Below are 144,179 nucleotides of genomic sequence, written 5' to 3'. Positions count from 1 at the left end.
AACATGTTTGAATATTATTTCTGCAGTATTTTCACATAAACACTGTAAAAAGCAGAAAAATAATTTTCAAACTTCTTAGGCTTTTTCTCCTTTTACTCCAAGTGCACAGCAAGCAAGAAAAGTTATTTTTATGAATATTCTCCGTTCACTGCATAAGTGCATTCTTTTCCTTGAAAATGCCAATGTCTTATCTCCATATTTTCTACTTTGTCATGGAAAAAGATGACTGTCCTACAGATTTACATGCCTTGCTCTGCTGCCATAGAGATGCATATTCAACAAAGAATAAAAAGGTTTAGAGAAGGAGAAGCAGCCTTAACTCATGGACAGTCAAAATCAGAAGAATGCTGCTAACATCAGTTTCATTGGGATTCATAAAGGCAGTCTCCATAACAACATCATTTTCACAAGGCACAGAAATGCTGCATTTTATTTTATTTTTTAATGGAAAAGCCGAAGGTCAGATTATCATTTTTTTCTCGTATTCCATTTATCTTCTACCCTCAAACAGGTCCAATCGCATTCAAAGGAGCTTGATGGACATGAAAGATGGCTCTATATTTAAGCGGAATAATACTCTTAACAGAATTTCTTATAGAAGTATAGTGTTAGAGGACTTGGGATAAAACTGAGGGGAACTACTCCTGAAATGAGAAACATATTACTCGATTCTTACTCTGAGAGCTTGAGAGTTAGTTATTTAAACCTGATGTTGCAAATCCAACAAAGGAACTCCTTTAAGAGTCAAATTAAATCCAATTTGTATGACTAAACAGCTTAGGGAAACATTTTGCCTCTGTTTTTCCACTTGTTTTGAGGATTAAGTTTAGGGGGAGAATGATTAGAGCTTTAATAATTTTCATTAATAAAAATGTATCTATGTTATCCCTCCAGGTATTGTTGCTTTTAAAATGTATATATATTTTCTTCATGAAAGATAAAGGTGGAAGGAAAAAATGGAAGGAACATTTGGCAATATTCTTTATTTACTAGGCCATTTAAGGGATTATTCCTAGAAAAAATAAAATGCCTTATTAATTTAAAATGGTATCTTCTTAGTATTCAAACACTAAATATCTAACATCTCTTTGGTTTTAATGCTAAGCCAAATATTAAGATTATAACTGTATTGCAATTATACAAATGCATTTAAAAAATTCTTTTGGAAAATTCTAAAACTTTCACTCAAGAGACTGGAATAACTCCAAGGTGAATAAATACTTATTTACTTGATACACTAGAATGAATCTCTTTGGAGCTTTCATGGTCTATTGACTAAATGCGTAATTAGGTGAGAGGTTTTCTGATGTTTTTAAACCAATCACACCTTGCATCAGGCAAACCAGAGTGATGCTAATGAAAATATTTTATGCTCTCAGTTAAACATGTAATTACTTTGTAATATATTCATTCTGTATACAAGATTGCTAAAATTAATCTGTATCAATTATAATTACAAAAATGCAGAAGAAAATATGAAATTCAAATATATACATATTATAGACCTCAACAGGTCCTCCAACACAATGAGGTTTTTTTTGTTTATTTGCTTGATAATAATAGAACTGATGCTGCTAGAAGGAAATTATGCAGTAACTATAGAAATTGACTTTTATATATTTTATTACATATAATATCCATTACATAGGTTCTGGATCTAAAATGTGGCTTTTTAGGTTAAAGTTTACTTTTTTTAAGAAAAGTCAAATTTACTTATCCAGAAAGAACATTTGGTTGATGGAAACACTGAGGGTCAAGAAATAGCCAGTTCTAATGAAACTGATCAAAACTGACAAATGACTAAAAATTCTAAACAGATGTAAAGCCATGAGAGTAAATTGAGTTCTGAAAAACAAACAAGTTTTATAAAGATTATAAAAATATGTTAAACAAACATATTAACATCTAACTTGAGTGTTATCCTCATTTGAATATGGAATATTTATATATGGCAACACATTTTATTAAATCAAATATCATTTAACTTAATGTATCCATTGAATAACTGTAGTCTGTCTATTGCTTACATCATTGTAGCATAATTTTACCAATATATGGTTCCAAAATGGTCTGTTAGCTTAGTAATTCTAATCTTTCTTATATTGGTTTGGCCAAAAAATTCATTCAGATTTTTCCATAACGTCTTAACAGAAAAACCCAAACAAACTTTTTGGCCAACCCAATACTTTAATACGTGGTTGCTATTTAAAACCCTCTAAGCACTTTCGTATCTTTCTTAGAAAGGAATCAGATAGGAATCTTTTTGGTACCAAATAAAAACTTACTATTGCATTTACTTTGCTGATATTTCTAACCTTCTCCATCTGTTCCAATATCTATCATTTTTCTGACGCCCAAACACCGTCAGTACCAACCTAATTTGCTGTGGGTCCTCTGTACTCATTTCTCTGTCATCCACCTGTCTGCTTCAGTGTCCCTCTGAGCCCCTTATCACTTGAAATAATCTTTTTCTTTCTGCCTGCCATTTGCATCCCTCTCTTCCTTCCAAAAACAGTACACGTCTTATGTCTTCTGAAAAACTTGTTCCAAATAACCTCACTCTTTTTTAAACCTACCAGCAGAGTATCCATCTATGGGACTCTTATAATTATTATTCCTCTATATTTCTTAAGGATTCATGCATACCTTCTTTTTCCTTTCATATTGTTAATTCTAGAGGACAGGGAAAGTAAATATATCTTGGGCAGGATATGACTTCTGACAAATTAATGTATTTGAATTACTGTGGAAATTACTAATTTATTAAGTATTTCCAAATTTCCCCCAAATGGCTGATTACTGTGATTTATAGTCTATGTAATTTTATAAATGAATTTTACCTTGAGGTTACATTCAATGAACTATGTGATTATGCAAAAATTATCACTGGTAAAAGCTCATGCTTGCATTTGGCACATGAATTACAAACCAAAATCTTTTGGTGGATGTATATCCCATAGATCAACTATCTCACCCATTGTTTCCACACAGATGAAAAGGAGAAAAACCAAAAAATGAAAACAACTTTCTTAGACTGGAGATGATGTAAGAAATAGGGAGGAAGAAAAGGAGAAAGAAAACTCTACTGATGATGTATGTAACTGAAAAAGGAGGTTCAGGAACAGAAAAATCTTAGGAGAGCCCAAAAAGAAAATATTTTTTATATGAAACAACGTAGATAAGTAGATAAATACACATCCAAAAGAAATATAATACATCTCTCTTAAATTAGTGATATTAAGATATAAAACATTTAATGATGGTAGTGCTCTTGTGAAGAATTGTCTTCAGATATTCATCAGGATCTTCAGAATTTATCTAGGATTCCTTACCCAAGGGATTTGTGTATAGAATTCAGAGGTCATTGAACTTGGATGGGAAAAAAATAAATTTTTATTTTCATTAACATCTAACTAAAATAATTAGCATTTATTCCAATTATGAATTCAGGTAACAAACCACAATATTTTTAACAATACCTATGCTTGTGTTACCAAGAAATTACTGCTACTTTCTTATATTAGGACGTTTACAGTTGCAAAATATTATTTATGCTCAAAACTAACTTCAAATTACAGCAATCAGCCCACTGCTAGAACATATCATTATATGCTTTACTAAAAATCTATCTCAAAATATCAAAAGCTTATTATTTTGATAATTGCATTTCCATATGGTTGATCTTCTTTGTGATTCTATTTATTTTTATTTTGTGAATTTAGAAACATACTGAGCAGGGCTTCATAGGCTTCACCAGACAGCTAAAGCTGTTCATGGCCTACTAGAGGCCGAGAACACCTGAACTCAACCTAACATTTAGAAGCCTGCCTTATAGTCAATTATGTTAGCATGGAAGAGTTAAAACTGTAACACACCCACGAAAATTCACTTTCTTATGTTCTTTCAGGAGTCCATTCAATCTATTTAGATGAAATCTTTTTGTGATGAAGTGATTCCGATACTTCCATGAGAACTGAACAGAGTACAATGGGAATATGTCCTACACTATATATGGCGCTATGTGCAGCACACATTGTGCGGAAGACTAGGCAAAGTCCTTCCCTGCCCTTGTCATCCAGGAGACACCGATTATGTTATGTACCATTAGCTATAAAGTGAAAATATGTGATGCCTGGTCATCACAATACAACTTGTGGATGATGGAGCAGATGGTGCTGGAGGCTTAGTTGGAAATCGTACCTGGAATCTGGCTGCTAGAGCCAAGCAACATGGCTTAGCAAATGCAGGTCTGCATCCACATGAAATTAATTATTTAAATGTGACTTGGTGAGGGAATGAGTAGCTTAGTAAGCCCCAACTCAGCTTCCTGCGATCTGGCAGGACCACACCGTGGTCTGACAGAACACCATGACAGATCTTCTCCAATGAAGACCTGGGAAGACTCAAGGGGCCATGATCACTGAACATCCCCAGCCTAATAGCTGCTCTTATGCTTTGCTGCAAATCCATCCTTTGAACTTATCAGCCAAAACTGTACATGTGTCACAGTTATTATTTGCACCAAACCCAATCACCTGCAGGATGTTTGGGACGTTGCAATCTTTCTCTAGTTCTGTCACGATTCTATTTTGATATTCCTTGGTATTTAGCCTAAATTACATTTAACCACAAAGGGGGGGGAGTATGTGCATGCATTAAGTATATAAATACACATTACATAGCAGATAAAGAAATACACATGCGTATATCAATTCTATTTCCCTTTGATTGGATAAATCACCCCAGGAAACACTATCATGTATTTTCTCCTTCTTCTCCTTCTCTTTTCTTTTTCTTCATCATCTTCTTCATCATCATCATCTTCTTCTTCTTCTCCTTTTTCTTTTTTTCAGATGTTCATCCAGTGGCTACAGCCTGAAGCCTGAAATGGCCAGTCTCCATTTGAAGAAAGTAGCGTGTCTCATGATAAAGCTATTTATTCCTTGGTTCCTAAAATCCCCCAAACAAAATATCCCAGAGTCCAGGGATGGAAGCAACATTTTGCATGTGTATAAATATGAGAATTGTCACTTTCCCTTCTACCACCTCCTCTCAGAATCAATATATTCTGGCTTGGGAGAATCAGCAGTACATATTAGCTTCTGGTTCATATTGTATCTTGCAAAAATAGTCTCCCAGCTGGGCTATAACTAGGTCACAATAATTTTTTCTTCATTTTGGAAGATCGAAAGTTTCTAACTTACGGGTTACATGATAAGACTAGTGAATCCCATGAGCCTCAGCCCACACCTTTTTTTTTAAAAAAAACTGCAAGATGAGCTCTTTGGTTAGGAACAATGTTGCATATGGTACTATGATGAAGCTTATAGATACTCAAAGTTCAGGGATGAAGGTGTTTATGGCATGGGAAGAAACAATAGAAAATCTAAATTCAGGATGAGAGCATAAGTCAGGGGGAATAAATTACTTCCTTCTATGGTGGAAGGAGCCCAAAGTCATCAACCTAGAGCCTGGGAAATTGCTGGTACCCCCACCCCCCATGTGTGATTCTATATTAAAGGAAGTCCCATTAGAAAATTTTCAGATGCAAGTGACAGAGTATCCAATATGGTAGGCTGAATAATGGTCCCCAAAGATACCCAGATCCTAATACCTAGAACCTGTGAATGTTACCTTATATGCAAACAGGGACTTTGCAGATGTGATTAAGTTTAGGATCTTGACATGGGAGATTTTTCTGATTATCCAGGTAAAGCTCTAACTATAATCATGATGGAGAACAGTGAAAGGTCTAGCTTTCTTCTTTGTATTTTTTATTTTTATTTTTTGGTCCCCCCTGAGCAGCATGCGGGATCTTATTTCCCCGACCAGGGAACAAACTCGTGCCCCCTGAGGTATAAGCCTGGCGTCTTAACTACTGAACTGCCAGGGAAATCTCTTTTTCTCTTTTTATAAGGACACTATTTTCATCATGAGGGTCCCACCTTCATGACCTAATTACCTTCCAAAGTCCTTACCACCAAATACAATCACATTAGGACTTCAAAATATGAATTTGGGAGTGACATAAACATAAAGTCCATAGCCGTGGACATTGGAAGGCAAACAACCTCATGCCCCAGGCTCTTCCATATATCTCTTTCTCATCGTTCTTTTTACCCAATCTTCACATTCCAGACCATCCAGCAAAACCAAGGAAATAATGTTAACTTATACTTCAGACTATTCTTCCAGCTAAAATAGACAATCCAGTGGAAAGCTCTGCCTACTTTCCTCTCTAGGGAAAGAAGTCCATTCTCCACTGTCCTTCAGAGTTGCACCTGGTGCAGTTGCACATCTACTTACAGCCAATTTTAGAATTTTTGGAGGCATCATCTATATATTAGGGTTTATTATCTTCCTTCCTCAGTCAACAGATCAAATGGAACTCCCCAGGGGAGTCTAGCCGTGGGTAGTGGGACAGGTGGCAGGAGTGCAGCATGATGCATGCTGGGAGGAAGAACCACCAGTTTCCAGTACTTAGTTATGTACTCTGGATCGGGTAGTACCCGATCCCACATACGCCACTTCCATTTCAAGATACAGTCATGCTGGGCAGCCCCTACTTTAGGGATGGGTGGATCAGACACACCCAGTTCGTGAAGAGCAAAGTGGCCCTCCAGTATTACCATCAGGGACCCAGTCTCTACCTTCCAGTTTCCAGTACCACGCCAAGAGGTGTTTCTTGAAAGGAAACAAGTTATTTGACCAAGCAGGCATGACTTTGCTCAAATATTCTAAAGAAGAGGCCTCCCAAAATTATGGCCTCAAGACTGTAAGAATGCATTTTAATTTGTAATGCAGTACAACACATTCAGAAGGTCTTGAACAAAAATAAACAAGTTTCAATAAATGTTGCCTTACTATAGGCTATGTACTCTGATATTTTCCTTTCTAGTCTATCCTCTTTCATATTTTTTTAAACACTGCCCAAGACCTGTTAAACAGATCTTACAACTCACGAATGGGTCACGACACACACAGTTTGAAACATGCTGCCCTCGAGGCCTCACAGTAATTCTCCTACTGGGAGCTGTTAGAGGAACCACAGAACAATCCAATCAGCTAAGGAAAGTTCAACCAAAATTGATTCTGCTGATTCAAAACGTCCGAATGGCAAAGCTGCTTGCCCTGCAGGACCTGCTGAAGAAGCTTCCCTTGGGCCACACTTAAGCCTGGTGTCCCACAGGGTCACCCAGTAATGGGGTCAGAGCAGTACCCCCAATGTGATATCCATTGCCATCAAAATTAACGGGGCCTACGAAGCATTCGTCCTTCCCCTTAATACAAGATGCAGCAACTGGTCTTTCAGTTTTGAGGGGATTTAGCACCATGTTTCAGTAATGGGAATATATCTGTTTTCATCTGTTTTCAATACTCCCTAAAGTACCTTTCTTATTGATAATCGTCCTTCCTCCAAGGAAGATGGAAAATGAATCCCACTTTGGGAAGCTGGAGGACAGAAATGACACAGGAGAAGTCCCTGCCAGACTAAAAGAGGAAGTGAGAGAGACTTTCTAGGTACCAGGTGGGACCTGAGGGAAAAGGAGGGGAAAACATGTACAGAAGGTCAGACGTTCATGTTCAGGTTTATGTAATGGATGAATTTGCTAAAAATCGGCCAGAGAGGTTGAGGAACCCCAGAGCAGTAGGGTTCAGTCCCCAACGGGCCCTGCGGTATTTTTATGTTACCTTCGATGAGGGCCATATATGTCAGTGTGCCTTCCAGGCTGGAAGTGGCCTGATTGGCAAAAATGAGCTGGAAGAAGGCAAAGATCGTCAAACTGATTTCTCTTAGATTTGAGATCAGTGTGGCAGAAATTCCTAGTTCTACATGGGCCTACAGAAGGAAGCAGGGGATTGCGTGCACACAGGCCAACTCTTCAGACTCTCCAAAAACTCCCCAGGAAGGCGAAAGAATCCCACAGAGGGGTAATGTTTGGATCACTTGCAAATGATTGGGAGCTGCAGCTAGCAAGACTCTGTTGGATCCCCAGCTCCAAGATGCTGTGGAGGAGAAGCCTGAAGACTGTTAATTATACCTCATAAGGAACCTGCAACCAGAAGTCACAGATAGCTCCAGAAACCAGAAGGATGGAGCCCTCAGAGAAGTTTCCCAGGGCCCGAACATCAGCAGGGGAGAAAACACAGCTCACAACATAACCAGAGCAGCTAGCTGTACTGCAGAAGACCCAGAGCAGGTGCCCAGCTAGACAAGAGACCCATGAGAGTCCTGACGGCACAAAGCAATTCACACATAGATCTGGGACCCTCCCCTTGGCTTCATGGGGTCCGTGTGAACTATCTTCTCACTTGGGACCTAAGATGGGGAACAGAGAAACAGGCCTGAAAGGGCATTTGAATTTTTCTTGCCCTCAGTGACAGTGGAAGGTTGTTAGGAATTCTTGATCAACTATGGAAAATAATGAAACTGTTGTATTTTATAACGTGAATTTATTGTTGTACATAATTGATCTTACTGCAGCTTCAAACTGGATTTAAGCTTATGAAACCAAGTGAAAGTGTAATGTGTGAAATTTAATGGTGCACCAAAATGATCTGTGGAGGCTGAGCTACAGTGAATAAGGAAAGATTCATTTTCTATGAAAAAAAAAGAATATCGTGAATAGATAAAAACTTCTACCTATTCATTCAAGAGGCAAGGAAATAGGGATTGAGCAGTGTCATTAAAAACCATGCAATCCAAAGATGCACTTTGCAAATAATAAATGAGACCAAGAGAGATAAAACTGTGCAGACAACGTCCCACACACAGTTAATACAGAACAAGGACTGGAATCCAATCTAGTTCACTGTTTATTCCAAAAATTTACTAACTCCCTTAAACTCTCTTTCATGTACATGCAACCTAGATTTGCAATTGGGACATAAAAGTGGAAGAAAACATCTGTATATTAAATCTCTACTCACTACACATCAGCTGAAAAGGCGATGGCAGGAGATAAGTGAAATACTTCAATAACCTACTTCTGCAGTATTCATGTATTATGTATGAGCAAGAAGGATGTATAATTGCCATATAACCTCCAAGAGGAGATTAGAGGGCAAAGAAAATTTTCCATTAAGAACCTGTGATACACAAATAAAACATGCATTAGAAATATAGATAATTTTCATGACAATAGCAAATATTTAGCTGTGAGTCTAAAGGCAGAAAGTGACACTAAAGTAATAGATTTTATATAAAATGACATTTGTTTCAAAAATAATAATAAGTTGTGTTTGTAACATATATTGAACCATATTCGGGTGAAGCAAAGAATTTAGACTAACAGCACAACTTTAAATATGGACATGTGTATAAACTCTCATTCCGGAAAACTTCTTCCCAAACACAGAAATATAGTCCTAGATTCCAATCCATCTCTTACGTTCTGTAAAAGGACAACATCACTACCTACCTCTGGTTCATCCAGTTCCCTCTTTCTTATCTCACTCTGCAGCCCATTAACCTCTGAATAGCCTGTCTTCACTTCTCTCCACTCCCTCTAGTGGACACTCCAGTTTGCATCATGAATTCCCCTTTCTGAACGGATGTGCTCCTTCCCCAACACTTAGCTTCCCCTCCCCCATCCCTCCATGCGGTTACCCTCCGCAGAAGAGAGCCACCTTGATCAAAGTCACAACCCCTTCCCAGGGGCTCCTGGCATCTGCTGACTGGTGGATCCAAGGGTATGGAGGCCTGGACCCCTTGGTCCCATTTGGTCCAACTCTAAAAGGCCATCCAGCTCTGGCTACGTGCCATGTTGGCAAAGGCCTGGCTATGGTTGTAATAAACTTCAGCTTCGCTCTCTGACCAGTTCTACTTCCTTCTCATTATCACAGTGCTGGTCCCAAGAGCACTCCCCTCCACAGCTTCCTGGACTTTAAAGCCAGCCTCAGAGTCAGCTTCCTGGGGACATGTGCGTAGCATTCCCTCCTTACCCTGAAATCCTAAACGCTCCATGAAGCCACTCCTACTAAGGGGTTGTTTTGCTCCATCATAGCTACAAAAGCTCACAAAAACAACTGCTACAAATAATGAACACAAAATCAAATCTATTACATACATTTTTAAAACATTATTATTTATTTTATTTTTTACTTATTGGCTGTGTTGGGTCTTCATTGCTGCACGCAGTCTTTCTCTTGTTGCGGTGAGCGGGAGCTACTCTTCGTTGCGGTGCACAGGCTTCTCATTGCGGTGTCTTCCCTTGTTGCGGAGCATGGGCTTTAGGTGTGCAGGCTTCAGTAGTTGCAGCATGTGGGCTCAGTAGTTGCGGAGCACGGGCTTAGTTGCTCCGCAGTATGTGGGATTTTCCCGGACCAGGGATCAAACCCATGTCCCCTGCATTGGCATGCAGATTCCTAACCACTGCGCCACCAGGGAAGCCCTATTAAATACATTTCACATTTTTTTATTGTGGCAAAAACCACATAACATGAAACCTACTATATAAACCAGGTTATAAGTAAACAGTACTCTAGTGTGAATTCTATGAGCACTGTTGTGGAGAGATCTCTGGAGATTTTTCATCTTGCATGACCCACTGGATGGCAACTTCCTATTTTCCCCTCCCCTCTAGCCCCTGATAACCACCATTCTACTCTCTATTTGGATGAGTTTAACTACTTGAGATATCTCATATAAGTGGAATCATAGCGTATTTGTTTTTCTGTGACAGGCTCATTTCACTAGCATAATGCCCTCCTGAGGCATCCAAAAAGCAACATATGACAGGCTTTCCTCCTTTTCCAAGGCTGAATAACCTTCCATTGTACATACATACAGCATTTTCTTTACCCATTCATCCTTCAATGGACCTTTAGGTTGTTTCCGCCTCTTGCCTGTTGTGAATAGTGGTGCAATGAACAAGGAAGTGCACATCTCTCCCCAAGACCCTGTTTTTGGTTCTTTTGATAAATACCCAGAAGTGCATTTTATTGTTAATTGCCTTGTTCACAGATTAACCTTATATACATGCCTTAATATCCTTACATATCAGCTGGAAAATATGTAAAAATGCTTATTTGGATTATGTCTCTCATGTCATGATTTTTGCACATTATTCTTTTGTATACCTTACGAAACTGGGGGGAGGGGTGTTACATACAGGGCTGATTTTATCTTGCCCGAGATCAAGAGCATGAACTAGATCAATTTTTCACAACTTGTGATTTGTGAATGACCAGCAGTGTGTCAAAGCAGTCCAGAAAGTTCACAACAACTGTCTCCATTTCTCTATTGTTGATCAGTTCCTAAAACAATGTAAATGGTTTCCCTTTACAGTGGAACAAGAGTGAGCTGACAGAGACGAGAGGAGTGGTCTTTTATGCCCCTGAGTATCACTCATGGATGTATGACTCAATTTTACCTGACTGGACACCACGGTAGTTTTGAGGGGTGTGAAGGTTTAAATATTTTTTAAATTTTTTTACTATTTCTTGCAAATCAAAACTGCAATGAGCTATCACCTCACACCAGTCAGAATGGCTATCATCAAAAAGTCTATTGAGTAGGAGCAGACATTTAAAATGATTTCAATCATGAATCCTTAATATGCTGTGAGTTTAAGTAATCTTTACTTCCAAAAAGGCAAAAATCAAATTAAAGGTATTCCATTTCTGTGTTTTGTCTTAACATTAATTTTCAACCTCAAAGAATCATTTTAAGATGTTAGTTAAGAATTCTGACCTAGTAAAGATTGCCCTGAAATTTTAGATTTGTATCCTTTGTGTGCCTCTAATTATCTTCAATTCAAAATCATTATTCCTTATGCTTCCTGCTTTTAGTTAATGGTCTAACATGACTATACAGGGACTTCCCTGGCAGTTTAGTTGTTAAGACTGCATGCTTCCAATGCAGGGGGCACAAGTTTGATCCCTGGTTGGGAAACTAAGATTCCACATGCTGCATGGCATGGCAAAAAAAAAAAAAAAAAAAAAAATTAAAAAATAAAATATAAAAAATAAAAATAGAGTATACATTACAGAATATGACCAAAATTCAAAATAGTAAAATTTTTATTTTTTTAATTTTTATTTTATATTGGCATATAGTTGATTAACAATGTGTTAGTTTTAGGCACACAGCAAAGTGGTTCAGTTGTACATATACAAGTATCTATTCTTTTTCAAATTCTTTTCCCATTTAGGCTATTACAGAATATTGAACAGAGTTCCCTGCACTATACAGTGGGTCCTTGTTGGTTCTCTATTTTATTTTACTTATTTATTTTTTAATTTTTTATTTATTTTTGGCCATGCTGTGCAGCCTGTGGGATCTTAGCTCTCCAACCAGGGATCGAACCCACAGCACCTGCATTGGAAACATGGAACCCCAACCACTGGACCGCCAGGGAGGTCCCTGGTAATCTATTTTAAATATATCAGTGTGTACATGTCAATCCCAAACTCCCAATCCCTCCCTCCACCCCAGCTCTTTCCCCCGGTAACCATAAGTTTGTTCTCTAAGTCTGTGAGTGTTTCTGTTTTGTAAATAAGTTCACTTGTATTAATGTTTTTTTTAGATTCCTCATATAAGTGATATCATATGATATTTGTTTATCTCTGTCTGACTTTTTTCATTTAATATAATAATCTCCAGGTCCATCCATGTTGCTACAAATGGCATTATTTCATTCTTTTTAATGGCCGAATAATATTCCATTGTATATATGTACCACATCTTCTTTATCCATTCATCTGTCAATGGACATTTAGGTTGCTTCCATGTCTTGGCTATTGTAAACAGTGCTGCAATGAATATTGGGGTGCATGTATCCTTTCAAAACACGTTTTCTCCAGATATATGCCCAGAAGTGGGATTGTGCTGGATTGTGTGGTAGCTCTTTTTTTATATTTTTAAGGAACTTCTATACTGTTTTCCATAGTGGCTGTACCAATTTACATTCCCATCAGCAGTTTAGGAGGGTTCTCTTTTCTCCACACCCTCTGCAGCATTCATTGTTTGTATTATATTTGTTCAATCTAAAAACAAAACAGAAGACTTCCCTGGTGGCACAATGGTTGAGAATCTGCCTGCCAATCCAGGGGACATGGGTTCAATCCCTGGTCCTGGAAGATCCCACATGCCACAGAACAACTAAGCCCATGCACCACAACTACTAGGCCTGCATGCTGCAACTACTGAAGCACACACACCTATAGCCTGTGCTGTGCAACAAAAGAAGCCACTGCAATAAGAAGCCCATGCACAACAAAGAGTAGCCCCTGCTCACCAAAACTAGAGAAAGCCCAAGCACAGCAACGAAGACCCAATGCAGCCAAAATAAATAAACAAATACATAAAAACACTAATGACTATAATTATAAAAAAAGTGATTCTATTTTTAAAAAACTTAAAAAAAATAAAAACAAAACATAAAGTTACCAAAAAATTACAAATAGCAAGATTTCCCATTGGCAGATAATGAAAGCTGCTTTTATGTATTTTCAGTACAATAGTATTTAATATTCCACATACATTTGGCTTCAAATATAAATTATGTCTCTTTTTATTATTTATTATTAAAAATCACACTTTTCCTGCATAATTAATTTAAGATAAATTAACCAGTGAATGTCACTTCTCATTTGAAACGAAAGCTAAAACTTGTCTTCTGTGTATTAAGAATAGTCATAAAAGTGTACTAAAATGTAACCTATTATACCAGTGTGTCTCAGAAGACACTGTTTCCTGGTCTATCTCAGCAGAGAGGATACATTTAGGTGAAGCACCAGGGCAACATCCAAGAGAAATTGGAAGGCAATTTAAATTTTTACTGCTGCTTTTGGAAAACATTAAAGAGGGACTACATTTTTAACTCTGAGCAAAATGTGTTAAAATCTCTTTATCTGAGAATCTCTTTCAATATCTTTCACAATGTGGCAAGGTAGTCACTCCCAATGTCCCTTCTCCTTCCAACCCACACTCTCAAATTCTGTCTCCCTAAAACTCTGCAGTTGCTTCCACGGTCCTGATTAAGTTATAGATTTAAAATAATAATAAAATAAAAAGGCAACACAGAATGCTGCTCTAGCAATGAAGGAGTCTTTCTCTTAATGTGGAGATGGGGAAAAGGCTTAATATTCATAGTCAGTATTTTTTTCTTTGATCCTGGAACTTCTATGTTCTTCCAATACTCTTAAAAATGATGTATGATTTATCTTTTATAAAATGTACAGATCTTAAACGTCCAGCTGGGTGAATTTTGACAAATATGTACACTTGTGTGATCAACACCCAGTGTTCAAACTATATGAAATATGTCCATTAGCCCATAAAGTTCCATTGCATCCTTGTCAACCAGCCAGTTCCTTAAAATTAATAGAGCCATCCAGTGTGATGATTTCTATTATTATTTTGTAGTATATTCATCTTTTTCATACAGCAGTACTGCATTCCTTTTTAATTGCTTGTTCTTATCCATTCTCTTCTTGAGGTACGTTTGGTTTTTCCAGTCTTTGACTCTCCTGCTATTTTGTGTTTAATAACATATAGATCTAATCTGTTTTTAGTTAGAAGGAGTTTGGTAATTTATCATCCATCATACCAGCTGAAACTGAAGTCTAACAGTAGCACATTTAGGGGAGATTATAGAGCAGCCAGAACTCATATATTCTGCTGGATGGAATGTAAATTATTATAATCACTTTGGAAAGCAATTTGGTAATATTTAAGAAAGTTGCATTCTCCATTATCCAGTAATTCCACCCCCACTTACATCTTTTAAAGAAACTCTCAGGTATATGCATAAGGAGACATCGACAAAAATGTGCACAGCAGCATGTTTTATAAAACCAGAAACATCAGAAGGGCATAAATGTGTTGTCAGCAGAAGAATGGAAAAATTGTGATATATATCCTTAAATTGATTTAGCGATGAAAATAAGTATGGCTTACTTGTATCTACTTGGATAATGCCCACAAATATATTATCGAGCAAAAAAGTTTAGAAGAATGCTATGATATTTTAGAAAATATATTTAAAACAACAAAATAGCACACAAGTAGAAAAAAATCAAGAAACATGTAAAAGTGATAACCATTATATGGAGAATAAGAGTTACCTCTGCAGAAACTAGAGAGAGATAAGAGATAGGAAGTTTCAACTAATTTTCTGTAAGCTGGACTGCAGACACGTGAGTGGTCACTATCATATTCCTTGTGTCCTCTATTATGTCTGAAATATTTAGCGATAATAACATATTTTCTTTCATGATACTAAACCACCCAGAAGTGAACACACAAATCAACAAATTCCCAAGAGGATCTTTAAGAAAGTATATTAAAATAAAAAGAGTTTAGGCAAGAATGTTGGGAAACACTGAAGGGGCTGAACTTCCAGATTACCAATTCTTCGAATCAGCATTGCAAATAGATAAACAGGACGCCTGAGGGACTGGGTAGCTACTGAAGAGGATCTGGTATCATCTCAGGACTTGAAGGGTTGCTTTGAAAAGATGTTTTTCAGATGGATCCTTTTTACTGTTTATGCTAAAACATGACATTTAAGTAGATCAGAATGTGTATGCATGTATAGATAATTCCGGGACAGTGGTATGCTGGTAATTGTTTAACAACCAGCTTAGGGAGAGAAGGACTGATTCAGTAGGAGTGGTCAGTTCCAATGCTGTAAACACTCCCATCACACTTGATATGCTACCAACTTGCCTTTGATGAATGCAAAGTTGGGAAGAGATGTGCACATCAGCTGGTACCAGCCAGCTCTGTCACATCACGGTGGGAGACAGGTGTCACAGAAGGCTTCTCCTGAGATGGGAGAGGTTTGATACAGTGGAAATCACTCACGGCCCAAAACAATACTGGGATTTTCCCGATGATCAGACTCACTCTAAGTGATTAAAAAAATACATTGAAGGAAGGGTGAAACAGGAGAATAGAACTTAATAGAAAAAGTTAACAGTATTTCTTATGTGAACCTGAAAGTAAAAATTTCTAACCCTTCCTGCATTTCAGAGGCTAAGTCTTATCCTCTGGAAAGCAGATCTATTTCCAATAAAATGCTCCAATGTCTTGAATACTCTAAGTCAGTGGTAGTGCAATGTTATCACAATGAAATGATGGTGTCCTTGATAGAAAAAAAGTCAACAAAGACAATTAAGAGAGCTCAGCTAAGAAAAGATACAGAAATGTATGGACTTGGTTACACATGGAGATGACATACAGTTAGTTTCTCAATTTCCAAAACTATTGTGGAAAGAGGTAGGATGCACAGCTGTGTGTGAGTCCATCCATGAGGAGAAGGAATAAAGGCAGGTTGAGAGAAGCTTCTCATGCATTCACTTAGTGGTTTTAGATCCTCTTGCCCCTCCTCCTCACCACTGAATTGTGGGAAAGAATCAGGCTACAACTGTACCTGCTTAACAGGTGCATGAGTCAACTGTAAAGCAACCCCCGACACGTTTCTAAATGTTTTCTGAGAAGCCGAGGTCAATTTTCCAGGCTATTCCCTAAGCCCATCCAGAATTCAGACCTCCTGGAGGATCACTCCTGGACCTAGAGACTGTCATACAGAGTGAAGTGAGTCAGAAAGCAAAAAACAAATATAGTATATTAACACATATATGTGGAATATAGAAAAATGGTACAAATCAACCTGTTTGCAAGGCAGAAATAGAGACACAGATGTAGACAACAAACATATGGACACCAAGCGGGGAAAGCAGGGAGGGTTGGGGGGGAATGAATTGGGAGATTGGGATACCAAATTGTACACTCTAAATATATGCAGTTTATTGTATGTTAACTGTATCTCAATAAAAGTTCTTTTAAAAAAAAAGGTACTTTGTGATAAGATTAAAATCTCAAATAATGTGAGAAATTCTGTGATTAAATCCCATTTTTTGTGACTCAGTACCTTCAGCTCAGCACCCTAGACACCTACAGTCATTAAAAGATTCAATATGCAATTTTTCTTTAACCCTAGTTTAAAACTAGAAAGATGATCAAATCTCAAAAGTTTCTTTTTTTTTTTAGGTAAAACAGGATGAAAGTCTGAACAATTTGATTTTCCTAGGGGGACTTAAGAATATTACTGTATACCAGCTTCTTTGTTAAAGATTTAACATCAGATAAAACTTCTAAAATTTGCAGTTGGGAATGTTCTATTTATGAAGCTGGCTTATAGTAAATATTGCTACATATATAGCTTTAAGAAAACACTTCCATTATTTCCAGAAAGCCATAAAAATAAATTTTGCTGTTCTCACTGTTTAATAATAGATTTTTAATTACCGCTTATTTTTTCCTTGGGAATTGGGAGGTTTGTTTCATTTTCTGTCTACTATACAAAAAAATAATATACTCAAGAATTTATTTTTTCAATGATTTGTGAACACTTGTTCCTTGTGTTTATTCCGTGGTCTCTCCAGCTATCAAAGCTTTAAGATGTGTACCACAATAGTAATTCAAAGAGGTCTGCTTTGGTAATTTTTCTCAGATATCACAGAATTTACTGTTAGGTTATTTTCTTAACCTGTCTTTACGCCCGCAACTGAAATGTGTTTAAGAATGTATTTTTTTTTTATAAATTTGTACTGATGCCTAAAATTTTTGAAAAATAGTTTTTTTCCTTAATCTTTTGGTGTATGTAAACACTACTTGAAATGTCACCAAGACTAATCAACTAAAAAGTAGCCCCAGTGTAAAACTTACTGAGTTTTTGGAAAAAAACATGCTCCTTTAAATGATCCTTTTTTGATTCACTGAGTTTATAATGGGAAATTTTCGATTAATATCATAACAGATACTTGAATCTCAAAGAGGAGCTGGTTGTCTGAATTGACCCAGGTTAATTAGATTAGACAGAGACAATCTCTCCCAAAGCAACTGGATCAGACCAAACCTTCAATCAAGATTTATTTATTCTTTGATAGTTTGAAGGGGGTTTCTTTGGTTTTTTAGACTCCCATTTAAAAGAAATTTTGCTATGTCTTTGTATCCTTCTGTATTGTTTTTCTTGATGAAAAGAGAACGTTTTTGGAACAGGAATAATATATATGCAATGTTCCTACATAGGCTAATCTTTAAGCTGCTATCAACAAATATCTTGATGGCAATGAACTGACAGCTGGTTGAGAACTTCATAGGTACCTTTCAAGGCATAAGTGAGATGGAAATAAAGGAGGAAGATTGTAGAGAGAAAGGCGAAGAGCAAAGACTTATTTTCCCCTCGTTCAAAACACTCTCAGGGACATCTGTTTCAGATGCATTTTCTCTTGCTACCTTCAGGAAGCTAACCAAAATGACAGTAAAGAGATAAAAAAGGTAAAAGTCATAATACCAGAAGGATAAAGAGAATTGTAAAAGAGAGAAGAGCAGACAGGACAGGTCCAAAAAATTTTAGAAATAGAAATACAGACAGATGAGTGATAAAGGATTTAGCTGGCTGGAGAAAGCTGAAAGTCACCTGCCTTCCCCAAAAGCAAACCTGCTGGTTCTACAAAACAAAAAGGCTGATTCAATATCTTGTAATAACCCATAATGGAAAATAATCTAAAAACTAATATATGTTCTTTCGCTGTACACCTGAAACTAACACAACACTATTAATCAACTATACTTCAACTAAAAAAAAAAAAAAGGCTGAGGAACTGAATGTGGTGGCAGATAGGGCTTGAAACGAAAAGGATAATTGAGATTCCCTAGAAGAAGCTGTCCAATAATAATAGATGCTTCCCCTATCCTGTGGCCCAGAATTAAGCACACTCTTGAGAAGAATGAATATTGGACTGAGAATAGTGGGGGCCATATTCTTACCATACTCCATCCTCAGGCCTGGACAAGAAGGAAGGAAGGGGAGGAGGAAAGAGGGCAATTTTACTTCCTTTTACACATCCCATGGTGTAATAATGAAGCACTAAGCTCTGCACTTGGATTGAAACAGACATCTCTTGTGGGACACTGTAGCACATCATTCAAATGAGCCAATAATTAAAAAATCATTTCTATTTAGCTTTGAACGGCATTATGAGGAGTGCAGCTTTTTAATTTTTTGCACATTTTTTTAATTATGTTTTGCTTTGTGCAGTATTAAAATGAGTTTTAATTTCCTATTCATTTGCTGACTGAGAGTGGGGAGACGTAGTCTGAAAGTGGAGTGGATGCTTAAAAATGTAGCAGCCACAGAAATGGATACCTGGTAAACACATTTCCTTCATAACAATGTCAATTAAATTACATTTATACTGGGTCTCTAAGACTAGCTAATAAAATTCCAGCCATCTTAAGAATCAATAACAATCAGTAGTAATTCTAGGAATCAAGGTGATCATTTAGGGTATATTTCTTCCAAGTGAATGAAAGGCACGTGACTTAAGTCCACAGGCAAATAGTCACAGACAAACTTAAATGCAAGGAATGATGTCATCTAAACCAGCTTCATCTCCTAGAATAGAGTATAGTCAGCAATGTATAAGAAATGTATGGGAGTGGGGGGTTGGGGTGGGATGAATTGGGAGATTGAGATTGCCATATATACATTACTAATAAGGAAAAAAATATCAAATTGCCCACTTTAAATATATGCAGTTTATTGTATGTCAATTATAGCTCAATAAAAATTCTTAAAAACATGTATAAAATGCTTTATCCCCAGTCTTGCTACCTGACAGAGTAAAGATGCACATCCCCACATGTTAATATGGCATCATAGCTTTGATGTGATTCTTCATTACTAGAAAGCAAGCAAACAAACAAAAAGGTAGGCCACAAAATTTTACAGAATCAGCAGTAGTGGTTATGTGTCCCAAGTGGCTTTTCATCCATTATTGTGAACTGCCAGATGTGGTTGGCCATTTGCATGTTTCCATGAGCTCTTTTCTCACAAAGATTCCTAAAATGTATGATTTCAAAAATAATTTTATCCCAAACCAGGTTATGTCAAAAGAGAAATCAGTTCTCTCCCTCTCATATTCTCTCTCTTCTGTCTTTACATCCCAGTTGATAAAAAGATGTTCAGACTACAATGGACATAGATATAAATACCATGAAATACAGTAAGCGTCCTACTACACAGGGTTGCACTCTGTATCCTTCTCTCACACATCTTCCTTTCAAGGATAATTCTTTAAGTTATATTTACTTAAAGAAATAATAAAGTATTTTATGGAGAAAGGTGTTATGAAATTTTTTAAATAAAGCCAATATACTTTTCTTTTTTGTTGTTGTTGTTGAGAATTTTTTGGTTGTTTAAACTCAGTAGTAAACCTTTTTTTTTTTTAAGATCTATTTATTTATTGGCTGCATTGGGTCTTCGTTGCTGCTTGCGGGGCTTTCTCTAGCTGCCTCGAGTGGGGGCTACTCCTTGTTGTGGCGCTCAGACTTCTCAGTGCAGTGGCTTCTCTTGCTGTGGAGCACAGGCTCTAGGCACATGGATTTCAATAGTTGTGGCACATGGGCTTAGTAGTTGTGGCTTGTGGGCTCTAGATGGCAGGCTCAGTAGTTGTGGCACACAGGCTTAATTGCTCCGAGGCATGTGGGATCGTCCCAGACGAGGGATTGAACCCGTGTCCCCTGCACTGGCAGGCGGATTCTTAACCACTGTGCCACCAGGGAAGTCCCAATACACTTTTCTTGTCTTTATTTTAATGTTCAACATGTCAATGATCTAGAGATTATTTTTCTTGCTATATTCACATATACTATTAGTTTTCATTTCTTCCTTTTAGAATAATTATTACTATACGCATATGATACATACATTCCTACATATAGCTGGGTTTTAAAATATGAATGAAAAGGTGTAGGTAGGAAGACAAAACTAGGAACAAAGAAAAAGGACACCAAATAGAAAACAATAACAAATATGGTAAACATTAACCCAACTGTATCAATAATCATTTTGCAATTCAGTGGTCTAAATGCACCAAAAAAATACAGATTATCAGAGTGAATCAAAACACATGACCCTACTATATGTTGTCTACAAAAAACCCACTTTAAATATAAAGACACATACAGATTAAAGTAAATGGATGGAGAAATAAAAGCCATGCTAATTCTAATCAAAAGCAAGCCACAAGGGTAGCTATATTAATTTCAAAAAGAACAAACTTCAAAACAAGGAATGTTATCAGGGATAAAGGAGGGTATTACCTAATGATAAAGTGGTCAATTCTCCAAGAAGACATAATCTTTAATGTGTATGTGTCTAACATCAGGGTGTCAAATTCCATGAAGCAAAAATTGATAGAACTGCAAGAAGAAATAGATGCATCTACTATCACAGTTGGAGACTTCAAAATCCCTCTCTCAGAAACAGTCAGAAGTAGCAGGCAGAAAATTACGAAGAACATAGTTGAATTCAATAACAACACCATCAATCAACTGGATATAATTGACATCTCTAGACTGCTTTATCTAACAACAGCAAAATACACATTCCTCTCAAGCTCACGTGGAACATTCTCCAAGACAAACTACATGCCTGGTCATAAAACACATCTTATCAAATTTTAAAAATAGAAATCATACAATGTCTGCTTTAGACCACAGTGGAATTAAACTAGAAATCAATAACAGAAAGATAACTGAGAAATCCCAACATACACGGAGATTAAGCAACACACTTCTAAATAACACATGGGTCAAAGAACAAATGTCAAGAGAAATTTTAAAATATTCTGAACTAAGTGAAAATAAAAATATAACTTATCAAAATTTGGGGGGGGTGCAGGGAAAGCAGTGTTTAGAGGGAAAATATAAAATTCAATATATATAGTAGAAAAAAAGAAAGATGTAAAATCAGTCATCTGAGCTTCCATCTTGGAAAACCAGGGGGAAGAAAAAGAGCTAATTAAACCCAAAGTAAGCAGAAGAAAACAATAATAAGAATTAGAGCAGAAATGAATGAAATTGAAAAGAGGAAATCAATAAAGAAAACCAGTTAAACAAAAAGCTGGTCATTTGAAATGATTAATAAAATCACTAAGCCTCCAGTCAAGCTTAGAGACCTGAATCTGAATCTTACCACTGGCCATAAATTTAAAAATAAATAAATAAATTTATTTAAAAAAAGGAGAGATCCCCTCCCCAGGCTCACAGAGGAAAAAAAAAGTGGCCTTTTCCATTGGCCCCAATAAAAGAATCATATCTGAACACAGTAGCCCTGCATCAAGTAATTTCTCAGCATCACTGTCATCCAGTCTTAGACAGCACCACTGCTTAGAAATCAAAGGTCCACAAAAAGTTTACACTAAAAAACAAATGTCTTTCTCTAGTTTCTTTCCAGTATGTCTAAAATTATATCTATTTCTTTCCTGAAATCCTCTACATCTGAGGTCCTCATTCCAGAAAACAGCTGCTCGAGCAGGAATACATGCAATCTAAAAGAATAAATTACAGTATACAAGCAGACTACTTTATAAATATATTCATAAAGCAGAAGCATATCTCACAAAGAAGCAGCAAAATCTGTAGAGACATGGCTTTGCCAAAAACTTATGCACAACATTTAAAATCACCAAAGAGACTGCAGAGTTTCTCAGTTTATAACATCTGCAGTCATGTTTACATACTGAGGAAAAGAGGCAGAGAAGAAAGAAAGAGATGCTAAAATGCATAAGAGATCCGTGCAGAAAAAAATTCTCCTAGGAGGACTATTACTAGGAGATGGAAGGAGGTGGAAGTCAGAACGCAAGTGTATGGAGTAACCTTGGATAGGAGGAGAAGCTGTTTAAGCCTTGGGAATAGAGGTCTGGGAAAAAAACGCTAAACTAAAACTGAAACCCCTAATACGATCTTGGGAATGGACAGATAAAACACTATATTTATTTCAATTCCACTGAGTGGATAGTAAAGAAGCCTCTTTACCTTCCTAAGTTTGAAGTAACCTTGTAAAAAAAAAATATATTATTGCACCCCTGCTTACTTCTCACATTAAGAAACAAACAGAAAATATATGATCACAGAGCAATGGAAGACCACAAACCTTCAATAAAGTGTGTAATGTCTTGTTCATAATCAAGAGGGAATATATAGGAGAAGCCTTGTAGGCTGGCTGGATAATTATAGACTGGAGTCATTCATTCCTGTAGACAGAAGGTAGGATTTCCTCCTCATTCGCTTGAATGTCTCATATTGAAGGTAGGTTAGTCATTCGGTCTACGATATGGAAGATGAATCAGATGTTACAAAGGAAAATCTCTGAGTACTAGAGCAGACCATCACCATGTCCACAGTGTCAAGGCTGCCTCCTCTCAGAATTGGCATAACAGGTTATAGTGGAAAGAGAACATTTTAAAATCTTCAGATTTTAATATTCTCTATCCTTTGTTTTATTAGCAGTGAAATAGACACATCCATAAACTCCTTTAACATATGGTAACAAAAGTGTTGCTTCACAAGGTTGCCAGCTTTTCTCTCTCCTGTCTTAGGCGACACTGGTATGAGTCACTGTAAAAGATAGAACCACAAAAACAACATCAAGCGAAACCATGATCAAAACGTCTGAAGGGTCTAGGTAGGCTATCTTAAGCTCGTCTATGTGGGAGGAAGCACTTAGTTACCACTGGAATTAGAAACCAGTCAGAAACTGGGGCAACGCCATAGAACCTCTCAGCTGGAGTGCCTCATGACTCAGTTCTTGGCCCTCTTTTCCATATATTTTCTCTCCCTAAATGTTTTCATCTAGGTCCTTGACCTTAAATTCCATCTTATTAGTTTCCTGGGGCTGCCATAGCCTAGGACCACCAACTAGGTGACTTAAAACAATAGGAAATTATTGTCTCACAGTTCTAGAGACTAGATGGTCCAAATCAAGGTGTCAGCAGGGCCATGTTCCCTCTGAAACCTGTAGGAGAATCCTTCCTTGCCTCTTTCCAGCTTCTGGCAGTTTGCTGGCAATACTTGGCTTTCCTTGGTTTGCAGCTGCAGCAGTTCCATCTGCCTTTGTCATCCCATGGTGCTCTCTTCCTGTGTGTCTGTATCGCTGTGTCTCTTCTCTTCTTATGATGACACCAATCATGTTGATTTAGCGGCCAACCTACTTCAGTATGATCTCATCTTAACTTGAATAATTACATCTGCAATGACCATATTTCCAAAAAAGTTTACATTCTAAGGCTCTGGGGGTTAAAACTTCAACATATCTTTTTAAGATACACAATTCAACCTATAATGCCACTAATATATTGGTGACTCTCAAATTCATAGCTTTAATATTGACCCTGAGTAATCTGTCAACTGCCTACTTGGCATTTCCATTTGGATATCTAAATAGGCATCTCAACCTGCACAAAAATTATCAACCGACCCAACACCCCACCTCTAAACTTTTCCTTTCTCAGCCTTCTTCATCTCAGTAAATAGGGTTAACATCTGCCTCATTGTTCAATTTAAAAATCTAAAAGTCATCTGTTGTTCTTCCCTTACCCTCATCTCTTGTGTGTATTCTATCAACAGCTTTTTCTCACTCTTCTACCTTCTTGATGGAAGCTGAGTCATCCATTTCTCTTATCTATTCTGCCACCACACAGTCTAAATCACTGTTTAGAATCAGAATAATTTTGTAAAGTATAAATCAAATAATGACATTCCTCTTCTTGAAATGCTCAAAGTCTTCCTGCCATATTTAGAACAACTTTTGAACTCAGTATGGTCTACCAGGACTAACAAGGCTTGAGTCCAACACCATCATCTCATACCACTACTCTCTTGCCTGGCACAGTTGTGCTTGGGGGTCACTGATTCTAAAAACTCTCTTGCTCAGATTGTCCAGGGTCCAAATAGGAGGTGCCCATAAGGATGGGGATGGGGTTGAAAGGAGGGGAGGAGGAGGGAGAGGAGAAGAAAAGCATAATAACTGGCATTGCACGGTTACAGAGGAGACATGGAGTTCACCCAGTTATATAGATCCACTTTAAATCAATCCTTTTTGTTTCATCCCTCTTCATACCCTACTTTCCTTGTTATCTGATGCCTCCAAGCTCTGAGTATTGCAATTGGATTATCTTTTGCTGACACTTAAGTTGAGGTATCTTTTCCCTCTGCCAGTTCAGGTGTTTCTTCTTAAGTGACTTTTTTTTTTTTTTTTTAAGATTTTTTTGATGTGGACCATTTTTAAAGTTTTTATTGAATTTGTTACAATATTGCTTCTGTTTTATGTTTTGGTTTTTTGGCCATGATGTGTATGGGATCTTAGCTCCCTGACCAGGGATCAAACTCACACCCCCTGCACTGGAAGGCAAAGTCTCAACCACTGGACCACCAGGGAAGTCCCATCTCCTCAACTGAATTTCTAGCTTCCAAAATTCATAGCAATCTCTTGCCTACATGGGTCTCATCTCTTATTCTCTTTGGCCTTATGAACTGATAGACTTTTATTTCTTAATGCTTCCTTTTGTGAAGTTTGGGAGAGAGAGTAGTTACATGTGTATAATCAATCTGCCTGATTAGTGGGAAGTATTCCTAACATTAATGGTGATTTCTCTCTTTCAACTCTTCTAAGAGGCAGAAAACCCTTAGATTTGGGACAAAGTAAACACTAAATCATCTGTATAAGATCAATGGATGGGGTGATAATTAAGAGCAGTGTTACTCAACCTCAGCATGGTTCTCATTTGGGAACAGGTAACTCTTTGTTGTGGGGAGATGTCCCATGCATTGGTAGGATGTCTACCAGCATTGCTGGTCACTACCCATCCTCCAAGTCACGACAACAAAATGTCTCCAGAGATTATCAGATTTCTCATGGTGGTGGGGGGAAGGGGGCGATTTCCCTGGTTGAGAACCTCTTATTTAAAGATAAGAGTACTGTTACCAGGAAGGAAGAAAGGGTTACAAATACAAGAAAGATACTCTATTTCTTAATTTAATCAAAAACAAACAAACAAAAATGACTTGGAAAACCTTGCAGAAAGACATATCCTAATACTTTTCACCCTGTCAAAAGTTACAAACTTCCATCTATAAAATAAATGTCATGTGAATGTCACGTACAACATAGTGACTATAGTTAATAATACTATACTGCATATTTGAAAGTTGCTAAAAGAGTAAATCTTAAAAGTTCTCATCACAAGGGAAAAATTTTTTTGTAATTATATGTGGTGATAGACATTACTTGACTTATTGTGGTGATTGTTTTGCAATGTATTCAAACACTGATTATGTTATACACCTGAAACTAACATAATGTTATATGTCGATCACACCTCAGTTAGAAAATACTTTTGACCCTAAATTATTCTATGATCTCAGTAAAAAGAAATCAGGCTCCAGGAGAGGTGAGAAGTGGAAGGAGTCAAGGAGGCTCTGAGGAAATCAGTGGTAGGATCTCTTGACAGTCACGCAAGTGTTTCACTATTTACAACAATCAGTGTCTCTCCAGCAGTCAACATTTCCTTTGTCTACATTATATATGTGATATATCAATTTATACTTACTGCACACTTTTAACAAATGTTTATTTCTCACCCACAATATGTTAGGGACCACTGGGGACTCTGCACATACAGCAGTGTGTGTGGTATTTGTATTCACATGGGCCAGTTGACAATAAATAGTAAGCCAATCAATAAGTAAGTTAACTCTGGTGGTGAAATGTGTTAGAAATGATGGGTGATGGGGGAAGAAGCACAGAAGGTAAGATTAGACCCGGAGTCCGTGAAGATCCACTGCAGAGGTGACACTGAGTCAGAACCGAAAAGATTATTAGAGGAGATAGTTAAAGGTTTCTCATATGAAGTGCTGAAAAGACGACTCCAGGAGAAGAAAAGAGCCAGCACCATATATGTGTGTGTGTATACATATGTGTGTATGTGTGTGTTGTATGTGCTATGGTCTAAATGATTGTGTTCCCCCAAATTCCTATGTTGAAATCCTAATCCCTAAAGGAGATGGTATTAGGAGGTGGGGCCTCTGGGAGGTGATTAGGTCATCAGGGTGGAGCCTTCAGTGTCCTCAGAGAAGAGACCCCAAGGAGCTCCCTCACCCCTTCTGCCATGTGAGGATAGAGTGAAAAGACAGCCAATCAGGAAGCAGGACCTCACCAGACACAGAATCTGTTTGCACCTTGATCTTGACTTCCCAGCCTCCAGCATTATGAGAAATAAATTTCAGTTTTTTAGAAACCACTCAGTCTGTTGTACTTTTGTTAAAGCAATCTAACAGACAAAGACAGTATATACTTATACATGTAAGCTTGCTTTTTCTCTACCTGCTTGCTCCTGTTTATTCATAGGTACTCCTCTCTTGCTAATTTAGGCCAGTCAATGGCCCGTTCTACTCGCCCACTCTCTCCTAGCATCAGCCTCCTCCATTTTCAGCTCCCACTATTACCTGTCTCATTATTTTGGTTATTTCCTAATCTGAATTCATCTGATGGGCTGAACTTATCTTTGTGTTCCAAGTAATGTCATAAACTGCTTGGCAATGTAAGGATTGACTACTTTTGGATCAGATGCGCTTTCCTAATCCAATCCAAAAGTCTATGGTGGAAAAAGGTCAGTTAGTACCAAGACACTTGCCTGCAGTTTTCCTTGAGCAGCACTGCAGTCAAGTCAGTTTCTCTTTAGAGTCTGACATATCTCCAGAAATCACCAGCTAAACCACCCTTTGCTGTGCACTCAAGGTCATTCTACCCTTCAGCTCTGCTATCAATCATGCACCATTTTTAACTTATCATCTGGAGAAATCCCTGGAAGATATCAGAAAAATCATCCTGGCAGCAGCAGAGGTTAAAAACAAATGGATAAGTATATGTCTCCCTCACAACAGTGTAAGATGGAAACAGATTTTCCCCAGACACAGAAATGAACTTATGTTTTATATTTCTTAATTTGCATTCTCTGGTGTGAATCATAAACACGTGTATTGAACCCAAAATTATTGCACAGCCATTGGAGCCAAATCACGTTCAACGCTTTGGATAAAATAGCCATGAACAGAACAGATACAACCACTACCTTTTGGAGCCACTGTGGTGGGGCCATGCAGTGGCTATTTACCGTACCTCTCTGACTGCCCAGCACTCTGTGAGTGCCCCTCCAGTGTTCTGCAAATTCTCCGCCTCAGCGAGCCTGCCTCCCTGAGGAAGATCCCCAGAACTCAACGTTCCAGTCTCTCTCGCAACTAAATCACAGGCATGGGACCATAGCTCTGCCAATCACTTGCATTGTTGGTGTTAAATGCAAAAGAAAATGCCATAAAGATGAAGGGATACACAGACTCCACTTTTCTGTGAAGGTTGCATGATACTGCAAAGTCATCCAGGCTAGAGGGGGATCAGTAACAGGGATTCTTATAATAGTATTTGGAACCCAAGATGTAGAGTCTGCAGTTAAGCAGTCTCATGGTCTAATGCGGGCATTTTCTACATTTGTGAGGTTCAATACGCTAGCTAATAGCCATATGTATCTATTGGACCCTAGCACTGTGGCTGGTGCAACTGAGAAACTAAATTTTGAATTAAGATTTCAAAATGCTGCTTCATTTAGTTATTGGGAAACTTTTACATATATTTGGAACAACTTTGTCATGTGTATTTACTTTTTCAACCGTCAATTTTATAGAGTCAACATCCAGATCAGGTTTTCTGAAGGAAATTTAGTCCCCAAATCGAGATGTAAAATATCTCAATGATATCTTAATTACAATATTTTGGATGGATCAAGGTAAACAAAATATATCCTTAAATTAATTTCACCTCTTTCATTTTACTTTCTTAACATGGCTATGGAAAACTTTATGTATGTGGCTCATGTTATATTTTTATTGGATAGCAATTTTCTAGACCAATGGTTCTCAAATTTTAACATGTATCCAAATTAAGTCGAAGGCATGTTAGTTAGTGTTTTAATTGACAATGACAGAGGGTGAATCAAGGAATGAACCTGAATAAGGAACCTTTCAGGTGAGCTCTGAAGGTGAAGATTTGGGGAGAAACCTGCTACAGAGTGATGGAATAGCGTGAACTAGGACTCTGAGGCAACACACTGATTGGTACTTCTCGGAAGCCCCAAGAGGCTCTTGAGGCCAGATCATAGCGGGGAACGGTGTAAAAGTGGTAAGAAGTTGAGAAAGGCAGATAGGAACCAACCTGTACGTGGCTCTGTAGGTCTTGGTAGGGGGTCTGAATTTTATTCAAAGTGCAAAGGAAATAGATGAAAGACTTTCAGTCAGTGGATCATGGGGATCTGATACAATTTCTACAAGATTACTCAGGCCAATGCCTGGAAAGCTGATTGAATATGAGTAAATGGAAATGGAGAGAACAGTAAGAAGGCTATGACAGCAATAAAGGGGGGTTCTAAGTAAAATATGCTAAGACAAGCTAATGGAATTCTAAATTGTTACTGACAATACTGATTATGAAGACTGTACAAATACTAAAAATGTTTAGGATACAATGTTAACTGAAAAGAGCAGGATATAAAGTTGAACAGATATTATGCTTCAACTATGTGAGGTTACATATGCATACAAAGACTTAAATGAGACTACACTCCAACTACCTCAGAAAAGAAAGAAAACAGTGTAAATATGTGTAATATTTTCCCTTTCTATTTACATTTTCCGCCAAAATTTTAAATTAATGTAATATTACTTTACAACATAAAGTGGGAAATTTTCTGTAGTTAATTGAAAGATTTCTCTTGCCTGTCCTCTTAGTAGGGTGAAATATTTTTATCAGCCCAGAAGATAAAATTGTTGATAACACAAGTCCAATTTGCAATTGTAGTTATCACGGCACAGTGAGTTTCAGTTTTTTTTAATACCAAGAGGCATTCCATTAGTTTTCCTATATCATTATTTGCATTACAACTACAAAAAAGATATTATCTGCTTGAAGAGTTCCTAATTCTGTTAAAAATAATGCATCAGATCTCCAACTGGAAAACAATGGTGATCATATGATTTCAAATCTCCCCATGTAACCTCTCAGCAACAAAAAGAACATAACACCTTCCAAACAGTTATGATTTGTGTATTTAAATGCTTAATGATTGTTATATGCTAATTCTATATCCTGTTACCCGACTACCTTACAAAAAAGAGATCTAAATGTATAGAAACTATACAAGTATTATTATTGAAGATGAATTCCTCTATAAGCTTGGAGTGGAAAAGGCTTTCTAACTATGACTTCAAAATCCAGATACCAAAAAATAAAATTTAAAAATTTGACCTCTTAAAAATTAAAATCATTTGCATAGCATAAGCACTACAAGTAAAGCCAAAAAAGAAAGAAAGAAAGAAAGAAAGAAAGAAAGAAAGAAAGAAGGAAAGAAAGAAGGAAAGAAAGAAGGAAAGAAAGAAGGAAAGAAAGAAGGAAAGAAAGAAGGAAAGAAAGAAGGAAAGAAAGAAAGAAAAACTGGGAGAAAATAATTGCAACATATATCACTTTAAAAGATCTAATATACAAAGAACTTTGAGCAAAAAACACCAAAATCCTACAGAAAAATGGGCAAAGGTTTGAAAGTACAATTCACAAAAAGATGAAAAATAACAGCTTATGAAAAGATGTTCAGTTTCAATCGTCATAAGAGAAACGCAAGAGATACCATCTATCCCATAAAACTGATAAAACAGATAAAATCAATAGCTCGACAGTATATTTTGTTGGCAGAGCTGTGGGAAACAGGCACTCACATGCACTTCTGATAGAAATGCAAAATGGTTTATTCCCTCTGCTAGAGAATTTGGCAAGATTTAACAAAACTACACATGCATTTACCGTCCAACCCAGCAATTCCACTTCTGCTAATTTACTGTGAAGATATAGCTGAACAATAAGAAAATACATATTCTTAAGGTTATTCATTGCAGCACTATTTGCAACTGCAAAATATTAGAAACTATCTAAATATCCAGACATATGAGAAGACTACAGTACACATATACAATGGGATACTACAAAGCAACAGAAAATTAATGAGGACAATCTTTATAAACTAATATAGAGTGATTTCCAAGATGCATTATTCAGTAAAAAAAAAAAATGAAGTGCAAAATAGCATGTATAACATGCTATCTTTTGCGTAAGAAAGGGAAATAAGGACATCTATACCAATAACTCCAACTTCAATCTCTCACCCCACATTTCTCCCTTTCTGTTTCCAATTCCACAATCCTATAACACATCTAAAATTTCTTTGCCCACTACAAAAAAGAAGCCGCTCCTCTTCACAAACAAAAAGAAACACATGAGAGACAAACTAGAAAACAATGAAGGCTGTTCTATTGAAGGCATGGGGAGACTGGGATGAAAGGCATATGGGAAGGACTGACACTTCTCTGAACATATCTTACTGTTTGTTTTTTACTTTCAGAAGCTCTACATATTCAAAAACAAAATTAAATCAGCAAAGATGCGGAAAAAACCCCAAACAATCAGCAATGATAGTAGCAACAACCTCAAAAAACTACAACTGAAAACAAATGGAAATAAATGAACCCAACTCCATTTCCATTAAATTAGAGTTGGGGCTAGAGAGGGAGAGTTTGACTAATTTAAGTGTATTATGAACACACTGATAAATTTTATACCCTTAGCCTTGGGTCAAGTAGGGTGGAGGAGTAATGAAAACAAATTCTGAACTCTTTTTAGTGCTGGGTGTTTGTTTTGTTTCATTATCATTTTTGATAGTGGTGTAGGCAAAGTAATCCTGAAACAATTTTAGATGTATTATAGGAGTGCACAAATAATGTAAAAAGAAAGTTACAGATATGAAATGGAGAAAATTGAGGAAGAGACTTATGGTGATGAACTGGAATTGGAGGTACTGGTGTGGACTTATATATCAAACATGCATGTATTTCTTACCTCTGTCCACTGGAAGGCCCAAGGAGCAAGGACACTCCAGTAGCAACAAGCACATCTAGTGATGAGATCGTGATTTCTAATACCATTATCCATTGAAAGGAACCAGGACTTCTCAGAGAAAGACTGATTCCAGGGCTGGGGCAGGAAAGATTCAATTCATATTGAATCTGGACCTGGAACATTTTTTTATATCAGAAAGTTAAGAAGTTCCCGAAACAATTATAGGGGTGTGTCAGGAGGACACAGGAACTAGTTTGAAGGGACTCCCCTGGCCAAATATGGGAAACTTTGAGATTAATAAATTACAAACTCTCCAAAAATAGGAATTCGTGAGTTCTTATTGATAATTAATCTATCAGTCAATAAAGGAGAAGCAGTCTTGTTTTGAATGCCAAGTGCCAATTGGCCAATGTAGATTTGGAGTTTGAAAAATCATCACTTTGCAACCATCACAGTAAAGGCTGCTTCAAGCAAAAAACATTCATACATGTTAAATCCAAGTGGGAGGAGACTTTGCTGAAGAGCAGGATGTTTAATGTATGCCCACAGATTGCGTATAGCTAGGAAAGGAAAAAGCAGCAACTATATAGTAGGAATTTCCAATAAATTGATCCACACACTGAAGTATTTGGGGAAAAGAGATATGATGTGTGCAACTTACTCTCAAATGGTTCAGAAAAACAATAATGCATACATATATATAGAAAAAGAGCAAATGATAACAAACTTGGCAAAATGTTAACAATCGGTGAATGTGGATAAAGGATACATGGTTATCTTTGTACTACTTTTCAAATTTTCTGTTTGACATTATTTCCAAATAGAAAATAAAAAACAAAGCAAAAAGTAAATGTACACAGATGCCACTGTTTCATCGTTCTTTGAGTAAATGCAAGTGCCACAAATGATAGAACAAACAAGAAAATATCCACACGGTAAAGTTTCCATCTTGTCCTTTGTCTTTCTTGGAATTAGAGACAGATTACTGGATATTTTACACCCACTTGAAGAAATGGTGAAACATCTGATTTAAATACTTAAATGAAATAGGCTACATTACGTACTTAGTAGCGATACTAGCATATTTCCTCTACAATGTGAAGTTCTTACACTGCAGTCTTTTAAGAGCCAAGCATTTAATGCCACACAAGATAGATTACAAGAATAAAATTACTTCCCTATGGATAGACTTTTAAAACTAAATTAATATTTCAAAGCATATGGCTGTTAGATGAATTTCTCCCAAATTTCCTTTGAAAAGCTAATATGGTCATATTGAGAGGAAAAAAACGCTCAAACTCAAAATCCCACTTTTAATTATGACATACTCATCAGAAATCCTTGTGAGACACAAAACTTAGAACTTTTAAAAGGTGATTTGCAGGGCTATTAATAGTCAAACCATGGTGAAAACGTGAAGATCAGAAACAGCAATATACTAAAATGGGCATGAGAGCTAGAAACAGAAACCTGGATTTAAAACCCGCTTCTTCCTCTTGGAAGTCACTTGAGGCAAGAGGCAAGACTCTCTAAGTCAGAATTTTCCAAACAAATGGTTTGGGTTCTTACTGTGGTACCCTGCCAGCAGCATCCGCACCAATCAAGAACTCTTTAGAAATGCAAATTATCAGGTACCACGCCCAGCCTACGGAATCGAGATAGGCCCAGTGACCTGTGTTTTAACAGGCCCTGCAGGTGCTTTCAATATACACTAAACTTTCAGAACCACGCTTCTAAGCTACAACAAAATGATAGTAATAAAAAATAATAACAGTCATACAATCTATCTTAGGATTGTTATGATGATTAAATGAGATACTACACATGCGGAAATGATTTTCTAAACTGTAATAAAAACACTCATCATTAATGGTAGATTATTATTGTATAACAGGGAAGCATGGAAGAAAAATCCTAAAACCAATAGCACTTTGTGCTTTTATCAAACTGCTCTTCTACAATACAGTGCTTTAAAGAAGGTGAATTCCTTAAACCTCCCACACTTGGTACTAGGTCTTGCACATAAGATTGCTCATTAAGCTTTATTGATCCTAGTTGAAATAATTTCAATTAAAAAAGATCACTGGCAAGAATTTTATCTCTTGTTTTTGATATGGTCAATCTTAGAATTTTAAATGTCACCAAAACCAATCAAGCTATTAATTTTTGAAAGACAATTTAGCTTCCGTGTTCAGGGGCAGATGCTCTGCTTTGGAGTTACACTATCGGTCACCACTAATTGCTATGTGACTTTGGCAAAGTTATTTACCCATGCTGGGCCTCCCGACTTTGCTCATAGAACAAGGGTGATAATAATAGTATCCACCTTATTGGGATGTTGAGAGTATGAATTAAAAGTTTAAAGAACATAAAAATGGCCTGGTACACAGAATTCAATATTTTTTCTATGCTCTGAATGCCACACTTAGTTCATCTCCCTTTTACTTCTTCACTTTTCCCCTCTTTGCTTTCTTCTGGATTTTATGCCTGTGTCTGCAGGAACACTTTCTTTTCTTGGCATCAGGCACATCCTCTAACAAAGATGAAGACCAGGCACACACAGAAACCTTAAATGTACATAAAATGTTTTTGTTTTACTTATTAATGGGTAACTATTTGAGAGAAGTTATACTGATCTGTCTGACCATATAGTGAAATACATTATTTGAAGAAAGAAAGTGTGGATCAGGAGAACTCAACGGGAATCATCATCAAATTCAGGCCTACTCTATCATATTAGAACAAAATCTGACGTGATCTCTCAGCATAGGAACTTACTCTGCCTCTAGCTGACGTGGTAATTTGGCCTTAGTTTTCTCATCTATGAAATGGGGAAGTTGAGCTAGACAATCTATGAGGTCCTGTCCTATACTAACTCTTTGGTTCTAAATAAAACTAAAAGGTAAAATTACTCAGCTGTCATATATCATCTATAGCTTTTTTATCATCTTCAGGCATTTAAATGTAGGTGTATACATCATCCTAAGCAGAACTATAATACAAACATAACACCAAATTATACATGATGTACTAATTAATTTCCATTAATGAACATGTATCTTAAAATCTCAGAACTGTGGCTGGAATTAAAATATCTCCAAAAGTGAAACCATTCCATTTTCAAAATGCAATAGTACTTAAAAGATTTCATATTAGTTGTTAGGAAATATCCACTCTAATTGGCACGATCAGACTAAAAGATTTTATTTAAAAACCCATCTTTCTCATTATAAAGAATACATATTTACTGTAAAACATTTGAAAAATACATATACAAGAATGAAGAAGTACTATGTATTTCCTAAATTAGGACCTTAAAGTGAAGAGTTTTACTTCTTCCTCTCTAGAGACCAAGAGCATTTTTCTGTATTTTTAAATATTTTCCATGGACATGAGTTTAATGACAGAATAATGCTGCAAAAGATGGATCTGCCATTTTTTTAAAGTTAGCATTTATCATATTTTAAGAGCTATGTAGAGCTATATGTGAAAATTTGGGGAAATTATGAAATAACCAATAGTTAGAGTTTCAGTCGTCAAAAATAACTGTTTTAAAAGCATGTATATACTCTTATCCCCCACTATGAATTAGCACAGCTTTTGAAAAATCACTTTCTTTGAGGTAAAATTTACATACACTAAAACACACATGTTTTAAGTGTACCATTAAGTGTACAATTCCACGACTTCAGCACATGTATACACCTGTAGAATAGCCACCATTATCAAGATAAAGAACATTTTCATCACCCCCAGAAAGTCCCCTCATGACCTTCTGCCATCAATCTCCTCTTCCTACACCCACCCCCAGGCAACCATTGATCTGCCTTCTGTCACTGAAGACGAATTGTGCCTTTCTCGAATTTCATATAAGCAAAATAACACAGTTTATTTGTTTGTGTCTGGCTTCTTTGCTCAGCAAATTGTTAGCAGAGATTTATCCATGTTGTTGCATATACTTCAAACTTTCTTTTATTGCTGAAGATATTGTATGGATATAGCACAATTTGTTTATACATGAGTTACTTCCAGTTTTCATTTCCCAGTTTTCCTTTTAACTATGTATCTTATGGGTTTTTCCCATCATTTTAAAGTTTGGATATAACATGCACATACCCTAATTTATTTAATTGTTCCACCTCTGTTGTACATATAAGCTATTCATCATGTTTTGAAATGATAATAAACACTGTTATGAATATCTTCATGAGGTTTCCTAGGTGGCGAAGTGGTTAAGAATCTGCCTGCCAATGCAGGGGACACGGGTTCAATCCCTGCTCCAGAAAGATCCCACATGTCGCAGAGCAACTAAGCCCGTGTGCCACAACTATTGAGCCTGTGCTTTAGAGCCCATGTGCCACAACTACTGAAGCCCACGTGCCTAGAGCCCATGCTCCACAACAAGAGACGCCACGGCAATGAGGAGCCTGCGCACCACAACAAAGAGTAGCCCCCACTCACCGCAACTAGAGAAAGCCCATGTGCAGCAATGAAGACCCAACACAGCCAATAAATAAACAAATAAATTTATTTAAAAAAAAATATCTTCATGAACTCAAATATTAATGGAATCCGATTTGGGAATAGGATTCTTGGACTATAATCTATATTTCAATGGTTTAGAAAATGGCTTATGTTCACTCTTAAATTCCTAGATTGCAAATGAGAAGTTTGTCTGATTCGTTTTCTTTTTGAAGAGACCTTTTAAAATTATATATGAAAATTTATATGATTTTAAATTTATACAAGTTCAAATAGGTATCTGGGATATGTATATACGTATGCCTCTTTTTTAAAAGTTCTTAGAACTCATCATTTTACATCAGAAAATTCAAATATTATTATAGCTCAGAATTTTTAAAAAATCCCTTTGCTGTTTGCTTCTTCATATTTGTTTCTTCTAAAACTGCTTCGAGCCTGCATATTATTCTCATATTGGGCCTCCTCTATGTGCCTTGGTGGTTTTTTTTTAATATTTTTTCCATGATTTCCATATCTTTGTATTTCTTCTCTATGTTACAAATATGTTCTCTATTTGATTGAACAGTCTAAGTTGTTTTTGAATGTGATCATTTTATAATTTTTCTGTGATTTTTTAAAAATCTCAAGTCAAGTTTTATTTTTCCAGAAACCCTTCTATGTCCTCTAACTCCATGCCCTTAAGGTTTCTCATTTTTTCACATAAGTTTGTGTATACATGTACATACATATATATACATACGTCTATTTTTTCTTTTATTTTTCCTTCAAATCCTTTCTTTTAAGCTACCACGTTTCTTTAAATGGCTTGATATCATTCTTTGCCTTTGGATGTCAATTGAGTAGGGTTTCCTATGCACCTGAGTATTTTAATGTGGGATTTCTTTCGCAGTAGCAAACCAGCAGGCGAGCATTTCTTCACCAATCTGTTGAACTGCATGAGGAAGAGCCTCTCTGTTCTCAAAAGTAAGCTGGGAAAGGCTACTCTGCTCAATACTAACAGCTTCCTACTGGCATCAATGGCAAAACCAGCCTCATCCAGATCTGCATGCAACAATTGGACAGGAGTAGTATCCTCTTCCATCACCAGCTGCCCACTCCCACTCCAGGGCTCTGTGTCCAGTCTCACCTGCAGAATCAAGCATCTTTCCATTCCAGGAATTCTTCATACCATTCTCCAAGTCTGCAAACACTGACCTACACCTGTATCTTCTTTTCCTAGGACTTCAAGTCCTGTATTTCTGGGATTTCCTCTAGGCTCCAATCATTCACCTAGCTATTTAAAAACTGTGCTCCCCAGCAGAATGCTGAGATCAGGTTGAGAGCTATAGGACCAAGTGATGACGTTTCTTAAAAGCCAAGGATTAAATGTTTGGATTCTAACTTAAGGGCAATAGGAAGCCACTGAGTTTTAAACAGGTGAATGAAGGTGATTAAATCTGTAGTTTGAGAAGAAATAATCTAGCTTCAGTCTGGCTCATATCCCTGGAGGCAGGAGAATGGTTATAATGGAGACTACAAGAGCCTATATTTGGGCTGAAATGGAGGCTAAAAATGCAAATACATTTGAGTGGGGATTAGGTGTACAATCAGTGGTACTTGGTGATAGACTGGTTATTGGGGCTGAGGGAGAAGGAGCAATTGGCCAGGCTTCTTGTTGGACCTGGTGGATGGTTAGCTCTGCAGTGATGCATAAAACACAGTTGGAAGCTCAGGTTATATATATCTTGGAGGTGATGTATCCTTGCATCCTCTAATACCCATGTGGCAGTATATTTATAAACTCCTTAAGAAGGACTGACTATAGCATTTGTGTATTTGAATTCTGATACATATTGCCACAGTGCTCTCCTTAAACACTAATTTTGGGTGGTGAGGGGGGTTGATCTGATACATGAAAAATATGTCCTACTGTCAATATGATTTTCACCTTTTAAAAATTTTTTGAGATTAAGGATGAGCATCTTCTAAATGTCTGGAAGACTAGAAGGTAGATAGATATCCATTAATCTCTCTGCTCAATATTTTTTTGGTTGTTTTCTTTTCCTTATGATTTTAAAAGCTTTTTACCTATTAAGGAGATCAGGTCTTTGTATATTCTAAGCATTGCGAATATTTTTATCATTTAAATACCCGACCTGTTATGTACAGAGTGTTTTAATTCTTATGTAATCAAATTGCTCAATTTTTTCTTTTATGGTTTCTAAGTTTTTAAATAATGCTTAGAAAAGCCTTCTTTATTCCATAAGTATTTAAATGTCATCCTCTCATTCTTTTATCTAATATTTTCATAACTGTATCTTTAAGCTTAAATATTTAATTCAGGTAAAATTGATTTTGATGAAAGGAGATAAGACTTTACAGAAGCCTACTCTCAACCCCAACACATTCACTGAATAACTCATAATTTCCTCCTTTACTTTAAAATAATACTTTTTTTAAAAGCCATGAATTAAATTTCTGCATGTGTGTCTCTGTTTTTGGATTCTCCATTCTGATCTATTGAGCCTATCTATTCTAGTGTTAATCACAACTGTTTCAATTATTGTGATGTTACATTTATTATTTGTTGAGGCTTATTCCACTCATCACATTCTTTTTTAAATTGATATTCTTACTTGGTTATTTTCTAAGTAGACTCTATAATTAGATTGGCTTGAAAAAAATATCATGTTGGTAACTTTATTAAGTTCAGTTTAATTCCTGGAGTTATAGATTAATTTTGGGAAATGTATTATCTTTATGATATTGAATTTTCTTGGACAAAAGAAATCCCTATTCACTTATTTATGTCTTTTTTTATCCTCTGTGTACAAAATTGAGAACTTTCTGAGTTTTATTTACATAAAACTATTGATTAAATTTAGTCCTCAACGCCAGTTAAGAGCTTCAGAGTTGACTGTCTTTGATTTTCCAAGGATAAATGCATATAATTTGCAAATGATACTTTTGCTTCCAATCTTTATAATTTTTTTCCTTTCTCTTATCTAATTGCATAGGCCAGTGTCAAATAATAATGATGACAGTCTGCATTCTTATTTTGTTTTGTTTTCCCTGACTTTACTGGAAATGTTTTCAGTGTTTAACAAATAAAAGTTTTACCAGCTTTCAGCAGAGAAACCATACACTGTTTCTGTACTTTCCAATTCTCCTAGGTTTTCCTCATTTTCTTTCTTTGTCTAACACCTTAAATCCTGAAATTTCCCTTCATCTGTGTAGAGATGAAATACAAAGGTTTTCTTCACCCATTACTTCCAAAGGAAAAATTGGAGTAGAAGTCAGGGCGATAAAGGAGCTTGTTAAACTCCGTGGCGATAGCCAAAGGAAAGGGTTAGAAAAAGTTTCTTCGGGAGAGGGCCAAGCCCCTAGAGTCACTCTATAGAAGGAAGAACTGGAGCGTGGGGAGGAGTCGGGGCCACCCCCGCCTCCAGCCTCGCGTAGGTGCCACCCGCGGAGATGAAATGTGAGCCCCGGTGGCCGAGGACGCTGGATCGGCCGCTTAGCCCGCCACCCGAGCGCCGCGGGGACAGACAAAGAGACCTCCGCCCTAGCGCAGCCCCGCGCGGCGGCCCAGGCTCTCCTCGAAGGCTCCCAGCGCGATGGCCAGGTCTGCGCGCCACCCCGCTCTCCAGAGCGCTGCCCTCTCCATCTGAGCGCCCTCCAGCGCCCCCATCCCCTCCCGGTGCCGGAGCTCTGCGTTGGCTCCCAGCCCTCTCTACAGACCGGTCTGTCTCTCTGTCCGTCTGTCCTGGTGCGCAACCTCCGGCCACCGGCTTGGATGGACGCGCGGAGGGTGCCCGGGTGTCCAGGGGTCTTGTTTCCGAAGTTGGTCCTGCTCTTTGTCTACGCAGGTCAGTGACCTAGGGCGGCGGGAGAGGGCAAGGGGGCTCGGGGCGGCGCTGGGGTCACACTCCGGGCAACGCTGGTTGGGCGGGATGCACGGGACCGCGGTGGGAGGTCAGAGACTGTGTGGTCCCCGCCGGCAGGAGCAGAAGCCCGCGCCCGCGCGCTCCAGCCCTAGGCTCGACCTCCACGCGGCTGTGTTTTGGCCTTTTCCGTCTACTTTTTTTCTTCTTCTTTCTTTTCTTGTCTCTTTCTCCGCGAAGCGACTAACCCAACCCCACATTTAAGGGATTTTATTTTTATTTTCTGGATAGTGTGATTTTTTTTCCAACCTTACCAGGACTCGGGAATCTGTGGTGAGAGTGGAGAGGGAGCATTGAGAGGAAAGCTTTTTTTTTTTTTTTTTTTTGGAAAAGCACCTGAAGTTTAGAGGTATCGCTGAGGTTTTCAGATAAACTAACCTGGTAACTTTCGCGTTTCAGTAAAGGCTACCCACTGCCCCCTCCACCTCCACGTTCTGAATATTTCAGATTTTCCCTTTTAGAAATAAAAAAGCCTTAGACCTCTGTTTTCATTCTTTAGAAGATGCTGCTCAAGTGTGGTGGACAGGGCAATTGGAAGCTTTGAGTTGAAATATAGGGTTTTCAAGAGGCATAAATTCACCCAGCATCTGAACTGTTTTCTCTGAATTTGTTAAGCACTTGTTTATAGCTGAAGGGCGTCTCATTTCCCTCAACCTAATTATTCTTAACGAGAATTGCTAATAATTGGTGAAGCAAAACAGTTTTCTTGTTTGGTGACTGATGTAGAGCCCAAAATGGCCTTTCATTGGTTATTCACGTGTAAAGTTAATTACACATGTGGCATTGCATCTGGTTCATATTCTAAAAGCAGGATAAAAGCAGAGTTCTTTGTAAATGTTTTCTTGTCTCTAACTTCCTATAACAAAAACCACAGGCTTACCTATGACCTTGCAGTAGTAAATTGATGTATAGCACTGTGATTTACCTTTTGATACTTAACAAACATATTGCAACCGAAATGAAGACATTCTTCAACATTTTTATCTGAACATCAATAGACGAATTTCTCATTCAACCTTGCCAGAAATGTCACGATAACTTCTACAGAAATTTCCAATCTGTTTATTAAAATGTAAATTAGTGGCTGTCTATGAGTCGTTTTAAAGATATTTTATTGTAGGGGAAATGCTGACCTTCAAATACAGAAATTGCTAAAAAAGGAAAGTGCTTTCTATTTAATGAGGAGAGTCCACATTCTAATGTGTTTCCAGCACTTATTTCTTTTACATAAATCGTATGAGGTTTTAGAATTTGAGTCTAACAGAATCAATTGCATTAATATTTATTTTATATTAAAATCTCTTTATTAGTTCATTTGAAACTGATCATTTTTTCCACTTCCTCTGTGTACCAAAAGAAAGCAAAAATAAGAAAATAGAATGCAGCAAATGAAACTTTAATACTCTCACACCATTGAACAACTTTTTTCGTTCTTTTGTCTATTTTATTCTCTTTGGTGAGCTGAAAGCTTCTAATTTGCACTTTTCCTTCCCTTCTTCCTGTTCCCCTAATGTTAAGCTCACAGCCCCCCAGGATTCAGGAAACCTGCATGTTTGGCCAGCAGCAAACTTTATCAGTTTAGAAAGTTTTCACTCCATTCATTTCTTCTCTGCATCCACATCCCTTCCCAGTTCACTGCAAAGTCACTGCAAGCCAGTCTAGGTCGACATCGCTTTTGATAAGAAATGATGAGCTGATGTGTTTTGGTATTAATTCCTGAACTCTAAATTTCAGAGGCCTTTTTACGCTTGCCCTGTTCACTTGACTAATATTTATTGGGTGAGATGTGTTGAGTGATACATAGGACAGAGGCCATGTTCTGGGTCTTGTCTGGGAGATAAGGTGTGCCCATTACTCTAAGGTATAAAAAGCTGTATTATAGGAGAGATCCAAACATGTGACCTTATTGCTCCTTTAGGAGTATATGCTTCATAGATGATGTCTGTTCTGCTGAGCATAATATTCTCCGAGACCAGCAAATCGCCTGGCCTGTAAGAGGAACTCAGTAAATATTTGCTCAGAAAAATGAATTGAGGAGGACTCTTAGGACTTAGACCTTTGAATTATAGGGAATCCTTGGATATAAGGAGATGTAGTAGGATAGAGTGTGAACAAAGGCAAAAATCATGAGATTTGTATATGCAAAAACAGATAATTCAGTTGGGTTGGAACTAAGAAATACGGCTGGAAGTGAGGATTGGGTGAGATGGGGGAACACTGTAGAAATAGAATTAATCTAGACACCCTGTTAAATAAATTGCCAGCTTTCATGGGACAGATCTACTGTCCATAACCTGAATTATTTTCTCCAAAGAAAATGCATTAAATGCAGGTTCCATTGTTAAGAACATAAGAGCAAGGTTTCTATACCTGAACCATCATTTTTGACTGTGGAGTCACATTTGGAAAGAGACTCAACGAAATGCTTATATTATTATCCACCTCTCACTGCAGGCTACAAAGGCAGGATTTGGCCAAGGTTTTTAACCTTCCCGACCTTAGCCAGTGATTTCTGTCCCCCTCCCTTTCCTTCCTTTCTGATCCTTAGCTATAGATTACTAGAGCCAGTTCTGGGCAAGTGCCTGGAGCCAGATGCTTTCCTGTACTACACATTCCTTAAGATGGGAGTGGGGAAGCTTCTTCCAGATCCTGCCTTTAACTAAAGACATTGAAGAAGATTGGAAGTGGCTAATTTTCAAGGATATTAACTTGAATATTAGAAGTAATGTTATTTATCTTCTGAGGGCCACTGGAATATTTCATTTTTTTTTACAAGTGAGAAAATGCTTCTGTACTGTCCAAACTGTGATCTTTATAGAATTATTTTCGAATAAACCGGAGAAATCAACTAACACATCAAAATACGTCTCAGGTGTGGTTGATACCCAGTTTGGAAATGTTGTGATTGTGAATGTCTTTGCCATACTATTAAATCTTCCCTTTTCGACTGTTTAATTCTGGGAAGTAGACAAGAGTGCTGGAAAATGCCATAAAAATAATGAACAATGTGTGACAGGATCTAGATGTTTGCGGCAGGTATAATCCAGCTTCTTGGCTACAAGATTTGGGGCTTGGTTTCCTGCAACATTGGCTCAAAATATTTTGATAACACTGTGTCCTTGTAATAACAGTAACTGAATCTTTGATAATCATGGAGGGCTTAATAAGATGTCACTGTCCTGGGCATTATTCAAAAGGCAACCCATGAAGCTACCAAAAATCACTTGTCCTGCTCGGACAGGATGAGGCGGGGTATCAGCTCTCCCACTATCTGAATGGCTTTTAAGAACATAAAGCAAAACATGCCAGCTAAGTGCTTGAGATAACTGACCAGTCTAAGTATCTGAATTAATTAAACAGCACTAAAAATGAAAGCTATAGAAGTTCACTAGGAAAATGATAAACTGCAAAGAGTATACACTGTCAAGAAATCATTAGATCATGTTTCTGTCTTCAAAATTTTAAAGTGGATTTAAGTAGAGTTACTGAATCTTACAAAGGTAATTATTTTTCCCTTTCATGTTTTCTTACCACATCCTGGAAAAAAAATATTAAGTTCTGTTCATTTATGAGGTAGAAATAAAATCAAGGGAAAGAAAATATGAACTTTTCACTTGTTCCACAAAGGCCATGCATTATTGATAAAGGTGAATGAACTTTGCTAGTTTTTGATCGCATCAATTTGTAAAGAATCATCTTGTCAGGGAGATGATTTAAAAGCAAAATCTGTATTTTCCTCTCTAGACAAATCAATTACATGGATGTGTAGGCATATATATAACATTTTCACTTTTATGTTATAACTGTGACAGAAAAGCAGAAGTCTTATGTAATTTAGATAGTAGTTATTACCTTCAGAGTTTGAGTTGGAAATGACCTATTCTGTGATTCTTGAACATGTAACTTAGATTATCAGACTGTACTTAATGTTTTCCTACACGTACCTGAAACTCACATATCCATTGTAATTTATACCATGGATTATAACTAAATGATAACCTTAACTTGTTAAAAATAAATCATTTGGATGGAATAAAGAATTTTTTAAAGGTAGGGTAATTTTCATTCAACATTTTGGTATAATTTTCCTTGCCAAAAAATATGGAAAAAAGACAGCTCCGGTATGTCCTTTTTAACCAGAAAATACATTTCCCCCTTTTACATAGTGCTTTGGCATCAAATAAACTCTTAATATTCACCAGTTAATTATCTACAGGAACTTTTCCCCACAGCTAACTCATTATCTTCCAGTCCAAATGGACTAACAGGATATGCAGACGCATCGGTGGTACCTTATGTATGCAAACTGTAATGATGAAGGTAAAAGATGGTAGAGAAAGGAAAGCACATAATGCACTGTCATGAAAAATATACATTATTTAAAAATGATCTCCAGTTGATATTATTCTTGTCAACAACACTTTCCATTAAATGTAGTTGAAAGTAACACCCTACAGTCAAAAGACTTTATCACTTAAAAATTATTGTAAGAACTTTGTGAACAAATTGAATGTCTGATTAGTTGGGTCATTCATTCCTCCCTTCATTGTCTCATTCAACCAACTCGACTACCAACTGTCGTGCTTGATGCAGGAAGTTCAGAGAATGGGCTTTGGCTTGTCTAGATTTATGTCTAATAAGGATGGAAGACTAGTTTAGATGCTTACAAATGTTTTAGAATTCTGAGTACGTAAAATGGAAGTCTAAATGCGTTAAAGAGTGGTCGTTGACTGATGAAGATGTGAAATAGAGTAATTTTTCAAGATGCTGGGATTTCAGAACTGTAACTGCATGGGTATGGTTTTTATTTTTAGAGGATTGCCTTGCTCAGTGTGGCAAAGACTGCAAATCTTACTGCTGCGATGGAACCACGCCCTACTGTTGCTCCTACTATGCCTATATTGGGAATATTCTCTCGTGAGTATTAATCAAATTTGGCAATATTGATACTACTTCCCTTGCCCAGTTATGTTTTCAGAAAGTACTAAATTATAGTTATCAGGAGGAAATTTTAAGATTGACTGTTGACATAAAATCTTTGCTGGAGACACTCAACACTCATCCCTATCTAAGGTGTTATATTTTTAAAATAAATGTGCGAATTAATATACAAAATAAATTGCTTTTATTAGAAGAGAGTGTAAAGAATATTCTTTTATTGACTTGTTTGTGTTCATGATAATAATGTCTTAAGGAGACCATATTCATATTATTGATAATTTTTTAATACTAGAAACTGTACATTTTTGTCTGCTTTGTTGAGGATATGTAAGTTATAATTTGGCATTTAATGACAGCCAGTATATTTTGCCATCCATATATTTGTCTGACTTATCCAATAGATATCACGGAAAAAAGACATTATGAATAAAAAACAGTTGAGATATGAAATGTCAGTTTTCTACATGATGCATTTAAAGCAACTTCGGGAAACAAGACTAGAGCCCAAGAGAAGCTAGGCATCAACAGTGTAAAATGATAACCAACTACAAAAATCAATGAAACATACACGCAGAGAGTGTGTTAAACGTTTCTCTATAACAAATTAAGAATTTATTTTAGAGATGTTTCTAGGCGAAGGGAAATGGACAAGCAGAAGCTGCCTTCAGGGTTGTATGTCTAAGGACTGTGCAGCTCTCTGTTCCTCTACACACGCCTTCAAGCTGGGAAATAGAAGGTAGAGAATTAGGAACATAAGAATTTCACCCATGGGTGACCACCACCCATGGCTTTCAGGAGTCTGCCTCTGTCCTCCTTAGTTTGTATTTTTCAAGTGACAATCAGGATGCTTTGATAGCGCTTCCATTGTGACTTAACTTGTTTTATAAAGGCTTAAGTGGATCCAGGAAAGATCAGGCACTAAGTGATACGTGCCTGGCTATTTTAGGCATATGTCCATTGCAATGGCTTATAAGTCATCCTCCGCCTTCTGAAAATAGAAAACCTGGCATCACATAGACTTTCTAGAATCAAAGTGGGGCTGATCTTAAAGAGCATATCTCCCTGAATAAGGCCAGAAAAAATCATACTTCAGGATACTCTTAAACACTATCATGACAATGAAAGAATTGTCAGGCTGTAATAAAAATTGATGAATAGAATTTAAGCATTCTTTGAAATGCAAATAAACTCTAAATAAAATGTTTGAATTTTTCCTTGTGGAAGATTTGTTGGAAAAAGATTGTCCTCTTACATTTAGAGAACAGTCCGAATTAGCTCAGAATACTCAACGTATAAATATATAATGATGTTTCACATTTGTATATCACTTCATACTTTTTAAGTAAATTAAAATACTTCATTACTAAATCCAAATTTGATTTTTGAGTGGTCTCTACTTGCCAGGGCAGCTGTACATGGTTAGATGTGTGAGTGAGCTCTGAATGTGGTATAGATTTGAGGAACTTGGGGTCAGAATGACTCTGATACTTCGGTCCTCTGGCTCCTGGCCCATTTCTCTGCCCACTAACTACATCATAGTGTGTGTGTTGAGCCCCTTTTTCTCACTTCATAGATACCTCCACCCTGATAAATGTATATAGGAGACGTAATTACTTATTAATAAAAATACTTTAAAGTTTTAAAATTTGCAATCATATTCTTTTGTGATGGTACATAGTCTTTGAACTAATTTCATCACTTGGTTAAAATAAAGAGTTCACTGAGTTATGTACTTATCTGAGTTATTAAGGCCATGTACTTATGTTTGAAAAACAGAATTGTGTTTTTTGGAGGGCGGAAATAAACACAGATGGCATTATATTTCAGGCAGTTAAACTGAACTTAATGTTCAAAATAGAAACTACTAAGTAAATCCCTTGCTAAACAATTCTTAGAGAAAAAAACAGATTTAAAGTGTTTTCCCCACTGGATAAAGGAGAATACATTTTCAGGATTTCCAGTTATTGTTTAAGATTTGAAAAGAGTTAACTCCACCCAAAGCTTTTCTTTCTTTCTTTTTTTTTTTTTTTTTTTTGAGTTAGGGTTGGGAGGGACTAGAGAAAGAGAAAATAATTCCAAGAACGCTTACAAAAGTTCTTTCATGCTCATGTTTTCGAATATTACTATTTTGGAACTCCTAAACTGTGCTTCCTTTCTTCCAAGCATCCAGGCACATTCTTAGTAAAGTCATTTTAATCATCTTAACGGAAAACTTAACCTTTGTGGTCATCAGTAAGGTAATAGGGAAGAATGCAGGAAACACACTGAAGTGTTATGTATCCTAAATGAATAATTTTATAAATTGGTTTTAATTTGGTTCCTAGTCTTGTTTATTTTCAAATAGAAAATGTCTTGGCTTAGCTGAAAGTGAACTAAGGAGAGTACAAAATACAATTTGGGTCATTCTAGACTGTGTGTAAATTGGTAGGGTAAGGCACGCTTGATCCTTCTTGATGAGGCCTCTCTGTAAAATCATCAGAGTAGAGATATTTAGCCCTTAATTTTGTTTACTTCAACTGCTCTTTCTAAACTTTTGCGAGTTAACCGTTAAGATTTGTTTTCAGAGAGATCACAAGAGCTATCTTTCAATTTACCTTTTATGTAGTTGAAAAGTATTGTTTAACTCAGGTCGCTCCCTTTTAGATATTTTATATTCTAAATATGAGTTGATTTTTACAAATTCAGATCTACCCCTCTTTGTTTCAGGTGGGAATTTTAAAATTTATTTGTGTCTTGTGACAACAATTTAAAAAGTAAACTTTAAAAATAGCATATAGACTTCTTAAAATTGAGATATGATTGATATTTAACATTATATTGGTTTCAGATGCACAACATAATGGTTCGATATTTGTATATATTGCAAAGTGATCACTACACTAAGTCTATTTGACATAAATCTATTTAAGATGGCATGCCTACTTGTGCTTATGGCCACAGATATTAACTTCCATATAGAAAAGTAACAGTATTATTTTCCAGAATTTAAGAATAATTGTTGCAAAAGTCAGCATGCACTATGTGATCAATTATTTACAAATACATATTGAGTGCCTATTACCATGGCAGCATAGGATCCAAAGATGAATAAATGATGTTCCATGACCTTTACGATCTCACAATCTAATAAGAAAAGAAAATGTAGACAAATAATCTTAATTCAATGAATTAATCTATGAAGTGTTATTGAAGGGCCAAGAAGAGAGAAAGCAGCTAAGTGTGTGTGTGTGTTTAGAAATAGAAGTTTAGAGAAAGCCTCATAAATATGAAATTTGAACACAGTTTTAAAGAAAGAGCAGATATTTACATAAGTGGACAGTGAATAAAAGGAAGAGCATTCCAGACAGACTCTCACCTACAAAGGCAAAGATTAAAGACAGAAAATGGTCAGTGTGGGAAAACCCATTTTGTTTGGTGTTGCTAATAAAGGAAGGTTAAACTTTGAATATAACATGCTAATAAATAGGTAAGACAAAAGGTAGATCCTTAGTTTGACAGACTTTTATTGGTAGATTACATTCTTTCATTGGTCATGTCTAACAAAACTAAAATAAAATAATTCTGTATTTTTCTGGAAATAAGATAGCTGGTTTTATGTAGAAAGGACACTCTCTTAGATACCACTAAGATAAGGGACAAAGGTGAGAAGGCCCCAAATGGAGATTATTTTTATTTATCCCATAGGGAAAATATTTAGAGTGAACACGTTGAGATGTTACACTATTTAGTACCATTTATGACAGAATATGTGACTTTGGAATTATTTCTCCATCTTCGACATTTTTGATCCAGAGGGTAACTACCTGACAATTAGAAACCTCACTGGGCTTGAAAATGAGAATTGAGCCAATTTACGAAGTAAACAATTTCTCATCAAACTGATTCTCAAATATTTCATCCAACCACTTTTCTCCATGTAAAATAAACATTCTGTGATGAAGATGGAAAGGGGTATTTCAATTCTGCTGCTGATGAAATTTGACTGATATTTCCTAGAGATAGGATCCAACATAAAGATGTGATTTATGGAGTATTCTTTAGAATTAGTAGAATTCAAGGGATCAGAGGGTGCAATTGAGTGGCTAATTACTATTAGTAATGGGAAGACTAAAAGCAGGACTTTACGGAAAACGAAAGAAAACTGTTATGTGAGTAAGAGAATAATTGTACAGAATAATTGAACATGAACCAAATAATGACTGGGTTGGACATAGTGAGAGATGATGAGATACAAGACTTAATCCTCTCATTCAGAAATAGACTCTTGCTTTTGCAGGTTGCTTTTGTAAAATGCAAATATGTCTTGGGATTCTTCAGTGTGCCATCTGGCCAACACAAAAGCCCCACGGGGAAAAGTCAAGAGGAAGAACTAATAATGGAGATCCTGGTGGGATTAAGTTTCTTTTCTTCTCAATGAAATGTGAAAGATGTATTGCCCGAAGTTTTGCAAAGACAGCTAATAAATATCACAGTTGTGATGTTAGAGCCATGTTATGCATGAAAGCAAAACTGAGTTAGAAGATAAAGGTTTCATATTTCCAAATGGCATTTGAGGTCCCATACTCATTAAGTAGCTGAGCATTCTGAATAAATCACTTAAGGATGTTCAAATAAGGACAGAAATGTAATGCATCTTGAAAGGGCTTTGGCATTTACCAATGCCAATTACCAAGAACATCATTTGAATTAAATGCATTAAAATATTCTTAGGACTTAGATATGAAAAAAACACCTCTGAAAGGTACATGCTGAACAAATCAAAGTTTGTGGGCATCTTATTTTTGTTTTAATAATGATAGAAAGATAAGTAACTAATATGTTAAAATAAATATGAACTTGATTTAATGTTAATGAGGTGACTTTTGGAAAGCACCTGAGGATGGGCTGGTTGCCAGGGAAACCAACCATGTGATTGGTTCCCTCTCGAGAGGGAAGAGAGACTGGAGATTGAGTTCATTATCAATGGCCAGTGATTTAATCAATCATGACTTTGCAATGAAACCTCCATGAAAATGCAGGACAGGGTTTGGAGAGCTGCCAGACTGGTGAACACATGGAGATTTGCTGAGAATGGCATGCTCAGAGAACATTTTTTTTTAGTTTAAGTAATTGAATAAAAAAAATTAATGTAGTAAAAAATAATGTGTACTGTAAGAAGAAAGTCATCGTTTCTCAGAAGATATGTATTTTATGTATAACAGAAATACATTTTATGTATTATTAAGAGCAAATATAAATGTGTAGATATCTAAAACTTTTTTGTGTCAGCTCTATGCTATTCAATCATAATTGCCTTTGTAAATTAAGCTTCCTTGTTAAAAACATAATTTGTTTTTAGGAAGGGCTAGATGGAGTTTCTAGAACATGTTCCCAGCAATTTATTTCTATAATACGTATGGAGATATTCTACACTAGGTACTGGAGGACATAGCCATGAACCAAACACAGTTCCTGCTCTTGAATTGTTTATAAACTACTGGGAACCATAGACCTAGAAAACAGACAATTTAATAGTCTGTGGAAAGGACTAAACGCAGTAGAATCGGAGAGGAGGTGTTTTTAGTCCAACTTTAGGGTGTTAGGAAGACTTCTTGAAGGAGAGTAGTTCTAAGATGAGCCTTGAAAGAAACAGCAATTGATGAAATCCATCCCTCATTTGATTTAAAAAACAAAACAAAACAAAACCATAATTAGCAAACATATGGAATAGGAATAGAGAAGAAAATTTCTTAACAGAATAAAGATCTCAAAAAACAAAACAGAAACAAAAACCCTACCTCAAACACCATACTCAATGCTATGTTGTTATAACCTTTCCCTTTAAAGGCAACTATAAGACAAGCTAGCATCTAACACCACTCTATTTAGCATCCTACTGTCCTGGTCAGTGTAACCAGCAAGACAAATTAAAAAGAGATGATACTAATTGGAAAGGAAGGAACTAACTTGTTATTATTCACAAATGGTATGATTGCCTATACTCCTTAGACTGTAAAAATGAATAAGAGAATTCATCAAGAGTGAAGGATGTAGGATCAGTGAACAAAAATTAGTGTATCCTTACACATCAACAATACTCAGAAAATGTAATATATATATGTGTGTACACAAATCTCATTTACAAGACCAAAAACTAAGTATCTAGTAAGAAATCCAATAATAGATGCATGGCACATATGGAGTAATATGAATACATAAAGGTTTCAAGAGGTGAAATGGACACCTAAAGAAATTAAGAGATATAACAAACTGCGGATGGGAATATTGTAAGGATGTCAATATCGGGAAATGTCAGTTCTTCCTGAATTCTATGTAAATTCAATGCAATTCTAATCAAAACCCACAGGACCATTTTTTTTTCTGTTGTCAAGTTTGAAAGACTGAACCTAAAATGTATGTGGGCCAGGAAAGGGTGTAGACAAAAGAAAACAGTTATGAAAAACAACAAAATGAAAAGACATGCCTAAGAGACATCAAGATTTATTATAAAGTTATGGAAAATAAATCATGTGATACTTCACAGATAAACTGATAGGATATAGAGCTTAGAAACTGACTCATGTGATAGCAGAGATGGCATTACAGACAAGTAGAAGTGGATGGATTATTTAATAAACAATGCTGAGACAATTAGCTATCAATATGTATAAACATTAAACTAGATCACTCCATCACACCACATCCAAAAGTCTATCCTAATGGACTCATTACATAAGTGCAAAAAGCAAACATTTACAACATTTTATAAAGGGGTAGAATGGTATTATGATATCAGGGTTTCTAAAGATAAATATTTCTAAAATAAAAGATGAAAAGCACAAACAGTAAAAGAAGAGATATACTAAAAATCACTGAACTCTAAACTTTAAAATGGTGAATTTTATGGTATGTGAATTATGTCTCAATTTTTAAATTTATAAGGCAGAAATTTCATAGGCAAAGTGTCAGGCAATTTCCCCAGTTGGAGAAGATACTCGCAATTCATGTGATTCACAAAAGATTAGTGTCCAGAATGCTTCAGTGTGTGTGCTCAAAAGAAGTCATAAAGCAGAAAACCGGAAGGGCAGTAAGCATATGGAAGATGCTCCCCTTGGCTAAAGCAGGGAAATGCAGTTTGAAACAGTACAAGACTGTCTCACAGCCATCAGACTGACAACACTCTGTAAATATGATAGCACCAAGCAACATGGGCCAACGTGAAAGGCAACTCACACCACCGGTGGGAAAATACAAACCGTTATCAACACTTGGGGAGCGATCTGACCACATGCAGTAAAGATGAAGATGGCCATCCTTTAGGACTTAGCAATATCCCCTTCTACATACATTCCCTAGAAAATTCCCAAATACACACAGGGAGACATTGTAATGTTGGTTGTCATATTTTTTAAAATAGTAAAACATTGGAAGCAACCTAAATTTCTATCAGAGGAGAATGGATAAGTAATGAGACTATATTCATACAATAGAATGGGATATGTCAATTAAATCCATGCATGTTAGTGTATCATTATAGTAAATCTCAAAACTGTAATGCTGTGTGAAAAGGAGAAAAAGAATGTGCCAAACATGGTACTATTTGTGTAAAGTTATTAAACACATAAAATACTTCTGTGTGTTACAGAAACATGCATATGTGGTAAACGTGTAAACACGTAGGGGAGAGAAAGGAACACATGAATTTCAGGATTGCCCAGTTCCGTCATGTGGGTTTTCCAACACCATAAGCAAATAACTCAGTTCTGACACTATGTACCTGGATACAGCATCAGATCCACAGGTTAAGGGTCCAGTCCTATAAGACCGCTCCCCGCTTCCCTAACCTTAGCTACCAATCGCAAGTCCAGGTTCTCACCTGAGCTTCTGAACAATAGATTAGAGGTTCTAATGACCTTTGGGTTTGATTAATTTGCTAGAGCACTCACAGAACTCAGAGCAACATTTTGCTTACTAGAATAAAACAGTATAACTCAGAAACAGCCAGATGGAAGAGCTGCATAGGGCAAGGTATGGGGAAAGAATTAGAAGCTTCCATGCCCTCTCCAGGCGTGCCCCTCTCCCTAAATCTCCACATGTTCACCAACCCAGGAAGCTGTCGGAACCCTCTACTTTGGGGGTTTTATGGAGGCTTTATACAGACATGATTGGTTAAATCATTGACCATTGATGACTGAACTCAATCTCCAGCCCCTCTCCCGTCCCTGGAGGTCTGGAGGTAGGAATGAAAGTTCCAACCTTCTAATCACAAGGTTGGTTTCCATGGCAACCATCCCCCATCCTCAAGGGCTTTCCAAAACTCACCTCATTAACATCAACTCAGATGTGGTTGAAAGGGGTTTGTTATGAATATCAAGACACCTTTATTACTCTTACCTCTTAGGAAATTCTAGGGGTTTTAGGGGCTCTATGCCAGCAATGGGACAGAGACCAAATATTTATTTCTTATTATTACTATCACCGCACCTTGTTAATATGTGGATTCTGATTTGGTTAGGTCTAGTGTGGAACATGGAACTTTGCATTTTTAACAAGCTCCCAGGTGATGCTGATATGGCCCATCTGCAAGCACACTTGGGTAGAGAAGGTTGTGCTCTTTGACAGTGTCCAGTACTGCAGGATGAAATGATAGACGAGATGAGGAATGGAGGACGGATGGGATGTGGGGCTAGGGATTGGGGCTAAACAAGAGGAACAAGTCCAAATCAAGTCTGAAGTTTTGAATGATTTGGGTGGATCGTGTGTGCTGGGGACTAGTGGGGAATATTCAAGAAGGTTCATATTCTATTTTTAATATGTTGAGTGGTGGGGAGTGGGGGTAATAGGCTTTATAGCCTATAAGCCAAATTCAGTGAACTTTCAGGGGGTGGAATGCACCAATCCGAACTCACTGGAGAGCCTGAAGCATCACATCTAGATTTAGGAGGAAAAGCCTAGAGGTGCTGGTTGGAAAAGGTGTGGGGGGAGTGAATGGGATATTCTGAAGAGAAGTGTAAGAAAGAGAACAGCAAGCCAACCATGGAGCCCACGTAAATTTAGGGATACACTATATTTCTGCCCTTTCTTCATTCCATTGGCCTCCTGAAAAGTGTTCTACATCTATTTCAGCCTCCTTAAAAGTGTTCTCCATCCCTTCAAAATTCCTTCACTGTCAAAGTTGATCTGTCCTTCACTAATCAGCCTGAATACACCTCCCATGGTGGCAGGGGCAGTGAATACCTTAATTTTCTTCTATGTGCTTTTTGTATTTTATATTACATAAAAGACAGGATTCGTGGTATTTCAGTTCATTCTAAATTGAATATGTTGCCATAACAAAGCAGTTTATGTGACGATCCATCTTTATTTATTCATCCAAGGGATTGTGCCCAAAACAAATCAACTCACAGCTGGTCATATAGTCAGGTTTTAGGGGCTACCTTCATTAGATAGAAATCAGAGTTGGGAGTTACAAAGAGTGTTTAGCAGTGGCAGAAATCCTTAGAGTGAGGGGAGCTATCATTTATTTAATGCAATCTCTGTCCCAGGTGCTTGAAATATATTAGTTTATTAATCTTCAGAATAGCCCTTATGACCTGGCTGTTATTATTTTTGTCTGTACAGATGAGGAATTTGACACTCAGAGTAAGTAATTTGTATAATTTCACACAGCTACTATGTAATAAGCTGACATTTAAAACTACCTGTGCTTCTATTGATACTATGTGTAAAATAGATAACTAATGAGAACCTACTGTATAGCACAGGGAACTCTGCTCAATGCTCTGCGATAACCTAGATGGGAAGGAAATCCAAAAAAGAGGGGATATATGTATACGTATAGCTGATTCACTTTTCTGCACAGTAGAAACTAACACAATATTGTAAAGCTGCTATGCTCCAATTAAAAACAAAAAATCAGTGGAGAAAAAAAAAAACTACCTGTGCTTGACCTTTTTCTGCTACTGCACACTGGCTCCTGAAGAACTGAAGATTTCAAGATGGGAAGAATGAAAATTATTCACTGCTATAAAACCTTATGAAAATCTAAACATCAGGGACTTCCTAGGTGGTGAAGTGGTTAAGAATCCGCCTGCCAATGCAGGGGAAATGGGTTCAAGCCCTGCCCCAGAAAGATACCACATGTCGTGGAGCAACTAAGCCCATGCGCCACAACTATTGAGCCTGTGCTCTAGAGCCCTTAAGCCACAACTATGGAGCCCATGTGCCACAACTACTGAAGCCCACGTGCCTAGAGCCCGTGCTCCACAACAAGAGAGGCTACCACAATAAGGAGCCCACGCACCACAACGAAGAGTAGCCCCCACGTGCTGCAACTAGAGAAAACCCATGTGCGGCAATGAAGACCCAACACAGCCAATAAAATTAATTAATTAATTAATTGATTGATTTTAAACAAAGAAAATCTAAACATTGTATTTTGGGGGGGAGCCTTTTCTTACCCTTAATTTGTATTAAATTCCCTCCTATATGCTGCCGTAATAGTATCCTATCTCTGCCCTGCTATTATGTATCACTTCATTCAAGTTCCTAAATGATCTGTCTGCCCTTCGACACTCTAGACCTCAAGAGGATGGGAAGTGGGTGGGCCAACCTACCAGTGAAGGTACAGGGCCTGACCAACCGAATGATCCAGAGAGAATCATTTAAACACAAGTAATCCTCCATTTAAAGACAAAAGAGCTGACACTTTGTGAGTTTGAAATAAATATGTATGATCTGAGTAAATAATAGCTTAGAAATATCAAATCACAATTTGAATATGTTATTGATTTCAGAATTTCTTTCATGGAGTACAAATCAGCTATCATTACAAAATAAAAGGAGTGATTTCTAGGGAGTCAGCCATCACTTCTGAGTCACGCTGTTTATAATAAATAATAATCAGATGATAGGAATTAGAACTCAGCCAATTTGTTTATAATGATTTAACTTTTTGTCATATTTCATTGTAGAGCACATATTGGAATGTGCTCTACCAAAGCTCAGTGCTGCAGTGGAAAAAGTTGAAAAATGCCTCCACCATAGAAGGTCCAGGACCCAAAGGTAGAAGGTACTTTGCACTGATGTTTGCCTCAGGCATATACTGGGAATCCTAGCTTGGGTCCTACCTACCTCCCATCTGGGTCCACTTTTGCACAATTCACATATTTGAATGTGTTCTATCAATGAGACAGTATGATCTGCCAGCCTGTTACTCTTAAAGCAACAGGATCCTGTACAACTCTATTCATGTGCATAATTTTTGGAGATAAAGTGTTTTATTGATAAAATTGAGGAGGCAAGAATTATGCACACACAGTGATTTTTATTCCATTATATTCAAAGAATTCTGGCGGGCAGGTACTGACCAATGCACACTATCTTCTAGCTGTCTCTCAGCTGCCAAATGTTAGGATGAACACACCCATAACTAATGAAAACTTCAGAGGGAGATGAAAACCTCATAAAGTGTAATAGGAGTCTATCAGAAAGTGCCATGGGTGGAAGCCTTGGCTATTTAACCCATAGTAGCTCAGAGATAAATAGAATTTGTAGTTCAGCCATGCATTCTTAAGAAATGAGAAAGAAGAAAGAAAATCTTACAGATAACAAGAAGAATGCTTTTTTATGCCTTTGTACAAATCTGACAAAAATAGAGGAAAACATGACACATTACTTCAAACATACTCGGTATGAATTCACACTGTCAAAAAGGTGAACACGATGATATCTCTCATGCTTCATTTTGCAAAAAATAAGTGCTATCTGTGGTTGCAAATAACCAATAGTACAATATTGATACAACATTTTCCCTCTAAAAACGCCAGGAATAATACAAGGTCAACTTCCACAGTATTACATGTAGGGAAATATTTGAATTTATATTTAACAAATATATGGGGAAAAGTCTTCTTTATGGTTTCAGTGTCAAGTAGTTCCTATCCTTACATTAAGTAAATAGATCTTCTTGCCCTTTGTCAGGTGAAATTAAACAGGAAACAACGCTCTGTGATTCTGTTCTTAATAGTTGTTTTAGCAATAGGGGATGTAGAAGAACAACCAAGAATGTTTGGGCTCATCAAATTGGGTTTGAGTTTCTCTTCTTTTATGCTGTGTAAACTTTATTCTTCTAATATTGTTCAGCCTCTGTTTATTAATTTGTAAAGAGTGAGTAATAGTAACAACTTGCCTATCTCACAGAATTAGACTGAAGGATGTATTTGCACATAAAAGTACTTAGAAGATCTTTGAAGTATGTTCCTGTCATTAAAGAAAACATTAGGCTTTGAAAATGATCGGAGTTTGGGAAAAGAGGAAACATATGGGGAGCAAAGTGACTTCTCCAAGGTCATTCTGAAAGCCCATGACTGAGCTGCAGAGTGTCCCTTCAGGTGCAAGGCTCTCTTTCTGGTTCTCTGAGCCGAGACATGGGCATCTCTCCTCAGGAGAGCTTTCTCAGCCTTGAGTGAAATAAACAGCCTTCTTAATCAAATGTGATTGCAGTCTGATTACTGCAAAAACAGCTAATTAAGTACTGTCTCCTGCTGCCCAGCAGTTGCTATAAGCATAATACAGCCCCAAAAGTCGTGTGCTTTAAGTAGCAAGTCTGCCATGTTGCCCGAGGCTGACCTGTGAATTAGAGAAGCTGACTCAAAAACAGGGTAAAGTCTAAATAAAAATGTATAAATCAGGTTTATGAAAAAAATCATACATGCAATTCCAAAAATCAGAGGACAATGATTTTGCTTTACAAAAGGATTCATTCTAGAGTTCCAATTCATTTCCTTTTCATAATTTATTTTATTCACAACTTTTCAGAAATATATAGTGTGTATATGGCTGGTTCATCTCCATGGATAACATGTCAGTAATTAATGCAGAAAACGGTATCCTAACTGCTAGCCATTTTGGTGGAGTAATCACAGTACTCTATAGATGTGAGCATGCCTTTGCATGTAAAAGTTTAGAATTGCCCTGATTAGATTTTTTTTTAAAAAATTGTTAATCAGCAGTTGTCTCAAATATCAGTGCTTATAAGACTTACAAGCGTGAAGAGGGCGATGACTTGCCTTTAATGATATTACACATAACCTACATTTGCAACAATCACCAGACTGAAAGTATTTTCAGAGCTGGCGAATAAATGCCAGATGGCATGCTGAATACAAAGTCATTGACCATAGCAAGGATCAGCTGAGGTCTGTCTGTTCTAAAATAAGTTTCTTTTTGCTCAGTTTGTTGGCTTTAAACAATCAGCTTATTATATATGCTTTGTGTTTTGCTTAGTATTTTCAGTAAAATAGTTTTTGTCTCATTACCTTTCATTGGGAGGATGAGCTCCAGTTCTGGGCAAGACAGAGAGAGCACACTCCACTCCCTGCCCCCCACGGACTGCAGCTATAGAATTTGGACGGAATGCATGAAACAGCTGTTTCAGGTAGATGAAGTGCAGAAGTAGTATGCAGATTAAGGACCAAGAGCAAAATTCAAAGCTACCTATCTAGCTATGAGTTTACCAGTTTTTTTTTTTCCCCCTTTGTTTCCTCCACTCTGGACTAAACATAGCCCAAAATACATAAGTAGGATTCAGGACATGGGCAGAGAGAGATAAAGGGGAATCTCTCTAGTTCTGGCTAAGGAGTCATGCTCAAAGACAGTGGGGGAAGTACCCCCAATATATTGCTTTGTTCTCTTGTGCAGCTCCTACGTGATCTTTTGGTTGCTGCAGCAGTGGCAGTGACAATGGCAGCACTAGGACCTGACAGGAGCCTAGAACTCTGAGAATGAGGAGCCTTCCTTTTTTTTTTATTTTATTTTTTATTTATTTTTTATTTTTTGGGGGGGTACACCAGGTTCAATCATCTGTTTTTATACACATATCCCTGTATGGAGCCTTCCTTTTTGATCAGAATGATGTAATACTAGGAGGATGGGGTGAATCCCCATGGCTTTTTTTTTTTTTTTTTTTTTGGCTTTGTCCTCCAGCTGTTCAACCCTGGAGCCCATTTGTGGAAGTATGCAAAGAACAGAGTAAATAAAACCCATCTTTCTGACCAGAGAACCACAAGGGGTGGCCCCAGGGAACCAGATAGTACTAGGGAGAACGTCAAGATAGAAGAACACAGGAAAGTGACCCTAAAGTTGCTTGTGAACTCCTGGGCTCATCTCAGGTTGCACATGCATGGATCTGACCCTAACAGTACACCTTAGACCTTAAGAACTGAATACACATATACAACCACCCAAGTCCTAGGTTGGCAGTTGAGTGGTGTACACATGGGACAGATCCAAACATGACTACAGATGCTTTGAAAATGCAACCTACACTGAAATCATACACCACAGAAGTCTAATTGGAATTTGTGGTCTAAATTGAACCTGGTTGGTGGCCAGATAAAACTAAAACTATCAAAATTTCCCAGAAACTTAAACAAATCCCAAGGTCTCATAACATAGTATTCAAAAAGTTCAAGGTACAGCCCAAAATTACCCAGCATACAGTGAACCAAGGAAATCTCAACTCAGAAAGGAAAACACAATCGTCAAGCAACAAAGATGTTGGATTTATCTGACAGAGACTCAGAAGCAGCTCTAATGAAAATGACCTAGAAAGTAAGGACAAACACTATTAGTGAAATTAATGGTGAAAAGACTGAATTAGAAAAAAAGAAATAGAAAATATCCAATCTGAACACCATTTTTCCAACAGCATTTGCTCACTTCATGTCTCTGTATCATTCTTTCAATATCTAATGTAATTCTTTCAATATTTTAAACCTTTTCATTATTATTATATTTGTTGCGGTGATCTGTGATCAGTGATCTTTGATGTTACTACTACGACTTGCTGAAGGCTCAGATGATGGTTAGCGTTTTTAGCAATAAAATATTTTTTAATTAAGGTAGGTACATTTTTTAGACATAATGCTATTGCACACTTAATAGACTATACTATAGTGTAAATGTAACTTTTACATGCACTGCGAAACTGAAAAATCCATGGGATTTGCTACATTGTGATATTCACATTATTGCAGTTGTCTAGAACTGAACCCATAATCCCTCTGAGGTATGCCTATAGTCAAAAGAAGGCAATGAATCGAAGGAATGAAAAAGAGAAAATAAGCAGACATCAAATAATAAAATGATGGACCTAATCCAAACAGATCAATAATTACATTATGGTCAAAACAACACCAGCTGAAGGACAGAGAATGGATTTTTTTTTTTTAACTGACAGAAATGTATCCTATCTACATGAAACAATTCAACTACAATGATATAAGTAGGTTAAAACTATGGGAGGAGGGGAAAATGGAGTTGGTCAAAGTGTACAAAGTGTCAGTTACATAAGATGAATAAATTCTGGAGAACTAATATGTAACAGTGTGGCTATAGTTAACAATACCATGTTGTGTAATTGAAGTTTGCTAAGAGGGTAGGTCTCACTTTTTCTCCAGAGAGGCAGGGGCAAACACACACAAGAAGAAGATAACTGCTAGGTGATCAATATGTTAATTACCTTGATTGTGGTGATTTATTTCACTATATATGTATATAAAGTCATCAAGTTGTACACCTTAAAGATAAACAATTTTTATTTGTTAATTATACCTAATAAAGCTTGGGGGGGGGGTGGGGCTGAGATGAGCTATCAAGCCAAGAAAAGAAAAAAAAATAGTAAATAAAAGATTGAAAAAAGATTTACCATGCAAACATTAACCAGAAGAAAGAGTGGTTACATTGATATAAGACAAAGTCCAGGACAGAGACTATTACCAGAGATAAAAAATGATATTGCTTAATGAGAAAAGGGTCAATCAACCAAGAAGGCATAACTATCCAAAGGAGAGAGTCAAATTTTTCATATTTGGTTTTTATAAGCAGCAAATAAAGAAACGAGTTTTGTTTGTTGAAACTAACCTTCCAGGGAAAAATAACAATGTGTGTATGTTGACTTACATATGGGGTTAAAGGAAATTATTTAAATTTTCCTTTTCTTTTTCTTCATTTTTAATTATGAGTCATGTCAGTGAATTGCAGATAATAGCATGGCAGCTTAGATTTACTCTATTCTAATTCTAAACCAATCTAGAACTTGACAATCCCTGGCATTTTTATGTGTAAACACCTCAACTAGGAAATGAGATCTTTAAAGAAATGGCCCACACATATGCAACACAAGGCCATTGCAGTGATGGTGGAAATATTAGTTTAACTTACAGGATGGAGAGTGTGCTCTGTAGGTGACATAGAATAAAGACAAAGACATGAGCAACAGAAAATTGTCGATAATTAAATTTTGTGATGAAAATGACTAAAATAATTCATTTCAACTTAGGTTTATTAAGAGAAATATATTGTTTCATGAAATGTGGAAGAGAGGTTGGGAGGGGGAAAGAATGTAATATGAAACCCAAGACCCTTTAATCATTGGCAGGCTTTCTCAACTATGTTCATACATTTTAAAAAATTCATTAAGCTTTTTAAAAGAGTGATCCTGGCTTTTTTCTTCTAATCTAAATATTTATGAGAAGAGAGCGTTTACTCAGACCTGCAAGACCCCAGAATTCATTCCTTTCTGGGTGCAGGAAGAAAGAAGTTCATAAGGGAAAAGAGCTTATCCTGAATTGATTTCTCCAAAGCCAGTAAAATCCATTCTACTTTTCAGATTATGCTATTAGAAAGACCAACCTCCCAGGTGTTTCAATTAATCAATGGTCTGATTTAAAGATCTGCAAAATCTTGTAGCTTTTTTTTTCCTGTACTGCATCATTTGTTTCAAAGAACACTTTCAAGCATATATTAGCAAACAAGAAATAAAAACACATCTATTCATTTCTTAAATCACACTCAAGCTTTTAAATGTCTTGTGATTATAAACACCAGACATTAATTATGTCTGTTCACTGGAAAGTAGAGATTTCACAACATTTAGATTGCTTTAAACTAGGGGTTCCCAAACTTTATTATGCATTATAATCACCTAGGAGTGCTTGCTAAAATCCATTTTCTCAGAACCAAATCTAGAAATTTAGGTTCAGTAGGCCCATAAAAAGGGGCAGTAAATGTATTTTCATTAACCACCTCCCACCAGGAAATTCTAGAACAAATGGCCTGTGGACTATATTGGTCTAAATAAATCATACCAAAAAACATTTCATTTTGGACTCCTATTATCCTGTTTAGTAATCAAATTAAGAGATATAATCTAACTGTGATTTCATGAACTATAACTTTTTCATACATACATATATACATTAAAGGTTATTTCTTCAAATCACTACGGTGAGTAGATTTAGGAGTATCAAAAATAAAATCCTATGAAGATTTATTTATGTTTGATCAAAGCAATTGAATATAGGTAGAGATCAATGAATTCTCAGTGAGTCCATAGATAATCAAATTACCCAGCTTTTAGTTCTACCAAAAATAGGGTTGTAACAGGGTGAGAACATTAGAATCTGTCCTATAGGTGGCTACACCCAATCAATTTGTTAATACTTAGGAAGCACTTTAGAACAGCAGCTGGTGCTCTGCAGTTATTAGCTGCCATCTATTCTCCAATGTGTGTTTCCGTTACATCAGTTATCTTAAACCTGATAGGCCAATCAGGGGATGGTATTAGTGTAACAGGGAAGTTATGTTTGTTCAAGCATGATTTTTCCCTGGTAAAGGGAGTAAAAAAAAGTGAGAATAGAACTACAATCTTCAGCCGGAAAGGACAAGACCCTTAGTTTAAATGCTGCACAGGCTGGATCCTTTCCTGTACTATTTTAAGAAAAATAAAAATGAGTGCTCACACCTGGGGCCCGCTAACCAAAAAATACACCCTCAGCCTTACTCAGCTCTTGACTTCTGGCAGATTACAGTTCCATCTGCATTGTCTCAGTCCTGGGAAGCTGGCATTTCCACTAGATTGCTTTTGTGCCTTTTTAATATCCTATGAGGCAGCCTCAGGCCACAGTGAGCTTCCTCCTGGAGTTGGGCAAGTGATTTCCTGAGTATCCATCCATTATTTTTGTTGGACTATCCTAAGCCCAGCAGAACCTATTGCAACCTTAATGAAGCTTTCTCTGAGCTTCTATCTTGAGTGACCCTTACATTGCTTCTATGAGGATGCACTCACGTGGTCATGCATTTTTGTAGCACTTGCAAAGTATGATACTTTGTTTCTTTTAAGACCACAGTCCCTTTCCGCTTCAGTTTCTTTATCGTCAGGGGCTTTAGAATGGCTGTACCATTTTGGGGTTCCAGATGGGAAAAGTGGAATTGTGGATGTATTTAGTCTAAGTTTAGTATATATTTAGGTGATTCCTAGTCACTTCCATGTGTAGCTAAATTATTGCAAGCCATTCCACTACAGGAACGGCTCCCCAAAATGATCAAACAGCCCACTGCACCAACTTGCCCAGTGCTCTTGCAGGAAGGGTCCAAGCTAGAGGCAATGTGAATGTATGATTGAAGTATGTTTCAACTATGCAGAATGGAAGTTCATGAGTAGTGATGGAGAAACAAAATTTCACATACAGGCGGCAGAAGATAGTCTGGAAAATTTTCCAAATACAGTATTACTACTTGTATATCAAAGATACCTAATAGAAGTTGCCTCAAATTTGATGAGTCCTAAATATTTACACAACATTATCACTAACAAGTTGTGAGGCTAAAGAAATTTTTTACACCAGGAAGAGCCCAAAGCAAATTTCAATCCCTCCACTAGAAGAAAAACTGCATTATCTTTCTCTTCTCTATTTGGAAGATGTAAAATTATCATCATGTGGAGAAGAGCTGAAAGAATTTGCAGCCAAAAAACATGTAGTAAAACATATGGGAGTGTACCCTGCTGAGCTGTGCAGGCAGTTAGTTAATCTAATGTATTTTCCTTAAAAAAGTGTCCTCAAAATTGTACAAGTTTCACACTTCAGGAAACACTGGTCCACCACTGGCTTTGATTAGCAAGTTGCACAGATCTTAACTGGTCTGTCTCTAATCTGTTTTTCCCATTAGTCTTATTATTTTTAATTCATGATATTGTAGAACTTGTTTTTTTTTCCCCCCAAGAATGTAACATCTTGTTACAGTAGAAAATCTGTTGTTGTTGTTATAATTATTATTGTCACTACAATTACTGGACCTTGGGATGAGGAGGGAGGCATACATTTAACCAAACCTGTTCAATAATAGTTTTTAAAGTATGATTTTGTATTCTGCATTTTATTTTGCAGATTAAAAACTTTGCATTCTGTATTTTAAAAATTGCATTTTAAGAAAATATCAAGAGAATGAAAGCCCACGGAAATTTTGTTTTGTTTATTTGTTTGTTTTATTGTGGTATAGTTGATTTACAATATTATATTAGCTTTTTTTTTTAATTTATTATTTTTTGGGGGGTACACCAAGTTCAATCATCTGTTTTTATACACATATTCCCGTATTCCCTCCCTCCTTCGACTCCCCCCCACCCTCCCTCGAGTCCCCTCCACCCTCCCCGTCCCAGTCCTCTAAGTCATCTTTACAATATTACAATATTATATTAGTTTTAAGTGTACAATGTAGTGATTCAAAATTTGTATAGTTTTTACTCCATTTAAAGTTATAAAATTTTGGCTGTATTCCCTGTGCTGTACAATATATCTTTGTAGTTTATTTTATACATAGTAGTTTGTACCTCTTAATCCCCTACCCCTATCTGGCCCATCCTCCTTCCCTCTCCCCACTGGTAACCACTAATTTGTTTTCTATGTCTGTGAGTCTGTTTCTGTTTCGTTATATTCGTTTGCTTTATTTTTTAGATTCTGCATATAAGTATAACACACAGTATTTTTCTTTCTCTGTCTGACTTATTTCACTAGGCATAATACCCTCCAGGTCCATCCACGTTGTTGCAAATGGCAAAATTCTTTTTTATGGCTGAGTAATATTCCTGTATGTGTGTTTGTGTGTGTGTGTGTGTGTGTATACCACATCCTTTTTATCCATTCATCTGTTGATGGACATTTAGGTTGTTTCCACATCTTGGCTATTGTAAAAAATGCTGCTATAAACATTGGGGTGCATGTATCTTTTCAAATTAGTATTTTCATTTTCTTCATATATATATATACATATATATATATATAGAGAGAGAGAGAGAGTAGGAGTGGAATTGTTGAATCATATGGTAGTTCTGTTTTTAGTTTTTTGAGGAATCTCCATACTATTTTCCGCAGTGGTTGCACCCAATTTATGTTCCCACCAACGGTGTACAAGGGTTCCCTTTTCTCGACATCCTCGTCAACATTTGCTAATTGGAAAGCCCACAGAAATATTACCCAAACTTTTTCTGAAATTAAAAACTAAGCAGATCAGGGGTAGAACCTAGAGATCCATTTGCATTTTAAACTCAGCTTCTCAGGAGATTCTGCTTCTGATTCACTGCTCCTTTTTCTGACATTTTGCACTTTGTTTGATAGTTTCAAAATATGTCCTGTGAGTCACTCCATGTTCTATTCTCAGATAGCTGCTGAGTTTTGTTTCTTTCAGTCGTACAGGAGGAATATAGCTTAGTATGTAGTACACAGCCCAGAGCACCTAGCATAGTACAATATTGCGCAGTGCATGAAGTTTGCTATTAGTTAGAACCAGCTTCTGACTGCAGGTCCCACACCTGTCAGTTATGGGAACCCAGGCCACCTAACTAAATATTTTAGTTTTTCCTTCTTTTTCTTTTCTTTGCTTTTCTCTTCTTTTCTTTTTTTTTATAAAGTCATTATTTTGTCTTATTTTCCTTTGGTCATTTTCATTTTGTGTATCCTATTTTATCTTCAGGATTTTTAAAAAATGATTTTTAAAAATATTTAATTGCCTGCTTTACTTTTTCCAGGTGCTACTTTAGGGGTTGGGCATATGTTGATGACTAACACAGGCAAAATATAATTACTAAGGAGATTAAAAAAACTATTTTAATATTTACTATTATAACTATTACTAAGATATTCTGAATGTTTTTAAATAAATATTTGTTCTATCAGAAAGAAACAATAAAAAAGTTTGCTCATATTTTGAATTCTTTCTTTAGAATAACTTGCAAGAGGTGAAATTACTAAATCAAATGTTTTGAGTATATCTATATCTATTTCTACCTATCTATCTATCATCTATCATCTATCTATCTATCTATATCTATCTAATTTGTTTTCTTTTCCTGGCTGTACTAAACTAACTATTGGGGTGCTTGCTATTATAAAATTACTCTAGTTCTTTGAAAAATGCTATTAGTAGTTTGATAGGGCTTGCAATGAATCTGTAGATTGCCTTGGGGAATCAATTTTGACAATATTGATTCTTCCTATCCAAGAACACGGTATATCTTTCCATCTATTTGTATGGTCTTCAGTTTCTTTCATGAGCATCTTATATTTTTCAGAATACAGGTCTTTTGCCTCCTTTGGTAGGCTTATTCAAGAACCTACTGTATAGCACAGGTCTTGTAATAACCTGTAATGGAAAAGAATCTGCAAGAGAATAGATATAAAATCACTTTGCTGTATACGTGAAACTAACACAACATTGTAAATCAGCTATATTTCAATAAATAAATAAATAAAATCATTCTAAAAAAAACTAAGCAGATTATAGTTTTCTTGATATAGTTACTTAACTTGCATTTTGTTTTTAAAGGTTACAAACCATTTTTTCCTGCTTTATTTTGTTTTATAAATATCTGATATCTAAAGGTTGCAAGGGCCATGTCCCACCTAAGAAAATACCTAGTTTGTGGGCTTTTTAAAATTACTTTAAATTATCTGTTTAATCTTCCATTATTGAGAATTGAACAGGTAGACCATCTTTTAAGTTTGTTAGGAATATCCCATTAACCAGAAAGTAGAAACTTCACAGTGCTGCTGTTTGCCTGTGCTGGTCATACATTAACTTTCCCATCTTGGAATTAAACTTACAGTTTTTTATTAGTATCTTCCTGTGAAAAAAATAAATAAAGCTGCCTAAAGGAAAGAGAATGATGTGGATGCTACTTTCAGTGAGATGGTAGGGATGAGCAGATAAGGGGCCCAAGGAGGTGATATTTGAGCAGAGAACTAAACCAAATGGGAAGTCAGCCACGTGAATATTTTGACCAATACTACCTTACCAGGAGGGAGGCAAATGCAGAGGCTCTAAACAGAATGTGCTAAAGGAGAAAATAGAACTTTAAAAATAAAATACTTAAAAATAGCATGAATATCTTATATTTGTAATGAAATATATTATGTAGTCAATATAAAATTATTTGCCAAATTAGAAATTAAACACAGGCCAGGATTTATAGTAGAGAAATTTTGTCATTTAATTGTTCTGGAACACTTAACCTGTTCTGAAATAGTTTGGGCATTTAAATTATTTTTTCATGTCATTTTATAAAGTGTAATTTATCTTATTCTCTAAATATTCGAACCCATAAACATTCAAATCTCCATAATATAAAAAACATAGATTTTTTGTTTTAATTATAAAGGTATCTTTTAAAAGTTATTTAAATAATGTTAAGCAATTTTAATTAAACTTTTTTTCCTTCTAACATTCTTGTTATCAGAGTATCCTAAGCACCGCCAGGGTACATCAAAGTATACACCCATCAAAAGCTTCATTAGAGGACCATGACTACAAAAGACTTTATAAAATTTAGTTTTGTAAGTCAGAAAGGAGATTTATAAACATTGCATTCTTATAGTAGGCATTTGGCTAATAAATCCTACTTCTTGATTTATAAATCCTTTTACTGCTCTTAGGATTCAAGTGACTGATTTATGAGTCAGTATGCTAAAATCCATAATTTGTTCAGGCACAAATCTTATTCTATGATTTCTGTTTTGACATGTGATTCATAAATCCTGGTCAGTGTAGGTTTTTAGTTTTCTAAGTGCTCTGTGTTTAGCACTTATAAGTACTTTTAAGTACATATCACTTATTATATATTATTACTTATTACATATTACTTATTACATATGTACTTACATATTTTAGGATGTCGATAATTAAAAGTGGTAATTTGCACATAATTCAGTCAAATAAAAACAGCAACTAAGGAGAACTTTCTCTGAACTCTAGTAGGTGCATTGGTAAAAGTGAGCTCTAAACTTATTGGTGTTTTAAGAATATTTTAGCTTTCAGAGCAATAAAATATTATAATTAAAATTATTGTTGACTGTGGCTGCTAGGTTGGGACTGGTGTGTCAAAACCCACTAGCTGTCTTCTAATATCCAGTGTCTCTTTTTCTATAATAATATAATTTTCATAGGGCACAATGTCTGCCCAAGTAAACACTACATTTGTCAGCCTTCCTTGTAGCTGTGTGACCATGTGACTAACTTACAGCCAGTGGTCTATGAGCAGAGGCAGTAAGTACAACCTCAGTACATGTCCTCTAGCTAGAATGGAAAAGAAGCTCAGATCCAGAAAGGAAAAGGAAAGAGTATGGCCTCTGACATAAGGGTGCCATCCTTTGAGCCCCAATGCACTTATGCCATGACAGATAGATGAGGGAGAAAACAACTTCTCATATTTTAAGACATTAATTTAAATCTCTCTTAGACAAACGTTCTTTCATTTTTCAACAAATTTTATTAAATGTATTTTTGTCAGCAACTTTGCTAATCATTGTGGAAATAAAGGTAAATGTGATTCAATCCTTGCTTTTGTTAAATGTATTCCTAAGCAGTTATTTGTTTCATTACTCTTGAATACATAAGAATTGTTTTTAATTTTGTTTTCTATTTGCTGGTAGAATATAAAAATATCATCAGTGTTTGTATCTAAATCCTTATACAATCTTGCTAATTCACTTAGTGCTTCTAGTAATTATTTTGTACATTGGTTAGGATTGTCTATGTAAACAATTGTCATCTGCAAATAGAGTTGTGCTTCTTCCTTTCTGATCTGTATGCCTTTTATTTCTTTTTCTTACCTTGTTGCCCTGGAAATATTGAATATAAATTATTAAAGTAGATATCTTTGCCTTGTTCTAGAACTTAAGAGTAAAAATACTCCATTAAGTTATGATAAATGTAATTTTTTTTGTTGATCCTTTTTGTCAGATTGAGGTAATTCTGTATTGTTCCTAATGATTGGGGGTTGAATTTCATCAAAGACTTTTTTGCATCTTTTGAAATGGTCATATGCTTAGTTCTCTTGTAACGTGAATCATATTGGTTACTTTTCAAGTTTTATACCACCCTCGCAGTCCTGGAAGAATCCCTACTTAGTCATGATTTTTAAATTTTTTAAATACATTTCTGAATTTCATTTGATGAGATTTTGTTATGGATTTTTGCATCTATGTTCATGAGGGATCTTGGTCTGCAATTTTACTTCCTTGGAAATGTTTTTAGTTTTGTTCTCAGTTACACTAAATTCCTACAACTGCCAAGGAAGTGCTCTTTCTGCGTCTCTATTCTGAAAGAAAATGTGTGAAATTGATTTATTTCTTCTTTAAAGGTTGGATGGAATTCATCAGTGAAGCCTTCTGGATCTGGAGCTCTATCTGGGAAAATATTTTAGATAATGATTTTAATTTTGAATAGGTATGGAACTATTTAGATTTTCTATTCCCACTTACATATTTTTCAAAAGTCTTTTTCATTCCACCTTAGTCTTCAAACTTAATTTTATTAAGTTCATAAATTTCCCTTATTACCCTTCAATATCTCTGGGATCTGTAGTGATAAACCCTCTTTTATTCCCAGTATTGCTAACTTGTATTCTTGTTCGTTCTTTGTTTCTTTTTTAATCAGTCTACCTCATGTAGAGGTTTCTCAATTTTACTACTAGTTTCAAAGAAGCAACTTTGTTGATGTTCTCTATTTTTTGTTCTCTAACTCTCTGATATCTGCTCTTTGTTATTTCCTCCTATTTATTTTATGTTTGCACTGCTCTTCTTTTCCTCTTCTAAAGATGGAAGCTTAGACCATTTAATGTCAGATCTTACTTCTCTCTAATATAATCATCTAAAGATGCAAGTTTTCCTCTAAGCATTGTGTAGTTATATCCCACAAAAGTTGCTATGAACTTTCATAATCATTGACATGAAAATTTGTTCTAATTTACTTTATGATTTCTTTTTTGCATCATCAGTTATTTAGAAGCATGTTTTTTTATTTTTTATTTTATTTATTTTTTAAGTACTTTATTGGAATATAATTGCTTTACACACTTGTACCAGCTTTTGAGGTACACCAAAGTGAATCAGCTGTATATATACATATATCCCCATATCCCCTCCCTCCCACGACTCCCTCCCACCCTCCCTGTCCTGGCCCTCTAAGGCATCACCCATCATCGAGTTGATCTCCCTTTGTTATACAGCAACTTCCCATTAGCTATCTATTTTACAGCTGGTAGTATATATATGTCTATGCTACTCTCTCACTTCATCCCAGCTTCCCCTTCGCCCCCACCCCCCCAACCCCGTGTGCTCCAGTCCATTCCCTGCATCTGCCTCCTTATTCTTGCCCTGTCACTGGGTTCATCAGTACCATTTTTTTAGATTCCATATATATGAGTTAGCATACAGTATTTGTTTTTCTCTTTCTGGCTTGCTTCACTCTGTATGACAGACTCTGGGCCTATCCACCTCATTACATATAGCTCCATTTCATTCCTTTTTATGGCTGAGTAATATCCCATTGTATATATGTGCCACATCTTCTTTATCCATTCATCTGTTGATGGGCATTTAGGTTGCTTCCATGTCCTGGCTATTGTAAATAGTGCTTCAATGAACATTGTGGTACATGTTTCTTTTTGGATTATGGTTTTCTTTGGGTATATGCCCAAGAGTGGGATTACTGGATCATATGGTAGTTCTATGTTTAGTTTTTGAAGGAAACTCCAAACTGTTTTCCATGGTGGCTGTACCAACTTACATTCCCACCAACAGTGCAGGAGCGTTCCCTTTTCTCCACACTCACTCCAACATTTATTGTTTCTAGATTTTTTGATGATGGCTATTCTGACCAGTGTGAGGTGATACCTCATTGTGGCTTTGACTTGCATTTCTCTAATGATTCGTGATGTTGAGCATCTTTTCATGTGTTTGTTGGCCATCTCTATGTCTTCTTTGGAGAAATGTCTATTTAGGTCTTCCGCCCATTTGTGGATTGGGTTATTTGCTTTTTTGGTATTAAGCTGCATGAGCTGTTTGTATATTTTGGGGATTAATCCTTTGTCCGTTGCTACACTGGCAAGTATTGTCATGAGATTTATTTGGCATAGCATATGACCTGTTTGGTGAATATATGTGTGCATTTGAAAAGAATGTGCCTTCTGCATTCCTTAGGTGTAGTGTTCTCTAAATATCAAGTAGTCAATGTGGCTGACTATGTTGTTCCGTTGATCTGTATCCTTACTGACTTTTTTTTTTGTATCCTTACTGACTTTTTATGCAGTTCTATTAATTGCCAAGAGAAGCTGCTAAAATTCCAACCATAGCTGTGAATTTGTCTCTTCATCTCTTTAATTCTACCAATTTTTCCCTCATGGATTTTGAAACTTTTTGTTCCTAAGTGCAAATGCACTTCTGAATGTTAAGTCTTCCTGATGAATTGACCTTTTAATATATTTTCTTCCCAGCCTTTAAGTGAGTCTTTGAATTCAGAGTGCATCTAACTGAATTTTTGTAGTTAAAGTACCTCTCATGTAAACAGTCTATAGTTCATGCCTTTTAAGCTATTCTGACAATCCCTGCCTTTTTCTTGGAGTATTTAATTTCCATTTGATGTAAGTATTGATGTGATTGGATTCAGGTCTATCAGCTTCCTCTTTGTTTTCTGTTTTCCCTTTTTTGTGTGTTCTATCCCTCCTCTCCTATCATTTTGAGTCCATTGAAAGTACTTTTAGAATTCCACTTTAATTTATTGGCTTTTTCACTTACCTCTTTGTATTATTATTTTAGTTGTGCTCTACAGATTACAATATACATCCTTAATTTTCAGTCTGTTGGAAGTTAACATCATAAAATGTAATAATTTTATAATCTTTTAGGATATTTTTAGGTGCAGTCTTATAGGTCTTTCATCCCCTGTAATTTATGCTGTGGATTTCATGTTTATTATATAAGATGCTATGCATGCATCGTTTTCACTCTAAATGATCATAAATATTTTAAAGAAATTAAGATCTGAACTTTTATCTGGAATAATTTCTCTTTGACTTAAAGAACTTCCTTTAGCTTTACTTGTAAGGAAGGTCTGCCAGAGAATTATCTTTGTTTTTGTTCCTCTGCAAATGCTTTTATTTCATCTTTATTCCTCGAAGTTATTTTTGCTTCAGAGGAAATTCTGGGTTGACAATTTGTAATTTTCATTTGGCACTTTAAAGATACGATGTCATTGTATTCTGGCCTCCAATATTTCTGCTGAGATGTCACTGGTAACTTGTATTTTTGTTCCTGTATATAAAATGTCTTGTTTCTCTGGACACCTTCAAGATTATCTTCTGTTTTTCACATTTCCAAGGTAGGTTTTTTTTTTTTCTATTTATACTATGCAGGATTCACTGAGTTTTTTTGAATCTGTAAAATTTTGGAAAATTTTGCCCATTCTTTCTTCAAATATTGGGTTTGCCCAGTTCTGTCTCTCATTTTCTAAAACTCTATATGTATTTGACCTTTTGATATAGTCCCACAAATCACTCAGAGTCTGTTACTTTTTCCCTTTCTTTTTCTCTCTGTTCTCCACATTGCATAATTTCAATTGAGTTATCTTCACATTGGTGACTCTTCTTTCACTTGCAATATGCTATTAAGCTCACCCAATGAATTTTTTGTTTTGGATATTGTATTTTTTATTTCTAGAATTTCCATTTGGTTTTTTGGTGATGTTGGTGTTGTTGCTATCTGTCTGCTGAGATTTTCTGTTTATCCATTCACTACAAGCATATTTCCCTTTGTATCCTTGGGCATAGTTAAAATCCTTGTTAGCTAATTCTGGCATCTGGGTCATCTCAGGACCAATGTCTTTAATTGCCTTTCCTCCTGACTATGTATCTAGTAATCTGAGATGTATCCTGAACATTGTGAAAAATACATGCTAGAAACTGGATTCCATTATTTCCTCGTGTTGATTTTTGTTTGTTTGTTTGATTAGGCAATTAAGGTGGCAAGATTCAAGTCGCAGTCTTTGTCACCTCTGCAGTGAGTAACTGCTAAAATCTCTGTTTAGTTCTTTTAGCCTTAGTTGACCTGCTGGGAGTTTGCCCCATGCATGTAAAGCTCAGAGATGACCCCGAGATTTGCCCACAATTTATGTGAAAATTTAATGTTTCCTTTCCCCCCATCGTTTCTCCTCTCCCTGATTTCCCCCCTCACTTCCATCTACTTTGATAGTCCTAAACTCTGTCCTCTGGTTCTTAAAACCAGTACACTACAAGGGTTTCTATCTAAGAGCATGCCTTTGAACAAAAGGCCTTATCAGCAGGAAACACCCAATCCCGTTTCCTTCTTGCAAGTTTTGACTCTTTTCTGATTTATGCCTGTGTTTGGTTTCTCTCCAGTGACTTTAGGAAGTTGCTTTTTATATGTTGCCAAGAATTGATAGTTGTTATCTGTGGTAAGGTTGGACCCTTAGGAGATACTCCCCTTTTACCATTCTCCTGGAAGAAGAAACTGCCCGCTTCCTGGTGGTTGCCTTTGGGGAACTCTTAGTCTAGTGTCCTAAGCAGAGAGGAGAAAGGCATCTAGGGAGAATCTTAAGAAAAGTTCTTTAAAGAAATGAGTGTCTTAAAACACAGAAGCGATATCTTCCTTAAAGTGGCATTGCCTATCAACCTTGTTTTCTCACTTACTTTTATATTAAATCAGAAAGAAGGAAATATGCTATTATGCGAGGACAAAAAGATATGAATCCCAGACATAATAAAATGCTATTTATGAATGCACCAAAGCTTCTGATAAAACAGTATTGAATGCAAATGTCTCTTTCTTCCTGAAGCCTCACAAAGCAATGACAGTGAAGAAATTAAAAGAAAAAAGAAAAAAAACTCACAAGGTCAAAGAGAAGATAGCAGACAACAAAAGTAACATTTTGAAATCTGGGAAATAGTCTAACCGCTGGTAACTGCTTATACTAGAGAAAGCAATGATCTGAGTCTGTTGCAGCAGAAAGCCAAAAAGCCAGTCATTTCTACTCAAAACTACAGAAATCCTCAGGGATTGGAGACAACTGCAGGCGTGCAAAAAAAAAGAAAAAAAAGATTGAAAACTGGAATGTGGACTGAACATCTTTAGAAGAGAAGGTAGACTTCCCATATCCCCTTTCCACCCCTGCTTTATCAAGAGAAAATCTGGGGTCAGTTTTGGAGAGGTTTTATCTACAGCCTCTGGATTTGGAGACAGCAGGTATAGTTGAGACTGGAGGGTGAGTTACTGTGCTGAAAACAGAGGGATTATGGGAAAATCTTCCCACTGCAGAGAGATTTGTTCTCCACGTGACTCCTGAAAGGCCTGCAACCAGGACCACATACTTTGAGGCTGGAGATTGGTAAACTGCCTTCTGCAAAAACATCGATCCACCCCGAAGTGAAGACTTACAGTAGGGATTTTTAACCATGAAAGAGAACAATAAGTCATTTTTGTTTTCACTCACCTCTGAAAGTTAACATTTTCATTATTTCTGAATGTGGGCAAGAAACCATCATAGTATTAGCAGCATCTGTGACTTTGTCACAAACAGAAATCACAGATTTTTTTTATCACATTACTCATCACATGTACCTTGAAAGAGTATTTACACTCATTGTTATTTCAACAGTTATTAGACACAACTCTAAAATTTATTATATGCTGCATTAATAAAGAAGCACATATTACTGTATCACAGATGTAATTTTTAATATTTTGATATAATCTATTTCATGCATTTAAAAACATTATTCTGAAACAGGCTTCACCAGACTACTATGGCACCAGAAAAGTTAAGAACCTCTAAACTATGGATACAAGCATTTGGACATTTCCCCTAACCAGACGAATGATCCCACGATAGCAGCCTTACAGTAAGACTCACAAATGGATAAGCCACACTCATGTTTCCGAATAGGGTTTTTTGGGGCCTCACTTTTAAATGTGATTTGACAGTTGAGAAAAACCAGACCCTTGAGGACAACCTCTACTAGGAAAGATAGAGACGGAACAAAACAAAATAGAATCAAATCAGAAACAGAGGGGGGAGAGAAACAAAGTGGTGAGAAAATAAACATGTGAAAGAAGCATCATAATTAAATGAGAAATGAGACTATATTGTATTCATAAAACAAGGCCAGGACACTACACAGACAGGGACAAAGAACATGAAGGAGCGCTTAGAAATTCGATTAAGATAACTTCAATAAAAAGCTCAGCAGACATGCAGAAAATAATATGAAGGACAACATTTCTGTTTTGCTTCTTCCAGGAAGTAGAGGAAAAAGTCAAAGAGATGGAAATGGGAGTCTATCCACTTTACTTATTATTCTCCATTTACCAAACACCTCCTGGCTTCCCCTTCTGCACGCTATGACTCCACCACAATGCCCTCACCCAGGCCCACCCACCCCCTACAGTAGCACATGAAAGAAGGTGAGAAAATGGGTTGGTTATAGGTAGGGCATCAGTAATGTACCGTTTCCATAGATTGCAATATCTGATAACTGAAGGTTCATCTCTGTAGTGATCATTACTGCTGCTCACCAAATATTTCTGGTTTTCTCCTTACCAGCCTCATGGTAGTAGGCTGCTCCCTCTGCTGTAGTTTGAAGTTGAGCATTGCTCAGCGACTTGCTTTGGCCAGTGAAATGTGCTACCCTTCTGCAGAGACGCTTTCAGAGCTGGTTTACTATTTGGCCTGTGCTCTTCTCTGTGTTGCAATGAAGCCTCTGCCAGTCTGGGTCACTGAGTGCAAATACGGGACAAATACCCCTTCCTGCCAACCTCATGCTGGATATAAAGCTTGTGCATTAGATAAACCTTGCTTGGACCAAGCACTGAGAGCCTGAGGTTGTTTCTATTGCATATAAACTAGAATCTCCACCGTCTACCTCCCTGCATGGGTTCTTTAAGTATTCTGAGTTGTGAACCAAAGGGAAATGGCACACAAAAGAACAGGACAGAGAAAGCTGAGTTGGACCCTTTAATAGCCTTGATCTTTTGCATAAGTTACCTGGGTTGCAGTGGCTTTAAGTCAAACACTACCTAGACCCATACCTGATCCCAGCACCCCACAGCCTCTGAGTCCCTGCACATGCCATTCTTTCTATCTTCTAAACTCTCCCTAGACCTTCTCCTATACTCTTAATTAAGTAGTTAACTTGTGTTTACCTACCCATCCCAATCCCCTCCAGCATCACTTTCCATGAAAACTTTTCTAAACACAGATGCCATGCAAGGTCCCCAGGCTTTATGCTCCTACACTTATACTTTTCCTCCACAGTGTTTGCAGGGTTTCCAGTTACAAATTTGTGGCTCTTTTGCTTTACTGCATGAGTCCAGCATCTCTGTCTGGGCCTGACACACAGTAGGTGCTCAATAAATACGTTTTGAATGAAGGAACACATGAAAGTAGCATCGAGAAAGCATCAAGAATGAGTCTGGCGAATACAGAAATTAGGTGGTGTTGGGGAAAATTCAGAAATAAAGATCAAGGCACGGATGAAAACAGAACCAGTTCAAGGCCTGCAATTTAGTGGTACCCTGGTAACATCAAGAAGAACATCCATTTCCATTCTGGTGTCTCGGGGCTGCTAGTGTTATAAAAATAGTGACTAAAAATCAAAGGGAAAAAGTTATCATTTTCTTTCTACCAAAGTATTGAATTTTAAAAGCAAAGCTTCAGGCCCTTTATAGTCACATTAGAGTGACTCCTGCCATGCTTTTCTAAAATGAAAACCTCTGAAGTATGGAGGAAATGGTGTTTAAGATGTACTAAGGTGACTTACACCTTCCAAAAAAAGTCTTAAGTTCCAGTCATACCTGATTTTGAAATGTTATAATTTGACATTGCCTTTCTTTGATAATGTACATGATTTCTTAATTCACAAAGACTATATACATATACCCATTTGATAAAAGCATAATAAATCATTATACGGAAAAGCAGGGCTTAATACCTGTAGGGTTTTCAAGACTGTATCACTTCTGCTCCCCCCTCCCTTTTTTTTTTCATGTTTCTCTGGCAACTTAAGGCTTATGTGGTGAGGGAGACATACCAACTTACCGGTGGTCTATTGGATGGGCAAGTTACCAATATCCTCCCGGTGCCTCAGAGTTCCCTTGACTCCTGAACCTGATGGAGAAACAGAGCTGCCCTTGGAGAGGGGATCTGAAGGTGGCTACTGACTCATCAGGGCAGCCCATGCAGAGAAAAGAACCCTCACGATGCAGCCATTGTGTGTAAAACAAATGAAATGAGACAATCTCCTGGATTTTAGAAAGAACTGTAATAAAACCTGATTGGAAACTCACTGACTTCATGCCACAGCCTCACTAGTACTAGTACTAGGGAGGTACTAGTAAAAGTTTCACAAGTCAGCCCCCCTGCATCCAAATTAATAGAATGGGCGCAACTTCAACAGAGCAGTTCTTTTTTTTTTTTTTAAGCTCTTTATAGGAGTATAATTGCTTTACACTCTTGTGCCAGTTTCTGCTGTACACCAAAGTGAATCAGGTGTGTTTATACATATATCTCCATATCCCCTCCCTCCCGTGACTCCTTCCCACCCTCCCTATCTCACCCGTCTAGGTCATCACCCATCCTCGAGTTGAACTCCCTGTGTTATGCAGCAGCTTCCCACTAGCTATTTTACACTTGGTATGTATATATGTCAGTGCTACTCTCTCACTTCGAGAGCAGTTCTTTATAATAGCAAAATTATGATGAGCTAGGATGCCTCTATTCCTCCTTTCATAGCTCCCCTCCTCCCTCTTTTTGCCTTCACTCAGCAAAGAGCCCCTTTCAACTGTTTTATTCTCTTATCCAACAGATGCACCCACTCTAGGCCAGGCTGCCTCTGGGCTCCCCCTGCCCTGGGAGGCCATTGCATTGTCAGTAGATAAATTTCCAATAACTTATGGGAAACAAAAGGAAAGAATGGAAGTAATAAAAATACTGGGGGTAGGATGTGTGTCTGTCACAGTTATTCTGTAAAATGGGAATCGTCTTATTTTCTTTGCAAGTGTGTGGAGTAAAAGGAATTACATAAGACCTATGCAAGCAGCTGGTACCTGACAAGTTCCCAGAAGGAGACAACACACTCAACCTGGAAACTGAAGAGAGTTTACTAGAAGGACTTTCAATAGAGGTGCAAGCAGGGACTGGAGAAACCAAGAAAAGATGGTGCAGTATTATGGACTGTCAACAGCAGAGAGCATCTACCATTTCTAACCAGAAATGGACAAAAGGAGGGAGAAGTAACCAAAATCCAGAGAGAGTAGCTCCCACCAGAACTACGGGTGTCTATGGAAGGCAGCCGATTGGCAGAAACTGACTGGATGCCCAGAACATCATGGGTCCCATTCTCACTCTCCTCTCAGCCTCCAATCCCCCACATCAGGCTTCCATTGGCCAAATCCCCAGAGGTTAGAGTGCACGTTGGTCTCTGATGCAGTCATTATGGGTCAACCTCCCAGATCACTGAGCAAGATGGAGAAGGGTGGCGGGTGGATCAGAGGGACAAGAAGATAGTGTCTAGCACGTTGACACGTGGTAGAGACTCAATGTATGGCCACTGATGCTGAGGCTGAGAAGTGAGAATCATTGATTCACTCATTTAACACTGACCCTTTGTAAAGCCATTATTATGTAAAGGAGGTCTGCTAGTTCCGGACAATACAAAGAAATAAGACATCATCTTCTGCCTTGAAAGAGCTGAGGTGGAGAAATCAGACATGTAAATGGGAAAATGACAATACATCATAGTGATATTAGTGGAATAGTGACTGTGTCTTCACCTGAGGTCATTATTGTGAGATTCTGGTTGACAAATCGCTGAAACTAATTTGAAATAAACGCTGACACAGTGCCAGCAACACTGGTGAAGGGCATGCCGCGTGTGCTTGGAGCTCCAGGTGTGTGGTGCAATTAGAATTTTATCATGAATTTTATATCATTAGAATCAATCTTAAATCAAATACATTTGAGTCCTAAATTCTTAACAAAAGCTTGTAGGCCTTTTGCCGTTGAAAGAATAAGTGGTCTTGGCTGCCTATGTCATGTACACCAGTTTGCTGAAGTTCACTGTTACAAGTCTCTTCATTCTCAGAACCAAGCACGGAACACAAAACACACACAGACACACACACCACCACCGCCACCATCTCCGCCAACAACAACAGCAACAGTAATAGCAAAAGTCCAGTCAATGCTTTGTGATGACTGTGCTGCCTGTAGTGTGGCCAAAATAACAGGATACTCAACTTTTAGAAACCAGTAAAATTTCTCCATTAAAAGAACGTAATTTTATTATGATGAAACAATCATGCAGGCTGATTATGAACAGCTTGGATTCCATAAGCAGTTTTTCAACTCCAGCAACTTCCATAAAACACACATAGAGGCACACGGCTGACAAATCTAAGCTCTGCAGCGCACCTCAAACCCTAGAGCGTGGGTTTGCTGTGGTCTCCAGTGGAAGAACTGGGCATTTACTTAGCACAGTGACGGCATCACTCACCAGCGCTAACAAGGCAGTGTTCCTGTTGATAAATATGAGTTGCTACACAGTCACCAATGTCACTCGAAAAGATGGGTTGGGAACAGTAATATAAAATTGTCAAGAAGGAGCTTTCGAAGAACCTTTGTGTCCTTCATTTTGAAGATTCGCTGTTACCAAATGTCTAAGGGTTAACTCCTTACCCACTGCAAATACACCTCTGCCCCTCAGTCTTTCCAACAAACAAACTTAAGTGCTTAAAAGATAAAATCCAATAGCGTTGAACCACAGTGACCACTGTCAAAAACAACACTACCTATAGTTGAGAATTTTAAATTAAGTGAAATAGAGACTAAAGAGATTGTTTATGACTGTGCAACCCACGTTCCCCTGTGCCTTCAGGATCTGTGTGTGGACGTGCTATGCTATTGGTCTACCCATCCTCCCAGTCTGCAGTGCTGTGCTCTTGTTCCCAAATCGTGCTAACAGCTGCTGCTAGCTCCAGCAAAACCATGTTTTGTATAGATTTAGTCCATTTGAGGCAAAGCCAAGAGTGATCATTTGTATTTAAAATACATGCATTTAACATACATATGTTAATATATGGCTCAATTTATATAAGGTAATTTACATCCAGTTTATCAGAAACTCAATTATTTCATAAAACTCTATATACCTTTTTAAAAATATGCAAAGGGAACATATGTAAGAAAATCTGATAGACACATAGTGGGTTTTGAACTAAGCATGTTTCTATTCAAATTGTTAAAAAAAATATCGCCACCTCTACCACTTACTAACTAGGTGACTATAGGCAAATGAATAAGCCCTTCTGAGACTTACTTTAGGTAAAGTGGCAATGACCATATACATCTATTGGACTGCTGTGAGAAATATATAATATATGTGAAGTGTCTTTGTAAAGTGTCATTGAGAAGGGCTCAATAACTGTTTTAATTTCACCTATGCCCCTTTGTCTGCTCTTAACAATGGATGAGGTGTGTGTGAAATAGATACGAAACCAACAAAGCTTTATAGTGTTAGCCTGTCTGCCCCAGGAAAACCTTTGTTGAAAAGGCTTATAAGAGATTTACTTGAATGTTCTTTCTTCTCTTGCACATTTGCTCCTCCAATGGCCACATATAATCAATAACCAAGCGCCTCAATAACCATAGGTCAAATTGATTTCTGATCAGGAAATAGCTTCTCTCTGAGTATGTAAATAATGGTACCATCCCAACAGATTGAACCGAATATTCGATTTTACTTTCACTTTTTTCCACATTTTAAGATCTTTCCAAAATTGCATCAACAAATTTCTGGAAATATGACTTAACAAGAATTTCTATAAAGAAACCAAAGGATTTTAGATGCCAACCTTCGGCTCTAAAAGCAGAAATCTAGCTGTTAATCAATATGATAGTATTTTGGCATACAGTGTTCCTATTTCTATTATGTCAAAACGGTTTTTCTGTAATGATATTTGTTTCTTTTTGATTGACACTTGACTGGATTTCTAACAGAACATTTCAGGATTTTACTCATTTTAAGTGTTGCTGAATTTTTTCATTTTTCCTTTATAGAATTGCTAAAGTTTATTTCTTGAGCTTTCTTTTTTAATTAATTAATTCATTAATCTATTTATTGGCTGCATTGGGTCTTCATTGCTGCACACTGGCTTTCTCTAGTTGCAGTGAGCAGGGGCTACTCTTTATTGTGGTGCACGGGCTTCTCATTGCAGTGACTTCTCTTGTTGCGGAGCACAGGCTCTAGGCACATGGGCTTCAGTAGTTGTGGCACATGGGCTCAATAGTTGTGGCTCACAGGCTCTAGAGCGCAGGCTCAGTAGTTGTGGCTCAGGGGTGTAGTTGCTCCCTGGCATGTGGGATCTTCCCCGCCCAGGGCTCGAACCCATGTCCCCTGCGTTGGCAGGCAGATTCTTAACCACTGCGCCACCAGGGAAGCCCTATTTCTTGAACTTTGTGCTGTTTTTATAAAACAGTTCACTCTTTAATTAGAGCTATTTTTTTGAAAAAGGTAATAATAATGCTTTAACCTTCAGTACCTCTGACTTTGTTGAGTATGGTATTTCTGGAGACCCGACAGGAGAACAGAACTTCTGATCACTAAGCTATTATGTTATTTGAACAAAATATTCTCCTGGGACCTATAAAAGATTCTGATACCTCAAACCTGAGTTTAGCTTTGAAGCTGGCAGCAGAACTCTTTGTAAAATCGCAGTGTTCTGGAGGAGCTTGAGTATTCTTTGTATGTGATTCATCTGGCCATATTCATGCAAAATAAAAGAAATGTACAGAAGCAGCAATCAAACAGAGTATATTCACCCCAACACAGGCCAGGTTTACTTGCTGATGAAAACAGATTCGTTCAGTGATCAGCAATTGTTATATAATGAAAGATTCCTAAATTTAGGGAGAATATAAAAAGATACTTATTAGATCTTTTTCACTTGGCTTTCTAAACTTCGAGGTTTCCGCAACATTCGTTGGGAAAAAATAAAAGTGATTTGACTTTATGTGGTTATGAAAGTTGGATTATTTTACATAATTAAAATGTGCTGTTTACACAACTTCATGCCTGCAAAAACAGAACAAAATAGAAAGCCATAATATTTCAGAAATTTGGTTAATTCCCAATTCTAAGCCCTGGTTTAATGACAGGACTACTTATTTTGGTAGTATTTTGACCTGGGGAGAAAGAAAAGAGGAAAACTGGCAGTGTTTCTGGCCTTTACTCTGCCTCTAATTTGCTCCAAATGTCCTATTATATGCTTCCTGGGCAGAATAGAGTTATTTGAGGGCAGCCACTCCCTGACATCTGATCCTTCATGTTATGAACATGCTGGTATATTTGCAAGAAAAAAACTAGAAGAGTCCAGAGCCTATTCACCTTTAGGGTCAACTTATTTTATTATCTAATCCATTACAAGTAACAGACCTGAACTCTTGGCTTCTTTCATACAGGGATAGGAATGCTTGGTCTCAGGCAGATTTTGAGAATTAGCAAGGCCATAGTGTTTGGGGGACACGTGATGTGTTCTTAAGTGGGGTTCCTGGATTTTGAAACACTTTCACCGTCCTTATTTCCTTTAATAACTTGAACCCTGAAGTAAGGACAAGAATTATTCTGCCATGTCAAATATGAAAACAAATAAACCAAAGAGGTAAAGAGCATTACATAGGATTTACACAGTCCTTTAGCAAATAGAAAGTTGTAGTAGGACTCAAAAAGAAGATAAATATGTCCATGGATGAAAAAAAGGAGTAGAAATTCACAGGTGTTAGGACTGAAGCCTCTGGAGAGGGCACAGGCAGGGATGGCTAGATTGCTGATCTAAGATGGGAACTTGGTTTTCTGAGCCTAACACTAGGATACCAAGGTGGAATATTTGTTGATGGAATCCTGAAGTTGGAAGTGGAGTTCATTTTTTCATTTGAAACACATAAATTATTTTAAGTATACCTGGGATTATTATTTTTTTATTAATTAATTATTTATTTATATTGGCTGTGTTGGGTCTCTTTTTTTTGTGCTGTGCATGGGCTTTCTTTAGTTGCGGTGAGTGGGGGCTACTCTTCGTTGTGGTGCATGGGCTCCACATTGTCGTGGCTTTCTCTTGTTGTGGAGCACAGGCTCTAGGTGCGTGGGCTTCAGTAGTTGCAGCACATGGACTCAATAGTTGTGGCCCATGGGCTCTAAAGAGCAGGCTCAGTAGTTGTGGCGCACGGGCTTAGTTGCTCCACGGCATGTGGGATCCTCCTGGAGCAGGGATCGAACCCATGTCCCCTGCATTGGCAGGCAGACTCTTAACAACTGTGCCACCTAGGAAGCCCTACCTGGGATTATTATGTTCATCAAATAAATTATAACTAAAGATAGCTGCCATGATCTTAACATGGAAGTAGCTTTTACGTTACAGTAAGAAGTTAAAATGCAACTTTCATAAAACAGTTTACTAGCAAATTAGGAGCTACCTATAGTTGACTTTTAGCAAGTTAAAAAGACACCTACAAAGTTAGCAGAGTAAAATGGTTTTAAACTGTAGGCAGTGATGATAGAGGTTCATGGGGGTCAGACAGCCAAGAATAGCTTTAATGAATAAGTGGACCACTTCAAGAAAAGAAAAGCTTCTATTTAATATAGTGCTATAAATTCACTTATTAGTTATTCCATATACATATTAAAATAAAGTTTTTTAATTTAAAAGTTGTTATAGGGCTCAGAAATAAATAGCTCTGAAGATAAAAAATGAATAGAAATACACAGATGTTATGGCTGAAAACTTTCAGGAGGGAAGCAGGCAAGGATGTCTAGGAATTAGATTCCAAAGTTCTGTACTCATTGTGGGGGCCACAGGGCTGGGGCTGAAACCAGGCTCACTGCTTGAACCTGCAGACTTTAGGAGGCTGAGGTAAGCTCACCCACCTATCAGAGAGGCTGAAATAGCTACAATAAAATAACATGATAGAGCCACTGAAAATAGTTCAGAATAAATATTTTTTAGAGTCTCAAAGACATAAAGGAAGAAGGCCATTAAAAAATTTGGAAGAGCAAAAAAGAAAAACAGAAACAGTAAGAAAAGTGAAGAAGGTAAAGAAGAAAGAGGAGGAGGAAGAGAGGGAGGAGGGTAGGGGAAAGAAAAATAATTAGAAATCCTGAGAGTTAAAAATGTGGCATTGTTATAAAAGAAAAATTTCATAGAATAAGATCTGTGTATGGTTGAAGAGAGATTTAGTGAATTGGAAGATGATTCTGAGGAATTTATAAGGGGCACCAGAAAGGAGATGACAGAGGGGATATTCTAAAATCTTCCCCTATCAGTTATCAGTTTATTATCTCTTAACTCCAAGTTCACTCTTCAGTATATTCTGTGTGAGAACAGATGGAATTCCTTTAAGCTTTGCCCTTATAAAGTGAGTGTGATGTTACTCTTTCTCAGTAGAGGGCACTGGAAGTACATGAAAGTGGAAGGAGGTCAGCAGTGTGGGGGTGAGGACATCAGGTGGAGCTCTGCTCCAGCCGCCCACCCAGGATGCAAGATCTTTCAATAACTGCAGCTTTGGCCTGACAATAACCTTTCTCTGGGAGCCTTTAACCACAGAAACCAGAGCCCTGAAAGCCTTGTGCCTGCACCAAAGGCCTCTTGCCCACACAGGCACCTGGATTTCTTCCGTAGGCTCCCTACTCAGCAGAGCATTCCCCACCAAACCTCCACCCTCTCTGCAGATGCCCATGCACCCCATCAGCACCCACAGAATTCCCACATGCTCCGCAGGCCCTGGTTTCTGATCACTGACCCAGCCTGCTCTCCAGAGGTGGCCTCCCCATTGCCCAGGGACTGAAGACCTCTGGCCAAATTGCAAACGTCTCTGCTATCCAGAGGCTGGACCACACCTCCAGCAAATGAAACCTTCCCAGTCTGTGCTTCTTGGATACCCTCCCTCAGCCCTAGCATAACATATAGAATTTCCATATGTTTTATAGCTATTATTTTATCAACCTTAATAATTCTTTATATATAACCTTCCCTGTTTAAACCATTGTGTGGTCTCTATCTCCTGTTGCAGTCTCTGCACAGTTTGGAAAGTGGATGGAGTCGCGAATTAACTTTAGACTTACTTATGCCAACTCTACATGTTAAACCCATTGAAAGAATAAAAACAGAATTTCTGAACTAGCACCAAGAAAAAGGCAGTACATTGAATCAATTTAACCAACCTAGTAGAAGGTAAAAAGGAGGGGAAAAAAGCAAAGGGGAACCATGGTTATACACACACACACACACACACACACACACACACACAATAATCCAATAGGAAGGTCCAAATGATCATAATCACAATAAAGGTAAATTGACTAACTCACATATCAAAGGACAGAGATGTTTAGCTTGGACTTATTTCATTTAATCCAATGATTGGATTTTTACAAGAGACAAAATGACCAAAAAAAGTTTGAATATAAAGGAAGTAAAAAGATACATCATGCAAATATTAATCAAAAGAAAGCTTAGCATTATAAATTTGATCAGCAAAAAATCTTTAAAGCAAAGAGCACTATTAAGCAAATTTGAAAGCAAAAGCCTTCATTTTTATAAAGAGATTATTACTTATGGAAAAAAGGAACAGTGCACCATTTCAGTTATCATGAGGAAGATACACAATCCTAATCCTTTGCATCTATCAACATAGCCTTAAATTATATAAAACTACAGTTAACAGAACTATAAAGAGAAACTGATAATGCCCTATGATGACAATGGGAGATTTAGCACCCTTCTTGGAAACTAGAAGACTTTTCAGACATAATTTATAAAAAATCTAGATTAGAACACAGGTAATTATGTCAGTCAAAAAACAGAAAACTTACTTTCCCTTCAAGAATAGATGTGAGATTTACAAAGTATTAAGTACAAAGAAAATTTAAACATATATCAAGAAGTAATGTCATACAAACCACTCAAAGTACAATTAAAGTCAAATATCAAGCATATAAACATAGTTAAAATACAGCAACCTAAGTTTAGGAACTGGAAAAACATCACTCCTAAATGAATTTTGGGCTAAAGAGAGAATCTTACTGGAGATTATAAAATGGTTTGAACTTAATAACATTAAAGGTACTACAGAAAGTTTTCTGAAATGCAAACTAAACTACTTAGAAAAAATATATAATCTTAAAAAGATTACAAATAATTGAGTTAAGCCCTCAGCTCAGGAGGTCTTAAAACAGAAATAGAGTCTCATAGAAAGCAGAAAAAAGGAAATGATACAAAACATCTTTTCTGCACCACTAATTGGAATATAAATTGGTAGAACCTCTGACACATGGTGAATGGGGCATATTCAAAGATGTTTGTTGGAGTCTTATTGGTCATGAGAGAAAAAAACAACTAAAGAAACCCCAAAGTGTTCATCAAGGAGGGAAACAATGAATAAATTGTGGGATATGCAGGCAATGGAATAAGGACAGTGGTTAAGAAGAAACAATTTTGAGTAAAAGTTGTAGAAAAATATGTGTATGTAAAATTTTAATAATCAAACACTATTACTTATGGAAATGTATCATTTACAAAGTATAAAACATGAAAATATGGCCCAGCTAGAGCCCAATCTCATAGCAGAGGTTGTCTTTGGAGAAAAATGGGGAAGGATATATCACAGACATTATCTGCAATTGTTTATTTTCTTAGAACACATCTGAGGCAAAATGACAAAATGTTCATGGCATTTTATTCGGGGTGATGGTTACATGGTTGTTTGTTGAGTGACCCTCTGTATATTTAGGCAGAATGTTAAATTGGCAAAATTTTAAAAATTACTGAAAAGAAGAAGGGGAGAGGGGAAGGATTGGGGGAAGGGAGGAAGAGGAGAATGGAAGGGAAGGAAAGAGACAGAGGGAGACAGAGATAATGAGAGGAAGAGAGAGGGAGGTGGGGAAGAGCAGGGTTGCTGACTTCCAGGATGATGGCCAGGCACCATCAGTTTCTAAGGCATCTGAATCCAACAGAACTCTCTAAACCTCACTTAAGCCTTTATTTCTCCACCACATGTTTCAGAATGTCTTGTAACGTTGTTGCTGAGGAAAGGAGACAAGGATTATATATACATAGGCCAAATGCCTTTTTTTTTGCTTTCCTCAACATCAGCTAAAGATTGGAGGGACCAAAACATCAAATGTAAGCTGTCTGTGAAATTGTTGGGTTAAATTCAAGAGTAGCAAATTTGGATATCCTCTTGGATTCAAGTGTACGCACTTTTTAATGATACTGAATTGCATTTAATGTCAGTCCAAAGTACATTCTGAGAAATAAAATGGCTAAAAAATAAGAATGCCAAACTGACTATATACAGATGCATACATTGTTTGAGCTCTAAGAATACCCAAAACACAGAGTAACCCTCAATATGTGAAATGTTTAAACTAACAAGTATAGGCAACCCCTAACCTCCAAGTGGAATACAAATGTGTGTGCATTTATTCATCTTACTGTCAAATCTGGACCTTAGAAGTAAGGCACCAACACACAGAGTTTTTGCCAATATTCATTGCTTTGAGTCCCTGCTAACCAAAGCAACAAATGTTGGCAAAAACTGTTGGTGTCTTAATAAGCTTGAGCTTCGATAATAAAATATCATAGCCTGGGTCACTTAAAAAACAAACATTATTTCTCACAGTTCTGGAGGTTGGGAAGTCCAAGATCAAAGTGCTGGCAGATTTGGTTCTTGGTGAGGACCCCTTCCTGTCTTGCAGAGGGCTATCGTCCCACTGTATCCTCACGTAGCAGAGAGAGGAAGCTCTGTTGTCTCTTCCTCTTCTTATAAGTACACTAATTCCATTGTGGAGACCCCACCCTCCTGACCTCATCTAAATCTAATTACTTCCCAAAGGTCCTTCCTCCAAATACCATCGTATTGGGGGTGAGGGATTCAACATATAAATTTGGGGGAAACACGAACATTCAGTCCCTAACAGTTGGATATTTATATATTAAAGGTAACTATACTAGAATCTTATAGAGTTTTTCCTTCTTTCTTTTCCTTATTTGAGTAAGATACAGGGTTTTGATTAGTTTTTGTGAAACGAGTAGCCACTTACAACGAGGTCAAGTTGAGCAGGTACTAGTACTTTGCATTTCCCATTCAACAATATGTCCTTTCCACAAGTATTTACTGGCTCTTTTTACAGTGGTAGAAATGTTCTGTCTCTGCTCTGTCCAATATTATAAGCACATGTGGCTCCTGAGCAGTTGAAACATTGCTAGTGCAAACGAGGGACTGAATTTTTCATTGTATTTAATTTTAATTAATTCTAACTCATGTTTAAATCACCACAGGTAGCTGCTGCTTACTGGTTTGGACAGAACCATGCTAGACCCTCTGCCAGAAACAGAGCAGGAAACAATCCAGTCATTCCCTGCTTGTTACGGAGCATGCATGGGTGGGGGCAACAGAGGGAGAAGGGTGGAGATATCATACATGCAAATGAATGCACAGAACATTTATTAAAGGCAGAAGGCTGAGATGAAACTGGCAGCTTCCTTAGAATGAGGGGTCAGCAAGGCTGCTTTTCTGACAAGGGGACGTTTGGTCTGGAACCTGGAAAATCAGCAGAGGTGAAGGCGAAGAGCACTTCAGGGAGAGGATGTAGGGAGAAAAAAAGTTTGGAGTGGTCCAGGAATGGGAAGAACATGGATGTGGCTGGAACATCGTGACCCTATGCAGGGGTCCTAAGAGATGAGAAGGAGATGCACGTTCACGTGGGTCCAGTCACATAGGGCCTGGCAGACTACAGTTAGAAGTCTGGATGTGATGTCTAAGTGTGGTAGGGGTTTTCAATAAGGGAATGAAATGATTTGGTTTGTATTTTATTTTAAAGGTATTCGCTGCCATGTGGAGAATTGTGAGGTACAAGAGGGAAAGCAGAGACACACTTTGGAGCCTTCTCAGGGCCGCAGGAGAGAGAGAGTGGGGACTTCTCCTCAGATAATGGAATGGGAATAGCAATAGTAATAGTAATAGTAATAGTAATGGTAATAGTAATAGCAATCGCAATAGCAATAGTAATAGTAATAATAGTAATAGTAATCGCAATCGCAATAGTAATAGTAATAGCAATAGTAATAATAGTAATAGTAATAGCAATAGCAATAGTAATAGTAATAGTAATTAGTAATAGTAATAATAGTAGTAGTAATAGTAATAGCAATAGCAATAGTAATAATAGTAATTAGTAATAGTAATAATAGTAATAGTAATAGTAATAGTAATAGTAATACTATGGAGGAAGAAAGGAAAAGAATACTTCTATATATTTCCTGGACTTCTAAAATAGAGGCAGGAACAACTATATTCTTTTATTAATTTAACAAATTTTTCAGCAGCTTCCTATTTTCTATTTTTCTTTTTCTTTATTAAACTATAGTTGATTTACAATATTGTGTTAGTTTCGGGTGTACAGCTTTAGATTCTTTTCCATTACAGGTTATTACAAGATATTGAATATAGTTCCATGTGCTGTATAGTAAATGCTTGTTGTTTATCTACTTTACGTATAGCAGTGTGATTCTGTTAATCTCTTACTCCTAATTTACCCCTTTCCCTTTTGGTAATCATAAGTTTGTTTTCTAGGTCTGTGAGTCTCTTTCTGCTTTGTAAGTAAGTTCATTTGAGGCATCACCCACCATCGAGTTGATCTCCCTTTGTTATATAGCAACTTCCCACTAGCTATCTATTTAACAGTTGGTGGTGTATATATGTCTGTGCTACTCTCTCACTTCATCCCAGCTTGATGCCTTAGAGGGCCAGGACAGGGAGGGTGGGAGGGAGTCGCGGGAGGGAGGGGATATGGGGATATATGTATAAATACAGCTGATTCACTTTGGTGTACCTCAAAAGTGGGTACAAGAGTGTAAAGCAATTATATTCCAATAAAGAGCTAATAATAATAATAATAATAAGTTCATTTGTATTTTTTTTTAGAGTCCACATATAAGTTTATATCATATAATATTTGTCTTTGCTTAACTTAATTCGCTTAGTATGATAATCTCTAGGGCCACCCATGTTGCTGCAAATGGCAATATTTCATTCTTTTTATAACTGAGTAGTATTCCATTGTATGTGTAATATCACATCTTCTTTATCCATTCATCTGTCCAATGGACATTTAGGTTGCTTCCATATCTTGGCTAAGCAGTTTCCTATTTTCAATGTCTTCATCTCATCCACTAGAGTTAGGCTTCTAAAATAATCCAGATTATAGCTGTCTTTTTTCTTACACTTTCAATACTTCTTCATCACCTTATATACATGTCTAGATGCTTAGAAAGGTCCCAAGTTCTTTGCAGTCTGGCCTCACCTTCCCAGACTTTCCCTTGCCAAGCCTCTTCCCAGCCTGTGTTTCCACCAAACTGAACATCCTTACCTTCACGCCTGTTGTTCTTTGTGCCAAGAACAGTCTAGCTCTCCTCCTGTGCCTGGAAAAACTTACTCATCTTTCTAGTCCCAATAACCCCGGCAGAATTCAGTATCCCAGGGATAACACTGGCCTTGAATTCATTTCCCCGGTGATGTTTTTCAGTGTATGATCATTAGCTGTGTCTATGTCTCTCCTGATAGACTGTGAGATTCTCATGGTCTTTATATCTTTTTTCATCATTATATCTCCCAGTGTATAACAGATACCCATAAATGCTGGCTGAAATAAATTAAGGTCTATCCCAGTGTGAAAAATTATAACAGGTAAAATAAAATATTTTCTCCAGGAAATCAAGATATGGAAGCAAAAGGTCCATTTCGATCAAAGCAGGACTAAATTTTGTGAGCAATTTTTCATAAATTGGGAGGTTGTTCACCTGATATATCAATAACCCTAAAAAAAAATACTATTTGTGCATTTTTCTAAGTTGGTGTGCCTTAAGATCTTTTTTTTTCTGAGGGGGAGTGTTATCACAGGTGCTTTGAAATTGTGATCAGTACTGTTGGATCATCTAACAGATTCATATCAATACGCAACTTTGCACATAATTTCAGAGGTTTCCAGGCTCACTAAATTCCACTCTTCTGTGAGCTTTTTAAAAATAAAATAGTAAATATTCTCAATAGTTGGAATATGGCCCGCATTGTCAATTATTATACTATAATTCTCATATTATGTATGTCTACTACTATAATACATTTGGTCTACATGTGATAATAAATAAAGGTGAAATCTTTGTTCTCAACGGCATAGAGCTTTGACAGAAGACTACATAGGACAACATAACATCAATATAAAACTGTTGATGAATTTCACTTCCGATAGAATTCATTTGTACAATGATGACAGGATACAAAACCACAACACCACATTTCCTTTCTGAAGGACAAAACAGCTAACAGGGGGCTCCAAAAAGAGAAAAAACATTGTATATGCTACCACAGCCCACTAAAGAAATGGATATAATTTATTCCTAAACATGAGCAAATATTTTATTCTGCCTCTTCATGCTTTCTTCTTTGAAATACGATGATCCTGCTTTTGACTCTGAGGTGATGTCAGATGAGATGTAGGTAGATATATTGAAAAGTATAGCATGTATCCTGGATTCAATGAGACAATATTTTGTTGATCATTCTCTTTGGAATGAGATACACTCAAGAGTTCAATAGAAGCAGCAATCCATTAGAAATTCTTTTAAAAAAATAGATAGAAATTCCATTACTTGGTCAAAATTAAAATAAATTGAAGGAGGCCATTGTTTGCTATCATTGACTGATGTGAATTTGAATGTTCGTTTCAGATAAGTTAGTCCTGATGGCTTTTATTGGAAATTGTTATTGAATTCAGTGTGCAGTCAGTGTACCGAATTTCACAAAATTTAAGAATTAAGAAAATACCTGAGCATATCTTCAGGTGAAAACTTATTGGCAGAGCTGTATCTATGGAACTAGATTTCATTAGTTATAAAGTAATTTGAGTCTAGGCTAGAGAGAATAATAGGTTAATTCATAGGGGGACCAAGTTTGCTGACCTAACCTCTTAAAAATACCTTTCATCTGGATTACTCTATCGCCTCTTACTTCATCTCCCTACTTTATCCTCACTCCTGGAAGTCTCTTCTCAGCCCAGCAACCTGAATGATTCCTTTCAAAAACCCAAGGTTGGCTCATGTTACTTCTCTGCTCAAAACCCTTCAGCAGCTCCCCATTTTCACGCAGAGTAAGAGCCAAAGTCCTTAAATTGCTTACAAGTTCCTTCCTCCATGACCCAGCCTCTTAACCTCTGACCTCCCCTCCTACCATATTCCCAACTTAGCCAGGTTGACTTCCTTGCTTAAATATATGAGACATGCCTTGGGCTCCTGCGGCACCTGTGCCACCTGCCTGGAATGCTCTTGCCCAGCTGTCTTGGTTCACTCCATCACCACCTTCAAGTCTTTGTATCTCAGTTCACCTGCATCCTTTCCCTTGATCCTCCTTTTCCTGCTGCCTTACTCTTTTATTCCTTGTAGAATTTAATACCTTCTGACAACATTTATACTTTATTTCTTTATTATGCTTATTGTCTTTCCCCCACTCCTTCCAGAATGTAATATCTTCAAGGATGAGTATCTAACTTGACAGTATATTCCAAACATTTAAAATAGGACCCAGTACACAGCAGGCTCTCAATAAATACTTGTTGAATCAAATGAATGAATGGATTGGCTGTACAACCTGAGTTTTACATATTAATTCATTCTAAGTGTACAAAAATGAGTAAGAAGACATGATCCTGCTCAAAAACTGACTACCTCTAACCTTAGGAATGATATTAAAATATTTGCCACTGATCATAGACAGGCCTGAGTAATACAGCAGGGATGGTTCTACCAAGTCTATTCAACTTTGGGAGAAAATACATCTGTTACAAGGATTTCAGGGACATTCCAAAAATGTACATTACTGCCTATATTTTTTTAACTCAGAGTGATACCCTCTTCTTGGGCCCTTTCCTTTTCTTAAGGTAGTCACTTGGTGAGGAAGTAAATTGAACCACTGGTTTGTATATCCGAAAGCTAAGCTTTAGGCAGATAGCACTCTGGGGGTATTGTACAGTGTGGAGCTACAAGGAATAAAGTAGCATAATTTCTGCAGAGATTAAAGCCATAGGTTCAAGAAGTTATTGTTCTGGACAACAATGTCTGGGCTCTAAGTCTGGATCTCAGATGGTTGCAGATACATAGGAGCTGATTTCTGCTTTCATGACCCAGACACTGTCTCAGCGTTGCCCTCTCAAATGCTGAGGGAGTGGCTCCACCCACATTTGAAGTCAGCCCTGCCTTGTTAAGGATTCAGTGTCTTCTTCATGGCTGGGTAGGTACTGACACACAAAGATTCAGTGATGCTGTGGGCCCAGACCTCAGGGCCACATGAGAGGAATACCAATATATCTTCAGGTCACAGTCTGTGCAGGCTGCTATAGCAGAAGACCATAGACTGGGTGGCTTAAACAACCAACATTTGTTTCTCATAGTTTTGAAAACTGGGAAGTCAAAGATCAGTCAGCATGGTTGGGTTCTTGGTCAGGGATCTCTTCCTGGTTTACAGACAGCAGCCTTCTTGCTGGCAAGATGGAGGGCATGGCAGAGAGAGAGCCAGATCTCTGGTCTCTTTTTATAAAGGCACTAATCTCATCATGGGGGCTTCACCCTCATGATCTCATCTAAACCTAATTACCTCCTAAAGGCCCCACCTCCGAATATCATTACGTTGGGATTAGGGGTTCAACATCTGAATCTTGAGGGCATGCAAATATTAGTCCTTAGCAGTCCCCAAGACATACCTGTATGTGGCTGTTTGGAAGCCTTCTGGGGTCTCTTAGACGTTTAATGAAGAATTGTCTGCCCACCCCCGCCAACCACACCCTCCCAACCTCCAACCTCTGCCAATATATCTGATTCCTTATATCTCTGAATCTTCTCCTTTTAGACAAAAGAATAAAGAGAAAGATATTTTATATAAACTAAATATACCTCATGGATGAATATATTTTCTGCTGCATTTTTCTTCCAGTTGCAAGCCACTTCTGGGAAATAATTAGGTTTATCTGACAGCCGTACTTGAGAGATTAGAAGTAATCCTGTATTAAAACTGCATATAATAATACGAAGAGTAAAAAAAAAAAAGGGAAACTAGAAGGAATACGTTCAGATAATCCTAGTATAGGGTGTTCTATTTCTTCCTTGTAATTCACTTTTTTGATAGGTACGTATTTTCGGCCTTGATCATAGTCAAAATTATAATTGGATAGATTATCCTAGTGAATTTTTAAATCCTGGCTAAACATTTCTTTTATTATTCCCTAAAATCCCTTTATTATTTGCTAGCTTGCAGAATAATTTTAATATTACGTTGAGCAAAGAATTTTGAAGCAAATATCCCCTAAAATATATAACATATTCTAGAGGCCAGTAAGTGGCTTTATGTTTAACCATTATTATACATAATATATCCAACTACTATTGTCTATTTGCAGAGATAATTAAAACTAATTATATTTGGGACACCTCTGTAAACCTATCAAAACTAGGGAACTTATCCAAACAGTCCATTAGTTTGGTATTCTGATATCAGTATTTTTAAGGTGCAATTTTCAGAAGAATGTAGTTCATATTTTTAGTCTCAATAATGGTGAATTTTCTTGTAGTCGCTCTAAACTCAAGATTATTTCTTCATAATTTAGTACCCTTTGGTCATCCATTAATAAATGCATTAGTGTTTATGAAATGAGAAGAAAAAAGTCTCTCAATATGCTTGTTAGATGTCCTAAATATAAGTGTTGCCCTCTAACCCAAATCAGCTGTCAAAGGGCCCTTGTGAACCATCACGCTGTCACAGTGATATAAATTGTGTAGTGAAAGAAATTATGCAGTTATTTAAGTAGAACTTCTTGGAAGAATATGTGATCGTAAGATGCAAATCAGTATATTTCATTAAAGATTTTGAGAAACAGATTGTATACAAATAGGCCTGTATATACTATTGGTGGTAGAAAGCATTTTTAGAATCAGATCCTCACATTGGCTTTGCAAATGGTATAAAACAAAGTCTACTATAAAGCCATAGTTTACCTTCAATACCAGCTTCTTCCCTTTCATACAACTGCTTCATTCTAAAGAATTCTAGTGACCAGAAAGAATTATATTAGAAAGAACTGAGTCAAAAATAAGGGAGTGAGAGAAAGTTCTGAGGGGAAAATTGCCCACATAGAGGAGCCTAAGAACGTGAAATTTCATTTACACATTATTCTTTGGTACTTATAGTTTTTTAAACACCTCTTTTGCATGATTGACCCTATCAGGCACTGTGGAGAATTAAAAGATTTGTATAGACTCTAAAGTTCATAGAATTTATAGAAGGCACACAAGTATTATTTCAGATCAAATATAGAATCACATAAGTGGTATAGAAAGAAATGTACAAGTGGAAGAGAGAGCGTGAGAGATCATTTCTGAATAAATAGGTCAGGCAGATTTTATTGAGGAGGTAACAGTTAACACAGAGGGCACAAGGTGCACAGCAGTTGATTGGAAGACAGTAAGTAGCCCAAGAGGACTGAACAAAATAAAACAATCCTGGAAAGGAAATATATACTAGTTTGCAAAAGGCTTGGAAGGCCAGAAATCCAAAGCAACCAGAAACCTAGAGCAACCAGCATGTTCTCAGGTTGCTTTATGTGCCTGTTTGTACATGGGACACAGAGAATCCATGAGTTGTGAGTCCAATGGGCCAGCAATAAAAGGGACAAAAGCTGCCTAACTCACAAGGAAAAAACTAGAGAAAACATGGGGAAAAAAGATTAGTACTATCATACTTACCACGTTTAATTGTAAAAAAGACTGTCCATTCATAGTTTTCCTATCTTCATTATACATTTAGTAAATATTTATTTGAGAGGCATGACATAGCGGTGGGGAGCAGAGACAATTGATTTGGGTTCACTTAGACCTGCCTTCAAACCTCAGCTCCACTAATTACTTATCATTTTTCTGAGCCCCAGTTTCGTCATCAGTAAAACTGGGATAATGCTGCCTCCTTGCAGAGCTCCTGTGCATGTTAAATGAGATATTGTAAGCAAAAGCCTTATCATCACAGGGCCTGGGGCATGGTTAGTGCTCAAGAGAAGTTAGTTCTCTCCCCCCAGGGCCCTTTCCAGGCTCTGTTCTGTTGCTTCCTCTGTGTCTCTAGTCTTCCCCCAGAGCTAGGGCCACTTAATCCTTCTCTATAGGCTTTCCTGCTCTATAGATCCTAGAATTAAAGCTGAACCTAAGAAGGAGTCGTGGAAGGAGCCCCTACCCAATATTTGGGACTCAGCTCGATCACCCTCTTGGTAGGAGTTCAGCTCTGATCTTGAGTGTTGTTTCTGTCTTTGGCCTTTGGCCCAGTCACCTCCTCAGAACCCCAGTCCATCTAAGACCAAGTCTCTATCTTCTTACCAAACTCCTCAGGCCCCACTTTATTCTCTTTTCTGTTGGCTGTGCCGCCCTGGACCCTGTTCTAGTTAATGGAATCTTGCTATTTATAATGAACGTCACCCACGTTTAGGGCCTGATTGGTCTTCAGCATAAGATCATCTGCTTCTCGATTGGGTCCTGGGCTTGTGCCCTTCAAAGCTCTGGTTTATTTTTTATGGAATGGAGCTACCCCTCCCCACAGAAGCTTTATTAGAGCAATGACTTGGGCCTTTGCCGCACCGCTGGAATTTCCCTTGGACCCTGCAACTAAGGAAGTATGTGATTGTGTGTGTACTCAGCCCTGGTGTGGTTCCTGGCACTAGTGCCTCAGTCTACAAGGATCCATACCAGGCCTGTCCACGTCCACGCCATTCTTAAAGGTACAAGATGAGTACAACAAGTCTTAGACTAAGGATCATATAATAGCGTAGGGGAAATGAGACATGTGCGTGACTAAGCACAGTGCAAGACAGGATGTGGTAAGTGTGTCAGAGAGGCAAGAATTCATAGAAGAAATCACATGAGGTGGACACAGTTCTGAACTGCCATGTTGAAAATGACATTAGAGGCAGGCTCTAAGTGTTAGATATCAGAGAGGAACACGCAGTTAGAACAAAGAAGCAACATACACAGATGCAGGGTACCAAGGAAAGAGTAAGTAGTGATGTGAAAGCTAGAGAGAATCTGGTCTGGGACTACTACTAGAGATCAGGGCTGCAGTATACAGCCACACAGGCTATGTACTGTCCAACTCATGAGGTCCCGTTCTTACATACTGGGGGTTGACAAATTTTTTCTGTTTACTCTGGCCAGATAGGACATATTTTAGTTTTGCAGGCCGTGTAGTCTTTGTTGTAACTACTCAACTCTGCCTTTGTAGCTCAAGAGAAGACATAGACAACATGTGAGCAAATGAGCATGGATGTGCTCCAATAAAACTTTATTTATGGACACTGAAATTTGAATTTCACAAAATTATTCTTTTGATTTTTTTTCAACCCTTTTAAAATGTAAAAAAAAAAAAAAAAGAAAAGAATGTTTTTAGTTAATGGGCTATACAAAAATAGGCAGCAAGCCAGATTTGGCCCTCAGGTTATAGTTTGCCAGCTCTAAGACAGAGTCAATGTGAGTGATTCTCCTGGATTGTAAGACACAGTGGAGATGGTGGAAAGCCTTTTGTGGTGTTTATTAGATGAACATAACATTGTCAAAGCCAGATAAGTGACAGATGTGAGATAGGAGGCCAGCTCTTTTCTTTTCTTTTCTTCTTTTCTTTCCTTTTCTTCCCTTCCCTTTCTCCTTTCCTTTCCTTTCCTTTCCTTTCCTTTCCTTTCCTTTCCTTTCCTTTCCTTTCCTTTCCTTTCCTTTTCTTTCCTTTCCTCTCCTCTCCTCTTCATTTCTTTTCTTTTTGAGGAGGCCAGTTCTGAGGCTACTACCATAGTTCAAGCTGTGTGTGTGTGTGCACACGCACATGCACTATTTTTGACACATTTTTGAACTGCCATGTAGAAAGTGACATTTGACCTGGACTTTGTTTTTCTACACTCTCTATTCCAAAACGACTATATAGTGTATGACCATCGACCGGGCACTGTGACCAGCTCTCTGAATGTCTTTTATGAAAGAGAATAGCAGAAGTGTCTAAAGAGAATAATAGGAAGAAAGCAGTCATTCTCAAGGCTGTAACAGTAGGGGAAGCGGGGACCCAAACCCTTGAGTCAAAGCGGTAGTGTAAGTTGTCAGCAAGAGGAAACAAAGGAACATTCACTTTACCATAACCTGGTCCTATTTTATCACAACGTCACATAAAACATCTTACAGAATTCACTGTGCTTTCTGTTACTCTCCATTTGAAAAGCCAGCACTTGGGCAGGTGTCAGAAATCTTGGTTCAGTGACCTTCTGCTTCAGAAAACTTTACCTCATTGTAGATATGCTGTCTGCATTCCAGCACGTGGCCGTGAGTATCTATTTGTGGCTGGACTTATTGAATCCATCTTCTTTTGTTCATTACAGCAGAGTTATGTGGGCCAGTGACTAGGCAGGAAAACTCCTTGACAAGGTTCAATTAGAAAATTCTCATGGGGATTTTTGTAGATTAGTCACCCTAATACTGACTCATTCATGGTTTTTAATATTTCAGACTGGCAATCTGTGATCTTTGAAAAATAGTAAAGGTGTTCCTAATGTTTAGTATCTGTGTGTACAGTACTGTTACTAGCAGCAAGAAACATCTTCTGAACTAGAATAATGGGTGGAGGTCATACCTAGGCAAATACATGCTTAATATGGGAAATACTTTTCTATCAGATATGGATATATACAAATGGAATGAACTTTCTCGCAGATAGTAAATGGGATGCTAAGTTAATAGAAATTCTCCTTAAGAACAATGTGTTAATTTGGTAGAGTCCTGGAACAGGTGACTTGGGTTCCTCCTATCCTAATGTTGCAGGATTCCACTGAGTTTTCCAAAGAACGCAAAGCATATTTTAATAGTAGAATCCACATCTTTAAGTATTTTGCACTAAATGTATTTAACAGATTACATTTGTTATTTACAACATTTCTTTGAATACAGGAAATGGACAAGTAGGATATCATTATTATCATTATTAACATTTTATCATCATCAACAATCTTGAGGTCCTAACAGATATAAATTTCAGCATCTTTCTGAAGTCTGGCAGTACATGTACTCATTAATTATCCAAATCTATAAGAACCCTACTAAAAGATTTTGATAAATTCTTAAATACATTCCAATGAGAGTTCTCAAATAGCTGACAGCTGGTCAGTATTACACCTTCTCCTAAATACACATCAATCCTTGGAACATAGGGTTGATGCTGTTGCCCAATAGCTAATCCAAGAGGATGCTCTCTGGGAACAGAGCATGAGGTCCACACAAGCTGCCAATTTGGATTCATTCACTATTGACGGTAACGATAACACAAAAGTGTCTTCAGAGTCCGCAAACTCATGCTTTTTTGTAATCATTAATATTTGATAATACCTGAATTTCCTTGGCATTTTCTTCATGTCCCATATACACAAAATACACCAATGCTAATATATAAACAGCTCCTTACTTCACTGCTTAGATATTACAACTGTTAAGCCAGAAGGTCTGGAAATGTTACCATTCTCTATGGCTTTAACAGTGGGATAACTTTGTCAGTGTTGATGTAAAATAGGAGTATAATTTATTTTATCTCACCCAGGCAGGTTTTCTGTGTTTCATACTGCATTATTCATGTACCTGCATTTGAACGGTAGCCTAAACTTGGTAATTCTCTTTACAAATGTTTATATTAGTGACTCACAAACCCCTCTGATATAAGCAGGATATGTATTATTTACCCCATTTTGTGGATTTAAAAACTGAGTCCCAGAGAGGATACCTGACTTGCTCCAGGCCACATGGATAGTGATTGGTTCAACCAGATCTTATCCTGCTGAATCCCGCTTCCGTGCTCTCTCCATTGCATCACACTGCATCTTAAGTTCATTCCAAAGTTGGCTGCTATGGTAAACCTGAGCAGTGCCCACCAATACCCTAGTTCTCTCTCCTTCCAGGGCACTTAGAGGACTGTACTTCCCAGCCAGCTCTCCTGTAGTCAGTGGGAACATGGAATAGCTCTGACCATTGGACTATGAGTAGAAATGTGTGTCACTTTTGTCTGGGTTTGGTGAAAGCCTCTGTGGGACCTTCCACCTCTCTCTCTCCCCCTGTGGTGGCAAGTACAGAGGCCACATGGGGAGACAGTGGAGCCATTAGATGCAAAAAGCCTGAATTACTTAGTCACTGCACAGAGGAGAGCTGTCCTGGTGAGCCACCTGACTTAAGCAGACTTCAATTGAGGAAGAAATAAACTTTCTCATTTAAGCCACTGAAATTTGGGGGCTTATTTGTCACAACAGCCTAAGCTCAGCCTCTCCTAACATAATTCATCCAGATCTTTTCTACAACTCCTATCAGCACTTCACCGTTATGTCCCAATATGACATGATCTCCAATTAAAGATGTTTAAAGAAAATAAAATACAAAAACTACTCTTTGGTGCTATGGAGAAAATAAGGCAGGAGAAGATGATAGGGATTAAGGTTAAGGGTAAGGTGCCTTTAGGTGTTTACACTGAGTGGTCAAGGAAGGACTCACTTAAGAGAGAACATTTGACCAATAACTTAAAGCCATGCAGATATCTGCAGGAAATGCATTCTAGGCAAAAGGGAATATTCAACCATCTAATGTTTTAAGAGAAGCAAAGAGGCCAGTGTAGCTGAAATACGGTGACTGGCGGAGGAGGAGAGTAATGACAGATGAAGTTAGAGGGAAAAAGAGAGAAAAGCACATTACGGAGGCCGTCGTGGGCTGTTATAAGGATTTTGGCTCTCAGTCTGAGTGAAATTGGAAGCCATTGGAAAGTGTGCAGTATAGTGACATGGTCTGATTTATATTTTTAACAAATTGTCTTCTAAAAGCATATTTATGACACTAAAAAGTTATTTATGATGGATGATGTTGTTGCAAAATAACCCTGGCTTCACTTGTGTCTTGTTACGATCCTTGAATAATTCTCACCAATCTAATACTGATGATATTAACTTACAGCGAAAACTATGTTGATGATAATCAGACTTCCATCTAAGGTTCCCAGTGATACTTTAGGCTGCTGTGCCCTGATTTGAAACACTGCCATAAAGCTATCAAAGAAATCTTTGCAAGAGTCTTTATTCTCCTGAACCTCCACTGTAAGTTGTCAAAAAGAGTTGGATATAATTTCATAACATATGAAACCAGCACTGGGAGTATCCTAGACAGTGAATGCATTGACCTCACAAACTGATTACTTTGTCATTTCCACCTGGATACCCAAAAGACATCTTTGGCTTGGTATATCCAAAAATAAAATCATTCCCCAATCCCATCTGCCTGCTCCAGACATCATTATGTTCACTGTATTCCTGTTTTCAGTTCAGAAAACCCCCATTACCACCGTAGCTCAAGTCAGAAACCCCAAAGATTTGTAACCATTTCTAAAAGTTCTTTCTCCTACACACCTTTCAAATCCACCCTGTCGCCTTTCTTCCCCCAACACACCTTCAAATCTAGGCTCATTCCCTCTCATGTGAACTGCTGAATCAGCCCCTAATGCATCTCTTAGGCTCCATTCTCTCGTTGCACACTGCTGAAGGAGCATCTTTCTGAAACACAAATCTGATTGTGGTCCCCTCCTCCTTGTAAAGAATGAGCTAAACTCTTTGGACTTAAAGATCCCTGACCACCAAGTTTCTGCCTGCAGTTTTAGCTACATCTCTCATCACATCTAGGCTGCAATTTTTGCTGTGGCCACACGAAACTGCTTGTTATTTTCCAGACATCACAAGCAGTTTCACACATCTGTGACTTTGCATATGCCCTCTGCTAGAATATTTCTTCACCTTGTCTAACTGCAAAATTGCTCCTTTCAGCTTCTGCCTATATATTATTCCATTTGTGAAGTCTTCCCTGATCTCCCCTCCAGGGTCCCTCATATGTAACTTTATTTCAATAGTGACTTTGAGCTTACATCTGTCACCCCCACAAGACAATTCTTTGCATGTCAAGCCCCTAAGACAGAGGCATAGTAGATACATAGTAGGTACTCAGTCCATGTTGAATGAATTAATACCCCCCAAATACCAGTCTGGCTCTGTTGCCTGGCACATAACAAAGAGGATGTCATGTCTGTATCCCAGCATCCTGTGATGCTCTGTGGGTAGAAAGTGGTGTTATGTTGTCACATTGTTTGGGAAGGAAAATGTAGTAATTTCTTTCAGCAGTTTTTTGGGTAAGTTGAACATAAATGATATTTTGATATTGAACTTGTCCTTACTTAACGTTTTTTTTTCTGGCATTTTATTGCTCCGGATTGATTTATCTTTGTAATTCTTCTTTGGCTTGCAGTCATTGTTATTAAATGATTACCATTCTTCTTAGGGCTGACCTCATTTTCTTGTTCACTGGATACTTTGGCTATGAAAGGGAAACCCATTGAGAAAAATTAACTTCTGGTTTCTTGGTTCATATGGGGATCTGAGTTCTGAAATTTGTGTCAAACTAGATTTTATTTACGAGAGCAGCTATTCTAAAATTAATCATCTTCTTGATGCGATGGTAAATGGGATTGTTTCCTTAACCTCTCTTTCTGATCTTTCATTGTTAGTGTATAGGAATGCAAGCAAATAATGGAAAAACTAAAGATGTCTGATTTTTTTTTTAAGAAATTACATTTCAGTGATACAGCATTGTTTAGTATTTGTATTTGGCTCTTTTATTCTTATTACAGGACAGCATATGTTCTGAGTTGGGACACTGCTGTTTTTGCCTCATCAACTTGAAACTTCTCTCTAGTCAGCGTAAGGCATGTTTGGTTGAATACTGCAATAACATGCTGTTATAACTGGTGGCTGAGTCATTGCTTTTTACAGGATCGGTACTGTAAAGTGCTGAGTCATATGTCTTGTGTCAAAATTGAGTGTGAATTTTAAAGCCAAAAGTAAAATGAACCCTTGAGCATACTCAAGTGAAAAATCACAGCAACCTGTGGGCTGAGGGTTTTCATAGCTACTACTTGATTTTTTTTTCCAAGCTGCCTTATTATACTCTTCTTACTTTCATGCAGCAAGGAGAAAAATCCAAGCTCAGAGCTCACTGTTACTGTTATGGAAAGGATGATATTAGAAATGATTCTAGTTTCTCTGTGATCAACTATAAACCTTGATCATCTGCTTATGATAAGCTTCATTTGCTTGCAGAGTTTCCAGTGGCCAAGTGCTCAAATGAGGAGCGAGGGTCATTTCTGCAAGTGGGCAACAACCGAGATTGGGTAGAGAGCCCATAGAGGTCTCAGAACTTTTTTTCAGATAAATACCCAGAAGTGGAATTGCTGGATCATCTGGTAGTTCTATTTTTAATTTTTTGAGAAGCTTCCATACTGTTTTCCATAGGGGCTGCACCAATTTACAATCCCACCAACGGTGCACAAATGTTCCCTTTTCTCCACATTCTCACCAGCTTTTGTCAGCTCATCTTTTTGATGCCAGCCATTCTAACAGGTTGATATCTCATTATGGTTTTGATTTTCATTTCCCTGATGATTAGTGATGCTGAGCACCTTTTCATGTACCTATTGGCAATATGAATATCTTCTTTGGAAAAATGTCTATTCAGGTCCTTTGCCCTTTTTTTTTATTGGAGATATATATATGTATAAATATTGCTATTGAGTTATATGAGTTTTTTTTATATATTTTGGATATTAACCTGTTATCAGTTATATGATTTGCAAATATTTTCTCTGATTCTATACGTTGCCTTTTCATTTTGTTGATTTTTCTCTTGTGATATGGAATTCTCATAGTCTCATTTATTATTCCTTTACTGTTGACTTTTTTCACAGCTGTCTTTATGCCATTTCATTGAACTTGCTATTCAAAAGTCCTTGGGGCTAAAGAGAATGTTAATAGATGAATAGAGCTAAAATACAGATATTAGAGCCTTTTAGAATAGTTTTAAAAATTAAAATAGGTAAGCAGTGGTGGGGGGGGGAGCTGAAAGGTTCTCCTATTTTTTTTTTAAAGTGAAGATTTAATTCTTTTGTCCCATCTCCCTTTTGCATGGATTTGTAAAATTTAGAATTTTCCAAAGGTTTTTTTTTTTTTTTTTCTCCTTTGCACCCTATACTTTAGCTGTTAGGATTACCTGAATGGGTAATATCCAGACAAGTGTTTTATTGTGACTTTAAAAAAATGTTACTTGATCGGGAGCAAACTGATGATTTCTGTCAGCTCCTCATTAGAAGTCTTAAACCTCCAAGAGGCCACAGCAGTGAGCGTTCTTCAAGAGTAGTCTCCAGGCAACAGGATTCCAGGCAGATACTGCAGAGGACCCAAAAGTGAACAGAAATGAGATGAGGCAGTGAGTTTGGGAAAGGAAGAATTCTTTAACAATGTAGACATATTTGAGAAATACATATGGGAACATGCTAGTGTCTTGGAGAGAGGAGTTAAAAGGAAAAATTTTAACCATAATTAATTTCTTAAACTAGAATAGAGGATTTTTTAGTTATTTATGCAGGACTTGTTTAATAACATTTGAATTTCGGTCCGTAAAATGTAAAGCTCATTAACATACTCTTAAAATATAATTTTGGTTCCATTTTGATCATATATCTCAAATTACTATCTTCTTTTTTAAAGAAGGGAATAAGCGGTCAAGGAAAACAGGACTTAAATACTTGAAAGAATGTCCCACCACTCAAGAACAGATTCCAATAATATCCTAAAGAAATGAGGTCCCTGAATATTCTTTCCATATGATAGTATCTCCCAGTGTTGTTAGTGGTGGTGAAATAACCCCTACTGAAATGAGAATTAATGTCACAGAGACTGTTTTTTGTGGACTCCAGTGTAGCTTTAAAACTGAACCTTGTGAAAAAAAAGAAAAAGTAAAGTTAAGTCTGTTAGGAGTTCCACCTACTTTTATTTTCCTTGTCCCACGTGCCTACAGAATCAAGTATAAAATAGACACTTTTGACTACAGCAAATACACTCATACCATAACCCTAGGGAAGAACATAAACATTTGGGCGAAAACAAACAAGCACATGGGAATAAGGAATAAAAAGAAAAAATCATCATCAAAAATATTCATCTATAGGAACAGAGCACCACCTGATTCACATATGGTATTAAAGATAAGAACTTAAATAAAAATCTTAGCTTTAACATTAGCAACAGCTCACTGGTGTATCACAACATAACCAATATGAAGTAGAAAATATATTTGGCATTAAATATGTTATAAATAGACTTATGACACCTGCTTTATATATACAAGGAACCAGACTCTTCTAAAAAGAATTGACAGACATTGTAATATCTTGTCCTTGTAGATACAAAGACCAAGAGAAACTGAAAGGGCCAAAATAATGTAACTAACTATTCTCTATATGCTGGAAGGTTTACAGCCTGAAATAATTAGTGTATAGGAAGGAAACAGTGACTTTAACTTTCTTTGAAAACTTACGTAAATGCAGTACTCTTGGTTTACTGAAATTGTAAAACTTTGCATATTATTTTTCTAAAGAATAGAATTGGCCTATAAAAATATTCAAAATACTGAAAGCAAAATTGCTTTTCCTGATTGGGCAAATAGAAAACCAAACCAAAAAACACCTCAAATTATGGTGGGACAATAATTTATACATTAAAAATAATTTTGAAGACTAGGGTTCTTGTCAAAAAGTTAGAATTTGGGCTCTTGGGTTTAGAGATTCTAGATTTAGCATTACAAAAAATACCAACATCAATGTTAGGTGTTATCTTGATCTTCACTGCTCAGTATAGTAGCTACTGGCCACATGTGGTTATAGAGCATTAAAATGTGCCTGGTCCCAATTGAGATGGGCTGTAAGTATAAAATACACACTGGATTTTGAAAACTAAGTATTAAAAAAAGAATATAAAGGGACTTCCCTGATGGCGCAGTGGTTAAGAACCCTCCTGCCAATGTAGGGGACGCAGGTTTGATCCCTGGTCTGGGAAGATCCCATATGCTGCAGAGCAATTAAGCCCATGTGCCACAGCTACTGAGCCTGCACTCTAGAGCCCCTGAACCACAGCTACTGAAGCCCACGCACCTAGAGCCCATGCTCTGCAATAAGAGAAGCCACCGCACTGAGAACCCTGTGCACCACAACAAAGAGTAGCCCCCGCTCGCTGCAACTAGAGAAAGCCTGCACACAGCAACGAAGACCCAATGCAGCCAATTAATTAATTAAGTTAAAAAAAGAATATAAAGTATATCACTAATAATTTTATTGCATACTGTAATGGTAATAATTTGGATTAAAGAGTTAAACATGATAAAAAATGTTTAAATTCACGAATAACTTGTCCTCTTATCACTTTACAAATGTAACTTACTCTCTTGTCAAACCTGCTATGCATTTTCATCTGCTCCCTGAATATCCTCCAAAGCAAGCAACATTCATATCTCCTTTTCATCTCTTTTTGTAAGACCGAGAAAAAGAAAGCGGTTATCAAATTTATACAGAGTGAATGAATTCTGCCTATGCTACATTTTAAATTGGGGAGGAAAGTATCCTTTAATCTCTTTGCCTTGGCTTTATTTCTGAACATTTCTGTCTTTAGTCCTTTGCCTTCCTATGTAGACTATTCTAAATTTCCAAGACATGTTGTTTGATTTCATTACATCCTGGGTGCATAAATCAGTGCTTTATTTTTTTAAATTTGGCTGGATTTTTTTAGGATGCAAAGAATATTTCACTATTAATGGATTTATGGTCTTGGAATGTCAGGTTTTGTTATTGCTTTTATTTTTCTACTCAGATATTATGCATATTCCTTTCTTCCCTAAAGCATTGAGGTTCTAGGACAAGCAAACCAAGATCCTTTGCTGGATGTTTTTTCCACATTCATTAAAATATACTTATCCATTGACACTTTTAATAATATCAGCTCTCTCTCGGGATGTGCTCTTCATCTTCAGTACATTTTCCTGACCATCATTAATTCTTACAACACTTCAAAGAGGTACATAAGTGGGCATCACTGGTCATATTTTCATTCAGTCTAACTGTGGGAATCCTTCCATCAAGATAACAAAATGAAATTGGTACCCATTATCTCCACTGTGCAGATGAAGAAAATGAGTGCAAAAGATTAAGTGGTGAAGCAAAGGGAAAGAGAGAGAGGCTGTGTGAACAGAGTGGAAATGCTTTTTCAATCCCAGCTCTCAATTCTGTCTGTTTGTATTTTATATTGTTACAAACTTGTCTTTCAACTGGGAAAAACAGATGGAACTGGATGGGATGCTTTAGAAACTTCTGTATCAAACTTTCTCCAAGAATGAATAAGAAGTGATACAATTAAAGAAAAACAAATAATCACACCATGGTTTGTGACCCTCAATTGAACACTAAGGAGTTGGGTAGCATCTATTCAGAACAGGTTTTTGCCACCTTATTGATCTGGTTCTGTGGAAGAAATTGATTACTGGGATTTCTTAGAAGAAATGTCCGTCATTATCTTTGAATGCCTAAACAGTACATTGAACAAGCATGCTCCCACTAACTTTTTACAGGAAGCTTTCCCCTCTGATGGCTGAAAGTTTGGCACATCTGTGGCTTTTCCGCTCACGTTTAGTCCTTAAATCTTCTAACTCTCCAAACACTCTCATTTGGAAAGTTTAAATGTCTAATTTGAGATGTAAGTAAACATTTCAGACTTCATGCCAGACTTATCTTCTAGCTGAGAACAATAGTTGGTGGGTCACCTGTCTTCAGGGAGAGGGGCATGGCCATTCGCTCGCTTTTCCCACCCATTTCCCACCCAGCATTCCCCTTCCCAGTGCATCCCACCAGTGTAAGAGCTGCAAAGGGAAAGCGAGAAAAGGAAGGTGTAGGAAAGTTCTGGCTCAGCTCCTGCTACTTAACTGGGTTCCTGCCCTCTGCTGGGTCCCTCTGACAGCAGCCTCTAGGACTCAGAGCTTCTCCCCTGCTGGCTTGGTGGGCTTGTCAGCATCTATTTCAGGTGGCCACTGTCCCTTCCCCCTCTACCACCTCTGGCCTTCCATCATCCACTCCACACACAGAGTCAGCAGTCTCCCCTGTTGCAGCCCCGCGGCTCCCAGGTGGTTCTGTCAGGACCTAGGACAGCTCCCAGTTGACTACCCCACATGGCCCACAACTGGTCCACAGATAGTCATATTCTTTGCATGTTCTGGACTGAATGTTTGTCCCTCACCCCCAATTCATATGTTAAGCTCTAGTCCCCAGTGTAGTGGTATTTGGAGATGGGGCCTTTGGGAGATAATTAGGTCATGAGCGTGGAGACCTCCTGGTAGGATTAGTGCCCTTCTAAGAAGAGGAGGAGACACTAGAGCTTTCTCTCTGCTATGTTGAGGATACAGTGAGAAGAGAAGGCAGTCATCTGGAAGACAAGAAAGGGCTCCTTGATCTTGGACTTCCCAGCCTCCAGAATTGTGGGAAAATAAATGTTTGTTGTTTAAGTCACCCAGTCTATGGTATTTCTTATAGCAGCCTTAGCTGACTAAGATGCTGCCCTGTGTTTGGTTGGGATGTAAACTCCCTAGCACAGCCCCTTTTACCCTTTTCCCTGCACTGCTATAGATCCCTCCTCTGGCCAGAAAATATTGCATTCTGTTCATTTTCCCCCCTTTCCAATTTTCCTTCAAATTGCTCAAGACCATAATTCTTCTCCTTCAGCCAGTCTGGTCCATTCACTGATATTTTGGTATTCCATGTGCATTCGGACCTAGCAGCTTTTCACTAATATAACCTTCTGCCTGTCTGCCCAACTTCATTTCCGGTTTCACTCATGAATGCCCTTAGATCCTGCTCTACTGGACTTTTGCAGTGTCCCAAATGCCCTGTGTCCTCTCTCTCTTCAGTGTCTTTCTCTTCCTTTGCTGTATTTGCTTTCTGTGGCTGCTGTAACAAATTACAAAAAAAACCCTGTTGCTTAAAGCAGTAGAAATTTGTTCTCATAGTTCCGGGAGCTGGAAGTCCAAAATTAAGGTGTCAGCAGGGCTGTGTTCCCTTGGGAGGCTCTACGGAAGAGATTTTTCTCACCTTGTCCAATGTCTAGTGTTTGTTGACATTCCTTGGCTTGTGTTCAAACTTCTGCCTCTGTGGTCACATTGCATCCTCCTCTTTTGTCTGTCAAACCTCCCAAGTATTTTCTTCATAAGATATTTGTCACTGGAGTTAGAGTCCACCCAGATAATCCAGGATGATCTCTTAATCTCAAGATCCTCAATTTAATTACATCTACAAAGGCCCTTTCCAAATAAGGTAGTGTTCACAGGGTCTGGGAATTAGGACATGGACATAGCTTTTGGAGGACTACCATTCAACCCACTATGCTTGGCAGTGCCGTTTCTCACCTCCCAATTGGTATCCCTCTCTCCACTCTTGTCTCAGGCAATCTCTTTTTCATTATACTGACATCCTCCTGAAACACAGCTGTCTCCTTGCCACCCACACCCCTGTTTTATAGTCTCCCTTTGACCATGGTTTTCAGGGCCCTTCATGACCTCATTTCTGTTTAGCTCCCCAAGCCCATTTGCAGCCAATAGTCAAATACTTTCTTGCCATCAAAGCTGTATACAGTACTTGCTCTACTCACCTTGTCTCTCTTAAAACATGTGCTATTCTCTCTCGATTTCCCACAAGTTGTTTCCTCTTCCAGAATCATTTGTTTTCGTCCTTGACTAATCCACGTTTCAAATCTCATTTTAATTACTACTTCCTTAATATCCCTAAATTTATCACTTAGTATCTCTTATTATTATACATTATATAATATATAATATAATTATATATATTATAATATATTATATTATCCCTTAATATCCCTTATTATCTAACCTACTTTCTTCCATGGCAGAGGTCAAGGCAGATGCTTTCTGGATCACTGTTGTGCCCCCAGCTCCTAAACAAACACCTGAATAGGTACTTCTTCCATTGCTGATGAATATATGGAGACATGTTCTTCATTCTCTTTTCAGTAACTTACCAAATGTAAAAGATGGGAATCTTGTCAAACTGATGCCAAATTTAGCTACTTGGAGTTTGAAACCAAATGAAAACATATGATACAAATGAAATGGGAACTCAGCTTGAGATCCAGTTTAGACATTTTAATTCAGTGGAGGGCATAAAATCAATATTTACACGTGGGTCTCCTGAAAGACCCATGCTTTGCTTGTCTTTCAGTGTAGGCATTTCTTAGGCATTTTGAAACATAACACTTAGGACCCTTGATCTTAAATTGATTGAGTCTCCCAAAAGTGATTAATTTCACATTATCACCATATTGTCAGAAGCAGTATGTATGATGCTTTCTCAGGCTGGTCATATGGACGTGAGCCACACTTCACTGAGTCCATGGCATTTTAATAACTTGAACTTAAAACAGTAAACACCAAATTATATTTCTTAGCCCGATGTGATGCTAGAACTCCTCTAAGGAATATTATAAGAAGCAAACTAGTAACAGAAGGGAAAAATAAAAGTCAAGATTTATGGAATAGAGCCCAAAGTTTCTGTGACCATTCTTCTTTGTAGGCATGCTTCTGATAGCCCTCTTGCTAGCTGATTTGCTTTTTAAAAAATGACCTTGTCTTTCTTATAGAATCAAATACAAATTCTTGTTAAAGGGTCTATTTTATGTTCTATGACTTGAGTGATACAAGATTGATGAAACAATTTTTGAAATCATGAGCTGGTGAATTGATTGGCATAATCCAAAACTGTTTACATAAATTAAGTTATTGGTGTTGTTCCCTGGAATTTTTATGACTTAGATTTCCTGATGAGGGTACAATTGGCTCCCTTGCAAATTAAATCAGAGCAAATGTGAGAATATTTTAAGGACCGGTCAAAATTATTAAGACTGTTGGCTTTGATTTCAAGTAAAGAAGAAAAAAAAAAAAACCTTGATGCCAGTGAAACTTAGTGGAACTAAACTGAGTACTTTTAGTAACCATCCTACATCATCAAAACCAAGTAATTAATGTTGTTGCCCAATAAATGCCTTTCATTACCAGTAGATTTTTTCAAGTTTGTCATTCCACTGGACCTTAGCAGTCCAAAAACAGGAGAAATTTGAGGAACAGTTATAAATGACTAAAGGAAATTAAGGTACACATTGCCATTAAGATTCACTCACATCTGGTAGGAAATTGATCTTTCTTGCTGAATGTGGGTTAGGTCAGCAATAGAAAAGGGCATTGGATAAATAAGATGTCTGAGCCAACCAATTTCTAGGTTGCTGAACTAAATTTTCTCCCCCTTTGGGAAGCACTGATCTGCCTATTTTCATTGAGTCAAACATATATCGATTGTTCAGTTTCTTTATGTCTACAACATTTTGTTAATGTTTTACTAGTTTTGTATACTGCCAATCAAAAATATTTTTCTATGCTGAATATTCATTGTGTATACCCATGATTTCTTCCCTTATTTTAAATGCACTTAGTAGACTGAGAATATGAAATAGAATGAGGACTGAAAAGAAAATAACAGTAATATTCATAATGATATTTATTCTGTGTAATTTCTCTAAATGGAAGTGTTTTGACAAATCGCTATCTCTGTTTTGTTGAGAAAGTGCTGCTAAAATCACTTCCTTTGCCAGTTCCACATATCTGAGTCCACTTGGTGTTTCTTTCCCCTAAGTTCCATACTTCACCTCCTGAACCAATTTTAACTGAGACAGAAAGCTTTGAAAGCTTTTAAGCAGCTTTACGTCTCTTTGTTACTCCAACTCATTGATTCCTAACTCTGGCTCTATGTTAGCAACACCAGGGTAAATTTTAAAATATAATAATATCTGGATCTCATCCCCAGAGATTCTAATTTCATTGACTTGGGTTAGGGCCCAGGTATCAATATTTTTGTGTGACTTAATTTAAATTGAACATGAAGCCAGAGTTGAGGACCAGTCTTCACTCTGAGGCAAGATGGGATTGGCTCTCATATTCTTTACCAAATTAGGTGCCCTTTGGGGCCCATTTAGCTTTATAACTCAAGAAGCCTGAGACCCACACCTGATTCCTTAGAAGTTTCATCTGTTTTAGGTTGCAGTATTTCCAGGGCCCACCACTGGATTTATATTTTGTTGCCTGAGTTGAAACCACTTATGACATCTCATCCTGATAAAATTCTTGCACCCCAAACTGAAGCTCAGAGACATCAAAGTCACAGAGCTCGCTAGTGATGGAAACTAGATTTATACATTGGTATACTGAATCCACATCCTGTGCTCTGAGTCACAACACATGCATTAGTCAGGATAGCTAGGCTATGCTGCAGAAATAGGTAAACCCTGAAATCTCAGTGGCTTAACTCAACTCCATATTATTTCTTGATCACATCAGCAGCTCACCTGTGTGGCTCTCCCTGAAGCCATGACTTAGGGACTCTGCCTCCTTCCATATTGTGGACTCACCATCCCAGACTCCTTTGCTTCCAGCCACTCAGGCTGGGATAGTAAAAGGAGGTGAGAAAGAAACACCAACTCTTAACTGATCTTGACAGGAAGTGATGCATCTCTCCCTTTAATATTCTGTTGGGGAGAATTAGTCTCACAGCCCCTCCCTTCCAAGACACATGGAAAGCTGGGAAATGTAGAGGAGCGCGCAGCTCTTACTCTCTCCGCTAGCACCCCTGCTGCCAGCACTCACCTGCCGTAGATGACTCTGTGGAGCTAAAGATTATGTCCCCCTTAACTCCCTGTTTCTGTCTTTCTTCTTTTTGGATCCACCTTGCTGCCCAGTCTGCATTAACTTGGTCAGAAGAATCTTGACTTTGTGGTGATGACCCACACTATAATTTGCTATTCTGCCCACCCACACAGGCAATAGAAGTTACTTAAATAACTACCATTTACCTCATCCCACCAGACTACACAGCTTATATTGGCTAATTGTCTTCTCCCCAATAAGAGAACTGTCATTCCTCAGGCTACTCCTCCTCCATTTTGGTTGTACTATTAGATGGACCAGGATGAAATCTGCCTAGCTTCTGAGACACACCTAAGAGACAAAACCGATGCAATACCACTCTGGTGGTTCAAACTAGGCATAATTCCCTCCCTGTATGTTGCATGGCTTTAAGAGTGAGTAGCCCCCAGGCCCAGTGGAATTTCAAAGAATACAGTGAAACATTCAAGCACAGTATAATAGCCGCTCCTAAAATTGCACAGAATCCACCTGACTTTTTAATCTTTTGTTCTATTAAAAAAATTATGTGAAATGTCTTCCACACCAGGTGTTGTGTCATGGTATAACTATTTTTGCCCAGATCTTTGAGACAAAACTGTGACTTTCTAAAGCAGAAATAATTAATAAAGGGTTGGCTTGATAACATGCCTGAGTACATGCAGTTATAATTACTTATGTAGAATATTGAATACTACCTTGATGATTTTTACATCTCCACCAACCTGAGGTTGTTGCTTAATAGTGACAATAAATGAGATAAGAATTATGGAGAAGAGATATTCTCTTTCTATCTCAGAATTGGAGGTGATGTTACAGAAGAGATTTGTGTGAATAAATATAGCTGGAATTACAGTGAGCCAATATTCATTTTCTTGGACTGTAATTAATTATCACACTGAATTTTAACTCACTTCTAATCTTTCTTCAGTGTTCATTAGGTTGAGATTTCCACCTCTGCTTTGCTTTCCTTTCTTGACCTGCGGCAGCTTTATTATTAAAGTGGAATTTCTGCTAATTAGTTGTGGAACTGGAGAGCTGGAGGGGACCTCGGGCATCATCTGATCCAATTAGATTCTAACTGCACAAAGACTTGGATTGGAAGATCAGACCACGTGAAGCAATCTAAGAAGAGCTCAAAGACTATTTTTGATTTATGTTTTACAGAGTTTTAAGGACATGTGTTTCAGAGAAGGGCAATTAAGAGTTCATTGATTATACAAATAAAACAAACCTATCTATACATGCTCATTATGCTAAAAGTTTATGTAATGCAATATTAAAGAGTACATATGCTTTTTATAAACATACTCATCTTTGGAAAACACACTTGGTTGAAATCAGACCAGCAGGCAACAAGGGTAAGTGAAGTTTATCTCCTGCTCTCTGACACCTTCTGGGCCTGACACTTCCCTTCTTTTCTAAGAAAGGTCAGGGCTTTCCCTCTGCAGAGGTCCCTTCTTTGAGAGAGATAAGAGATCTGGTGAGCTAAATCTACTGAAGTGTCACACACTTACAGGGAATTATTTAATAATGGAAAAGATGCCTCCAGACTTAGTGACTTTTAAGTGCTGGGAGTGTCCAAAAGCTCTGGTTGCCTGGGGATAGCACAGAGTTATAAAAATCCTTTAGGAGTTTGAATTAATGACGTGAAGGCACTGCTATCTTCACCGTCTATGTTCTATGTTCTGAGTTTTTGAACTCCCTCCTTCCCACCTTCTGCCTTGCCTCACTTTCACTGTCAGGGTCAGTCTTTCACCATGTTTTACCCAGATAATTACCATGATCTCTCAATAGGACCACCTGGATACAGCCTGGTACCTATCAGATCCATTCTTCACATTACTCTTAGATTGATCCATGCTTGCAGCTTTTCACTTGTTTCCCCATTAACTCCAATAAAAAGGTCAAGTTCTTTACAATGTCATTGAAGACCCTCCTAATCGCCCCCCTCCTCAAACCTCTGCTTATTCTCCAGCCTCATCTCCCTCTCTTCTCTTCTAGGAACACTCAATTTTTCATGGTCCCTTAAAAATGTCACAATATCTCAACATCCCTATGGGATTTGTACCTTGTTCTTTTGATCTGAAATGTGCTTCTGCTCTAATCCCCTCATTCCCTTTTGATTAATTCCTTATCTTCCTTTAAGATTCAGAAGGAGTTACCTCCTGCAGGAACCCATCCATCCTCAAGTACCCCCTACACATGCATATATACCTGCACCTTCTTTCAGTGATATACATTCACCACACCCGTCTCTACTTACACACACAGTCACACATGCCTGCACACACACTCACACATTTGCTGTCCTCTGCTGTCATAGAACCTACTCCATGCTTCTCCTGTTTGCACTCAGTGCTGTGCCTTATAATTATATGCATATGATATGTCTTCCCTAGGATCTGTCTTCCTTGAAACTCCAACATATGTCTAGGAAATACTCAAATATGTTTAGTATAATTTAAGATTCTTTGAAATAAGGTCTTTCAAAACAGATGGCCACTAGAAATCCTTATACTCCCACACCTCTGTGTTTGTCTAAAGTTACCTTTCTGACTTTGTGGTACCATGTACATATTTAAATGAAGGATAAATAGAACTGAGATTTGGAGGCATTTGTCTCTATCTGTCCTTCATTTTTTATAATCCTAGCTTACATCCTTAAACTCAGACTTGGGCTTGGAATCCCAGTGTCAACTATACAAAGTTGTTGTGTGTGTGAATGTCATGTCATTGTTTGCCAAGCTCTTGCCTCTGCTCCTGACTTGACCACCTCTGTTTCCCCCACGTGTTTCTGTATTGGTTACATAGAACAGATCTGAGGACAGGCATTTCACTCAAGCTGGGCTAATCATGGTATTCCTGGCTTTGGGCAAGTGGACTGTTCTATAAGAGGGAGTCCCCAACTCTATCTGAGTCAATCACATTCCTTCTTTGGGATTGAATCTACTGTAGTGAGACATCGTTGAAATCAGTTTTCCTCTCATGGATAATCATACGGCATAAAACTCAGAAACAGTTTGGAGCTATGTAGAGGCAGCCATCTGCAGTAAGAATGACATTGATGCTATGATGAGGATGTATTGCTTGTGAATGACTTTAATAATCATTAAAGTGAGTATAAGACTAGCTCCTGTGAGGAAGCCAGAGTGTGACAGTCCTGATCAACCACATTAGGCTGGCGCACATGAGACTGTGAACAAGACTTTTAGAGAGGTGAGATCAGGCAGCCTCTCTTGGGTCTGGGCAGCCCCAAGCTGTGAGAGTTGTGTGCAGATAATAAATGTCAGAACTGAGCAAATCATTGGCCCTAGAACGAAGACCTTCCTGCAGATGGTGATCAGTTGCAGGTTTGTCTCAGCAGAGGATGGGGACTTGCTAGGGTCTGGGAAGAGGACCACAGTTGTTTGGGTGGGCTGGCTGCCTTATACAGTCTAGCAGTTGACAGAGCCACATGTGAAAATACTGCATGTGGTGGCACACGGTTTCACTGCCGGGGGGCATTACATTGTCAAGGTCTGTTACCTGCTTCAACAGTTTGGGTGGGCTGGCTGCCTCGTACAGTCTAGCAGTTGACAGAGCCACATGTGAAAATACTGCATGTGCTGGCACACGGGCTCACTGCCAGGGGGGCATTACATCATCAAGGTCTGTTACCTGCTTCAACAGTTAATCTGGAAAGGTTTACAACCTCCAACATCCACCCTAGTCCTATGGGAACCTTATTAAATTTTCAAATGTGTAGGCCTAAAAGGTAGTTGCTATTCTTCCAGATCAATAATTATATGAGCCTCCATATTTATTTTAAACTCTACATGCTGGGGTCAATGGAAAGGAAATTGGATTATTCTGAGGACTCTGATTTTCACAATCAGATTCAATCTCTTAAATCTTACATGCTTTCAGGACTTAAATCTCAACAAATGGACTTTCAGTAGAAATCCTTAGAGTCAGTGTTAAAAAAAAAAGGCTGGTTTATAATTGTTTTTCTACTTAAAATATGATAAAAATGTACAGAAAAAAAAAAGAAGAAAGTCCTGTCTAAAGTAATCATCATAAGCAAGTTAAGGTAATTAGCTCAGTGTGAAGTTTCAGCAAAGGTTACTTCAAAAGGGTGAACTGTGCCACAGCATTATAAATGTGAGTGTTCTATCTAGAAGTAATTGGAAAATTTTTAGGTTTGGAAGGCAGAAGGCAAGGGAACCTGTGTGCAGTGGCTGTATCTGCTTAAATTTAGTTTATGATTGCATGTCTCATATATTCTTCATTTCAAGACATTTTTATGAACTATATATGGTGCAGCAAGGGGCAGTCTTCCACATGGAAGATCTTCCACACTCTTGCCTCTCATTTACTGCCCAATTCAATCCGTCATTAGGTCTCAGGGCTTCAATTTCCCAAACATTCCAGGAGTCCTTTCTCTCCTCTTCTTCTCTGCTTCCTAAGGAGACTGTTATCTTTATATGCCTAGTGCTCGTTAGGGTATCTGGCACAGCACAGAGACTCCATAAATATTTGGCGAGTGGATGAGGGAGTATGAGCAAGGCAGTCCATTGCCATATAAACAGCTCTGGGGTGAAAATTAGGACTGCTGAGCTCTATTCTTTACTGCAAAACCAACTAGAAGATTGTTATTTTAGCCTCTCATGGATTTGACTTTTTCATCTGCAAAACAACTGGGTTGGATTCTATTTCACAAAAGCATCCTCTGTGTCAAAAAAAACTGTTATATGCACTAAGAAGAAGTATTAAGAAATCATTATCAGTCTCTGTGTTATATTCATATTTTTTTTTAAATGTTCTCTTTCACTGTGTATAATCAAATTCTTTGTTTTCTTGTCTTAGTCTTCTATGCCTGGAGATAGTTAACCTTCATAATCTCTCTTTTTGTTTACTGTCCCATACGTGGCTCTAAAATCCTTGAAGGTGGATACTGGGTATCATTCAGCTTTGTATCCCAGCACCCAGAATAATGCCTAGCACGTGGTAGATAACCGATATATATATTTCATGAATGAAGTAATGACTGTTGCCATCTAGCGATAGTTGTTTAAAATTACAGGCATAATGACAGGAATAAATCAAACATCTCAAGGGCATGACTGGAAAGTTAAACTGGTTTAAGTATGGGTCAATACTACTTTTCCAAATATTGTTGTTAAATAAACAAGGAAATGAATCACATTCGTGAATATTTCACAAAAAGGTTCTGGAAACTTCTGTAACTATGAATGACTGCATTTAAGTTTTGACTTACAGTATGTTATGCTGCGCTATCTCAAGGTTATACTGACAGCTAATGAGATCATAACATTTGGAATGCACGCAGTATACAAAGTATGTCAAGTAATATAGTTCAGGGAATCTTCACTCAGATTCCTGTTTTTCTAAATTAAAGTTAAATATGTTCATATATGATCTAACAATATATATATGGAAAACATTTAATTGATATTATTAATATCACTATTGTTTTATCATATGAATTTGATCTTCATTGGACTCACTTTATGAATCTAACATAGGAATTGGGCACTTGGTCAAAAAATTTGATAAGTGGACATAAGTAAACCAACAAGTTCTCAAAGGGTACTTTTTGGCTTGAGTTATTCTCGATTTCTTCATCAATCAAATCATTTACTGTCAAGCTCCAGTGATAAAGTGTTATTGTGCAGGTCACCCTACCATTCACAACACATTCAAGACCATTTCTTATTCTCATTGTGTATACCTCTTTGACATCTAGGCAATGTAGGGGTTTTTTCAAAGTCTCTCACTGAATCATAAAAGTTTAACTCTGCATAAGATGCAAGATGAATAATCTCAATTTCATAGAAGTGAGTGCAGTCTCATGCTTTCTTGGTTCTGGTATGCTTTTCTGGAAACTTTTTCCAGGGATCTCAGAGTACCTGTGTGCTCCTTAGAACTCTATTTCCATATTAAATATTTCTGTTTACCCAGTATTCTTATTTTGGCAAAGGACTTGTATTAGGTAAGATTAGGTCAAGCAGTGTCTCTCTTTCTCTCTCACACACACACAAATTAAAACAATAGAGGTTTTAAGACATTAAAAAAAATTGTTTCTGTCTCATGTAAAGGAAATCTTGAGATAGGCAACTTGGGAGTGACATAGCATCTCCACGTGGCTTTTAGGGATGCATACTTCATCAAATTCATACCCTATCCATCTCTAAGTGGACTACCCTCATGGTCCTACATGGAGACTAGAGCTTAGCCATCACACCCACATTTCAGAAAGTAGGATGGAGGGTTAGATAAGGAAGAGGGACAAAAAACCCATCCCAGCCATCTTTTAAGGAGGTTTCTTGAGCAATATCACAAAACATTTTACTTACAACTTATTTTCCAGAACTTTATCACATAAAAAGACTAGGTTTAAGGGTATCTAGAAAAAACAGTATTTATTTCAGGTAGCCACGTACCCAGTTAACCACCAAGAGCTTTTTTATCAAGGAAAATGTAGAGACCAAATATTGAGGTAGACAGTTGTCTACAACAAGGATTGAGTCGGTAAATGAAGTAAATTTAAACATTTTAAAAAATATTTTCTAATTTTATTATTCTGAGGACAACAGAGAAGTTACATCTAAAGCCCCAAGAAAGAGGATAGGTTGAATGACGTTACTAGAGTGAAGGACTAAAATGAAAAAAAAGCAACATAAACCTTTGATGTGTCTGAATTTTACAGGTTTTTTTTGCAAGTAATATAGGCTTATTGGGAAAATCATATGGATTGGTGTTTCTACTCTTCATAAGCATCTTATACTTGGAATTGTAATAATATTTAGCAATAATTTAACCACTTGAAATTATAGTTGTCTTATTTCATATATATGTAAATGTATATGTAGATAAATAGGTATAGATAAATATAGATTCAGATATAGATACAGATATAGATATTTTAGGTCTGGGGTCTTATTGTTATTCATTAAAGTGACAGAACTAAATATGCTTCATATTGAAAACCACTGAGCTTGTTTTTCTATTCTCACTCTTCTGTGTTGATTTATTAAAGCGACAAGGAGGAAAATACACTATTTTTAAATTAAGCAAGTCAGAGTTTTGCTAAAGTTATATGCCTTATAAATTGTGAATAGGTGTAGAATAAAATATGGGTTTTGAAGATTTTGAACATGAAAATATTGTATTACATATTTTAATGCATTGGCTGAAAGGACAATTTTTGAGCAAATAAAAGAGTCTGGAGAAGAACTTTGCCAAGTTTTACTCTTCTCATGTGTGCTTTTTACTTTCAGCCCTACAGTTGGAATGATATTTTTTTTACTGCTTTAATTCATCACTTACGGATTATTATAAATAGGATTATTTAATATTTTCTTCTTTAATAGAAAGATAAAATGCTTTTGCTGCATCTATGACATTTTTCATTATAATACGAAATGAACTCATTTTAAGTTTATTCTCTTGAAGTTGTAGTCAGTTATTCCAGAAAACTCTCTTCTAAAAGCTTTATCTCTCACTTAATGTACTTCTTGAAATCTTTTACTTTCATTTGAAAAGTTTCTTCTAAGGAAATATTCTATAATTCTGCCTGCAACTTATATAGGCATCAAATATCTCTGTGGCATTTTTTTTCTATTTAATAGAGGCTGATGCTATTACATTATTGCTTGGAATATTCATAAGTCCTTTGTATCATGCTGTTTTATAAAATGCATTTGTAAATTGGTCATGCCATAGAAAAAACAGAAATAATCTAATGGCATTCTTTTCATGTTTACTATTTACCTTAAACATTAATAGTAAAACCATGTCAAGATATCTGTATTTTTAAGTTGCTGTATAGCATTACTAAGGTTAGAATGTGTTGTAAATATTATTGTAACAATTACAACATTATCGGAATCTTTTTTACTTATGAAAAGCTATTTATAGAGTGAAATATATTATCTCTGAGCCTTGTTATAAACTCCAGTTTCATAGTATATTAGAACCACTACAAAGACATTTAACATCTTGATTATAAAGTCTCATTTTGGTACACAATTCAATCCATAATTCTGTTCAAAATCTTTTTATTATCAGCAAATGGTCAAAAACCATCCATGGAGCTAAACAATACACTCTGATACTTAGATGCATCTACAAAGATTTTTGGAAAACAGAGAAGAAAGCCTGTGGGGTGTCTTTCCTCTTGACACCAACCAATTCTCACATTAACTGGGTGTCTTACAGTTCAATTTAATTCTGACACACACTACCTGGAGTGAATAGTCCCATGAGACTGCTCTCATTTCAGATGCCAGTCACAAGTATGGAGTCCCAAGGTTACACACACATCCATCCAACTTGACTACAAGGTCAGGGATCCCCACCACCCCTTCCTTCATGTTTGACTAATTGTTAGAAAAACTCATAGGACTTAGGAAAATGCTTTACTTGCTATTACCAGTTGATGTAAAGGATGCAACTCAGGAACAGCCAAATGGAAGAGATGCATATGGCATGTATGGGAGAAGGGGCATGGGGCTTCCAGAGCTGCTATGCCCTCTCCAGGTGCGCCACCCTCCTGGCACTGTGATGTGTTCACCAACCTGGAAGCTCTCTGAACCCCACGATGTAGGAGTTTTTATGGAGGTTTCCTTGTGTAGGCATGATTGATTAAATCACTGACCATTGGTGATTAACTCAACCTCCAGCCCTGCTCCCTTCTCTGGAGGTCAGAAGTGGGACTGAAAGTTCAAAGCTTCTAATTATGCTTTGGTCTATCTGGAGCCCATTTCCCCTGTTACAGTTATCTAGGAGCCCCCAACCACCAGTCATCTCATTAGCATACAAAAGACACTTGAATCACTTCAGAGATTCTAAGGATTTTAAAAGCTGCCAGGATGCTGGGACAAAGACCAAATATTTATTTTTTATTATACTGCAAGGCTTGAGTCATTTTTGTATTGAAATAGCATCAGAAATGTACTAGAGTAAAAAATATTAGTAGTGGTAATCAGAAAGAATATTCAGACCTTGCAACTCTTGTTAGTTTCTGATTAAAGGAATTAAAAGAGCTTCTAAATACTGTTAAATGTTAGATTTTCAGTACAAATTGTCTTGCCTATGCAACCACTTGCTTTGTTACAATATCATTATTGACATAAAGTTTTAGAAAATGTCGTCCAGAGAAAGGCAGCACAAGATGTAAATATCTTAGGCTTTGTGGCCATGTGGTCTCTGTTATAACTAATCATCTTTGACCTTATAGCACCAAAGCAATCAAACAACACGTAAACAAATGGGTTTGGCTTTGTTCCGATTAAATTTTATTTACTGAAACAACTAGTGGGCCCTATTTGGCCCATGGCCATAATTTGCCTACTCTTGGACTAAATTGACTAAAAAAAGTCATTTTCTATAATAAATAATTATAATGGATAGTTTAAAAGAATAATTTGTTTATACAACCTTGGACTTTTTGCCTGGTGATTACTGTATGTAACCAAAAAGCTAAATGCTTTTGTTAGAACCGAGCTCACACAAAATTATTAAAGGCACAAAAAAATAATTACTTGTGAAATTGTAGAATTCATAAATTCATGTGTGTGTTGTTGCAATAACCTCCTGAACACAGAAATTTCTCTTTGAATATATATTTACATGAATTATCCTTTATAATCCAAAAAGTCAGCAGTTAAAATAAAAAGAATTAACAATATCAAAAAGAAGTTATGTTTCTTTCTTCTCCCAAGAAAAATGCCCTTTCAGGTTTGATTTGAGTAAGGAATTAACAGGTGCCTTTAGAAAATATTTTCATATCAGAGAAAGAATTTTGTGGGTGATAGTTCCTAATAGTTTAATAAGTGTGGATAATGTTAGCTTAATTTGTGTATTTATTAAAGATTTTTGAGCACTTTTAATATGTATAGGAATAGGTTTGAAATCATAGGAGATACACACACATACACACATACATATGAGGGTGAGTCAAAAATTATCTGCACTCTGGCTGTAGAATTTATTTTAATTAACTTTTAGAAAAGATACATACATTGGTTTTCGACATAGTCTCCTTGTGCTTTTCAATACACTTTGTCCATCTGTCAACAATTTTTAGTATTCCCTTATTAAAAAATGTTTTCGGCTGAGCTGTGAGCCACGAATGCACCGCTGTGTTCACTTCTTCATCAGAAGTGAATCTTCATCCTCGTAGGGCTGCTTTCAGGGGACCAAACAGGTGAAAGTCTGATGGAGCAAGATCAGGACTATAGGGAGGATGCTTTAACATCTCAAAACGAAGTTTTTGCCAAGTGTTGACAGTGTGGGCAGAAGTGTGCGGACGAGCACACCTTCAGACCACAAAAAACGAATCTGCACGCTGCTCTTCTTTCGTGCCAACCACAAGTGGAGCATCCCTTTTTGCTCGCACCGCAGTTACAAATAAACTGATGTACCATGTTCACAACTGCACAGCAGTGACTGGGGAGACAGTAGCTTTGAATGGAAAGTGCTGATAAGACAGTGCAGCCAACAGAAGTTTTAATGTAACCAGAGTGCAGATAATTTTTGACATATGTGTGTGTGTGTGTGTGTGTGTGTGTGTCAGTGACACAATGTTTTTCCCTAAAAACACAAGTAATATAAAAAACTATATTTTTAAGGATATTCATCACATTTTAATCTCTCCTATAAAGATATTTTTATATTGTGCTTTAAAAAATCATTTTACAATTTTAAATAATACCATTCATTGCAGTATTTTATCTTTTCAGAGTGGATGTATGTTTCCCTATTCCTTATTCTGAGTACAACTTTAAAACCCTAGATATTATATATAAAACAAACAAGAAAATTCTGAAAGGTGAAGAGAAGAAGGCAGAGCAGTTAGGAACCCTGTGGGCTGAAGAACAATACAACAGTGATCTCCCTGGGTTTTCTTTTTAACTCATTTCTCCCAGGTTTGCAGATAAAGAAGTGGGCAACCCATAAACACCAATGGGAGCAGACAATAAAAACCCCAACAAAAGCCTGGTGTCTCCAGTCAAAGGACCCAGAAAAAGACAGCCTAGCAAAACAGAAAACTTTTAGACTGTAACAATTTGACTAATTTGACTATAACCAAACACCATAAGAAGAAAACATACAGTTCCACCCTAATGCCTATCAGCAAAGGTCAAGTGGGGAGCCTAGAGAGAACAGGAAAGCTGCAAAATATATGGAACTGAAAGGAGAAAGAGACAAACCCAAAATTATAGTTGGAAACCTCAGCATCCCTCACCAACAATTAGTAGAATTAGAGAATCAACGAGGATATAGAAGAAATGAACAATATCATCAACCAACAGAATCTAATCAACATTTATCAAACCACCTTATCCAACAACAGGAAAATATACAGAACTCAAAAATACTTCCAAACAACATGGCCAACTGATTTTTGACAAAGGTGCAAAAGCAATGCAATACAACGAGAATAGTTCTTCAATAAATGGTGCCAGAGCAGTTGGATATCAATGGGCTAAATAAATGAAACGCCACCTAACCTCAACATCATACACAAAATTAAATAAAAATGGATCATAGGTTTAAATATCAAACATAAACCTATAAATCTCTTAGAAGGAAATGTAGGAGAAAATCTTCAGAAACTAGGGCTTGGTGAAGAGTTCTTAGACATGACAGCAAAAGCACAATCTGTAAAAGAAAAAATCGATAAATTGGACATCATTAAAATGAACAAGTTTTACTCTTGCAAGAGACTGTTAAGAAGATGAAAAGAGAGGCTACAGTATGGGAGAAAGTATTTACAAACTAGTTATCTTTTAAGGGACTCATATCTAGAATTTACAAAGAACTCTCAAAAATTCAACAGTAAAAACACAAGCAATCCAATTGGAACATAAGTAAAAGATATTTTACTGAAGAGACATTTCACTGAAGAAGATATAGAAATGGCAAATCAGTTCACCAGCTTAAGGGAAATGTAAATTAAGATCACAAAGAGGTATCACTGCACACCTGCTAAAAGCTAAAATAAAAAATAATAACAACATCAAATGCTGGCAAATATATAGAAACTGGATCTCTCCTACACTGCTGGTGGAAATGTAAAATAATACAGTCACTCTGGAAAATACTTTGGCAGAATATATGCTTATATATCCTAGCACTCCTATTCCTGGCCATTTATTCCAGAGAAATGAATACTTATGTCTACATAAAAACCAGTACTAGATTGTTCACAGCAGCTTTATAAATGGAAAAGCTGAAACTGAAAATAACCAAAATGTCCTGTAATAAGTAATGGTTAAATAAACTACATTATGTCTATGCTGTGGAATACTACACAGTAATAAAAAGGAATGTATTGATGTACATAAAAGCCAGTATGGCTTCCAAGGACATTATGTTGAGTGAAAAAAGACCGTTTCAGAAAGTTATATGTTATATGATTCCATTTGTATAACATTCTTGAAATGACAGAGTTACAGAAATGGAGAACAGATTAATGGTGTCGGGGTGGTGGTGTGAGGTTGGTGTTACTGTAAAGGAGGAGCACAGGGAAATACTTCATGGTGATGGGATAGTACCTTGCTTGCTGTAGTGGTTGCATGATTCTATGCCTGTGTTAAAATGACATAGAACTCTGCACACACTTTATACCAATGCCAATTTCCCGGTTTTAATGTTGTACTTTAGTTACCTAAGATGTAACCATTGAGGGAAACCGGGTGAAGGATACACAGGATCTCTCTGTACAATTTTTGCAACTTCCTGCAAATCTATAATTATTTCAAAATAGAAGTTTAGAAAAGAGAAAATCTGCAAACCTTGCAATGCATTCTTTCAAAAAAATACATTCCCTAAATTTTTTCAAGGATTTTATGATGCCAAATTTCTCAACTTAATAGCTTCTCTCTTTCCAACAGTTGACTAAACCAAATTATTTATATACTGGAAGGTTACTGTTTATTTTTTAAGTTAATAACAGAGTAAATAATGCTATGAATTTTATACTTGCCATATCTTAAGTAACTAATTTACAATTGCTAATGGGTAGCAAAGGATCAAGGACACGAAAATCATGATTTAATCAAAAATCTTGTTTAACACATTAGTTGCAACCTCATTATTGACCTCAAGAGCAGGCACTCTTGCTAGAGCTGCCAACAAGAAAACAAAATGTGACTGATTTTTTACTTTTCTCTATTTAAAAAGGAACTAATGAATATAAGTATGTCCCAATTTGATATTTTAGCTTCCATAACACATACTTTGGAAACTTTATGCCTGAATAATTGAACCATTGATTATTTCTGGAACATAAATTAAGTCCTCCAATTTAGTCTTCTTTAGACCTGAAAATTACAGTAAGAAGAGAGGTTTCCAGATTACTTTTAGTTTTTTAATTTCAAGTTTTCTCCCTTGATAAATCTTTTCTCTTGAAAAGACATTTATTGAACTGCTAGACTCTGCCATTCTTTAATTGCTAACAGCAGCCCATTCAAATATGTCTCACATTCTACTTTCATAACTTACTAACAAAGTTAAAATGCATGTAGGAATATTTTAAAGGAGTCTATTGGAATGCATAATGGTATTCTGTTTTTTTTAAGTGAGTAGGGAAAAGTCAGAGAGAGAAGATCTCTTCTGAAAAGTATAAATATAGATCCACAGTCCCTTATCTGCAATTCTGAAATCCTCAAAAAACTGAAAAGTAAAGGTTTTTATACATCTCAGTTGGTGGCAAGACTGAACCTGAACGAAACTGGAGCTTTTTTTTTTTTAGCTTCTGTGTAATCCAGGAGTGTTAATATTCCTACCTTTACTGCAGAAATGTACATGTGTTCTCCCAGGATGCTGGCCCTGGGAGTATCATACAATATAAGTATATGTGTATTCCCTTTTCAAAATCTGAACATTCCCGACTTAGGAGACACATCTAGTCCCAAGAGCTCGGGCTGAGAGATTATGAACCTGTCCTAGAAAAGTACAGGATCAATGTTTATATAGCACTTGAGAATAGGAACTTATTTATGAGGCGAATGAATTCAGGAGCAAGTTATTTCATGACATTAAATTTGGGAGGAGAGTCAGATAAGCACCAAGCTGACCTTTATTTCATTAATAAGCAAACCAGAGTATTGAGCAACTTGTCCAAGCTTACCCAGCTACAGTTGGAACCATGGCAGTCTGGCTTTAGAAGTCATGCTTTTAAACCACAAAGATTTTGTTACTGGAGACGTAATGTGAAAGCCTCTTCTATCACAGCAGAATGAGACTGAGTCTCTGAGCTGAAAGCCCGAGGATTTTATGAAAGTTCATACCCTTATTGATAAAACCCCAGGCTCTAGGTAACTGGCAGCCCAGTTTATATTACCCAAGTATAAAATTGGAGGATCCTTTTAAGGAGTAAAATGAACAGCTCCGAAGAAAAACAAAACTATGGGAAGTGACGTCAGTTGATCTTCTACTGTGGGGTTCACCTGTCCAATACTGGCTTTGCACACTGAACTTCCAATCAGCTATTACTAAACAGCATCTTTTTACATAGGAGTAGATTCAAGGATCACCAGACATTTAAGGAAAATGTCTAACATGAAACAGATCAAAGTAAACAATCAATGAAAAGGAGCCTAAACAAGACAGAGGAAATACAAAAAATAGATTGTTTCAAAGAATATGTCACAAGTACTGTTAGAGATTAATAGAAGAAATTACATCCATAAAGGCAAAAAAGGACACCATAAAAAAGGAGGTGCAATAAAGGATAAGATAAAGTGCCTGGAAGTTAAAAATCTGATAGCTGAAATTTAAAAGTTCAATAAAACTTTGGAAGATAAGTCAATGAAACTCCCTAGAAAGTAGTTCAAGAAAACAGAGATAGGAAAATTAGAGAAGTTATCCAGGAGGCTCAGAGGTTTCTTTCAGCATAGGCTTCCAGAAAGAGAAACAGGGAAAATGCCGGAAAGGAAATTATCAATTTATGGCATGGTTTCAAGAACTGAAAAACATGAGTCTTTCGTAAACATTATCCTTAAGAGCGTATTTAAAGGGGCATTTGTCATATATTCATGGAACTGTATTTGAAAGGCTGAGGAATCCTCATGAGTCTTTTCAATAAATGGACTTCTTGCTTTTCCTTTTTAGGGGCACAGCAATTGCTGGCATAGTATTTGGAATCGTATTCATCATGGGGGTCATTGCTGGAATTGCCATATGTATCTGCATGTGCATGAAAAACAACCGTGGGACCCGGGTGGGCGTCATCAGGACCACCCACATCAATGCCATCTCCTCCTACCCTGGTAAGCAAAACTGCTTACTCTTTCTGAAGGAAGAGTCAGATTCGTTAGTTACGCTCTACTCCTGGGAGGGAAAACTCTCAGTGGAATAATCTCCAAGTATGTAGGGTATTTCTAAATTAATGTAGACTGAAGCTCTAACTTTCAATGGAGATTATCTAGACCCACATAATAAAATCTACGTCCTAGTTGAAGATATTCATAGTTTCAGTGGTTGTCTTATTGACAACAATTGCCAATCAGCCATGGTGAAGAGAAATAGACAATCCACACCCACTGTGTCTATCTGTCAGTGAGTTCTGACAAATAATTATAGAGAAAGAATAAGTTACATGTCTGAATAAACTGGCATCTGATTCAATAGGTACGTGTGTCTTGAGAAAAAGTATTGAAGAAAGTTTTTATGCGTCCTCTTTCTGCAAAGAAAATAGTTTTAACATAATATTAAAATTATCAGCAAAGAGACAGGTAATTTATTCATAATTTGACAAGTAATTTGTTGAGAATCTACTAGAAGTTCCACATATAAATATACTGAACACATATGGGTCCATAAACAAAGTGCTGTGTTTTGCCTTGATTTCAATAGCATTTTTAAGTCAATCTGTGTATGTATGCATACATATATATATATATAATTTGACATATAAAAAGTAGTCAAGTTCTAAATTTAACACATCCTTAGAAAGATAATTTTCTATCCACACTCATGTCCTCTCTCCCAATCCCTATAGGAAAGCAATAAGGTAACTTCTACATCTAGTTTTACCTGTGCATCAATTCCTTAGTAACATCTCTCGCGCCTACCCTTTTCCCTATCATCCTCAGCTTGACGGAGCAAATTTCAGATGGATACATGCGTGATCATTTCCCCTGTCCTCTTTTGTTATTTTCCCTCTTCTCCAATATCTCCACGTTAGAGTGCTCAAGTCTCACTCTTGTGTCCTCCTCTATCCCGTATCTACTCTTACTTCTTTGGTTATATCATTTGACCTCATGGTATTAAGTACCATTTAAATGCTAACTGCCTCCCAATGTTATATATCTCCGTTCGAAACCTCTTTCCTGAATTTCAGACTCATTTGATCCCGTTGCCTGTTGAACATCTCCACTTGGATGTCTAATAGAGATATCTCAAATTTAAAGTGTCTAAAGCGGTACTGTTCATCATCCCCCCAAAGTCTCCCCCACTCACCCTTTACCATCTTAATTGATGTCATCTCCAGTCTTCCAGTGGCTCAAGCTAAAAACCTTGGTGTCTTCTTGGACTCTTCTCTTTCCCCAACATCTATATGCAATCTACCAGGAAAACTTCTCAGTTCCATCTTCAAAATATATGTAGTCTCTGACTGCTTCTCACCATTCCTTCTCTCCTGGGAGCCACTATCTGCTCTCATCTCCGTGTCTGTGATAATATCCTAACTGCTCTGGCAGCATCCACCCCCCCCCCCCAGGGGTCTATTCTAAACACAGTAGCAGACTGAACCACCCATTTAAGATGACTGAATGTCAAATCCTAACACTTCTATGCTCAAAATCTTTCTCCCCATTTCCCCCAGAGGAAGACTCAAAGCCAGTGGTTTCTCATTTTATCCAAAGTAAAAGACAAATTCTTTACCATGGCCTGCAAGGCCGTGCATGAATTGGCTCCTCTTTTTTGTTTCTCTGACCTCACTTCCTTCTACTCTCCCTCTTGCCACCTGGCTCCACTCACACTTTTTCCTTGCTGTTCCGTGAACACACAGGACGCACCCCCATCTTAGGGTTTGCCTAGAACAGACTCCCTCACTTAATTCAAGTCTCTGTCAAAGGTCATTTTCTGAATGAGGGCTTCCCTGGTCACCCTACTTAAGACTGTAACGTGTGCCTCCCCACAGCACGCCAATCCTCCTTTACTCTGCTTTTTGTCCACAATGCTTCTTTTAATCTTGTAAGATACCATATAGGTTACGTTTATTCTTTATTGTCTATCCCCTCTTCCTAGAACATTAGCTCCATGAGGCAGGGACTGTTGTCAATTTTGTTTACCATTCAAACCCAAGCATACAAGACCGGAACTGGCACGTAACAGGTATGTAGCAGACTCGGCTGAATGAATGAATATCATGACGAAATCTGATTTTATTATCTCAATACCTAGAAAATTTACTTTAAATTCCATCCCAGAATATATAGCTTTTACTTATTACAAAAGTAATTCACAATTTTGAGTCTTCCCAACTATCGTTAGGGTTAGTGTAGCGATGTTAAAATGATGGTATAAGGAAAAACTAGTGGGAGTTATTTTTTATTCTTTGCATTTCCCCATTTTCACCTGGCCAACCCATAACATTAATTAGACATTAATCAGAGACATTAATCAGAGACATTAGTCAGAGAGAAGGTAAGGAGAACCACTCTGTAGATAACATTCCAGATTCACTTTTCTTGACCAAATCGTGTAGTTAAAATTAATTTTTAAAATATTTTAAAATGCTTTTTATAAAACTAGACTAGAAAAGGCAAAATATTTTAATGTATTGTCTTGTGTTTTCTGGGATCTGAGGTTTGTATTTCATGCACGGAAACATGTTTTCAAAAACTTTCCTCTAGTAGCATTATTTACACTGGCAGATCACAGCACCATGTTGCATTTTCAGTAAATGCATTGTTCTGGGAAGTGAATAATGCAGAAAACATAATAAACCTTATGGTGGAAGCATTTTCACTGCAAAAGACTAGGTCTTTGAAAACATAATTTGCTTGATTACTTCTCATTTCCTTCTCAAAGTCCCTAATTAAGCTTTTACTTAAAGGATCAGGAAACAACACAGAGTAGTATTGACTGCTTTCCAGAATCTTTCATCTATGGAAATATAAAATGATTTTACTCACATTAATTAATTAACCCTGTGATAATTGAATAACCACTCAAGTTATTGTATAGTCCTACAGCCTGGAGGCCATATGGATGAGTAGAAAATAATTTAGTCAAGGTTATCTCATCCCTTGATGAAAGCACTCAGTGGGGGACCCTACAGAGAACATTATTACTCTGCACTGGGTGGAGATTACCAAGAGAAGGAAATCTGCCACACCCGACCTTTTGTTGGACAGTGACCTTCTGAAATAGTTTTTTACTGCTGCCATGCTGGATGGCATGAACCATGTCCTATTTAATGACAACTATTTTTAAAACCATCAGTGGGAAAACAGAATTATTTGTCAAGTCTTACATTTCCCCTACTTTCCAGAAGTTCAGTATAAAACAAAAGAAAGTGATTATGTAAAGTTTTTTTAAAAATGGGTTTGGATGACAGACATCTGAAAGAAAATAATATAGAAAGAACAGAAGAAACGGCTTGGCAAAGACATAGACATCAAATGCCAACAAAAGGAAAAGAAGGGATTTCAAAGCTATCAAGAAAATTGGGATTTGAAGGACTTTATTGAGTCCCTAATGGTAAGTAGGTAGGTAGGTAGACAGATAGATAGATGATACGTAGATAGATAGAGAGATAGGTAGGTAGGTAGACAGATAGATAGATGATAGGTAGATAGATAGATAGATAGATAGATAGATGATAGATAGCTTGATTGATTGACTGATTGATGGTAGACAGACAAAGAGACAGATCGGTGATGATGATGGTGATGCTGATGATGAAGTTGATAGGATGATAGACAGATAGATAAACAATAAAGAAGGGTCTGCGTTTCTTGCTAACAGAAAAATGCCAAAAGATACATGTAGAAAGAAGTTGTAGAACTGGAAAAAATTCATCATTTTAAAACCTTCATAAGAAAAATTTAGAACAAGAATCATCAATTGATGCTAAATCTGGGGGAAAGGTTGCTGAGGAACAGGATATTTGCCTACTCTTAAAGTGTTTACCTCCAGGTTTCTTGTTAGTTATAGGGAGAATAATAGTAACTACACAGCGGAGAAACCAGATAACATCTTGACAAGGAAGTAAAAATTAATATCACCAAAGAGGGACAGATGGACATCTTGCACCTTTGAGTGTTACTCTGAAGACGTACAATGTCATGTGTGTAGTGTTCTGGCCAGAAGTTCACATCCTGAATCTTAAAGTGAGAAATTATCTGACAAACCCAAGCTGAGGGGCCTTTTATAAAAGAGCTGGCTTGTAGCCTTTAAAATCTCTTGGAAATATTTCATTAAGAAATCAAAACTCCATTTGCATCACTGAATTCACAAACGAGGGCAGCCATATTAGCATATGTATTGAACGTGAAAAGACTTACATACTCAACGAAGGATTTGGTGAATATGAGGATGGTCTCTTCTGATTGTATCTATTTTCTTAGTGAAATAGGAAGCAAGTCTTATGCTGCAAGTATGCTGAGGAGGTATTCATAGTTAAAGAGAAAGGAAAAAGCATGAAACAGTAATCTCAGAGAATAGAGGGGTGGTGAAATGCCTAGTGCACAATTTCCAAGTAATGCCAAAGGCCTCCACACTTAAGAATATGGTCATGCATTTGAAGTGAGATCAATCAGTACAACTGTGCATTTTTCTCTAAGCATATTAAGTGCCTAGATACAGATCTGGGATAGCCAAAATGTTAGACTGGAGTTTTGTCAAGCAATAGGGAGACAAAGAGATAAGAAAGTTGATGATAGATGCACAGGAATAATTTTAGTGATGGACCATAAATCTAAGCTGAATGAAGAAAGACATGAAGACTGGAAAGAGGTGACATCAGTTTAAATTAATTTGTTTAATGCCATCAGTAAATCAGAAATCCAGGTGAGGTCCAAGATGTATTGGGATTATATTCTAGAAGGATAAGAAGTGGGTAGTCATATTTACAAAATGGTACCATAATTGGTTACAGTAGGGTGAGAAAAACATTTTTGAAGGCAAAAGGCCCAGAGCATTGAGAGGCAGGGTTACATATGGTAAAAACGGATTAAAGAAGACAATTGAGGTGATACAAATTCCATGAGCTGAAAGGTCTTCGTGGGGAGAACAGTAAAATGGACGGAAAGCAGGAAGCTTTTATAAAGATGAAGAGAAAAATAGAAACTATCTGATTGGCTTGGACCACAAAGACCCCCTTGTTTGGGGTGAGAAGGAACCAGGAAGTTAAGTATGGAGCCCATAGTTGGCTTGGTGTTTGGGGATCAGCTGCTTGTGGATATAGTGAGTTTCCCATCAAACAGAGCTTTTCAGTGATGTGGAAGTTATCTAATCTTCAGGTTGCTGATGTGACACCTGGGCAGGAGTGACTCCATCTTGGAGCTAGAAATTTATTTCAGCAAATGGATGCTGAAATCACCTAGAAGATAATAGATGCAGAGAAAAGTAACGGGCCTGATACTAAAACTTCAATAAGTGAGATTTTGGGGGTCGAGAGAACCACAGATATTGATAATAAGGAGGAGTAGAAAGTAGTATGATCTCATGGCATGTGCTACAATAGAGCTCACGTTTTTGTTTTTGTTTTTTTGTTTTTGTTTTTTATATTGGAGTATAGTTGACTAACAATGTTGTGTTAATTTCAGGTGTACAGCAAAGTGATTCAGTTATACATATACCTGTATCTATTCTTTTTCAAATTCTTTTCCCATTTAGGTTATATAATATTGAACAGAGTTCCCTGTGCTATACAGTAGGTCCTTGTTGGTTATCCATTTTAAATATATCAGTGTGTACATGTCAACCCCAAACTCACTATCGACCCCTTCCCCCCTAGTAACCATAAGTTCATTTGGATGGACCTAGAGATTAACATACTAATTGAAATAAGTCAGATAGAGAAAGAGAATTATCATATGATATTGCTGATATGTGGAATCTAAAAAGAAATGATACAGGTGAAGTTATTTACAGGTTTTTAAATAGGGAAATTAGACAGTTGCTTAAAAATGGCTGAATCACAGGGAACACCCAGCATACCTTTTGGACCCATAAAATGTAGGATGTGGGAGGAAAAAAATAGCTCTGATTTAACAGTGCTGCAGAAGAAGCTGTCCTCTCATGGAAAAGCAGATTTTAATTAGAATAGAAAGGTGAAGCGAATGTTCCCTTCACTCCCTGAGATAACTATCTCATGTAGTCTTCTCTCTTCTCAAAAAAACCCTCAGCCTTTCTCTCACAGCAGGTAATTTCTCAGGTGATGTTACTTCTTTGATAAAACAGACACAATTGGAGGAGAACTTCCTTATATTCTGAGCTGGGGTGCCATGTAAAGGGATGAAAATAAGGGTGAGGGTACAAAGGGCTTTTCTGATGACAGACTTGTGTTCTGCTGAGCACACTGAAGTGGGGTAGGGAAAGCTAGGAAAGTTAATTAGATTAGATATGTAAAGCCTTCCAGAGCTAAAGATCTACAAGGAAGGGTATTCTAGGAACGTGTCCTTCTCATGGTGACAGAGGGATGTAAATGTGATGTGACAGGTCCTGATGTTATCTGAGAGGAAGAGGGATGCTAGGTTCTAATGATGTCATCCTTTCCAGAGATGCATCTTGGGCCATAATAGAGGAAGAGATGGGCAGGGCTGTGTTTGTGTGGTGAGGAGGAGGCAGTGGAGGCCTTGCCAGGAGCTCTGTGAGCCTTTGCCCTGGGTGGGATTCAAGTGAATTGTGAGTAGTGGGGTTTGGGGAGGGTGAGGAGAAGGTTTGCTCCTAGTAATAATGTTAGAAGTTGTCTGTTAGAATAAGTCATGAGTGATATTCGTGTCAGCTGATACAAAGATGTGTTCAAAGATAAACTGAGGCATATTAAAATCTTCAAGAGTTTATTTGAGCAAAAATGGGGCAATACCAAACCCAAAGTGGTTAGGAGTGCCCTGCTTTATACAGAGAAAGCATGGAAGCAACAAAGGGAAATGGTTTGATTTCTTTACCTTAAAGTTGGCTGTCTGTGACTGGTTGTCCTTAGCGTTTTGATTTCATAACTTTGAGGCACTTGCAGCTTAGATTTTGGTTTGCTTACAGAGACACCATGGCATTAGAGCCACCTCAAAGAACCTCCTTGTTTAATTAATTTAACAGGTGGTAATCATATTGCAATATATACATGTATCAAATCAATACAGTGTACACCTTAAACTTACACAGTTTACTTACAATTGTATCTCAACTGAAAAATTAAATTTAAAAAAATGTTGGACTTGAGAACACCGGGTTGGGGGGTGGGAGCGAAGGGGAAGCTGGGATGAAGTAAGAGAGTAGCATTGACATATATACACCACTAATTGTAAAATAGCTTGTAGGAAGCTGCTGCATAGCACAGGGAGATCAGCTCAATGATTGGTGATGACTTAGAGAGGTGAGATAGGGAGGGTGGGAAGGAGTTGAGGGAGGGAGGGAGGGGATATGGGGATATATGTATAAATATAGCTGATTCACTTTGTTGTACAGCAGAAACTGGCACAACAGTGCAAAGCAATTGTACTCCAATAAAGAGCTTTAAAAAACTTTAAAAAATAAGTCATGAAATTTCACCTATCCTACCAGATATTAAAATCATTGAAAATCAATAATAAGTAAAATCAGTGTTTCTGGTAAAAAAAAAAATATGCCTTGGTCATTGGAACAGAATGAGTAGATTAAAATTTCACAAGCTCTAAAAGAGAGAGAACAAAATAATATGAAAAGTGAGAATTAAGAGGCCACACTTTGATAATTTGACTTAATCAAAATTTTACTTAGAAAAAATAAACTTTGATGCAAAATACATCAAATAAAATAACAGATGTAAGGAAGCATCAAATATATAAATTTACATGACAAAACTCAGAAATTGGTTGGTTATGATACCTGAAAGGTATCTGAAAGACAAATTTTTAAGCTTGGAAACAATACAGAAGAGATAAAAAAAGGTGAAGAACCCCCATATATTTTGCTAGATACTAGTTTTTAACTTCAGTATGTCAATAAGGTAAAAATAACACAACTAATCATTTTGACAAAGTTATTTTTAGAAAGGTATAGAAAATATAAATAACTGTATACTTATTTATATCATGTTATCTTAATTGTATCTTAATGCTAATTACTCTCTCAGTTTTTAAATTATCAGCCCCAAACAAAATCATACAATATGAATTACAAATAATAAACAAGATGTAAAACTATCAAAGAAATGTAAAATTAAGGGGTATTTTAATAGTAAATTTCTTTTTGCTATTAAATTACCAAAATATTAAATGATAGCCAGTTAGTTGATTCCTGGAATTTTATTCTAAAAAACTAAATCAGAGTAATAAAAAGTCTTATGTGTGGAAAGGCGTTTGTCACTCAGTTATTGATAATAATAAAAAATTGCTACTCTCAAAATAAGTGAAAGGTCAGTGGAATAATGTGTAGCTGTTAACAATAAAATTCATGAATAATATGTAGCAGAATGAAAAAGACTGTTACAATACAGAGCGAAGAAGCACAAACTATTTTCCACGACTACAAGGATATAAAAACACAAGTGACTAGAAGAGAGTATATAAAGACATTGTTTGTTAAACTGTGGTGACAGAATTATGGATGATTTCCCTCTGTTTCCACATTTTCTAAAATAATGTTGTACAATTTTTATAACACCATGCATCTTCCCTTTACATTTGCTTTAGAGGTATTCTTGTGAGTGGGTAAAAAAAACCATTCACTTCCTCCTACGAATTTCCTAGCATCCCTAAATTTTGTAAAATTCTAGACAACTGTATTGACATACATGATAAATGACATATTTGCCCTCCTTAAGTCAGAGAATTGGAATTATTGGTTACGAAAGAATTTCAAAAGCACCATGTCTCTAGCTACATCCATGTGTCTTTTAAAGATGATTTAACCTTTAAGAGAGAACGAAACCTCTTAGAGTTAATTAGGAATTCTAAAATTGATACTCTGAAAAGTTTACTTCCTAGTGAAACCTTTTTATTTGTAAGGAAGAAAGATAGCACAGTCCACAGTTACACCATTATTATTTCAAAATGTCTTCCCATAGCTGGTACTATAGAAGGTGTGTCATATTTATTTCATGATGGATATAGTCCTCAAAATAACACTCTTCAGCATTATATTATCACTTTATCAAAATTCAAAGGCTATATAAATGAAAGAACACTGTTTCATATTTTAGATTTTCATGTTCAACATGCAGCTGTATAAACCATAGGGAATCTCAATGAAATGTCCTCCAGCAGTTTTTATGCAGATGGCAAAATATAAACGCTTTGTTACCGAAGTATAAAGACACACCATGGCTTCATGACAGAGAAGGATGCAGAGTGAATCTGTAGAATCATCTGGTGTGTGCTCCTCAAGTGGGAGGCAGGGAAAAGCTTCAACACAAAAACAGCTTAGAACCCACATGCTTATAAGAAACAGTTCAATGGGAATCCAGCAGTAACTTCCTGCTTTACACAGAGGCTGCATTTCTTGGCTTGGATGAAGTTTATTATACATCTCTTTGTCTCAGTCCTCTTGGATACAATGAAGCAAAGGAGTGGGCGCAATGCAGCCGGAATGTGTGTTTAGACTCCCCAGGAGTTATTCCATTTTGTTGTAGAAAACAAAGCTTGGAATAGGCCAGCCCCCGAGGGTCTAAAGCAACTGAGGAGAAGCTGCCTTCTCCACAGATCTGTGTCCTCTGCTGTAAGCCCTTGGCCTGCTTACCCCAAAAGAGACTTGCAAAGCCTTTGCTCACTAGAGCATCCCTCAGAGGATATCCCACCCAGCTCTGTCTCCATCTTTCCCTTATGGCAGGTGACTCAATTCTGCCTCCTCATATCCCTAAGTATTGGCAGATCAGTAAAGGTTCATATCATCAAGCTCCGGGTAGAGAGAGCCAAGTTAAAGAAATGCAGATGGGAGAAGAATCTAAAAAAACAGTGGGAAAAGAATCGAAAAAAACGATTCACTTTGCTGTACAGCAGAAACGAACACAGCATCGTAAATCAACTATACTCCAATACAAATTAATTTTTAAAAAATTTTAAAAATAAAGAGATGCAGAAGAAACAGTTTGTGTTTACATACAGGGTGAAGCCCTATGTTTATATATGCATATTGATCAGAATACTAGCATAATCTCATTGGTAAGAATACAGTTTAGAAGACATGTTAGAAATAAGTTTGTTGAAATGTTGCTCGTTCTTTTCTGCCATTCTAAAAGTAAAAGCTTGGCTGTTTATAATAATATACATATATAATAATAATGCATAATAACATGCATTATTATGACACAGTCTTGTGATTTAGACTGCATTCATGGTTAGCAGTTAAGACAAGTCAATTTCCAACTAGAATCATCGTCTTGATGATACATCTACCACTGGCAAATCATGAGGGGGCTGCTGAGGGGTTGCTCAGATGTTGCAGGGTGATTTGGTTCTTGAAGACATGGAGTGCACAAGGAGTACCTCTCTTCCAACCCTGGAGACGGGATGGAGAGCACTACAAAATAGACGTCCATATATGATCCTAACAAAGTGTATTGTGTGATTTTAAAACACACTGACATATGACAATAAAAAATTAAAGACTTTTTCAAATAAGATTTAGAAAACTAAATTCTCCACCTTCATTTGTAAATTTATTCGTCCTCCCTTTTTTTTTTCTTTTTTCTGTAATGGCTCCATGACCCTGCAAGTTACAGGAGCCTTGTACCAGGTGACCAATACCTTGACACCTTATTACTCTTTACCCCTTTTCCACCTACCCAGTCATCACCTAAGCACTCAGCTGCACAAGGGCTCCTATAATCCCCACCACCAACTTCCATGAGTCCCTTATAATTATTCACATATACTAGTACATCATCTCACCTTTCCTTTGGTCCACCTAAATCCATATTTCTGAGAGAGTCATCTTCCTAAAACAGACTCACTAGCATATCCAAAAAATCTCTAATGACTGCACATCACACACTGCTTATATCAGAGCCCCCCGTGCTTATAGCCTATCTTATACCCAATAGTTTGTACCTCCCACTTCCCCGCCCTTACATTATACAAGACAGGGAATATAGCCAGTATTTTGTAATAACTGTAAATGGAGTGTAACCTTTAAAAATTATATGAAATTTGTTTTTGGCCGTGCCATGCAACATGCGGGATATTAGTTCCCTGATCAGGGATGGAACTTGCGCCCCCTGCAACTGGAAGCCCAGAGTCTTAAGCACTGGACTGCCAGGGAAGTCCATAAAATTGTACGAAAATTTTTTAAAAATTAAATTAAATTAGAATACTTTTAAAAGCCCACCATGATGGTGATACAATCAGATTCTTCAGCATCTTTTCCTATTTCTCTTTTCCGTGTACTTTTTGCTTTGAACAAAAGTTCTCTCCTGTTTCAGTGCTTTTGCTCAATTTGATTTATCCTTTAGCCCCTTCTCTATCCGCCACTTCAACATTATCTTTCCAAGAAACTTGCCCTAAGCCACCAATTGTAAATACTTTGGCCAATAGCACCACTTTTTATAGCACTTGGCCTTTCATACTTACGTGTCCTTATCCTGATAAATTATCCTGATGATTATTAAAGGCAAAAATTACGTCCTCTCCCAAAGTACCCAGCCCAGTGGCTTAAACATAGTAGACACTCAGTTACTGCTGAATGCCTGATGCCCTTCTCCTTTTCTTTTCCAGTGGCACCGCCCCCCTATAATTACGACCATGAGATGGAATATTGTGCAGACTTGCCTCCTCCGTACTCCCCGAACCCAGCACAGCGTTCTCCACCCCCTCCATATCCTGGAAATTCAAGGAAGTAATCCTTCTCCCAGAACAGAATATGTGCCAGTCAGAGATCTTGCCCAGAATAAAATGCCTCTACTCAGAAACAGACAGGAAATATCACCCTAAGGAATACCCTTTTGGGTTGGATAATATGTCAAGTGGAACGTCCAGGCTAAGAGAACAGATGTAGGGTTTCTACCCTACTCAGAGCTGATCCCATCTGGGATATTATGTTGGGCTCAATGGGACCACATTTGAAGAGTTCTACTGATCAACATAAGCACACTTGGGAAAGAGTAATGGATAGACAAAACATCGGAAATTCATGTTGCTTAAGGAACAGATGAAGGAAATTGCAATATTGATCCTGAAAAGGAGAAGATTTATGTGAGACAAGAGGATAACCTGGACTACATAAGGAAACAACTATACTCTGTAGCTTTAAAAGTCAGAACTAGAATTGTTCAGTCTTTTTTGTTCATCAACAAATGCAGATGGAGTGCCTGAAAGCCTAGTCTGTGCCTTACATTGTTGGAAACACTGGATGGAAGTTACAGGAAGAGAGCTTTGGTTTCAGTATAAGAAAGGGCTGTTGGAGATTTCCTATTGACTAGATTGCTTTGTGAAGCTCCCGGTCACCAAGAATCCACACAGGACCTGGCTGGCTTCCTGGTAGAGACGTGCTTGAGAAGGGAGCACTAAGTTGAATGGTAGATGGGTTCAATGGGCTCCCAAAGCTCTGCTCATGTTGTAGGCAAATGTGAAGTGAATTTTTATGCCACCAAGAATGACAACAACAGGGATAGTTGAATCTATCTAATTTGAGACTTAAAACAATCAAAAGGACTTAACAGCTGCTTGAAGCCAAGAACTCTTCAATGCTAGCTACTGCCACCTAAAAATCATCTGGTTTTACTTAGTGTATTATGATAAAGGTTATTCCAACTGTGAAAAAAAATATTTGTACCAAGTTCCACAAGCAACAATTACTTCACTTCAGATTAAAAGATGAGAAGCCAGAATCCCATGGGATTTTACATCAGGGAGTAAAATTTCAAACTTCACCAGGAAGATACACAAAAGTTTACAAAAAGACGAGGGAAAAATGAAGTTTGGATCTGTTCTGTGTAACTCCATTCACATGCAACTTAGACAAATTTCTATTTCTCTTGTAATATTTTAATCATCTATTCTCTTGAAAAAGTTATACAGTTAATGGAAAAGTAAGATACTGACATCAAACTGTTGCTTTTTGCCAAAATCCAAATTTTATGAAGTGCCTACCTTTAGGTGTAAAAGTTTTTAATAAATAATTTTAATACGCCATATGTTGCTGCAAGTGACCTTAACATTTCTATTTTTACTAGGAGCCTTTCATGTAGTTAAAACTGTACACTGAGAAAATATTGGGAATAGCTGGTTACATTTGTTTCTCACTTTGCTATTAAATCTAAAATGTTTAATCCAACATCATAATTCAGTGAAATCCCAAAATGATACTGAAGATTTTGCTGAATAAAACTATCAAAAGAAATGTCTTCAAGTGAAAATTATAGTTCAGAAACTCAGTAGCTGTAGTTGGGAGACTCAGTGGCTCATATAAGTAGCATACATTACTTTCAAATATATTGATCTGACTGAAATACAGTCTAACTGCCAGTGAAATCCAAAAGCTAGATTTGTTTTGAATGACTTCGTTGATTTTTAGGCACTGGTGATTTTCTTGCTTATGAAGACAGAAAGTATTCAAGCATTCCTGTCTATCCTAGTGACTGAGATTTTAGCACAGTTTTAACAGTACATATGCTTTAATTTATCTCTCTTCTGCAAGTGTGATCAGACCCAATTACACTGTAGCCACACAATTCAAAGTGCCAGAGCCTCTGTGACATTCGGAATGATGTTTCCCAATGCACTACATAGTCCTTAAGAAAAAATGGAGAGAAAAAGTCCAGCAGAAATTGAATTCTCATCTTTGCTGTCAATAAATGTTTATTACGTACCTCCAATGTTCTGCAAACATGACCCGCATAGGAGCTATTACAATCCACACCATCCCTCTTCTTTGAGTTGTTTTATGGCCTCCCTTAAGGCATATCACAAACCCATAGACCTACAACAGATGAGTATTTTTACTATTTGTATTTAGTATCACCATAGAGTAAATGTGCATAATATCAGTATAGACTTTTGGAGTTCACTGGTTATTTTCACACATGACACATCTTGGGGGGAAATAGTATATGATGTGAAAGCTTTGAATTATGGTTATTTAAAAACTAATGTATTTGCTGTGGCCAAAGTGTTTACAATAAGCAATAAAATGAAATAACCCATTATAACAAGAGTGATATTTTAAATTGTCTTGCATTTCTGCTGATTTAGCCTTGTTCTTCTGTACAGGAAACACAGGACTGGAGCCAGATGAACTTTATTTTGAATCCTGTTCCCTGCCTGTATGATCTGAGGCAGGCCACTTTGTCTCTCTAAAATTCAACTTTCTGCTCTTTGGAAACATAAAGAACAGAATCGACTCCATCAGATTTTGTGAAAATTGGATAAATACACACAGCATTCTACATATTGTGCCTGGCATGTAGAAAATGTTCTATAAATATTAGGCAAAAATAAATTAACAAAAGAATAACCAAAGGGTGACAGCCTCTAGAACTGTGCTATCCAACACATTAGCCACCAGCCACATAGGATTATTTCAGTTTAAGTGAATTTAAATTAAACAAAAGGTGAAAGAAACTGGGACATCTGTAGAGACGTGGATGGACCCAGAGTCTGTCATACAGAGTGAAGTAAGTCAGAAAGAGGAAAACAAATATCGTATATTAATGCATATATGCGGAATATAGAAAAATGGTACAGATCAACCAGTGTGCAAGGCAGAAATAGAGACACAGATGTAGGGAACAAACATGGACACCAACTGGGGAAAGCTGGTGGCAGGGGGAGGGGGCTGAATTGGGAGATTGGTATAGACATATATACATTACTAATAAGAAAAAAATATCAAATTTTACAGTTTAAGTGCATGCAGTTTATTGTATGTCAATTATATCTCAATAAAAGTTCTTAAAAACTAAATTAATTAAACTAAAGGAAAAATGTAATTCCTCAGTCTCACAAGCCACATCTCAAATGCCACATAGTTTCATGTGGCCAGTGGCTACTTTATTGGGCAGTGCTGCTCTAGAAAATGCAAAATGCAAAGAGGTAGCAGGAAGGAGTTGAAGAAAAATGCCACTATGGTCATCTTGTCCAGGAGAAACTGTGGACTTTGTCAGTTAATTGTGCTGTCCTTCACAAATGTGTGAGGCCATTGCTATGGAAGTAAGGCTGTGATCTGCAGGAGACCCATGAGCAATGAGAGACACTCCCACACTTCCATCAGGACCAGGGCTGGGGAAGCTATTGCAAGAACCGGAGGGTGATGGTAGAGGAGAGACCCTGGACCTGGCCCAGGAATTGGTGAGATGGGGCCACAGCCTGTTCTGAGTCTAATCAATTCTGCAGCTGCCCTGCTTAGCTCTAGAAGCCAGTACAGGGACATCCAGGGCCACCCACAATCCTAAGACACAGCACTGAGGTGGACTCCTGCATTGTTTCCTCATCTTGTTCTCACCACCAAATGAAAGCAGCACTCACCACGCATCCACTTATTCCCAACTTGTCCATGTTTAGCCAAACCCATTTTGCCAACTTTTGGCTGTAGGTGAGGTAGGGTCTAGCACACATCAGACTAGATTGAGCCCATCAAATAATGGAACTCTAGGTGCTATTATTTTATTTTTTAACTTAATTTAAACAACCCAACACCAGCATGCCAAAGCCACATGATCACCTTACTCATCACCACAGAAGCTTCTAAGGACTGTCAGATCCTCAATCAGAACCTGCTTGAAGTGTGCAGTTTTTATTTTCTAATTACAGGCCCAAGCTGCAAGGAATGTGGCTGAACTTGTGTAAGTTCAGTGCTTTCCTGCGCAGCCCCACTGTGTGGTGTGGTCCAGTCCAAACTATGTCAGAGAGGAAAGTGACATAACTAGCTTGAAAAAAGATCTATAGGTGATTCTGATTTCCACCCTAACCCCAACCCTACCACTGCCTCTTATGACT

The 144,179-nt window shown here is 37.2% G+C and overlaps 1 protein-coding gene across 6 annotated transcripts; it reads left to right on the top strand.

Moving 5' to 3' along the window:
* The first annotated feature begins 39,725 nt into the window (after window positions 1-39,725).
* Window positions 39,726-143,023, top strand: CYYR1 (cysteine and tyrosine rich 1). Of its 6 annotated transcripts, XM_057697806.1 has the most exons (5): window positions 39,726-39,953; window positions 39,991-40,120; window positions 45,010-45,112; window positions 128,212-128,369; window positions 139,962-141,000. In XM_057697806.1, exons 1-5 carry the CDS (start codon window positions 39,726-39,728, stop codon window positions 140,084-140,086), a joined length of 744 nt encoding a protein of 247 aa, XP_057553789.1. In that variant the 3' UTR covers window positions 140,087-141,000. The 6 variants fall into 6 exon arrangements, with proteins under 6 accessions (XP_057553789.1, XP_057553786.1, XP_057553784.1 ...); XM_057697805.1 differs by having other exon boundaries at window positions 39,734-40,120; XM_057697804.1 differs by lacking the exon at window positions 139,962-141,000 and adding an exon at window positions 142,455-143,023 and having other exon boundaries at window positions 39,918-40,120.
* The last annotated feature ends 1,156 nt before the right edge of the window (window positions 143,024-144,179 follow it).

The sequence above is a fragment of the Hippopotamus amphibius genome, chromosome 10, assembly GCF_030028045.1.
Source record: "Hippopotamus amphibius kiboko isolate mHipAmp2 chromosome 10, mHipAmp2.hap2, whole genome shotgun sequence".
Taxonomy (NCBI): domain Eukaryota; kingdom Metazoa; phylum Chordata; class Mammalia; order Artiodactyla; family Hippopotamidae; genus Hippopotamus; species Hippopotamus amphibius.
Note: the sequence above shows the minus strand (reverse complement) of the source record. Positions and strands in the feature narration are given on the sequence as shown.

Coding starts and splice junctions, on each gene's coding strand:
- CYYR1 (XM_057697806.1), top strand. CDS start 39,726: ATGAAATGTGAGCCCCGGTGGCCGAGGACGCTGGATCGGCCGCTTAGC. Junction 39,954..39,990: donor CGCCCCCATCCCCTCCCGGT/GCCGGAGCTCTG, acceptor CCCTCTCTACAG/ACCGGTCTGTCTCTCTGTCC. Junction 45,113..128,211: donor TATATTGGGAATATTCTCTC/GTGAGTATTAAT, acceptor TTTCCTTTTTAG/GGGCACAGCAATTGCTGGCA.